Below are 144,179 nucleotides of genomic sequence, written 5' to 3'. Positions count from 1 at the left end.
TCACGTGGGGCCTGTGACACGTGTCCACCTTTCATAGGTGAACAGTAACGGGTAAAATTTTTGAATTTCAAATCAAAAAAATTTCCCCCATTTTCACTTTCTATAAATAGAAAGTTACCCCCCTCCTTTTCACACCTTACGTTCACATTGACTTTTTAGAGAGAGAAAAAGAGAGATTCTAAAGAGAGATTTCTCTGCTCCCATCTGCGTCACAGCAAGTTTCAAGCTTCCGAGTGCTAGCAGTTCATCACCCGGTTCACCGGCTGTAGCGGTTTTCAGATTTTCCAGAGTAAAAGCGAGGTAACCGCCTGTACCATTTTAGCTTTCCTCCCTTTCAATTTGTATACCATTTTTTCCGCCTGTATACCCGGCTTTTTTAGAGAATATAAATGAGTTCCCAATCCACCCACTCGGCACTGCCTAGGACACTCAGCCGATCCCCCGGAACGGCTGAGTCTAGAACAGGGGGTGCCTCTTTTGGACTGTCGAAACCAATATGCTCATCTCCGAATTCCTCCCTCTCTGTGTCTGTGAAGGACACAATGGCCAGAACGAAACAGACGGCAAGGCGGTCTAAGAGTCGGCGCACTATGAGAGTGCCAGCCGATGAGGTTTTCCCGGAAGGGGAACAGAGGGATTGGGAGGAGAGCGGATCTGACGAAGAGGCTCCCTCTACCTCCGGGAGCTCTAGGATAAGAGAGGTAGGCGGCGAGGGAGCCGCCTCCTCTAATGAAGCCGGCGGTGCTGAGGTCGGGCAAGGATCAAGAGCCGAATCTTCCGGCTCCGACCAGAATGATTTTGCGGCTGACTATCAGCAGCCGCCCAAGGTTGCTGACAACCCCAACCCCAAAAAGACCCGGATGCTGCCGAGTAATATCGCCCTACTTAATAGCGGGTTCAGGGCCTTTAAAGAGAAGCACCCCTTTGGAAGGGGTTGGGAGATTATTGTCCTTGCGGCTGATGCTGTAATGGCCTGGAGTGACGACATTGATCATGCAGATGATTACTTCATCTGCTACGAGGCGGTTATCGAAGCCGGCCTCCGGTTCCCTCTCCACCCTGGGATTAGGAAAATCCTCAAGGGGTACGATCTGGGGGTTTGGCAGCTCACCCCTAACTCGTGGGTGAATATCTTAAGTTACATCGCCGCCTGCGAGTTTCAGAACTTGAACCCCAGTTTCTCTGCCTTCGCTCACATGCACTATTTGAGCAAGACTCCAGGCGGCCATAGGGCATGGTATACTCTGACTACCTTGCCCCAATATTTAATGACTTTGGACAAAGTGTCCAAATGGTCCGGGTGGAAGGACAAGTTTTATTTGATTTCCTCCCCCACCCTAAGACACAACCGGACACTGCGCCGGTACAATACTGAACCGGCTCTCCTTGGACGCAAATGCCCTCTCCCGACACTATCTACTAAGGCCCGGGAGCAAATAATGGAGCCGGGATTATTTGAAACAACAACTGAGCCCATGGGGGATGGGACTCATATTATTGTACCCAAAAACTGGATTCCCCATCCGGACTTCTTCAAGGAAGAGTGCTTCTTGTCCGCCTGCGGGCTAAGTACCATGTTTCCAAGGGGTAGAACACTTCTCATCCGGAATGATTGTTATTTTATTTTAATTGCGAACTTGCCTTAATTTTCTCTAACTTTAAATTCTTGTTCTTGCAGACGAAGCCTTGAGGATGGTAGATCAGGAAAAAAACTCCGGCTAAGTCCGCGGCGCTGCTGCGCAAGGAGGCGCCACTTGCCAAAAAGGCAGCCGTCGAGGCTAAAGATTCGAAGAAAGGCGGGGTAAGACCGCCTGACTTTATGTGTTTGCATTTTTTTTTTCGGTTGGGTATACTTACCCTTTGTTTATCTCTCAGGAGTCCGTCAAGAGAATTCCGCGATCATTCTCCAAGCTGCTCAAAAGGCAAGGAGATGATCTGGAGAAGGCTCCGGCTGCAAAAGCCGCCAAGAAGGACCCCCCTTCAACCCAGAAGCAATCATCTGCCCAATCCGGTCGTCCAACAACTGGGGGCAAATCTCCTGCTGTACTAAGAAAACTGAGCTAAAGCTCAGAACGCTCACGGCAGAAGGCGCCGGTTGTCTCTACGGCATCAAAGGGTGGCGAGCCACCTGAGGTTGCAAGCGGTGCGGCAACCACTGGGGAGGAAAAGAAGCCGGAGACCCATCCGAAAGCCCAAGGTAAGGAACGAACTGAAATACCTTGGCCACTTGATTTTATGAGAGTCAAGACCAAGGTTGATCCTTCAAAAGGGTCGTTTAGCAGCCGGCAAAGGATGAATGTCGACTACGCTTCTTCTATCTCACAAAGCGCTACTTTTAATGCAGATCTGACTTCTGACGAGCCGGATCTTGCAAGCTTTGCAAAACGGATGGTGAGGACCCTCACCCGGTCTGAGAAGAACTCCATACCTGATCTGCAGGTCGTGGACTTCGACCGGATAATGGGTTCTCTGGCTGAGGTAAAAAATCCTTATACCCTGATATCTTTTATCTTTAATTTAGCTAAGTAACTCATAAACCGGCTGTTATTGTCTCAGGCTATGCTGAGAATGGACAGTCTCCGGGGCCCCTTCAGGCGGAAGCAAGAAGAGGTAAATGACGCCAAACGGAGGGCCCTAGAAAACCTCAACTTTGCTGAACATTCTGATTATATGTGTAATTTAAAGATTAAAGCAGTAGAGTTGAAACAGGAGGAGATGATCCGGAGTTTGACGGCTGCAAACGATGAAGCTAACAGCCGGGCTGATGACCTTGATAAGCAGTTGAAAGATGCCAAATCATATCTCAAGGCATTAGAAGATGCTGACAAGGAGAATGCCCAACTCCGAACAGACAATAACTGCCTGAGGGTCGAGCTCATCAATCTGCGCAACAAGCAGTCGGACGAGCTGGCCCAAGAGCAGAACCGGCTGACTGAGGAAAATGAGCGGGACAACTAGGCCCGACTGAAAATCACCTGGAGCCTCCTTTACCTAGAAATAGACTTTGAGGTCTATAAGCTGAGGTATGATTACGCCACTGCGGTGTATGATGCCCAACAACTGGGTGATGCTCCACCGCCTCGCTTCAAAGACTGGGCTGCTGAGCAGGGATATGAAGTCTCTGATGATGAGGAGCCGGCGGCGGATGATCATAACGAAGGCCAAGCCAGCCAGACTCAGCCGGAGTAGCATCCACCTCAGCCTTAGGCGGGCCTCCCCAATTTCTGCGGCAGTATGCCAACCATTTTATTTACCGGCTTGTATGCCGTGTTTTGTTGTATCTTTACCAACCATGGGGTTGGATTAACATTTTATTTTTTGTTTCTTCGCCGGATGTAACACTACTAGAAATAGGCAAAATAGCGACGGTTTACTTCCGACGGACGGTTTTTCCGTCGCAAAATTCAAAAATTACGACGGATTTTTTTCCCTCGCAACTTTACGACGGATTTAAATATCTACGACGCATATTCCGTAGTAATTTTGCGACGGAAATATTTTCCGTCGCAATATTATACGTTTTTAAAAAAAAAAAACCCAAATTAGGGACTAAACGACTAAACCTAAAAAATCGAATTAGGAACAGAAGAAAGTGAAGGAGAGAGAAAGAAAGAGGGAAAGAGAAAAAGGGGCATCCTCCGTCGCCGGCCATCCCGATTCCGGCGCCGGTCGTCACCAATCTGCCGCCGACGAAGACCAAAACGAAAGGAGGACGAAAAGGAGAAAGGGGACAAAAAGGAGAAAGAGAAAGAGGACGAAAAGGAGAAATAGAAAGAGGTCGAGCCTCCGTTTTCCGGCGACCCTCCGTTGACGCTCCTGGTTGTTGCCGGCGCCGCGTCTAGGTAAGTTGTTTTTGTTTTTTGTTGTTTTTTTTTTTTAATTTTTTTTATTCGGTTTTTTTTTTTAAAACACATTCAATTGTGCAGCCTTCCTTGACACCACAACTGCAGCCTCCCTTGACCACCGCAGCCTCCGGCCTTCTCCTTTCCCTCGCCGTGGCTGAAGCAGTTGGTAAGTTGTCCTTTCCCCAATTTTTTTTTTAATTTTTTTTTAATAATAAACCCTTATTTATTTAATGTAATTATTTTTTTAAAATATTTTGTATGTAGGATTTGTACAATTTGTCAAAAAGAAGTGCAGATCTAAAGGTTAGTCACATTACAAACCCTAATATAATGTGTTTTAGTTTAGTTTAGTTACTTTTTTTTTTTTTTTTTTTGTGTAAGTATGTTAGTTTAGTTTAGTTTAGTTTTTCATTTTAATGTGGTTTAATTTAGTTTAGTTTTACTAAAGTATATTAGATTAGTTTAATATTATGAAACTTTAGTTTAGTTTATTTTAATATAATGTGGTTTAATTTAGTTTAGTTTTACTAAAGTATATTAGATTAGTTTAATATTATGAAACTTTAGGTACGTTTTGTTTGTTTTGTTTAATATGATGTATGTTAGATTACTTTAGTTCATTATAATCTAGTTTAGTTTTGTTTAGTTTAATATAATGTTTCTTACTTAAGTTTATTTTTTTATAATACATGTTACTATATTTAATATTATGATATGTTAGTTTAGTTTGGTTTTGTTTGGTTTGATTTGTTTATATTAATGTTAAGGTTTTATGATATGTTTGTTTATGTTAAGTTTAATTATGATATATTTGTATAATTTTTTGTATGTTAGTTTAGTTTTAATATCTTTAAAAAAATCATTTGCATAATCATATGCCTAGATACCCGTTCAAGGCATACACATTTGGAGTATGTCTTGAATAGTCCCCGGTTGGGAATGTCCTTGTACGTTTATTCTCACTTAGGTGGTGAATGTATTCCTTTGTTTTAATTCTAAGGAAGATCCTTGCTTGTCATTTCTCTACAATGTTCTCTAGGTACATATATAGGTGTTTCTAATCGCCTATATTGTGTACTCGGGGAACTGTAGGGAGATGCTGCCGGATTTTCCATAGAATTGAAATTCTGGCATACATTCACTAGTGAGATTGAACGTACAAGGATGGGTTAGGTTGGAGTGATAAGGACCCTTGGAAAACATTTCTCTTCTCATTTGCATTTCCATAACAGTTTGATCTATAATGAATATATATTGTGCTTTATGACTAATGTGATTAATGGCATATGTGTTAGTTGTGTAGAACTTGTAATCATGAAACGAAAAGAACGTAGCTGGATGTACGAAAGGAAGGTTGGGAATTCTATTAATCCTGAGTTCTTGAAGGGGGTAGATGAATTCCTTAAATATGTGGAAGATCATACCGAGAGTAGCAACCCGAATGAAGTTAGGTGTCCATGTTTTAAATGCAAAAACAAACGTCTCTGGGATCCAGATACGGTCAAACTTCATTTGTATCGCAGCGGTTTTTTACCTAATTACTACGAGTGGATGTGTCATGGGGAAGGATTTCCAGGAACTCGTAGAAGGGAGTCAAATGAATATCGTGAAATGGTTTTGGATGCCTTTGGTCAGTCTCAAGATCAAGGCCATTCCGAAGAGCCACCTGTTTCATTAGAGGAGGAGCCTAATGCACAAGCCAAGCCATTTTTTGATTTGTTAAGGGCTTCTGAACAACCGTTGTACGAAGGGAGTTCATTGTCTGTGTTAGAGATGGCTTCTAGAATCACTAGCCTAAAGTGTGAGTATAATTTGCCGCACAGATGTGTTGATGGATTTGCTTCTTTGGTTAATGAAGCGATTCCTAACAACAACCACATGGCCGAGACATTCTATGAGGTCAAGAAAATTGTTAAGGGGTTAGAGCTGCCCCATGAAAAGATTCATGCATGCCCGAAAGGATGTATGTTGTTTTGGAAAGATGATGCTCAATTATCTACATGTAGGGTGTGTGGCAGCGACCGATACAAGAAGACTTCTAAAGGTAGCTTAGTGCCTTTGAATGTTCTATTTTATTTCCCTATCACACCTAGGTTGCAAAGGCTTTTTGCAACTAAAAACATTTCTGAGGAAATGACATGGCATGCTAAAAATCCTCGAGTTCAAGGCACAATGGCACACCCTAGCGATAGTGAAGCGTGGAAACACCTAGATAGTTGCTTTCCTGAGTTTGCCTCTGAACCTCGTAATGTTCGACTTGGCCTATGTACGGATGGATTTGCTCCACATGGTCAGTTTGGGGGACATTATTCATGTTGGCCTGTCATTTTGACCCCTTATAACTTGCCTCCGTCAATGTGAATGAAAAGACAGTTCATGTTTCTTTCGTTACTCGTTCCTGGTCCTAAAAACCCTAAGGGCAACTTGGATGTTTACATGCAGCCGCTCATACACGAGTTGAAACAGTTGTGGGAAGTTGGGGAAAATACTTACGATATTTCGAGAAAACAAAATTTCAATCTTCGAGCAGCCATCCTATGGACCGTTAGTGACTTCCCGGCTTATGGTATGTTATCTGGTTGGACCACAGCCGGTAAGAAGGCTTGTCCATATTGCATGGAGAAAAGAAAAGCATTTTGGCTCGAAAATGGTGGTAAGGTTTCTTGGTTTGACTGCCATCGTCAATTCCTTCCGACAAATCATCCTTTTCGAAATAGTAAAAATGCATTTTGTAAAAACAAAGTCGAAAAAGATTCACCACCTCACATCATGTCAGGAGAGGAACTTTGGGAATGTGTGAAAAACCTCCCGAAAGCAACAGATGGCCCCGAGGCACTGAAACGTCTCAAGAATGCAAAAAAAGGGTGGTTCAAGCAAAGCACTCTATGGGACCTTCCATATTGGAAACATCTTCTTGTTCGTCACAACTTAGATGTCATGCACGTTGAAAAAAACTTTTTTGATCAGTTGATTCACACTATAATGGACGTGAAAAAGCAATCTTGTGACACCCCATCAGCTCGGAATGACATTGCTAAATACTGTAAACGGCCCCAGCTACATCTTCAAGAGGATGATAGAGAAAAGAATTCATGCCAAAGGATCCATTTGCTCTTGACAAGGCTCAGAGAAAGGTTTTGTGTGAGTGGGTCAAACAGCTGCGGTTTCCTGATGGTTACGCTTCCAATTTGAGCCGATGCGTTGATTTGCAATCAGGTAAGTTACATGGAATGAAAAGTCATGATTGTCACGTGTTCATGGAGAGGTTGTTGCCCACTGCTTTGAGAGAATTGCTCCCTACCCATATATGGAATGCAATTACAGAGATAAGCCAATTCTTTCGCGATTTATGTTGCTACACAATTACAGTTAGCGACATGGAGCGATTGGAAAAAAACATAGCTGAGATCCTGTGCAAGCTTGAGAAGGTTTTCCCCCCATCTTTCTTCAACTCCATGGAGCATTTACCAATTCATTTGCCATATGAGGGCAAGTTATGTGGACCTGTTCAATATCGGTGGATGTATCCTTTCGAAAGGTAAATCAAAGGTCCTTTCTCAACTCTTACTTTCATCTCTTTCATTGATTTCCGTTACTTACACTTCTACGGCTACATAAACATAATTACAGGTTCCTCAATCACCTGAAACGAAAAATTGGTAATAAGGCTCGTGTTGAAGGTTCCATATGCAACGCTTATCTCACTGAAGAGATATCAAACTTCTGCTCCAATTACTTTTAGCCCTCAGTTGACACAAAAACACGAGATCTAGGTCGAAATGTGAATGCTGATGTGGAATCCCCGGCTGACAACGATGAAATCCTAGAGCTGTTCACGGTGGATAAGGGTCGTGTGTCAAATTTGGGTAAAACTCGGTATTTAGATGACAAGGAACTCGAACGTGCTCATTTGTTCGTTTTAAGAAATACCGGCATTCTTGGTGAATACGAAAGGTATATATGTTTACGATAAACTTTTGAAAATCCCTTAAATTTAATATAATTGCTGCAATGATTAACCATGTGTCATTAATCTATTAGGCAGTTTGAGGACTACATTCTTAGTACTCGAACTTATTTGCGTCGAGAAGATGTCATGGAGAAATGCGAAAGTGAATTCCCTGATTGGTTTAATCACAAGGTGATAATACTTTTCGAACATTGCATCTCGATTAATTTGTGATAATATAATATAATATATTTCATTTCAATTAGTGTGACGCTTGTATTCGTAACGGTTATAGGTGAGAGAACAAAAACCAAGTTCCGATGTGTTGCGAGCATTGTCTATGAGGCCTTTCAAGCGTGTTCAAACTTGGAACCAGATATTTGTCGGTGGCTTTAATTTCCACACACAGTCCTATGGCAAACACAAATCTACGATGAATTACGGGGTGTGTGTCTCAAGTGAGGACGGTGGAGAGTACTTTGGCATTTTAAACGACATAATTGAACTTGTCTACACCGGTCCCGAAAAAGAGTACAAGACTATTTTGTTTAGTTGTAGTTGGATGGATTGTGGTAAAGGAATGAACATTCATGAACAATACAAGCTTGTCGAAGTAAATCATACTAAGAAGTATCCCAAGTATGATCCATTTGTCTTATCTTACCAAGTGTCTCAAGTGTATTATGCATCTTACCCTAGCCTTAAATGTGATCGGGTTCAATGGTGGGATGTATTTAGAACTCAAGCAAGGTCGGTGATTGATGCTCCGGTGGATTTAGAGTTTTTGCAGGGTCCTTCCCCACAAGTACATGCAACGCTTTGTCCACCAAATGACATTCAAGACTATGAACTTGATAGTGATGATGATGATGACGATGGCTTTATTATCTCAAGCGATGAAGAAGAAGAAGAAAGCATTGGCTCCAGTGACAGTGACGAAGAAGAGGACATCAATGTATTTTTAGATGACACTAGTGATAGTAATAATGATAGTGATAATGATAGTGGTAGTAGTGATAAGAGTAATGAAGAGGAGAATATGTAGTTACTCCTTTTACTATTGTCTTCGAATGTTTAGTTTTTAATGACTACTCGGATTTGTAATATTGCATTACATTTTTGGTCTCATTTTATTATTTTAATGTCTTATGGATCTAATTTATGAATTTACAATGTGCGATTATGGTACTAACAACTTTTTCAGGTGGTCATCATGGGAGGAGGAAATAAAGGAGAAACGTCCAAGAGGAGAAAGTCTAAGGGGAAATCTCCGGTTGTACGTGTTGACGAGGATGAGTCAATGGAGGAAGCGGAGGCACATGATTTGGGGGCCTCTCAAGAAACCGTCAGAAATGTACAAGGGCAACAGGAGCAACAACAGCATCAGGAACAGGAGCTACAGGACCCGCATCCTAATGACTTGCTAGAGTTGGACCCTTCCACACTTTGGTGCGTATGTATTTGTATAATGAAATATCCTTAAATTCGTATTTACTTTGATAAAGTGAATTTGTATTACTATAACCATGTTTTGTTCACTTTTTGTTGATTATATACTTACATGAATGTCTATCCTTTATTATAGGTTTGATGATATCCCGGTGAAGAATGTGCTCTCCGACTCGCTAACCGGCTACTATGTTCAGCCTTGGAGGAATTATGGAGAGGTTGATGAAGATTCGAGAGAGCACTTTTGGAACTTGTTCGACGTATGATAACTTTAACCTAACATAATACATGTTTTATAAATTATATTGATGGAGTTGAATTTTGTAATAAAGACATTTTCTTGATTTGCAGAAAAAATTCAAGTGGGCACCTGAGTTAAACAACCAAGTGAAGGACACTTTCGAAGAAAAGTTTGCAAATCGCCTAAGTGACACGTTCTACAACATCACACACAGGCTGAATGGTCGCAAACCAAGATGGCTTAATAAGGATGTCCACGAAGGCATGATGCGAATTGTTGCCACCGATCCAAAATATAAGAAGCGGTCGGAACAAAACAAGAAGAACCGAAGAGGCGGATCCATGGAAAATGTCGTTGAACCGACCCACTTTCAAGGTTCAATGTCATCTGTACAACATGCTAAAAAGATGGTAAGGTTCCTACAATATGTCCAGTAAAAATTATGTCATTTGTTTATTAATGAATTTTGGTGGGCTAACATGTTTTCATTGATTTTCTGCATGTACATATAAAGGCTGCAAAAAACCAAGGCCAATTACCAAATGCCCATGATCTTTTCTTGAAGACACACTTCAAGGAAGTGCCTGGTAAAGGCCAAGTCGCTGCCAACAACAAAGCAAAAAGGATTGCGGTAAACACTTATTATATGAGTTGAAATATGGCAAATTAGCAAAGTAGAACTCAATATATGCTTATTTTGGATGAATTTGGATGAGTTAGGGTCGAACATTGACATATGTGCTTATTTATCTTAATTTCTATCCTTAGGCACTTAAAAGTATGTGATATTGGAATGTTATAAGAAAGAACGAGTCCATTTGCTTGAAAACTTAGAAAATAGGCATGGTTTTAGCCATATAGGCCAAATTTTAATGATTTTCGATGAGTTAGGGTTGAAAATTGACATATGTTCTTATTTCTCTTAATTTCTATCCTTAGGCACTTAAAATTATGTGATATTGGAATGTTATAAGAAAGAACGAGTCCATTTGCTTGAAAACTTAGAAAATAGGCATGGTTTTAGCCATATAGGCCAAATTTGGATGATTTCGGAGGAGTGAGGGTTGAAAATTGACAAATGTGCTTATTTCTCTTAATTTCTATCCTTAGGCACTTAAAATTATGTGATATTGGAATGTTATAAGAAAGAACGAGTCCATTTGCTTGAAAACTTAGAAAATAGGCATGGTTTTAGCCATATAGGCCAAATTTGGATGATTTTGGAGGAGTGAGGGTTGAAAATTGACATATGTGCTTATTTCTCTTAATTTCTATCCTTAGGCACTTAAAAGAAATTGATATTGGAATGTTAGAAGAAAGAACGAGTCCATTTGCTTGAAAACTTAGAAAATAGGCATGGTTTTAGCCATATAGGCCAAATTTGGATGATTTTGGAGGAGTGAGGGTTGAAAATTAACATATGTGCTTATTTCTCTTAATTTCTATCCTTAGGCACTTAAAATCAATTGATATTGGAATTTTAGAAGAAAGAACGAGTCCATTTGCTTGAAAATTTATAAAATAGGCATGGTTTTAGCCATATAGGCCAAATTTGGATGATTTTGGAGGAGTGAGGGTTGAAAATTGACATATGTGCTTATTTCTCTTAATTTCTATCCTTAGGAACTTAAAAGAAATTGATATTGGAATTTTAGAAGAAAGAACGATTCCATTTGCTTGAAAACTTAGAAAATAGGCATGGTTTTAGCCATATAGGCCAAATTTGGATGATTTTGGATGAGTTAGTGTTGTAAATTGACTTATGTGCTTTTTTCTCTTAATTTCTATCATTAGGCACTTAAAAGCAATTGATATTGGAATGTTAGAAGAAAGAACGAGTCCATTTGCTTGAAAACTTAGAAAATAGGCATGGTTTTAGCCATATAGGCCAAATTTGGATGATTTTGGAGGAGTGAGGGTTGAAAATTGACATATGTGCTTTTTTCTCTTAATTTATATCCTTAGGCACTTAAAAGAAATTGATATTGGAATGTTAGAAGAAAGAACGAGTCCATTTGCTTGAAAACTTAGAAAATAGGCAAGGTTTTAGCCATATAGGCCAAATTTGGATGATTTTGGAGGAGTAAGGGTTGAAAATTGACATATGTGCTTATTTCTCTTAATTTCTATCCTTAAGAATTTAAAAGCAATTGATATTGGAATGTTAGAAGAAAGAACGAGTCCATTTGCTTGAAAACTTAGAAAATAGGCATGGTTTTAGCCATATAGGCCAAATTTGGATGATTTTGGATGAGTTAGTGTTGTAAATTGACTTATGTGATTTTTTCTCTTAATTTCTATCCTTAGGCACTTAAAAGCAATTGATATTGGAGTTTTAGAAGAAAGAACGAGTCCATTTGCTTGAAAACTTAGAAAATAGGCATGGTTTTAGTCATATAGGCCAAATTTGGATGATTTTGGAGGAGTGAGGGTTGAAAATTGACATATGTGATTATTTCTCTTAATTTCTATCCTTAGGAACTTAAAAGAAATTGATATTGTAATGTTAGAAGAAAGAACGAGTCCATTTGTTTGAAAACTTAGAAAATAGGCATGGTTTTAGCCATATAGGCCAAATTTGGATGATTTTGGAGGAGTGAGGGTTGAAAATTGACATATGTGCTTATTTCTCTTAATTTCTATCCTTAGGAACTTAAAAGCAATTGATATTGGAATGTTAGAAGAAAGAACGAGTCCATTTTCTTGAAAACTTAGAAAATAGGCATGGTTTTAGCCATATAGGCCAAATTTGGATGATTTTGGATGAGTTAGTGTTGTAAATTGACTTATGTGCTTTTTTCTCTTAATTTCTATCCTTAGGCACTTAAAAGCAAATGATATTGGAATGTTAGAAGAAAGAAACCTTACATTTGCTTGAAAACATAGAAAATAGGCATGGTTTTAGCGATATAGCCCAAATTTGGATGATTTTGGATGAGTGAGGGTTGAAAATTGACTTATGTGCTTAATTTTCTTAATTTCTATCCTTAGGCACCTAAAAGTATGCGATATAACTCTATATTTTTGGTTGTTTTTTTAACAATATTTTTTTTTATCTTCAATATTTTGTAGGACACCTACCAGAAGAAGCTCGAAGAAACAAGGAGTCAGGGGATTCAGAAGAGTCCCAATGAGTTGTACTGGGAGTCGGTGGGTGGGCGCAATAAGAAGGGGCGTGTGAAGGGACTTGGCCAAAGTGCAGAGCTCTACTATGGCAAACAGGGTCGAGGTTCCCGTTCTTCACAGCAATACACGCCGTCTGTCATTTCTCAAATGCAAGACCAGATGGAACACAGGGTGCAAACTCTCCAAACTCAAATGGAAGCCCGAATGGCTGAAATGGAGAGGAGATACAAGGAGAGTTTCGATGAGATGATGAGTCGTCTCAACAACAACGACTCATGTTCCACCATTCATCCTCAGCATCGAGACCCTAGGAACGACCCGGGTGGTGGTGGAGCAGGCCAGGGTTTCCAGGCGATTGCGTAGCTTAGCTTTAGTCTAGCATAGAATCACTCTAACCTAGCTTTTATTTGGTATGGATACCAAAATGTGGACTATCTTTTGTACTAGGACATAATTATTATATATATATGTACATAACCATAACCCTAATTTCGTAGGTCGGTAATTAATTTTTTTAAAACAACAATTTTAGGACTCAATATTTAGTTTTAAAACATAATTATTATATTATTTGTCGATTTATCATTAAAAAAAATTCAGGTTTGAAAATGCAGAAAATTACCAAAATTAGTTTTGGGCTGGAAATACAATTTGCGACGGAATTTTTCGTCGTAATTTACATATGTGCGACGGAATTTTCCGTCGTAAAATATAATTTGCGACGGAATTTTCTGTCGCAAAATATAAATTGCGAAGGAATTTTCTGTTGCAAGTTATTATTTACGACGGAATTTTCCGTCGCAAACCTTAGATTACGACGAAATATTCCGTCGTAAATAATAACTTGCGACGGAATTTTCCGTCGTAAATAATATTTTGCGACGGAATTTTCCGTCGTAAATAATATTTTGCGACAGAAAATTCCGTCGCAAATTATATTTTACGACGGAAAATTCCGTCGTAATCTAAGGTTTGCGACGAATCTTCAGGAAAGGCCAATATTCCAAGTACGACGATTTTATTTCCGTCGTAAAATTGGTTTACGACGGAATTTTCGTCGTAAAATGGCCATTTTCCTACAAAGGGTTTTCCGACAACCATTTACGACGGAATTCCGTCTTAAACCAATTTTACGACGGATTTTACATAGTTTACGACGAACTTTTTCCGTCGCAATTTTGCTGTTTTCTTGTAGTGTAACTCCGGTTAAAACATCTTCTGGCCTTTGAGCAAGTTTAAATATTTAATGAAGTATTCCGGCTCAGCCGGTTGTTTATACTTGTTTGTGTTTGAGTTTTTCAATTTGAATTTTGCATCTGTTTGCAATTTTAATATTTTGCCTAACTTAAAAAAGCATGCGGCAGTTTGCTATCCGGTTGCTCTTGCCCCTAGGCGGCTGTATGGTTGGTTTTATTTCAAGTTGATTGATTGGCTTGAAAACACTTGATACTAGGAGAAGTATGGAGTGTTTTTAGGCCAATCAATCACAATGGTGATTGCCCCAAACCAAGTGCACAACCGGCCATTAAAGCGGGTGCTTTGAGCTTCTTACCCAGACGGTTATATTCCGTGTGGGGTTAACGTGTAGCCATTACACAATCTTTTGCCCCAATAGGGGAAGTGAGTGCAACTTTGGAATAAATAACCCAAGTAAGAATTTCAACCGATGACCGACTGATGCCTTAGGGCATCTGGTACATGGTAACCTAATCGTTCTTCATAGATTATTCTGATCAGACAGTTATGAATTGACCAATTTGGTCGTTCAATTTTCGCCATCCGCATTTGTACATAGAACCGACGAATAGCCTGTTCTCTGCGACGATTGCACCCGGAGGGGTGTCGCCGGACACCTTTGTCCATATTGGGATAGGCGATTTTATAAAATAAGCAACCATCCGGCCGTATTGGCCTTTGGTCTTGTTTGAGACCGGTTGTATAGCCACTAAGCGTTTTTGTGCTTAGTTTTTAATTGGATCGTTGGCCGAGCGATATTACAACATTGGATTTACACTAAATATCGAACTTAATTGGTTGAACGAGTAGTCCGTCTGAGTATTACCCAGGTGGTCAAGCAATTTATTAAATTACACTATCAAACGTAATTAATTAAACAAAGGGTCCGTCTGATTTACCCAGGCGGACTAAATTGCGCTAAGTATCAAACTTAGTTATTCAAACAAAGAGTCCATCTGAGTTTTACCCAGGCGGACAAACGGTTATAATATTCAACCAAACCAAGTATCAAACTTAGTAGGTTGAACACAGGGTCCGTCTGGGTATTGCCCGGGCGGACGAACAATAAAAAGGGAAAAATAAGTCTGCAAACAAAGCCTGAATTTTCATTAATTGACTTACTGTTTACAAAAATTATACATTCTCAGAAGTAGTAATTTTTTAGATTGTCTACATTCCAAGTTCTAGGCAGGCGGCGGCCGTCCGGGGTTTCCAGACGGTAGGTGCCGTTCCTGACTTCTTCATAAATCCGGTAGGGGCCTTCCCAATTAGGGGTTAGCTTCCCAGCCTCATTGGCCCTACCGGTTGCCTCCATTTTTCATAAAACGAAGTCATCCACTTTCAGGGGACGCTTGTGCACTCTCTTGTTATAAGCTCTGGTCATTCTCAGACGGTATATCTCATGGTGCAGGGCAGCGTTGCCCCTGCGTTCCGGGAGGGAGTCCAATGCCAGCCGCATGGCCTCCCAATTTGCCTCTTCATCATAGAGCATAACTCTGAGAGTCGGCTCATAATGCTCAATGGGCAAGACGGCTTCAGCACCGTATACCATAAGAAATGGGGTTTCTCCGGTTGCCCCTTTAGCAGAAGTCCGGATGGCCCACAGGACATGAATTAATTCCTCTGCCCATAAACCAGCGGCTCTTTCAATTTTTTTATGCCGTCTGAGATGAGTTTGTTGAAGGCTTCAACTTGGCTGTTTGCTTGGGGTCGGCCGACTGATGCAAAACAATGTGAGATACCCTGATCTCCCAACCAAGTCTTGAGCTGGGGGGTCTCAAAATGAGGGCCATTATCAAACACCATAGACATAGGTACCCCAAACCGGGTGATGATGTTCTTCCAGATGAAGGAGATGACATCCTTTGTCTTGATGTTCTTAACCGGCTCAGCTTCTATCCATTTAGTGAAATAATCCACAGCCACCAAGATGTAGAGCTTTCCGCCTGGAGCAGGCGTATAAGGACCCAAGATATCCATGCCCCATTTGGCAAATGGGACTGGGCTGTGGATTGCCGTCAGATCAGTAGCCGGGCGGCGAATCAGTGGGCCGAACCTTTGGCACTTGTCACATCTTTTGACTAACTCTTTGGCGTCTGATTCAAGAGTAGGCCAAAAGTAATGCCGCCTGGCTCTGACGGCTAAGGACCTGCCGCCTATATGAGAGGCGCAGTATCCGGCATGAAATTCTTCAAGAATTTATTTCCCCTTCTCTGGGGTAACACACTTCAATAAAGGTTTGAGTAAACCCGTCTTGAAGAGTTCTCCATTTCTCAACTCGAAGTTTTCCGCTTGCTTTTTCATGACGGTTGCCTCCTATGGTGAATCAGGAAGCTTACCGTCTGCTAGATATGCCCGGATGCCATCCATCCAGGTAGAGCTTCGGTCTAAGATTCTAATGGGCTCTTCATGTATTCTTCTCTTTTCAAGAACTTCCCAAAAGTCCGACCGAGGAGTATCACAGCAGGCGGAAGAAGCCAATTTAGACAACGCATCCGCCTGGTTGTTATCTGACCTGGGCAATTGATTCAGGTGGAATTCCTCAAGTGCCCCAGTCTCTTCTTTGACTGTCTGAAGATATTTGATCATAGCCGGATGAGTAGCCTCATATGCTCCCTCATACTGGCTGACGACCAACTGTGAATCAGAATAGGCGTCAATTTTAGTTGCCCCTGCCGCCTTACACATGCGGACTCCGGCTAGCAGGGCTTCATATTCCGCCTCGTTATTTGAGGCTTGAAACTTAAACCGCAGTGCGTATTCAAATTTGTCCCCCTCAGGGGACTCATATATGATTCCTGCACCGCAGCCGTTCTTCGTTGATCTTCCGTTTACATACACTTTCCAAACCTGGTCAATATTATCCGGTTGCACCGGTCGTGTCATTTCAACAATGAAGTCGGCAAACGCTTGACCTTTCACTGCCTTTCTAGGTTCAAAAGTGATTTCAAGACTTTGCATTTCAATAGCCCATTTCAACATTCTGCCGGATGACTCCAAAGTAGACATTGGCCGCTTGAGGGGCTAGTCGGTGTAGATTACTACCGGATGAGCCAGGAAATACGGTTTTAATTTCTTGAAAGCCATATACAGGGCAAGGCCAAATTTTTCTACCATGGGGTACCGGAGCTCAGCATTTTTTAAGACATGGCTAATGAAATAGACCGGAAGCTGAACACCGTCTCTCTCAGCAAGGAGAACGACACTGAGGGCATGGTCTGAGACGGCTAAGTACATGTATAACACCTCCCTAGGTAGTGGACTAACAAGTCGTGGCAAAGAGTGGAGGTGTTCTTTCAGCCGTTGAAAGGCCGCCTCAGCCTCATCCCCCCATTCAAATCTGGTCTTCTTCCTGATTGCTTGGAAGAAGTAAAGGCATTTGTCACCTGACCGGCTGAGGAATCTCCCCAGAGCAGCCAGGCAACTGGTTAGTCTCTGTGCTTCCTTGACAGTGCGGGGTGACTTCATGTCAATCACCGCCTGTATCTTCTCAGGGTTAGCCTCTATCCCCCTTTGATCAATCAGGAATCCGAGAAACTTCCCAGACTCAACACCAAAGACGCATTTCTTAGGATTCAACATGACCTTATGCCGCCTGAGTGTGGTGAAGGTTTCTCGGAGATCAGCAAGGTGATCCGCCTACTGTTTGGATTTGACTATCATGTCATCAATGTATGCCTCTACATTCCTTCCAATTTGATTAATAAAGACAGTATTAATCATCCGCTGGAACGTAGCCGGCGCATTTTTCAAGCCAAACGGCATCATCGTGTAACAAAATAGCCCCAAATCAGTGACGAAGGCCGTATTTTCTTGATCTTTCTTCCACAAGGGTATCTGATGGAAGCCGGAGTAGGCATCCATAAAACTCATCAAGGCATGCCCGGTTGTTGAATCGACCAGACTGTCGATCTTAGGAAGCGGATAACTGTCCTTGGGACATGCCTTGTTGAGATCTGTGTAATCAACACACATCCGCCAAGTACCATTCGACTTCTTTACAAGCACAACATTCGCCACCTAGTCGGGGAAATTACATGGCCGAATGAACCCAGCATCCAACAGCTTTTTTACTTCGGCAGCTGCCGCCTGACTTCTTTCATCGCCGTGATTTCTTTTCTTTTGCCGGATGAGCTTCTTTTTAGGATCCACGGCGAGTTTGTGGACATCGAGATCCGGGCTGACGCCTGGCATCTCTTCCACTTCAAAGGCAAAAATGTCTTTGAATTCTTTCAGCAGAAGGTGCAAGTCTGCACCTAACTTAGCAAAGGCAACCATCCCAACCTTCACGGTACGCTCCGGACGTCTGTCCTCCAGAGGTATGTCAATATTCTCACCAGCCAGTTAGGGACGGAGCTCATCTGACCGTTCACCGGTCAGTGATTGCTATTTCTTCTCCTTCTTCACCTCCACCAGCATAGGTGCCTTTCTTTTCTTTCCGGCTGCTGGTGGGGCTGGAGCTTGATCGGCCTCCTTGATATTGTCAAGGTCTATTGGCTCCTGGCCGCCTAGGGCCACGGTATCTCTGACGGCTGAGAGATAGCACTCCCGGATCGTCTTCTGATCCCCATTCAAGGAACCAACAGAGCCGTCATCCCTCTCATACTTGATGAACATGAGAGAAGGGATGATTACAGCTTTGGATTCATTGAGGTTTGGCCGGCCCAAGATAATGTTGTAGGCGGTCAGCTCCTCAACGACCAAAAACTTGACGACCAGATGTCGCCCTTTTCCTTTCTCACCCAGCTGGATGGGTAGATCGACTCTTTCGACTGGGTAGACCATCCCTCCCCCAAAGCCAACTAGGGGGTGGGTGACCGGATGCAAGCTGTTGTCATTATATTTTAGCTTCTGCAAGCACCGGAGGCTGATGATGTCTGATGAGCTACCGGTATCAATAAGGATCCGCCCGACCAGTTGGTTGGCAACCTTACATTCAATGACGACCGGGTCATCATGTGGGCGGCGAACACTGCCGCTATCCTTCTCAGTGATCAGAACATCCGGGAAGGAGGAGCTTGCAGACGCCTGCCCATCATCATCTTTGTCCATCTTTCGAAGATGGCTCTTGGTGCCCCGGATGGTAGGGCCACCGCATGAGAACCCGCCTGCTATTGTGTAGACCGGCTCCTTGTCGGTATCCGAGCTACTAGCAGGCTGGGGGGTAGTCTTAGATGACTGACCCTTATTCTTCTTCTTAGCCCCGGCTGGGGACTTAGAAATATAGGACTTCAGCATTCCCTTGTCAGCCAGACGGTCCAACGTCCGTTGAAGGCTGAAGCAGTCGTTGGTGTCATGGCCAACTTCCTCATGGTATTGGCAAAATTTATTTTTGTTCCATGATTGAATGGAACTTTTCATTGGATTCGGCTTCTCTAGGGACAGTCGGTCCTTAATCTCCATGAGGATAGAGTTGCAGTCCTTGTTAAACTCGTACTTTGGGACGTACGGTTTAAATTCTTTCTTCTTCTTCTGGGACGGCTGGTCAGAATCACTTACCGCCCAGATTTCTTTTCTTTTCTTGCTCTCTTCTTTCTTTTTAGCCGGCTGAGCAGGCCGGTTGTCTTTCTGCTTTTCGGACTTCTTAGAGTCTAACTGGCTACCAGGCGAGCAGAGGTCGGTAGCTTGAATGTAGCTTTCCGCCTCCCTCAGGGCCGCCTGTAGGGTGAAAGCCCCTTTTCTGACTAGGTCGAACTTAAAGGTCGACCCGTCTCTCAGACCTTTGAAAAAGTCTGTAAAAGCTACCTCATCAGACAGTCCCTGAATCTGAATTTTGATCAGATTGAACCGCCTGACATATGAGCGCAGCCCTTCTCTCTCTCCCTGCTTAACAGTGCTCAAATCAAGGCTTGTTTTCTTAGCAGGGATGTTCATTGAGAAGTTGGAAGCAAACAGGAAGGCAAGCTTCCTGAAACTATCGATGGACCCGGCTGGCAGATTACCAAACCATTGTTGGGCAATGCCCTTCAATGTAGCCGGGAAGCACCGACACCAAGTGGCATCATCCAACCCCTGCAGATACATGAGGTTGGTGTAAGCCATGAGGTGGTCTTCCGGATTGGTGGTACCATCATAGGTACCAACCAATACATTCTTAACCTTGGCCAGCTGGGCCGCCTCGGTTATTTCCCGGGTGAACGCAGAAGGTTGTTCACCCAGGCGCAGCAGACGAAGCTGCCAGTCCAATGGCTGGACATTTGGATATGCCGCCTGACCCCCAAAGAGAGCCGGCTGCATGAAGTGAGGAGGTTACTGTCCGTAAGCCTGGGTAGGCACGTACGGTACAACTCCAATCATATGAGGGTCAGAATGGACGGTATTACCACCTGTCTGGCTCTCATGCAAGGAGGGCACACTCCCTGCAGAAATGTTGTTGAAACTGTCTGGAAAGTTCGACGTTGAAGCCGACTCAGACAGCGATTGGTTTCTCTTCCGGTTGATGATCTCCCGGGCATCAAGAGTTGATTTTTTGCTTCCCACCGGCTGCTGAGTCTGGCGGGTGTTGTTGTTCCTCTTAGGAAGGAGAATTTTTTACCAATCAATGGTCCCGGCTGCCTTCTCCTTTGGATGAGGAGTGGGCTGCCGGTCTCTGACTGACTTCCCCTTCTCTGGAGGAGTCTTCTTCGTCGACTGACCTTTACTTGGGCCAGCCCGACTTTGGGTGATCAGCTCTTTAATTTCACCCTTGAAACTTGTCATGAATCTCATGAGTTCGTCTCGGGTGGCAGGGGCTGATCCAGCGGCCGTTTGGGTTTCCCCTTCCGGCTGCCCAGAGGGTCGGCTTGTACCCGCCTGGGAGGCACCCCGCTCCAGAGTGTCTCTGGGCCGGATGCGCTTGATTCTGAGAGAGCCGTCTTCGGCTGTAAAGGTTTCGACTTGAGGATCTTCATCCTCATGGTCTGTAAAGACTTCTGGGTCTTCGCCCAGACGGTTAGGGGGTGGTACATACTCTTGAACCATCTTCGAGGTACTCTCCCCACAGACGACGCCAAATGTTTTGGGTGTTTTTGTCCCTTGGGAGAGTTACGTCACGAAGTCTGATCCGACTGAGCTGTACCTGCAAAATAACGGAGACTCCGGGTAGTTGGAGCTCCGCCTCCGACGGTCAAGTTAGTAACTTGAAACGGAATAAAGAGAACGGAAATTTAGGTGAGTATCTGCTCGGATTCCAAGCTCAGGTCTTTCTCCGATGTAAGAGAATGCAGGTGTAATAAATGATTGAAAAAATGTGTCCCCAAAGGGGGGAAATATTTCCCTATTTATAGGGTCGTTGGAGAATGTGCCCCTACCTAGGTCACTTGACCTAGATTTTAGTGGGCTGTGCCGTTTTACGGCGCTCCTAGGGATTTGGGCCCTTGAAGGCCGCCATTTCAGAGGCATATCTGAGGGTGCCAAGTGTCATGAGGATGTTGAGTCACATGGACCATCCTGAGCTAGACACGTGGCGTCCTCTCATTGGTCCACGTGTCTAGGGTATAAATACCCTAAACAATATCTATATACGTCACATATGTAAATGTAATTGTGTCAAATCAAACATCTAGATCGGGTTAATTCTTGACAAACCCTATATATATGTACGTGGTGTATGCTTTAAATTTCTAAATTATGCATACATCAAATAATTTAAAAAAGAAAAAAAATATGATAGACATTTGAAGTACTTTAGATGGACATTATTTTTATCGTCCTTGTTGCCTAATAGGCTAGTACAATAGAGATCATGGACCATAACACGTACATTGAGTCATTGACACGTTTATTATAGAGACCAAATCTTTCCACTTGTTACATAAAGTTGTTTTTAAGAGCTTGAATTTTGTTCCTTTTGCACCCCTCTAGCAAAATTAAAGGAACATATGGTTCATGTATCTCTATTTATATTCCGATCCATTTGATTTTTTGCTTCTTCAAGCAAATATAGAGCCAAATTCACCAAATATTCGTTTTTATCTATTTAAAAATTATAATACCACGTAAAAAAATTATTTCCTTTCTAGAATCTTACATAGTTCTTTGTACGTGATTCCTTTAGGTCTTTATTGAAGGCATCTCACCTTACCATTTCTTTTTTCTCCAAGGCTAATTTTCTTATAGTTTCTCAAGTTAGTTCAATTTTGCGAGCATTTTCTAATAATTATGCACCGGCCATTTCTTTATTTTGAATGGTCGCTTTCCCTCTTTTTCTTATATTGTTGAAAGTGTTTTTTCTGTCGAAACATATTCGTAATACTTTGGCTTTTATGCTTATTAATTGATGTGTAATTTTAATCACTAATATATCTAATTATATATGTAGGTAAACTTATAAGAAAAAATATTACCTATGACTAATTAAATATATGTATATTTGTCGCACTAGCTACTTTGATAATTTAAGTTAACCACAATATATTTTTAAATGATTAATTGATAATTGATGATTTCAAATTTTATTGGGTGGTGTTCAGTAGTTTTTTTTTTTTTTTTTTTTTTTTTGGAAAATCGGATGGTGCCTTATATTATTAATTTATCCATCAAAATGTATGGAGCACCCTCACATGGACTATGGTTCTCCCATACCTGTTCAACACCAAAAGGCACAATGCGTGCTAAATTATGAGCAACAGTGTTACCCTCCCGCATAAGATGGGTGGTGTTCTGTAGTTGTAGCAAGTAAGTTGAGATAAATAGCTTAATTAAAAAGTGATACAATTTGTAATTAATTTAATACGGAAAAAGTAGTAAAAATGTGGTCAAAAATTTATTTTTATACAAAATGAGCAAAATTTGTTTAGAAAGAGTACGTGTTGCAATTATTTAGAAATGGAAGAAGTACGGATTATGTTTCAATTATATATGGAATAATATATCTCTGAAAGAGACTTTTTTTATTTTTTAAAAAAGTAATTTATGTTATTTATCCATGTGTCTTAAATTTGTCATTAACTCGATCTTCCCTTCCACTTGTTAAATATTCCTTATTTGTTTAGTTGTTTTCATTTCTCATAAAGTTAAACTTCTACGTACTATTTAGATGGATAAGATGAAAGAGACATTTAATATAAATAAATAAGACTCATATAGTCATATACAAGTATAAAACAAAGAATAAATTCATAGTGAACTATTAACTAAATTCCTAATATCAAGTTAAAAAGTTCTATAATTAATTATTTATATATTATATGTACATTTATTCTACCGATTAATTATAAAAAATGTTATCAACATGGAATAATATTAACCTAACAACATATTTTCTATATGATTAGTAAAATCATACGCGTTAGTAACATGTTTTAACTTTATTATATAGAAAATATGTTAAGAAAGGAAAGAAATCACGAGAAGAGAGAGCGAACATCGACTTTAGATTATTTGGTGGAGTGATGATTTGTGAACATTATTATGCTAAGAAAGGAAAGAAATCCTCCTTTGGAAGGGCTTATTACTAAAAATATGTAGTGTATGTAAATTTAATGTAATGCATGAATATATGTCAACTAGTTGAAGAATTGCCCTAGTATCATATTTAAGTTGTACTAAGTGGTGGTTGTAGGTCAAGGCATTTTGTAATAATAAGTTTGTCAATCTCATCTTTATAATATAAATAGGTATTGCTACTAAATACTAATCTAGTAATCTATACTTGCAAGAGTTGTAATGCAATGTTTGCATCAAAATGATATTTTCAAAAAATATTAAATATAAGAGGGTGAAATTTAATGCGCAATGTTAACAATCAAATAATAAATAATAAACCTCAATTATTGCCACAGTCCTAATTTAAATGCGCAATGTCAATAATAAAAAAATAAATACATTGATACTTGATTTCTATTTGTACTGTGTCCCATCTTATACGGGGTATGTATTTTTTTTTTTTTTTTTTTGGGATATTATCAATGATACACCTATGGTTTTGACTTTTCTCATTGATACACTCAATCTAGTTTTACTTATCAATGATACCCTTGTAGTTTGTACAAATAAACTGTTGTAATCACTCTGTTAAATAAATGTTAAATTTAATTTTTAATAGTTTTATTTAAAAAGAAAAACTAATATTAACCTTAAATATGTTAAAATAAAAGTAAAATTAAAAAAATAACTCCCTTTCTCACCCTTGGCTGCCGGTAGCCACCCCTCCCACCATCCCCTCCCTCCCCTCGACCGGTGCCAGAACACCCTAACTCGCTCCGGCCGACCTACCCCTGCGCACCCCTGCAAACTGAAAGCTGAACATCGCTCACCTACTATATAAAGCCGATGCCGGAGCAAAAGGTCGTAATTTGATGATTCGAACTACCGAGAGAGTTTTCCACCGGAAGAACAGAATGATTAGCGATCCAAAGCTCGATCGCTTGAAAAGCGACTTCGAATTGGTCGCAAGGAATAGCTTCGCGTTGGGATAAGCTTTACCGGTAGTGATATCAGAGTACGCGAAGAGTTGTTGCGGCGGCGGTGGAGACAACGTGGGTTTGGGGAAAGGGAGGGTATAGGGGTGGCGAGGGTGAGCTGGGGTGGATCGTCCGACGGAAGTGAAGGTGTTTGGGGTGTCGGCCGTTGGTGGGGAGGAGGAAAGGGCGTTGCTGCTAGGGTGGGGGAGGAGGACGGGGAGGGGTGGTGGATGGGGGTAGCTACCGACAGCCATGGGATGGGTAGGGGAGGTTTTTTTATAAAAAAATTTAGTTTTAATTCAATAGATTTTTTAAAAAATAGATTTAAGTATTTTTTAATAGATTTAAGTAATTTTTTTACTTTTAGTTTTTTTTAAATAATACTATTATAAAAAAAATTTAACTTTTATTTAACGGAAATGTCACAACTGTTAATTAGTACAAACTATAAGGGTACCGTTGATAACTAAAACATAAGTAAGTGTATCATTGATAAAAGCCAAAATCACAGGTGTATCAATGATAATTTCCCTTTTTTTTTTTTTTGGGTGCAAACCAAGGGTAAAGCCCTGAGATACGAGGTATATATGTATTGATCTTAAAACTTATCACTCCTTAATTCATATATAGCAATAACTTGCATTTGCATTAGCCACTATATATATTATTTAGAATGATTAATTAACCTTAGCTTTAATTGATTGACAATATGTGTATAATTTTCTCATTTTATTTCCCAAACAACTACTAGGACCTCTTCGGCAATTTGATGACCCTGTTCTAACTATAAAAATTGGGCCCTTATATTTTTAAAGGACTATTATTTTTAAAAGGTTAAAAATATTATTATTATAAATTGGCTTTTTTTCGTTGCAAAAATTGCCTTTTTTTTAGTACATTACTACAAATTATAGAGGAAAGTATTCATATTACTAAGTTTAATAATAATTCTATAATACTACAAATTATGAAATGGTGGTCTTTTACAGGAAGAAGGTGAATAGGTAAGTTATGTTTTTTTTAATGAGTCATCATTTTTTTTTTAATTATGGAGCCCTACTTTTTGGGGGGCCTGTTTTGCGGGTGAGAAAAAAAATGTCCAAAGCTGGCCTGCAACTACGTACTACTATAATACTATTTACTTTTCTTTTTCGTCTGTTTTAGAAAGAATTACAAATTTTACTTTATCCCTATGTTAGCATGGAATATGGATACATAATCCTACCTCCATTAATGATCATCTGCAAATTTGAGGTATATCATTTGTGATATATATAAAATTTCATAGTTACAGATAACCATTAACGGAGGAAATAGTTTACTCATACATATTGTCGTCCATGTTAAATTGTTACATGTATTGAAAGATGTAATCTCTACTTCTCTAATTGCCTTTCTTACTTTTTACACTCAAATAAAATCTATACAAAGCAAGTTGAATTTTCGAATATGCGGAGGAATTTATATCTAATCAAATTAAATTGGTCGGCTTGACTGAATGACATTTGTAGCTTAATCAACAAGTTGATCCCATATCATCGGTCTTGCAGATCGAATTTTCTCATACATATTCTTCTTCAATAATTCAGTTTGGTTAAGAAAGAATCCTTCCTAAACTTTTAGCCCACCCAAACTAAAGTAGATTGAGACCTCTTGAATACAATCCTCATCTATCATATATGTGAGATAACGTCGAGTAATTTTGTAAAAATGAGCCTGTTGTTAGTATTAGCTAGAGCGTCCTCCTTATTAATGCCAACCAACTTAATTAGCTGATAAAGTTTTCGAGGTTGGATCCAAATATTTGGCACCAGAGCTTGAATATATATAATACCTCCGATTTTATTAGTTACAACTTTGAAATATTTTATATATCTCTCATATAATACTCCAAAGTTGCATCTAAAAAAAATTGGAGGTAATATATATATATAACAAGCCGATTTTACTATATACCAAGTACTAAATTCAATAAATTTAATTAGATTTAATAATTCCATCATAGATAGATCAGTGGAATCATTACATTCAAACAATATAGTTTCATTAAAACTAATAACACAAACATACACCAATAGTTTAAAAATAAAGGGTGAAAACAACCAATGTTTTGATAAAAAAAAAAAAAAAAAAAAAAAAAAAAAAAAAAAAAAAAAAGTGCATGTTGGTTCAATTTTGGCCTTTAGAACCTTGGATTTTATTTGTCCTATAGGGAAGGGAAAGAATGGAAGCTGCGAATTATTAATTTAATTTTATCTCTAACAAATTGGACAAAAAAGAACAAGCACTAATTCATATCATAAAAAGAAAAATTTTATTTTATTTTTACAATATTAAAGATGTAAAGTTTTGGTATCATTTGCAAAGAATGTAAGATAGTGAGAAGCTAGCAACAAGATATTAGATGAGTATAAAATCTTTCACTAATCAATGATTAATTCTATAAATATATCGATCTAATCTTCTTAGTGGTAGTGGCAACGGCAACCAATGGTGCACTAATCCAATACTTAGTAAAATAGAATAACGAGATTACATTTTACAATGCATCTTAATTACAAGATCTGTATTCTCTCCCTTTCTCTTAAACAAACATTTTTTTTAGGGACTCCTAAACAAACACTTCAACACAAATGATTAAGGTACTAAAATCTTGAAGCTCAATTAATTAAGGACTTTAAGGTTAGGTGTAGATTCGTTCTTACTTAAACTCATATACTTCACTATCAAAATATATATAGAGAATATTTATGTAGAATGTGAACCTTTTAATAATTTTCTATCTAAAAAGCTTCCTAGCAAACCAAAATCACTAGAAAATATTCTAGCGTAAAGGTACATCCGTTACTTTACTAGGCAGCGTTAAGGCTGTGAGGGTCTTGTGCCAACACGGGAACACATACATGACATGCTCCTTTACGCATGGTTAAAGGTCTCCAAACGCGAGACCAGTCTTATTATGTGCAGCTGATCTGCTCGTTTAGGCATATTTTCGTACTTAAGCGCGCATGTATACAATACGTGCAATTTTTATACACAAGGGCTATGCACTTATTAAAATAATAATAATAAGAATAAACCCGCATAAAGCTCATCATTCAACTTAACTATTCGGTTTTACAGCAGTCGTTTGAAAAATGACTACTATATATTTTATTTTAAGGATATATAATATAATTTGTTCATTTTTTCACGTGAATTAGTCTTATAATATCTACAATGTAAATGTTATTTTTGAAAATATTAATCCAACATAAAATAAATATTTTTTTTTGAAAAAATATAAAATACGAATAAACATTATTACTTAAATGATATAAATAAGTATATAAATTGTTATCATACGGAGTATATTGTACCACTGTTCTTATAATGAATATAAATAGTATTACTAAAATAACCTATATACTAGTAGCATAAAATACATTTATAATAGTATATTAAAAATATCAATGTAATGATAAAAAATTACAAATATATATAGTGCAATATATGCGTTGAGAGCACGTATTCTAGAAAGAACTCTCTCTCCCCACCATCCCCCTCCCCATTGAGTAGTCCTTTTCTTTTCTTTAGACTTCTATATATATTCTATTTAGATAAGAGAGAGATTCTTCTTATAAACATTAGAGACTCAATAATTGAGCATCAATAAAGGAAAAAGTGAATTTAAAACTAACTAGATTCCCAATTAAAAGGTTTTTAAAAGACTACAAGTATATGAATTGCATAATGGCAATTAACATAAAAAAATCAACGTGAGGAATATAATTAAGCTTCAATGCTTCATAACCACTATTTCTAGCCTATATATATGCCAAGCATTATAGTTAGCCTACCATCCAAAAACATATACATTTATTCACTTCTCTAATTTCAAGTGCTAAAACACATTGCAACTTAAATTAGATCATATGGCTTCTTATTCTTCCCTTCCCCATCACATTGCCAAAGATGCCTTCATGTTGTTAGAGCAATTCGACGAAAAGAGAGGGCAAAGACCGAGAAGGGCTCAAGCTCAAACTCAAATTCAAACTCGACCACAAAATTATGGTCATCGTCCCCCAAAGGAGAGAGTTATTGATAGTGCGCAAGCTGCTAGGTTATTTGGTGGAGTGATGATATCGGAACATTATGTCAAGAAACCATCATACGGAAGGGCTTATTGAAAACTAGCTACTTATGCAGTATGTATTATAATGTTATGCATGTAAATTAATTAACTAGTTTATCTAAAGAAGTACCCTAGTAGATATCCAAGTTGTACTAAGTGGTATGTGTAGACGTGTAGCACGTAGTTGTCTAATTAAACAAAATCCAATCCTAATGTAAGTTTTTCAAGTCAAATAATGTTATTATATGGGTACATTTTATATGTGTGTTCTTATATATCCATGAATGTTTCGAGACTAAGTAGAAACTTCTTTTTCATTTTAATCACATGGTGTTTATCAGTCACGTGTTTAGCATTAAAATGGGGTGATAGAAACATAACAACATACAAGCAAGATTAAGGAAAATATATATAATTGAGTAATTGATAGTTTAAATAAAGATTTAAAAGACGAGTAATTTGGTATGTACGTGACCTTAGCTTATCAATTTCAGGATTTCAGATTTTGTCAAATGGATCAAGCAATAAAAAAGAAAAAATCTAATAATAAACGTTAATACACTACCTGTATCTAAGTACATGATTGAGGGTTTAAGAGGAAAAATTAATTTTTTTTTTTTTTTTTTTTTTTTTTTTTTTTTTTTTTTTTTTTTACCTAAACTAAGTTAATACGAAGAAATACATTAGTTTTGTTTAAGCTCAGAGTTTGGAGAAAAAAGGCCTGAAATTTAAGCTACTCCCTTTGTGTTTTAATAAGTGTTGTTTTAATAAGTGTTACAGTTAGACTAAACACACATGCCAAGACACTACTTTGACCATTAATTTATCTAATCATATGTTAATAAAGTTATACGAAAATTGATATTGTGAAAGTAAACGTTATATCGAATCCAACCATGTATTGTACAATAACATTTTTTTTTTATATATTACTCCCTCCATCCCAAAAAGAACGACCCATTTGGGTTGATTACGCGGGTATTAAGGAAGTTAAGTAAAAAGAAGTAAACGTATATTGGAAAGATAAATTTACATGGGGTTTGTAAAAAAAATAGAGAGAGAAAGTAATAAAATAACATGGAAAATCAAATTTTTATATGGGGAAGCTGATTTTGTACAAATATTGTTGCAAATTGGTGGTGTTTTAATGCAAATGGGTCATTCTTTTTGGGACAAAGTTTTGGCCAAATGGGTCGTTCTTTTTGGGACGGAGGGAGTACTAAATTAATCAAGTCAAATTAAACTCAATATGTGAATAGTGAAAAAAGTCAAAGTGTAACACTTATTAAAACATGGAGGGGGTATCATTCTGGCCATTTTACAACTAAGAGCAATTTCATTATACTGGTTGTATATATAGGCTTGCTTGCATTTTTTAAAAGTCTTTTGCTATTATTTTGATCCTTAGAGTTAAAATATACAATTTGTTTGTGACAAATATTTACACAATACTGTATAGCATTAATAATTAATAAAATTAAATTTTAAAAAACTAATTAGTGGAGCTCATTTTAATAATAAGCTAATAGCTAAGTAAATTTTTTGTATCCAGCCTGTGTAGATTACTCGAGTTACTCGGTCAGGGCCGGGGTTACTCGAGTTTCGCGGTCAGGGGTTACTCGAGTTACTTAGCCAAGGGTTACTCGAGTTGTCGGGATTACTCAAGTTACTCGATTAGGAGTTACTGGAGTTTCCGGAGTTACTCAAGTTACTCGGTCAAGGGTTACTCGAGTTGTCGGGACTACTCAAGTTACTCGGTCAGGGGTTACTTGAGTTACTCCTGACCGAGTAACCCCTCAAGTAAACCTGACCAAGTAACCCCTCGAGTAATCCATGATAGAACCCCTCGAATGACCCTTGAACGAGTAACCCCTTACTGAACCCTCAAGTAATAGCAGACCGAACTCCTTAAGTAAACCCTGACCGAACTCCTTACCCCTAACCGAGTAAGTCGAATAACCCCTAACCGAGTAACTCGAGTAACCCATGACCGAGTAACCTCTCGAATAACCCCTAACCAAGTAACCCCTCAAGTCACCCTTGTCCAAACCCCTCAAATAACCCCTGACCGAGTAGCTCAAGTAACCCCTGACTGAATAACTCAAAAAACCTCTAACAAATAACTCGAGTAACCCCTGCCACACGGTGTGACCTACTGCATCAAAAAAATTTCATTGCGATACAAAATAACCACCAAAGAAAATTAACTTGAAATCTGACATGGCATGAAAAAAGCTAATTTGGCAATTAGTTTAGCTTAGCTTGCCTTTGGAGATCTTCTTAGTTCTAGAACTAAGGGCCTGTTCTGTTCCATTGAAATTCAGTTCAGTTCAGTTCAGTTCAGTTCAGCTCAGTTCAGTTTAGCTCAGTTCAGTTCAGTTCAGCTCATAATTTATGTCTAATGATATTGCTAATGATATAAAGCCAAATTTCATTCTTTTAAGCTCTTATTACAACGACAACAACAACAAAAACAATAATAATAATAATAATAATAATAATAATAATAATAATAATAATAATAATAATAATAATAATAATAATAATAATAATAATAATAATAATAATAATAATAATAATAATAATAGAAATAATAATACTAATAATAATAATCAATAAATAGTAATAATAATCATCAATAAATAATAATAATAATAATAAATAGTATATGTGTTTAAAATGTTTAGAGGTTTCAAGTTTTTAATATATTTTCCATACATTTTATAATTATAATTATATAGTATATTTTTCGTAAATATTTTAATATGTACATTTGTATATACACATATGTATAGTAATAAATAATCAATAAATAATCAAAGATCACTAATCCGTAGTTAAAAATCACTAATTAATAAGTTTTGTTCAGTTCAGTTTAGTTCAGTTCAGTTCAGCTCAGCTCAGCTCAGTTCAGTTCAGTTCAGTTCAGTTGAGTTCAGTCAATCGGAACAGGCCCTAATACTTCGTTAGGTGGCATTGATTCCTCAGATCTTACAAATGTAAATTGAAAATTATTTTCATTTTGAAATTTACTTGTCATAATAGGCCCAACCCATGATAAGTGGGGAAGATAAGGAGATCCTAACTCACTAGAAAAAGTTCTTCCTATGGAGAAACAAAGAGTCGATCTCAATGCCCAACTATAAAGTTGGACCAAGCATATTGATTTGTTCATCTAGGCGCATAGGGTTTATGTATATGACATGCAAATAGTAGGGCAATATGGGGTTCAGTGGTATATTTTCACTCTTTAAATGGTACAGTGGTACATTTTTGTATACTATTATGATGTATAATGTACCATTAAATTAAAGTATAATTAAGTTATTTGAATAATACTTTTTGTGTACTATTATGCATGTAGTGGTACTTTTTGCCATCATATTTTCTACCCTTAAATTCTCATTATTTACAAATCCTCTTCGCATGTCTCATACATAGGGCCTATGCGCCTAGAGTTTTCCGATTTATTGTACTTATATACAATTACTAACTAGTAACTTCGTAATCTTTGTAAAAAAAAAAATTAATCAATTAATAAAAAAAAAGGAAAAAAAAAAAAAACCCTTCATACCCTCTATAAATTTTTGGTGCAACTAAACAAGGTTAAAAAAAATTAAATCATGAAACAAGTAACCAAAAAAAAAAGTCAACTGATGATCTTTGATAGCAACCAACAAAAGAAACATCCGAAATATTTAACATTAAAAAAACATATCAGCCAAAAAAATGAATATCAGCCAACACAAAAATATATATATATATATTAGCCAACAAATGGAATATATCATCCAAAAAAAAAAAAAAAAAAAAAAAAAAAAAAAAAAAACATGTAAGCCAACAAATGAAACATATCAGCCAACAAGTGAAACTTATCAGCCAAACCAGTCGTATGCAAATTTGTTTGCGGCAGTCCGCTCCCAGTACCTTCTCTGTTCACTACAAAAATTTGGCCTTTTAGCAACAGGTGAAATCCGTTGCTAATTGCTAAAAATCCGTCGCTGGACATAGCTAGCTACGGATTTATCAACGGAATCACTCCGTTGGTAAAAACCTTGTCGCTAAATGAATTTAGAGACGGAAAAAAAAAATCCGTCGCTGGACTTAGCAACGGAAAAAAAAATCCGTCGCTGGATTTAGCAACGGAAAAAATAAATCCGTCGTTGGATTTAGCAACGGAAAAATAAATCTGTCGCTAGCTTTAGCAACGGATTAAAAAATCCGTTGCTAGATTCAGCAACGGAAAAAAAAATCCGTTGCTAGATTCAGCAACGGAAAAAATATTTTGAATCGAAAAAAAAGCTGCTATTTGGGTCGACCTCACTCGGGTCAACCCGACTCGACTTTCCATGTAACGCTCCTTGAATCTCCAATCGCAATATTACTGTTAGTAGGAGTCGAACCCGTGACCTCAATGTCAAATATTGATACTCTTACCAACTATACCAAATATTATTTGTTTACTTTTACGCACATAATTGATAATAAATGAAAGAAATATTAGAGACGGAATTTAAAATCCATCTCTAGTTTAGAAACGGATTTTCAAATCCGTCTCTAAATTAGAGACGGATTTGAAAATCTGTTTCTAGTTTAGAGATGAATTTAACTTACATAATTCGTCTCTAATGTAATATTTTAAATAATTAGTTTAAAAAATTATCTAGAGACGGAATAAAAAATCCGTTGCTCATATTAGCAACGGAAAAAAAAAATTCCGTCTCTAACTTAGCAACGGAAAAAAAAAATCTGTTGCTAACTTAGCAACGGAAAAAAAATCCGTCTCTAAATTTAGCAACGGAAAAAAAATCCGTCTCTAAATTTAGCAACGGAAAAAAATCCGTTGCTAGATTCATCAACGGAAAAGAAATCCGTTGCAAATTTAGCAACGGAAAAAAAATCCGTTTCTAATTTAGAGACGGATTTTCAATTCCGTTGCTAATTTAGCGACGGAATTTTTAATTCTGTTTCTAAATTAGAAACGGATTTTTAAATTCCGTCTCTAAATTAATTTAGAGACGGATTTTTTGATTCCGTCTCTAATTTAGAAACGGATAAAATTCCGTCGCTAGAATTCCGTTTCTATATGGACATTTTTTTGTAGTGGTTACAAATAGGGATAAGGCAATATAAACTATGTGCTCAGTCATCATAAGACCAAAACTTCATAGGTCAGCAATATTTATAAATTTTATAAACCTATATATAAAGATATTTTAGTGATCAATTAGTTGCCCATTACAACAAGTAGATGTATCAACTGGGTAACCGGTTGAGTTGTGTGAGGTCAAATTAGATCTACCATCTCCGTTACAGGTTATGTGCAACGGTTTGACATAAAGTAGAGAGGAAAAATGTCTAATCGTTGCACATAACCTGTAACGGAGATAGTATTATAAATTTACCTAATGTTAATTTATTGTGTACATTCAACTTGAGATTTTAATCTAATTTTGTTTGATTAAGGTCATTTGATTAGTTTTTCACACTTTTAGTTTTTTTTTTTTTTTTTTTTTTTTTTTTTTTTTACAAGCTAGTTTTTAACATCTTTATTCTCATGCAAGTGTGAAACTTCTGCATGTTACTGCACTAATTGATGAAAAAGAAGGAAAGTCCAAATGCGCATAAATAGAGACCCCTAAAAGTGGATTTAAAAAATAACACTAGATGCCTTTTCTATGTATTACATATTTACTGAAAATATTTACATGTGTTTTTCCTAAAAAATGTATTACCAGTCACTGCAGTACATGTATTTTATTAAGTACATTACTTTAGCTAAATGATTGATAATGAATACCTTATTTGACCGTACAATGATTATAGATACCCATATTATTTGGATCTGATTAGTCGCATATTAACCCTCTCGGTTTTAAGAGATCATGAGATAGATTCTCATCCCTTTCCTTTGTGGCTCTCTAAATAAAAAAAAAAAAGTGTTTAGAGAGTATTACTCGAGCTCACATCTTAACTTCTTATTGATAGTTGAAAACCCAAGTAAGTGCCCAAATAGATTATTTGGAGGTAAAAGAGAGCCTTAAGACCAAATAATGCAAAAAATATTAGATCTCAAATTTTCTTTAATACTCTATCAATTAAACTAATTGATCATTTACATAAATACGTAAATCAAGACCTTATAATTCAAGTTAACCAGTTTAAAAGTCATTTTATACTTCAAGTTATTAACCGGTTTAAATGTTATATAAATGTGACATTTATATAACTCAATATCTATGTTAATAAATTATAAACCAATAGAAACAATCTATATTAGCTCGTTTATATAAGTTACCTTACATATTTTAAGATGGATCTCATACAATTTAATAAATCGGATTCTTTCTTGAGCAATAAATATCGATTATATATTATAAAGTGAAATTAGAGTCGGTTTAAGTTTTTTTTTTTTTTCCTTTTTTTCAACTAATTGTTCTTAGCATTCCCTACTATTTTTTGCAGTCGATAATCCCACTAAGGACTTGTTCTCTTAAGTTTAATTTCAGTTCAAGTTTAGTTCAGTTCCGTTCCTAATTTCCTTCTCTCATAAACAATTCAGTTCAGTTCAATTCAATTTAGCTCACTTCAATAAATCAGAACAGGCCCTAATTTTGCAGTGACATTTTTTTTTTTTTACTATTTCTTATAATTTTTTTCCTATATCCATATTTTTATCCTTATCTCACATAGGTACTCAGGAGAGTTATGAACGTACGCCCGAGAAATTCTGTTTATGTAGTCATACATGGACGGCTTGACTGTCATATACATGTAGCTTAATCAACAAGCTTATCCCATCTGTCTGTAAGAATATATCATTCAGAGAGGTTTCCCATATTCTTCATTCAATTCATACATGCACTTTGAATGAGAAAGTTTAAGACGTGAATATTATCACTGCCTAACTCAAATTATTAAAGAACATAGAGTATATAAATAATTGGCATTTACTGTTACATGAGTGTAGAATCTGATCTGACCAATTTGGCCGATTTAAGGTCAGTCAAACCAACTTTGAAATTTCATCTTAAGTTTAAAGACAAGAACAAACACTTGGTATCAAAGTATATCACTTTTCTATATATATATATATATATATATATATATATATATATATATATATATATATATATATATATATATATATATACACACGCTATAAAACTATTTAATATGAGTAATATGACGTATTTTGGAATCTTATATTTCGTCATCAACACAAATTCATTATTAATTAATTACAAATTCTTAAAGGTCGCGCGGTCAGGTCAGTCATCATTGGGGTTACTTCGTTAGTGTTATAGGAGTGCTCAGTTAGTATTGTAGAGTTACTTCATAGATGTTATAGGGGCTACTCGATCATTATTACAGAGATTACTTCATTGATCAGTATTATAAGAATTACTTTGTTCTTTAAGTGAACATATGATAAGGCCAACCATGTTAAGTAATGTACTAATGTTTAAAAAAGAATATTGTAGTTCACGTAAGGTTTGTACATAAATAATTTGACATGCTATAACGCTATAGTCAGTGTTAATATGATGACGTATTTTGGAATCGTATATTTTCGTCATTGATGACAGTCGGAATATTTCTCTTTAACTTATTGTAAATCTACCAAAAATATTATAGGGGTCGGAATTTGAATTTTTATCTCTCCTTCGACACTAATCACTATATATATCCTAATATTTAATAACTAAAATAAGGTTATTTAGGTTCATTAACTAATTAAATACCATAGTTTACTATCAAGTGCCGTGCCCCAAATGATCCCAATGGATGGTTCCCTTCTGTCTGTATGTAGATTAGGAATAATTTAGAAATTATAGGGTTGGATTGGATGGGGTTTGGTAACTTTGGTTGGTTACTTGGTTTATTAATACTTTATTTTGTGTAAACTAAATACCCGTTAATCAAGACGATGTTTGTGCTTTTGAAATCTTATTATACTAGTAGTAGTCTAGTACCTTATTTGTGTTAACTAAACAACTATAAAAGTACGTATATGCAACATTACTTTAATCTTATTAGAGATATATGCTATGCAAGCTTACGTATACAGTATTCAATTTCCAAAAGTGTGTATAATCATTAACCTATATTATTTCAAAAGTAGTTACCAAACACGCCCTATTATCCTCGTTATCCATTTTGATAATCCAAGTTAATCATAAATAGTTCACTAAATGCAAAACGGGATAGGGGTACTATTATCATGTATATATGCATATTCATGCACTGTATTTCATTTTTCATTAACTAGTTGGGTCGCTGCGTGCTACGCACGCATCAACCAACTGTAATAATTATTATAAAATTTTCAACCTATAAATTAAATATTTAAATTGTATAAATTAAAAAATGTAATGTAAAAATCTAATATGCATTAAAAATTAATTATTAATAATATTATGGATCATTTTTACCAAAACTAATACTCCATAGAAATATAATCATATTATTCAACAACCAAGCTGTAAAAAAAGAAGAAAAAAAAAAATTACCGTTGACATAAACAACCCTACAAAAAATTAAGTTAGATTGCATTAAAAAATAAAAAACATGTTAAATTGAAAGTGTATGTGATGTATTGTGAATAATAACGTTAATAATTAATTAGTAAAAATCATTGCTCGGATGCAAAGGCTTACAATAATATTTGGTACAAAGAGGGAGCCTAAGTACCTATGATATAAATATCATATTTATTTCTCATAATCATCCTCAAAAAATAATAAATATACTTTAATTATATTTTGGGTCACCTATGTTCATTCAAATACTTAAGCTGACTACAATCTATATCCCTGCATTTTTAAAAGTTTAAGAAAATTTAGATTGTACTCTCTAAAATATTTATGTAATTCTCTATCCTCATTAATGATAAATGCCTTTTTTTAAAACTCTTTATAATAGTGTGCGGATATTGATACCTCTAAAAATATTTGTTTATAGTTTGTCCCTCGTTATTAATGATGCAACAACTTAAGTTTAGACGAAAGCCAAACCAAAAGTGCTTTTCGAATATGGCTAATTGTATATGGCATGTGTTAGCTGCCCTAACTTAGTATAATATAAAATTATTTTAAAAGTTACGACGACATATATCCTCTTCTATTCTTTATCATACACATTCATTTGACCTTTTAGTGATAAATGCATTTGAATATTGGAAAAATAGTCATGAGTAATCTTATTTGATTCACTCCTAAATTGACATTTAAAAAAAAAAAAAATATTTACTTATATGTAATTAAATTAAAGGTATTAATGATATATAAAAATGCATTATAACAACCTTGCAATAGGTTTTATATGGGGTATAATATATTTTAAAATAAAAAGTTCCATAAATTCTTGAATTCTACAGACTCTTTAGCTTATTGAAAGACAGGTTAGAGTTAGCCTAAAAAATTTTAAGTTACGCTTTTTATATAACATTAAAATTACTACTTGTATATTTAAAATTACTACTTGAATACATTTGACTTTCATTAGCTTATTGAAAGACATGTTAGAGTTATCCTAAAAGTTTTTAAAGTTGCGTATTTTATATAATATAAAAATTACTACTTGTATATTTAATATAAATTTTACCCTTTAAAACATTTAATAAATAATGTATTAGTTTGATCTTATTAGCCTAATATCATGCATCGATTTGAATACACATTAAAATATAATCAAAATCATTACAAAGTAAAAGTTACCCTTAAATTAAATGGGAAAGTTACTTAAAAAAAAATTGTTTTAGTCACTATAATATTGATTGTCATTCAATAAAATTCACAAAAGTCCGACTTAATTATACTAGACATATTAGAAGGACTCGATTATATGGAGCATTACTCTATCAATCAACCATATATAAAAAAAATAAATAAATACAATCCCATTCACAATTCTATCTACTTACAAATTCTCAAGTGGTAACAATTAAATTTAGTTTTTTCCTTAGGATTTTTTTAGACAATTATCATCCATTGAACAAAAAAAACACTACATTAATTTTTTTTTTCTCAACAAAAAAAAAAGAATTAAAAGAAATAAAAAGAAAAAGTTGTATGTATTATGCTTCATGCATTATTATCTACATTAATTTCTTTGATTTAATTTTTTTGAAGAGATTTTCTTTGATTTATTTGTTAAGCAACAATAGAGTACTTGTTGCAATCGTTTTAATGATTATATATTATTAACTTTTAAATGTTATAATTTACACTAATTTATAATTAAAGATATTATTTGTCAAAAATTTGCCGAGAAGAAATAGAGCACTTATTAAAATATGGAGGGAACAATATATATACTTTCTCTGTTCTGTTTTATTTGACCTGTTTCTTTTATCACACTTGCAAATGCAATACTTTAACGATCAATAACTTAAATTCTCCATAAGTAAAAACTATAAAAATTATATATTATGATAGTAATTATTGAAGTGAATCCAAAAAGATCCTACATGAATATATTTTTACTTGCATATTATTCACAAAAGGCGGTTAAAAGAGGGGTGGTGAATAGTGTAAAACTCAAAGCGAGTTAAGTAATAAATAACGGTGGAAGTATACCATAATACTCCCTTTGTTATTTATAAGCTAGAGTTACTATTTTTATCCATTTTAATTTATTAAATAAGCTAGAATTCCAGTTTTGAAAATCTTCTAAAATCTAATACAAGCATGAAGTATATCTTTACTCATTATATCCCACTATTTCTTACTTTATCATTTCTCACTCCTTTAATGGTCCCCACTCCCTTTCGCACCACTAAATTTTTCAACAAAATAATAACCCTATCTACCCCACTAACATCTTTTTTTTTTTTTAAACCACTGAAAAGTCCAAGCAATCTCATCTTTAGCCTATTAAAAAAAACGAAGGGAGTACTAAAAAAGAGTAAAAATAACAAAGGATTAAAAGGAAATTTTGACAATTACCACCTTCTGTTTAGTCCATTTTAGCAATTACCACCTTCTATTTTTTTTTTGAAACTTACCACCTTCTATTTTAAAAAACATCAAAAGTTACCACCTTCTTGCCTCCCAACTACCACATGACATCATTTTGAGCTCATTCTTTCCCTTTCCTCCCTTTTTCCCTCACATTTCTCATTCCTAACTCGATTTTCATCCCCCTTTCACTTTTTTTCCCCCAAACAATCAAAAACACTTCAATCAACTCCTCCAAATCAAAATTGACGAACAATTATTGGTGGTTTGGGGGAAAAAAAGTGAAAGGGAAGATGAGAATCAAAATAGGAATGAGAAATGTGAGGGGAATAGGGAGGGAAGGGAAATAATTGGCCTAAAATGACGTCATGTGGTAGTTGGGGGGCAAGAACGTGATAACTTTTGATGTTTTTGAAAATAGAAGGTAGTAATTTTCAAAAAAAAAAAAAAAAAGAAGGTGGTAATTGCTAAAATGAACATAACAGAAGGTGGTAATTGTCAAAATTTCCGGAATAAAATTACATAATGTTTCATAGTATATATATATATATATATATATATATATATATATATATATATAATAAATACAGAGTATTTCATTTTCACAAAAATAAAACAATATGTGTTTCATTTAGTTATTAGATACTCCCTCCGTATTTAATACTCCGTAAGTGCTCCATTATAACTTTTTGCACTATTCACTTGACCTCCTTTGACTAATATTTGTGATTTATACATAAGGGAAAATATAATCATGCGAATACTTATTAAAATCGTCTCAATAAATAGATTATTATTTTTCAATTTTTATAATTTACACTCGTTAATAACTAACGATATTATTGATAAAAAAATTGCATTGAAATACGTGCTAAGGAGAGGTTTAACACTTATTAAAATGTAGAAATTTTACACATAGTATATATCCAATACCCAAAAAAAAAAAAAGTAAACAAAACAAAAATTACCAACGCTGGACGCATTTGAATGGTTGAACTCTAAAAGAGTTTGTATAAATAAAAAAGTAAAAATAAATTAAAAAAATAATAAATAAAAAATAATAATAAAAAAAAAAGGATATGGATGGAATTTATGTAAAACAATGTACTGTGCATGTGCCCTTCTCTTTTTAGAATGTAATAGATATGGCTCGAGATAAAGATATTTAGAATATTCATTACTTTTATCCCTATACAACCTTGTTTGTGAACTTGATTATTTTGGTACACCCTTAATTGATAAGCACACACCTCCATATAAAAAAAATAATAGAAAAAACGCCCTCATAATAGGTAGAATTTGTTATATACACCCAGCTACACCGTACACCCAACTAACTAAAGGTGACAAATTAGAGAGAAATATAGAATAGAATGGCTTGATTATTATTCATCAATAGGTAGAGTATTTATACAAAACCTACGAACATAAGATAGGAAACAATATTCCTAAAAGATATACCATATAACCTAATGATATATTCTCTAAATAATATCTTAACATAAGATAATACTAAATATATTATTCTCTGAATGATATCTACGGAAAATATATCATACATATTTTTCGATATTATCTCTAACACCCTCCCGCAATCGTAACGGCAGTAACACGAACGTTGCGATTGGAAATTCTTCAAATTGCTGAAGCCGAGATGCACACTCTTGTGATGTCGCCTTCAATTTTTCTTTTTTTTCAATGATTAGAACGTTCATCTTTTCGAACTCATCTGTCATCAATCAAACAGGAACGTCATTCTTTTCGAACCTGCAAATATAACAAATTTTGGTTTTTCCAGAGCAAAACCGAGCTCCAATCAAATATTGGTTTGTCAGAGTAAACCACACTCAAATTTCTTATTGGTCTTTCAGAGTAAACCACACTCAAATTTCTTATTGGTCTTTCAGAGTAAACCACACTCAAATTGGTCTTTTAGAGTAAACCACACTAAAATTTCTTATTTGGTCTTTCAGTGTAAACCACACTCAAATCCAAAGGAGCAAAATTATGCTCGAATCAACTCACAAACCTTGTCTCACGGCACAAGGAGAACCAATTTCTTGTCTCACAACACAAGAGAGCCGAAAACTTTTTTTTTTTTTTTCATCTTTAGAGAGTCAAAGACACACCAACAACTTTATTTTGATCTCAATGCTTAGAAAAGCCACGCATGATGTAATTTATACATCAAGTCATCAACTCAAACACTGCACCAACACTAACTTGCACAGTGGAATAAACTAAAAAAAAAATTGGTAATTTTTGCTAAAGGATCATCCCACCGGTGGGTTTAATTTCTAACCCACCGGTAGGGGGGAAAATTTTTTATGAACGGTCCCAAGATTTAACCTGCTCTTGATACCATAACAAATTAGAGAGAAATATAGAATGGAATGGCTTGATTATTATTCATCAATAGGTAGAGTATTTATACAAAACCTACGAACATAAGATAGGAAACAATATTCCTAAAAGATATACCATATAATCTAATGATATATTCTCTAAATAATATCTTAACATAAGATAATACTAAATATATTATTCTCTGAATGATATCTACGGAAAATATATCATACATATATTTTCTGATATTATCTCTAACAAAAGGTTAGTTTTTGTTCTTTATTTGATGATTACATGAAAAATAATTATCAAAATGAGAACAAAATATTCATAGGTGTACGGTACACCCTAAATCATTTACCCCTGTTTGTCAAACATCCCATAAGGGTACGGCAATGATACTGATTTAATCTTCTTACGTGCTTAATTAATTACTACATACTACGTGGTATTCCCTAATAGAGTATTAGCTAAAAAGATATGAAAGTATCTTAGCTTTTTCTTCTAAGCAGGAGAAATCCGATCCAATCTAAAAATATCTGAATGGCTTGATTATATTCTTGCAGCATTCTACAATCTTCTATTACTTGTACAAAACATATATCATTCGCAATATTCTCCTTTATCTTTAATCAATCAAACAATAATCTAGCAATATATTGTTGTAATTTAACGATGATTTGTATTAAAGTAGGTTATTATTTGGACACTAGCTATCCTATAAGAAACTAACAAGTTTTACAAAATGATCATGTAATGGAATAAATCTAAGATAATAATAATGTAACTATTCTACTAATTTTTTGTTCAAGAATCTAATCTTTTGACGTATAAAGTATGGAATCTCATTAACAACCTGCTGGCCTGAGCTATATATAAGCTAGGCAACTCCTCATAATCCATAATAACACAACAAAGAAAATCTCACTCTTACTAAAAACAAGAAGAAAAAAAATTTATAATATAGCTAGAACTAAGTATACAAAAGATGGCGCCTCATAGCAGCAACTACTACACAAAAGTTCACAAGGACGCGTACATGTTAATGGAGCAATACGATAGGCAATACAAGCAAAGGCCGGGGCAGGATGCTCACCAGATCCCTCCGAGAGATAGAAACATTACTATGAACTCTTTCGAGGTGTCTGAGAAGTATGGTGGTGTGATGATTTGCGAAGATTATCACAAGAAGAAGCCTATGAACAAGTTTTACTGATGTTACAGTAAATATATATTGTACTTTGTAATTTCGTATGTGCCTATTAAAATATATGTCACGTAGTATGTTAAGTACCTAAAGTACATACTCGTACATGACTAGACTGAAACACCATCTATTGTAGATAGATCAACTCGAGTTGAATTGTTGAACCTTTTGAATCTATCTAGCTAATCGACTTTTATTAACTTAATTAAGACTACAATTCTTTTCTACTAATGATTTAGAATAATCTACCGATACAAAGAAAAAAAAAATACATGTAACCATAAGTTGATGAATCATCTATAATTGATTCCATATCTTTATAATTAATCTTAACTCAATAATAAATTTATGGTCCTTTAATTCGCTATTATTATTGTTACACCACTAATATAATGGCTAAGGCAGATTGTCATCCTACCATCATGTTAGGCCACTAATTTCGTCCTCCATTTTCATTCGAGTTAATTACTACATTTTTTTTCGCTAGATATGAAAAGGGTTAGGGAATTGATCAAGCACCGAATCTTCAATCTAGGTTTCAAATTAAAATATGAACAATAGTTTTTGTATAGACTTCCGTTAACTTTAACAAGTTTTATGGAAAGATTATCCCATTTAAGGTTAAATTTTAATCAGTAATGAGTTTTTTTTTTTTTTGAGGGGAATCAGTAATGAGTTTGATTGCATTTCATTATGTATTTTCTAATAAATAAACATTTTAAGGCTAATATGATTTATCTAATACCTTATGAGTATTTTTAAGGGTAAAGTTTATGTTAACTAATCGATAACTTTTATAATATTTAAGGGTCGGTGCCTTTAGATATTTTTAGAGTAATTATTCAACCGTCTTACATTCTTACAACAAGTTAAAGAGTCTGAAGAGAATAGAGCCTTAGTATTCTGTAACTTTGGGTGTAAGTGTAAATATACCTAATTATAAATACATGCACTTAGGTGTGTAAGAAAATGTTAGATAGGGATCACCAAATGACTATAATGAGGTGCATCTTTTTTTCCTATATTTTTTTATTAATCTCATTGGAGGCATATACTACACATTATTCCTTTTTCACTTATATATATATATATATATATATATATATAATTCGGATTATTTCGATGGTCCGTATAACGGACCGGATTTGGATCCGAAAACTACGAGTCGGATCGGATTTGGATTTTTCGGATTTGGATTTTTCGGATTCGGACTCGAATTCAGAATCCATTTACTAAATGGATTTGATTCAGATTTAGCCACATCCAACCCGACTCTGATCAGTTGACATTTCTAAAGGTGAGGTTTGTGCCTTTAATTAGAATCTCAATCCCACCAAATCAACGCCACACAAGGGGTGAGGAAGCCGCAATCAATAAAAATGGTTAGCCTTTAATTTGTAATTATTTCAACAATTGTGAGACACTTATCTAATGAAAAGTTGCTGATTTATTTACATTTTTACCCCATTTGAGTTTTCTCCGTAAGGGTACAGAGATAATATTATTTAATCTTATTAATTAGAGGTATATACTACTTCTCATGTTTCCTATTACAGTATTAGTTAGGTTTGAAAAAAAAAAAGAGTATTAGTTAAAAAGGGATGAAAATATCTCACACTAGCCGTTTGTTCTATCCAGGGGAAATCTAATTTAATCTAGAAATATCTGAATGGCCTGATTATATTCTTGAAGGCTTGCAATATTCCACAACCCTCTTCCATTTCGTTCTGTATATCATTCACAATATTCTCCTTATCTCCTATATTGTGAATCATTTAATCAGTAATCTAGTAATAAATCTTATTATGTTGTGATAATTTACACTAAAGTAAGTTACTATTTAGACACTATCCTATAAAAAACTAACAAGTTTTTGAAGGAATAAACTTAAGATAGTGCAACTATTCTATTAGATTAATGTTAAAGAATCTAATCTTTTAACATGTAAAGTATGGAATCTCAACATTAACCTACTAGCCTGGGCTATATATAGGCTAGGCAACTCCTCATAATCCATATAACAAAACAAAGAAAATAAATCTCAGCTCACTCTTACTAAAACAAGAAAATACTTATAAGTAGCTAGAACTACAAAAGATGGCACCTCCTAGTAGCAACTACTATGCAAAGGTTCATAAGGACGCGAACATGATGATGGAGGTATACAACAGGCGATATGGACAAAGGGCAGGGCAAGCTCCTCACCAATTCCCTCCGAGAGATAGAAACAGCACTATGGACTGTTTCGAGGCAGCTCAGAAGTATGGTGGTGTGATGATATGCGAAGCTTATTACAAGAAGCAGCCTATGAACAAGTTTTGCTGAAGTTACTGTAAATATATATATGTCATGTAATGTGTTGAGTACCTAGCTAGAGAAGTACCCTGGTGCTTGAGAAGCACTATGTGGTAAATGTTTAATGAGAATCATGTACTTATGGATGTCTAATATCACAATAAAAGTCGTTTGATTATCACAAACAATTTTTTTCTTCGATTAATGTTTACAATTTTGAAGATATATTTGCTAGCAAAAAGTATGGCATGTAAATATGTAATATCATGTACTTATTTTGATCATTAGTACGTTTTTCAACATGCGTGCTACCTTGGCTATTGTTGCACCACTAATGTGCTAACGCAGATTATTGTGATTCTACAAGATAGGCCTCTATTCTGTCATCCATTCTTGTTCGAGTTAATAAAATGGCTTTGATCATGTACTGAATCTTCAATCTAGGGTTCAAAACTCGGAAAAATAAAGCCAACAAAGAGGAGAACATTCAAGGGATGAACCAACCCGAGAAGGATAATTGGAGTCAATAATTCAAACAAAATAAACAGATCTAGATCTATGCAACACTTATTAATAGACTTTATAAGTGTTTGTAATCAAATTAATTGCGCGCACTATCACCATAAGTCTCAATTGGCCTTTCTCAAGTCTGTTAAGAATCATTCGACATACTTATTGTACACTCAAGTGGTTTGAGTTTACCTAGAAATAGGTAACCATACAATCAGGTTTTAATTGTTAGATCTCCATTTTTTCTAAATTCATTCAATCAACTTTCTAGAATGTATTCTTTAATTGTTGTGTGGAAGTACCTAATCTTTGATACATCCAAATGTGAATGAGAAAAATTTAGGGATAATTTATGAGGTGCATCATTTTGATTATCCTTTTGAGGCATATACTACACAATATTCCATTTTATCTCTTTTTTTCCCTTTTATTTTACATAATAATTCCTTATAATCCCAAACCATGAAAATATCTAAAAAATTTATTTCTCTTCTATGCAGGGGAATTTCTAATCTGAACATATTTGGACGGCTAGATAAAATTCTTGCAGAACTCACAAGCTTCCTCCATTTGTACATTTTTGCATAATACGTGATTCGATTCGATATTCTTCTATGTCGATCAGTATTTTGCTAAATTAAGCAATTTGAATCACAGAGATGCCTACTACAGTCAACCAGAAATATCGCCTTTTCCTCTAAATACCTTACATACACCACAAAAACTTAGGAATACAGAATATGTAATATTTCTGCATTATATGCTGCAGAATTTACTCTTTTATCATCAAAAATTGTAGAATCTGATCGATCCTGTGCCATATATAGAGGCCATGTAACTGGACATAACACAGCAACAAAGAGTGTCACTTAACACGAAAACTTGGTAGAGTTAACAAGTATATAGTATATACCCCCAAAAAAAATGGCACCTCCTAGCAAGCTTGCACAAGTAAGCATAGAAGGTTTCATGTTGTTGGAGAAACTAGAAAGGCGAAATGGGCGGAAAATAGGGCAAACTCACCATATTCATGTTCACCCTCAAAAAGAGAAGGTCATTGACAGCTTTGAGGCTGCTCGGATATATAATGGCTTGATGATCTGTGAACACCGTGACAAGAGACAGTCTGTTAGCAAGTTTTACTGAAGTCAGTCTGTCAGTGTATGAAGACAGTCTCTATGCTATGTACGTATAATGTATGTTTAAGTAGCTAAAAGTGGTACCCTGGTGCTGAGTTGCACTATGAGGTAGTAAATCAATGAAGGTCATGCAGTAGTCGTGTAAATTGTATAAAATCGCAATAAAACCATGAATCTATTGCACTTTTAAAGCTCTTACACTCTGAATAAGCTCATATACACATTTACAGTTTTATTTTGGGCTTCATAAAATAGACTCTATGTAATATATAATGGTGCACAAAATACTGATGCTAGTTTTTTTTTTTATCCTGCTCATTCATGGGCTCTCCGATTATTTTAGGAGTACAATACAAAACACATGAAGTGAAACTAAACAAATCGAACCTGCATTATGACAAGCGTAGTGTGTCATCTGGTACCAATGTACAGAAGTTCTTGATTTTCAGTATCTTACCATTTTGGGTCAAGCCTTAAAACCTTGCTTTTACCCATATCAAGCCTCTGTCTGCATAAAGGAGAGAAAGTAATGTCTGATGCGCCAAGCCTTTGTTTAATGTATAGCGCCTTGGCTTCTCAAACCTTTTGGGTCTCAAGTGCCTCACACTTTTTATGACCAAGTTCGGGCTTGTATAATACGAGGAGAGAAAATAGAATACATACAAGTTGTATGGATGGGAGGTTCAAGACTTGAGAAATATCTGTTCTCTCCTACAGCAACCGGGAGTCCAGGACAATATTGTTCCTCAGAGTGATTGCATAAGTAATTAGTTACTCAAGGACAATTGGACAAACGACCTCTATGAGCTTCTTTGAGTTGTGCCATGAAGCAAACGGAGGAAATAGATCATCTCAGTGTGCCAACACCATAACAGTAAGACCGGGGTAAAAAAAACAGAGAGAAAATGAAAGACATTCAGAATTAAACTAATTACCTGCAATAGTCTAAGTTGTGATGAGATTTGCTAAAGGACCTCGCGTGTATAGGCTCAATGTCTATTATGCTGCTTCGCATTGTTGAATCCTTCCGGTACCAGAGTACCAGACCATCACGGCTCACCTTTAATCACTAAGGTCAGGGAATCACACTCTTGGAGGTCTTTTCAAAGGCTGTAGAACACCTAGGAATCACATTGTAATTTGTAAAGAGCCGCAACGCAACTAATACAGTTGATTCAGTTTAGTTGCAATGTTGTTCATACTATTTATTACAGTAGTCTGTAACATCTTATAAGGAGTAGCATATTTGATATTGCTGCATTGAACAAATGACCACAAAGTGAAACCTCGATATTTCTTACAGTAATCAACACTCTTAGTAATTAGTATATGAAGCAATGTCGACGAATCATGTTGGCCAAATAACCTTTTTCCGCTATATACAAAATGGTACAAATAATTATCTGCCTGCCTAAAAGTACAAATAATCAGAAAAAAGCCAGGCAAAGTATGAAGCAACAGAGAAGGAAGATTGAAACCCTATTTAAGGACTTGTGAACTTGCATTTCTTGCCTTCTTAACCTTGGATTACTGCCCCCTACTACATTATATGAATTTGGAAATGTATGCAAGCTCTGTGAGTCGCCAAACACCCTTGCATAGACCATCTCCCCGAACATACCATCAACAGCGGGTTGAAAGACATTTGCAATTCTATCATTCCTTTGGTTGAGTAATGAAGGGGAAGAAATTGGTTCTTCAGACCCAAGATAGCCTGTAGCATAGGGTCGTTGATAAGGATTTCGGTATGGGAGAAGCTGGTGATTGGGGTGTTCAGCTGCATTTAGCAGTGCACGGGTCCCACAAGCTGGTGGTCTTGGAGGTATGCCCATATCCCGGGAACAGGCCTTAGCCTCTAGCTCAGGGTTGCTCAGGGATTGACCTCGGCCATATAGAGGAACCACGGTTGTGTGAGAGATTTCGGCCTTGCAAACTGGGCATTGTGGATACTCATCTGATGAAAGAGAGGCACTCTGAACATGAAACCACTTGTAAATACAAGGCCAACAGTATAGGTGCCCACATAAGGTGACTACAGGCTCATTAGCAAAATCCAAGCAGATATTGCAGTCAAAAGAGCCATTGAGATTTTCGGCTTCTTTTGGTGCAGCTGGGATAGATTTCCATTTCTGATCATACCGCATTTCGACTTCCATGGATTAAACAGTCTATAAGCTATATCCCTGAAGGAAATAACAGTGGCTACATGAGTTAAAATGACTATTTATTTATCATCAATGTAAAAATTAGTTTGCACATTCACAATTACGAAAAAATGATAGAAATGTTAGATGAAGATGGTAGAATATTAGAAATAAACTACATGCATTAGCATATGGATATAACATGCTTCAATCAATTATGCAGCAAAATTCGGATATATAATAACATCAAAGGGCCCATAGCATAGCTGGATCATGTTCAAGGAGGCTAAAAGCCTAATATAGCTCATCCAAAGATCCAAAGAAGATAAAATTTAAAGTATCAGATATTTAATTATGTGTTTAAATATAGAACTAATTCCAGGGACCACTGTCCCAATCATGCTGGTGGATGGATAAGAATGAGTTTATTTAGCTCTCCTCTCACGCTACAGATCCTAAAATTAGCAACTCCCACAAAAGACAACTGACATGATATTCCAGCCTTCCTGGGGTTTTTAATTAACGGGATATGAATAATCCGAAATTTTTAGTTTTGTTCTTTCATTAATCCACCCTTGAAATATTTCAAAAGAGATCTTATTCTAGGGATCACATTCTCATAATAATCTCAAGTAATGTCAAATTATAAAAGTTCATATTATCTATGATTATATTTCGAGAAGCAACTTGCCTATGTTACCTCAAGTTTTGTCCTGTGAAAAAATTAATGGAGAAAGGAGCTTATGAAACTTAAAAATAACCTTTCTTAGAAGGAAGAACAACGCACCCATTACAATCTACAACAACCCTATTACAAATGAAAGACATTCATGACAATAATAGAGAGCAAATGACATAAAGGTTGCACATTTCCAGACAAAGATCTTATAATTATCTCAGTTTATTCTTTAGTAGAATCTAGCTTAGTTCTTCTTCAACCCTTTATATACCCTCAAATCATGTGCCTACTGCCCAGCAATCAACAATCGAAAATGGAATACAACAACCCTTTTCCCTGAACAGCTACATGAAGATATATGATATTCCCAGTAATCTGACTCATTGAATAAATTGTAGGGATAGTTCAAAGAACAAACAGATAAGGACAGCCACCTCTATTGATGTCATGGTTTGTGCATAAATCTAATCAACATAATTGTAGACAATGAATATGGGCACGGTGGTTTACCCCATACAGAATTATTTTTTTTTGTACGGGTGGTTTGAGTAAACAATATAATTTGTGTAAACAATAAAATTTATGTAACCAAATGTCTACCAATGCCTCAAAACTACCACCAATCTGAGATTCCTAGTTGTATGGATATTCGCTCGTGTGAAGCATTGTAATTAGAAGCCACATTACGGAGATGATTAACAAAACGGATTATAACACTACGACAACAAATAGCAAGGCCAAAAGTGACTAGGGAATTTCAAAACTAGACATTCAATGCTGGACTGCTGGTACATGAACAATTGAACATCACTAGAAATATTCTAATCATTTGACTAAATTGCTTGGGACCTCCAAATGAATTTTCCTAATCCCCTGTAGAAATTCAATACATCTAGCATTTTCATATATATGGACCAAAATAGATAAATGCACCCACTAATACACATTAAAATACAAATTATGTCAAGTCAATATCCAAACTGATTAGAAAATAAATCAATCCATCACTCTCGAAAAATATAATATTTCTCTTAACCTTCTAGACGGTACATTAGACAAACTTAGCATTATTAATTAGAATTATCAATCGCAATTTGTTGAACTCGTGAGTTGTGACATAAAACTATTTAACCTTCTGAAGAAACGAACAGCCAGTTCCTTCATCACCTAGCTTAATCTCCAAAATATTCCATTATTCTACATATAAATCCAAGTCATCCAACTTCAAACTTCCCATAGCCCTATTATATTAGGAGAACAATAACATATTAACCAACCTTTTTCTTTTTGACGGGAACATATTAACCAACTTAGATAATATTCTCTTCATCTGAATTTGGCTCACAAAAATTGATTTTGGCAAAAGCTAACGAACGCCCCAAATGCTGGATAAGGTAATTAAAAGTAGAATTATTAAATTAAAGTAAAATCAATGGGTGATTTTGGCTTGCATTTCTAAATTAATAGGGTAACACTTTAAAAAATATCTTGATCTAACGCTCCATTAGCAAGATCTTTACTAAAATATAAATAGAAATTATTCAAACAAATCTCATATGATATATCAGATTGTCATTGATAAAGGCGTCATACCCATAAGATTGGGTATTTCTTCGCTCCAATTTTATGTTTTAAAAAAATAGTAAACAAAAATAGATTCAAAATTAGAGCTAAAGGCAATTAACAGGCACTCAATCACGATTAATTAAATTAGCAACCAAAAAAAAAAGCCATGAATTCTGAAATTAGTACTGATTTAATGTCAAGCAAGAATAAAACAAGGAGAAAGTAAAAGTAGGAGAGAGAAAGAGAGAAGAAATACCAGAAAAGAGCAGAGCAGAGCAGCAAATTGTACAAAGAAGAGAAGGAAAGAGGGTAAAAGTCGAAGAATGGAGGAAGGAAAAGTAGGAGAGAGAAAGGGGAAGATATAGAGAATGTGAATAGGAGAGAGAAAAGAAGAAGGAGACGTTTAGAATTGAAAGTAAGCTGGCAATTGTCGTTGTAACTTTGTAATTTGTGTGGGTTTTATCAATACTCAATAGGGATAGTGAGCAGCATTGAGCAGGTAGATTTTTAAATTAGTATTAAGTGCGTCTTTTAAGATTGTGGGGACTCAGGAGAAAGACGTGGCTACACGACTACACGCACCATGCTAACTCTTTTGCGTTTCGTTTTCTGGGTAACAACTACGGAGTAACAAGAAATTACCCCCCTTAGGGTGTCAATTCGGTTAAACAGTTCGGGTTTGGGTTGGGTTCATCAGTTTCGGTTTATAACGGGTTGAAATAATAAGTGGGTCGGTTTGGGTCGGTTTTGAAAATTATCGGGTCAGTTCGGTTTTTTTTTTAATCGCAGTTTCTATTCGGATCGGGTCCTTATCGGGTCAGGTTCTAGTCGGTTCGGGTCATAATCAATTTGGGTTGAACCGGGTCGGTTTGAAAACGGGTTTAGCCCGTTTAATGTGGGTTTCGGTTAAAAACAGTTCGGGTCTTAATCAGGACGGGTCGTAATTAGTTCGGGTCATAATTAGTTTGGGTTTAACTGGGTCGGTTTGAAAATGGGTTTCGGTTCAAAAAAGATCGGGTGAAATTGGGTCCAATCATTATCGTTTCAGTCTATAATCGGTTTAGAGTGAACTTGGTTGGTTTGAAAACGAGTTTACCCGATTTGAAGCGGGTTTCTAATCAATCATATCGGGTTAGAATTGAGTCGGATGATAATCGAGTCGAATTAGTCAGATAACGGGTAAGAAAGTGTCATGTTATAATCAAGTCAAGTCATAAATAAGTTGGGTTTATCGAGTAGTGGGTTGAAACAGATTAGATCATAAACATATTGGGTAACAGGTTGTAAATGACTCAGTCATAACGGTTTACGGGTTTTAAACGGTTTGGTCACAACGGGTTACGGGTCGTTAACGGTTCGGTCACAACGGGTTACGGATTATAACCGGTTCGGTCACAATGGGTTACGGGTTGGAACGATTTAGGTTTATCGGATTTTTATCGGGTTTTAACGGTTTTCTGTTTTAAACGGGTCGGGTTACTATCGGGTTTAAACGTAATCAGTTTGGGTTGCTTTCAGTTTCGGGTTGTAACGGTTTGGCTTGATAACGGGTCGAGTTAGTAACGGTTCGCACAAATTCGGTTCAGTTCAGTTTTGGGTTTGAAAAAATTGGGTCGGGTCAGTTTTCGGTTTCCAAAAAACGGGTTTTAAACAGTTCAGTTCCTTTTCGGATCGGTTCGAAACAGTCGGGTTTAACGGTTCAGGTTAGAAACTAACAGCTCTGCCCCCCACCGTTCAGTTTTCGATTTGGATTTAATTAAATCCGATCCAATCCGAAATATAATTTGGTTTTCAATTTTTCAATCTTCAATTCGATTCGATTTGAATTTCTCTCTCAACCCAATCCGATCCAATCTGAATTAAAATTCAGTTATTTGGATCCGATCCGAAAATCCGAATTATAATATAACACAAAGTTTCATATACGGCTGGCTGCGGCCAGCCATATATTTTTTTTTTTTAAAAAAAATTCTTCTCTCTCCTCTTTTCTTCTTCCATCTTTTACAACATTTTTTCTTTTTCCCCCAATTTTATTTCTCTCTCCTCTGTTCTTCTTCCATCTTCTAGTCTTCTACAACATTTTCCTTTTCCCCCCAATTTTATTACTCTCTCCTCTTTTTTCTTTAAACTTTATTAATGGTGTCATCTTCTTAGCCCAAATTTCTTCAAACTTCATTAATGGTTTACTTTTGGAAATTTATGTTCCACGACTTTTATGTTGAATTCAAGCGTATTTGCTGAAGATTTTGATTATATAACTTGTAAGTTGTTAAATTTTATTACTTAATTTTTTGTTTAATTGAAGAACGAAAAACAAATTGTTTTCGTGTATAGTGGTGGTTTCATGGGTGGGTAGTGGTGGTTTCGTGGATGGGTGGTGGTGGTTTCATGGTTTTAGGTTCTAGATTTGGTTTCGTTGGTGGTTTAGGTTGGTAGTGGTTCGTTGGTGGTGGTTGTTGGTGGTGGGTAAGGGGTTACTAGGTCCAGTCAGGGGTTACTAGGTCCAGTCAGGGGTTACTAGGTCGGCGGTCAGGGGTTACTTGGGGTTACTAGGTCGGTTAGGGGTTACTTGGGATTACTAGGTCAGGGGTTACTAGGTCGGCGGTCAGGGGTTACTTGGGGTTACTAGGTCGGTTAGGGGTTACTTGGGGTTACTAGGTCAGGGGTTACTAGGTCGGCGGTCAGGGGTTACTTGGGGTTACTAGGTCGGTTAGGGGTTACTTGGGGTTACTAGGTCAGGGGTTACTAGGTCGGCGGTCAGGGGTTACTTGGGGTTACTAGGTCGGTTAGGGGTTACTTGGGGTTACTAGGTCAGGGGTTACTAGGTCGGCGGTCAGGGGTTACTTGGGGTTACTAGCTAGTCGGGGGTTACTAGGGGTTACTAGGTCGGGGGTTACTTGGGGTTACTAGGTCAGGTAGGGGTTACTAGGTCGGGGGTTACTTGGGGTTACTAGGTCAGTTAGGGGTTACTAGATCAGGGGTTACTAGGTCAGGGGTTACTAGGTCAGTCAAGGTTTACTTGGCCAAGGGTTACTAAGTCAATCAGGGGTTACTTTTGTCTTGGGGTTACTTTGTCATTTGGTGATTTGGTACCCTGCCGCATGGTGCGGCCAGCCGCACCAGAAACGCACTGATAATACAATGTATTTTTTAGCGCCTAATACAATTATAAAAATAAAGTTTTAATATAATTACAAGTCTTCAAAATCATTATTAAAAATAAATAGTTCATTATTTTAGCCTTCGCCTGGCTCAAACCCGCCCCATCCCCGCCTAATAATCCTCCATGCAATGGTCAATTTGTGGTAGTAGTGGCCGGATGATGGTGTTGGTGGTCGTGTAATGGTCATGCAGTAGTTAGAAGGTGGTCCCGGTGGTAGTTAAGTGGGGTCGTGGGGATAGAGGAGTGCTTAAGAATTTACCCAAAAAAAAAACAAAAACCACCCTTAGCATAAACAAATTTTGTTTACTCGTATATAGGATATTAACTTGTATTTATACCTTGCGATGTTATCATCCATTGATTTTTTTTTTAAACTTGTTAACCTAATAGTAAGGATGAAACCTTTTAATTTTGATGTTGGGAGTTTAGTCGTTACATAGGGCATTTGGAGGTTCAAACTTTTTCTATCCTTCCTAGTTCCCACTCTCAAAGTGTGTAAGACAATTTTTCTTACCTATCCAAAAAAAAAAAAAAAAAAAAAAAAAAAGTTAGTGAACTTTTTCATTATCTGTGTTTTCACAAAGTATTGGGTGCGGCAATGTTTCGTGCGTCAATACCTTCTCTTTCTTAAACATAATCCGCTAGACTAACGAAATATTTGGTTAATCTGGACTGACGCAATACCTTCTCTTGTTTTTTTCTCAAAGAACTCAAAGTGTAAAGAAAATCTTTCAAATATGCAATATCACATTATTGAAGAATTTTTTCTTTTTTTTTTTTTTGAAAAATTATTGAAGACTATATGCAGTCAGTTTAATTTACCCACTTAAACTTGCAAAACTTGTGAATTTCCTGTTAACTATATCTGATATTTGAAATTCTTATACAAGTACTTAAATGGATCACTTTATCTAGTTATTACGAGTGTTAAATACTACTAATCTAATATTATGAATTGGTCTTTATTAGTCTTTATTTCAAGCACTAATGTTAAATCAATACAATCTTCCCACCTAATCTTGCTTAATTGCCACACAATAAAGCAAAACAACATACGGAGTATAATTTAAAAATAGATTGCAAAGGAATAAACACTACATCAGTACGGAGTACTAATTTAAATTACTTCTACTCCTCCGTAATGTAATCCATTAAGGCATTATTACTCCGTAATATTTTAAATTAATAGCTAATTAATTATTAATTAAGCTATTAGTCAACCATATTATTGTTGACTTCATCTATATAACAACGGACCACCCAAGTAAGTGAACATGATTAATAGAGACAGACACCAATAACTTAGCAAATGGTCAAAAAAAACCCACATGCCTCAACTAATGCAGGTCGGTTTGTCATGTGCAATGAGGTCGAGCTAAGATCTAATTACGTATTATTATTATTCCAATATTACTTAACTTTTGTACAGACGTACAGTACCTTTTTTTTACGTTATCATCAGCTTACTTACTGCATTACTGTAGAATTAAACTCAAAAAATAATTAGTTGCTTAAACGTCTTTTATTCATTATTATTTTTTTTGACAAGTTATTAATTCAGTGTTTACAAGTTATTATTTTAATTACTTGAGTGTACGTGAGTTGAACGTTTTCAGTCTCTTGACAGATGCATTAACTAACTGACAAAACTAATTTAGCAAGTGAATCGATTCATTAGTATCTTATTTCTTTGTTTACTTGATGGATTTTTGTACGGATCAGAGTAGATTAGAACCATTGTGAATAAAGTGATGGAGGTGTTAAAAACTAATCTGACTAATCCGATACGAAATTAACCCAAACAAATTTATTATTTTATTTTATTTTTTTTTAATTTTGTTTAACATCGGAAAAAGCATTATATTAATCATAAAACAAGTTACACACTAATACATTAGGGGTAGGACCATACAATCTCTATTAGGAAACCAAATATTTTCGGAGGAGCACGACGCTCTTCTCTTAGAGCCACTCATCCTGCAAAACAAGGAGTTAGTAATATCGGAGGGAGATTTACTTTTTAGACAAGTAGTTTTCTTTTTTTACTATGGAACGGCGAGAGGAGCCAAATATCTTTGACATCTGAGAGGGGCGCGTATTGGTGTTCGCAGTAGACTTCAATTGGGAAAGGACTGGTTCATCTGGAAGAGGCATCAACGTACTTTCACATGACGATGGATGAGGGGCCATATCTATGGTCAGATCTTCATGCGTTGAGATTGGAGTTGTTTCACACCTATCATGCCCTTCAAAAGGGGGGTGACTAATCTCCATTGGTGTAGAAACTTCTTGAGTTTCAACACAATCCATTTTTTGTGGAGGATTAAGTACTCGAATGCTAATATAATTATTTATGGAAGAGCTATAGTAAAGTAGTGTTCGTCCCTTGGAAACTACCCCCACACATTTTCGGGGTGAGATGTAGATAGGAATCAATTTGTTTTCAGTTTGAAAACCAATAACCTGACCCTGTAAGATTTGATTTTTTTTCTTCCGAAGTTGAATTCAGAACAGAATTGATATCAATAACGTTGGGTCTTTCATCTTGATCGGAGGGGTTGACCTTACCCTCTGACTCTACATATTTGCCAACAACATTCTTTTCCACTTTGGTGTCATCTTGTACACCAACACATCTACGAACACAACCATTTTCATAACCATCCTCTTCCTTCCTTTTCCCCTTCTTTCCTAACTTTCTTTTTTCTTCTTCCTCCTCATATTGAACATAGTCTCTAAACCTCTCATCCTCTGTTGTAACCACAAGTGCATCATCAACAAAATTCTGAGACCAACCCAATCTAGAGGTCACCTCCTTGAATTTTTGTTGAAACTCTTTATTGTGGGGATCAATCTTAATTGCTTGTGAAAGATCCATGAAAGCTAAATCGGGTTTGTTTAGCTCTAAAGCTGCTACCGCTCTTCTAAAGTAAGCTTTCACATTTGAGGTATCATAACACAAAACAGCCGAACACAATTGACCCACCTTGTCAAAGCTTCTCTCTTTGACATAACATGCACCTAAGTTCAAGTTAAGAGAGACAGCAAGGCTCGAAAAAACTGATTCGTTTTCATCATTACAAACCAGAACAAAAGACAAGATCTTGAGTGCAAAAGTGTATTTTGCAATGGCTAAAACTATACTACTCTGCTTGTACAACTGGTTACCCTCATCTTTCAAACAACTAACAAGTTTCAGAATATACCACCTGGATTCTCCAATTCTCCAACTATATTCTCTAACTTATGAGAAGAGAAATCCTCTTCTTCAAAATGAGCAAAACACAAGTCCCCCCTAAGTTCTTCAAAACCATTCATAATACTTAATACTAGTAGATCGAACTACAAAAGACAAACACTGAAAACTAGAAACCAAAAGTCATAAAGAACAAATTAGTTGCTTCCATAAACTGAACAAAATAAGGGGACAAAGCCCACCAACCTTCTTGAAAGGACGAAACAGCAAAACTAACAAAGCTGAAAACTTCCCATGAGGTTGACTAACCAAGGGACCCTTTGTAAGAGGGCAATAAAGCCGATGGAGGTTTGGCCGGCAGAGTTGGAAGCCGTCGGAGGTCGGAAGCCTAACCTCGACAATGGGCGAGGATCTGAAATGGGGAAGAATCACCCAGGGAAGAATCGCCCACAAAGTACAGGGAGAATGAAGGGGGTACTCGCCGGAGGACCAGTCGCGGCGCCAGAACTCCGACGAGACCCTAAGTTTCCGGCAGTTGCTTGCTGATGCAATTACTGCTCCATTGAGGAATGAAGTGCTGAATGAATTGACTGTGAGCAACAACAATGAATCAGCTGCTGAGTCAGATGTTGAGTCAAGCAGAACAACAGAGGATCAGGGGAATGGAAAAAGTGATGATCAAGGAATGACAGCTCATAATGAGCAGAAGAATAATCAAGGGAATATGCCAGCTAGCCGTTAGAGGAGTACTATGATAGTCTGTCATTGTACTAACTATTTTGTCTTATTTCAATTTGTTATGAGTCATCCTGTAATCAAGGCTATAAAAGCCAAACAATGATGTAACAACTGGTATTATGTTTTATCAATGAAAATTCCCTTTGATCTTATCTCTCATTCTCTCTCTATAATCTCACTGCAATTTAATCATTCAATTACTACCTCAAACTGCCCTTCCTTCTAACTAGGCTAGTTATTAGGGGTGATTGAACCAGCCTCCATTCTGGTATTCTCATAATCAGGTCTGGAAAATTAGTAGATTGTATCATTGGTATTAGAGCAGCACCTTCCTTGGTCTGTCTTCCACCATGCCTATCACTAGGTCATCTTCGGATTCAGCTCAGTTGGGAAATACTGAGGTCAAGCAGCTGGAGCAAACTATGAAGCTCTTACTCCAGGAGCAGGGTAAGAAACTTGAATCTGCTTTTAGAAGTAACAGCAATAGCATTAATAAGAACTGTAAGTCTATATCTGAATTGAATGATCTGCTGTTGGGATTGTCTGTTCAAATAACTAAGCTAGTTGCTGATAATACTAATAAACCAGGGCCTGAAAACAGATCTATACATGATCCAGAATCTGAACCCCCACCTAAATAATCTCACTATTCTGCTAGACTAACTAAGGTAGAATTCCCTAAGTTTAATGGAACAAACTTGAAATCTTGGGTATTTAAGTGTAATCAGTTCTTTGAACTTGATTATATCAAGGACCCTGACAGGGTTAAACTTGCTGCTATTCACCTGGAGGATAAGGCCCTTCTTTGGCATCAAACTTATTCCCAGAGAAAGCACCAGGTATTACCCAACTGGGAAGGTTATATTAAAGATATTACATCTCGATTTGGAGATTTATTTGATGACCCTATGGCTGACCTGAAATCTCTCAAACAGACTGGTAGTGTTCAAGAGTATCATGATGCTTTTGATGCCCTGGCTAGCAGGCTTAGTCTGTCTGAGCCCTACTTATTAAGCTGCTATTTAGCTGGGTTGGAAGAAGACATTCAGCTCTCAGTGAGGATGTTTAACCCCACCAATTTACAGCAAGCCCTATGCTTAGCTAAATTACAGGAAGTTGCTAATAGGGCAAAGAAACCAAAAACACCTATCAAGCAAGCACCTCTTTTACCTACCCCTAAACCAGCCACACAGCTCTTACCCTACAAACCCACCTTTCCCACAAATAATCCTACCCAACCTACCAGAACCCCAAAAACTTTTAACCCCAACCAATCTGCTAGAACACCAAATCCAAATAGAAGAACCTTAACCCCAGCTAAGTTCGATGAAAAGAGAGCTAAGAACCAGTGTTTCTGGTGTGATTAAAAGTATGAGGTGGGACACAAATGCAAGGGTAAAAGACCTCAGTTATACCATATTGAGGTGAAAGATTCAGAAGGAGAAGAGGATGATGGGACAGGAGAGGTGGAACAGGACAGCTCCCAGTGTGCTCATCTGTCTCTACAGGCTATAGATGGAATAGCATCTTTCCAAACCATGAGAATTGAGGGGAATCATGGCAAAAAGAAACTGCAATTGCTACTTGATAGTGGCAGTACACACAATTTCATTGATGCAAGTAAAGCTCTTAAGCTTGACTGCAAGGTTGAAAGCATAACACCTTTAGGGGTAAAGGTGGCTGATGGAAATGAGATCAATTGCCATCAGATCATCAAGGGGTTTACCTGGAAGATGCAAGGTACTGAATTTAAAGCTGATGTATTCTTGTTACCTCTGAGTGGGAGTGACTTGGTTCTGGGAATACAATGGTTTTCTCAGCTTGGTCCAGTCTTGTGGGATTTCTGTAACCTCACTATGGAATTCAAGTATGGTGGGAAGAAAATCAAATTGAGAGGGGCTAACCCAAAGAAATGGAGAGTAGTGCAACCAAAAAAACTCCAGAAAATTCTCACCAGTGAGGGTTCACTATCCATGATGCAACTCGTACCCAGTGAAGCTTCTATTTCACCCCAGCCTACCTCTGATAATAATATCAACTCCCATCCAAGTTTGACTGCTCTATTAGAGCAGTATGAGACTGTTTTCTCACCACCTCAGGAACTGCCACCAAGGAGAGAAGGGTTTGACCATGTCATACCTCTGAAAGAGGGCACTAGTGCTATTAATTTGAGAGCCTACAGATACCCTGCTCTATAGAAGAATGTAATTGAGGAAATGGTGCAGGAGTTACTTGAGCAAGGTGTGATCAGGCCAAGCAATAGCCCATTTGCAGCACCTGTTGTTTTGGTCAAAAATAAAGATGGAAGCTGGAGAATGTGTATAGATTACAGAGATTTAAACAAGGCAACAGTCAAGGACAGATTTCCTATACCTCTGATTGAAGAACTCTTAGATGAGTTATAGGGCACTTAGTACTTTTCTAAGATAGACCTCAAGTCTAGTTATCACCAGATCAGAATGCACCCCTCAGACATTCAGAAGACAGCTTTCAAGACTCATTTTGGGCACTTTGAATATCTAGTGATGCCATTTGGGCTCACTAATGCTCCCTCCACTTTTCAAGCCCTTATGAAATCTATTTTTAAACCCCTCCTCAGAAGGTGTGTATTAGTCTTTTTTGATGATATTCTGGTATACAGCCCCACTTGGGAGGCTCACTTGAGGGATCTCAATGCTACCCTAAACATCATGCAAGAGAACCAACTCCATGCCAACTTCAAAAAATGCTCATTTGGCCTCAGAGAATACACTATTTAGGGCATATCATTTCTCAGCAGGGAGTTGCAACTGATCCTGAGAAAGTGAGAGCTATGCTAGAGTGGCCTAGACCAAAGAATCTTAAACAACTAAGGGGATTCCTAGGTCTTACTGGGTATTATAGGAGGTTTATAAGAGACTATGGGAAGATATGCAAGCCTCTGACTTCATTGTTTGGCAAAGTTGGATTTTCTTGGAATGATGATGGTGATAATGCATTTAACCAGCTGAAGCAAGTTATAACCACTCCACCTGTATTAGCTATGCCAAATTTTGCTGAACATTTTATCATAGAAACAGATGCTTCTGGGAAGGGAATTGGAGTTGTGTTAATGCAAGGTGGACACCCCATTAGCTTCTTGAGAAAAGCTCTCTGTGAAAGACACGGCTTGCTTTCTGCATATGAGAGAGAACTGTTGGCAGTAGTATTTGCTGTGAGAAAGTGGCAACACTATTTAATGGCTAGACCTTTCACAATTAAGACTAACCAGCAGAGTCTTAAATATTTACTTGAACACAAACTAGCCACCCCTTTCTAACAAAAATGGTTGTCCAAGCTCACTGGTTTTGTTTACCAGGTTGAATACAAGTCAGGTGCAGAAAATAAAGTAGCAGATGCTCTCTCAAGGATACCTGAAGCTCAGATTAATGCCTTGTCTACCTCCAGTCTCAACTCTGACCTATTAGATCAGATTAAGCAAACCTGGGTTTCTGATGCAATTACTCAGAAATTAATTACAGAGTTGCAGGGCAACCTAGAATCTCACAGGCATTACACCTGGGACCAGCAATTGCTCAAAAGAAAAGGGAAGTTAGTGGTAGGACAAGATGGAGCTGTTCAGGGAAAAATTCTTGATTGGTTACATAACTCATCCCAAGGTGGCCATTCTGGTATTGAAGCCACTTATCAGAGAGTAAAATCAATTTTCTATTGGAAGGGCATGAAGGAGTGTATCAAACAGCACATTAAACAATGCACTGTTTGCCAGCAATGCAAATATGATGCTGCAGCTTACCCTGGGCTTTTACAGCCACTACCCTTACCAGAACAGATGTGGGAGGAAGTAACCATGGATTTTATTGAAGGGCTACCTAACTCTCATGGGAAGCAAGTCATCATGGTAGTGGTAGATAGATTGAGCAAGTAAGCTCACTTTATTGCTCTATCCCACCCCTTTTCTGCTTTAAAGGTTGCTCAGGCCTATCTAGATCATGTGTTCAAGCTACATGGCTTTCCCAAATCTATTATATCAGATAGATATAAGGTGTTCATCAGCCAGTTCTGGTCAGAATTCATCAAGCTCCAAGGGGTACAACACAAATTGTCTACCTCATACCACCCCCAGAAAGATGGGCAAACTGAGGTACTGAACAGGTGCTTGGAGTCTTATTTAAGGTGCATGTGTCTAGAGAAGCCTCAAGACTGGTCTAAATGGTTATCCCTTGCTGAGTTTTGGTACAACACTAACTATCACACCGCAGGAAGAGTGACTCCCTTTGAGATTCTTTATAATCAAGCTCCTCCCATTTACAGACCTTATTTGGCTAGATCCTGTGTGGTAGATGCTGTTGATAGGAGATTACAGCAGAGAAATGCAGCTATCTCAATGCTGAAAGACAACTTATCCAGAGCACAGAACAGAATGAAGCAGCTGGCTGACAAGCATAGATCTGAGAGGCTGTTTGCAGTTGGAGATTGGGTGTACCTAAAACTGCAGCCATACAGACAGACTTCTGTGCACAATCAAAGTAATGAAAAACTCTCACATAGATACTATGGCCCTTACCAGATTGTGAAGAGAGTGGGTGAGGTAGCTTACACTTTACTACTCCCTCCTTCTGCCAGAATCCACCCCACATTCCATGTTTCTCTTCTAAAAAAACATCATGGACCCACACCTGCTCAACCCAACCCACCTAACCTACCCAATCTCTATCCTGATCAAACTGCATCTAAAGTCCTGTAGCAGTGCTTGACAAAAGAAGTGTGAAAAGACAGAACCATGCAGTGGTCCAATGGTTAGTTCAATGGGATCAATGGCCTATAGAGGAGGCAACATGGGTGGATGCTGAGAAAATAAAGAAGGATTTTCCTACATTTAATCCTTGGGGTCAAGGATCCTTTAATGGAGGGAGTATTGATGCAATTACTGCTCCATTGAGGAATGAAGTGCTGAATGAATTGACTGTGAGCAACAACAATGAATCAGCTGCTGAGTCAGATGCTGAGTCAAGCAGAACAACAGAGGATCAGGGGAATGGAAAAAGTGATGATCAAGGAATGACAGCTCATAATGAGCAGAAGAATAATCAAGGGAATATGCCAGCTAGCCGTTAAAGGAGTACTATGATAGTCTGTCATTGTACTAACTATTTTGTCTTATTTCAATTTGTTATGAGTCATCCTGTAATCAAGGCTATAAAAGCCAAACAATGATGTAACAGCTGGTATTATGTTTTATCAATGAAAATTCCCTTTGATCTTATCTCTTATTCTCTCTCTATAATCTCACTGCAATTTAATCATTCAATTACTACCTCAAACTGCCCTTCCTTCTAACTAGGCTAGTTATTAGGGGTGATTGAACCAGCCTCCATTCTGGTATTCTCAGAATCAGGTCTGGAAAATTAGTAGATTGTATCACTTGCTTTGAAGGAGGAGAGAGAACAGAGAGTTTTATATCCCCTTTTTCAAATCATCAATTCTCCGTACCCAAACAAAATTATATAGATTCAATCTTACCATCAAAATTGAACCAACTACTCAAATTGAGACCTTCAACTGTGATGATATGACAATAAAAGCACACACATAATATGACCACAAATTAAAGTAGATATGAAATGATACGCTATTTTCTGTGTCGTAGCTATCATGTACGTAGGTCATAAATTTAATTAAAAGCATATGAACAAAACATACTAAGAGCCGGTTCTTATTTACTGAATTAAGCTAAACTGAACTAAAATGATTGGAGCTGAAATGAATTATTTATGAGAGATTGAAATTAGGAATTGAACTAATAAACTGATTGGAGCTGAACTAAACAGACCCTAAATCAATGAAAATGACACAATGATATGCGGCCTTGAGTTAAATCATGTTTTCCTCTTAAGCCACCATTTTGAATATGTTGCCGTCATCAATGTTAAACATATATACTACCTCCGTTAACTTTTATTTGCAACTTTGGGGTATTATTTGTGAAACATAAAATATTCCAAAGTTGCAAATAAAAGTTAACGGAGGTAGTAATTATAACTTTGTTGTTAATTAATTACTCACTTTGTCTATGATCTCATATTCTATTACTGTATAAATTTTAAATAATTTTCTCTAATGAAAAAAAAAACTATCCATTATTTATTAATTAAGGGCCTGTTCTCTTACGTTGAAATTCAATTCAGTTTAGTTCAGTTCAGCTCAGTTCAGTTCAGTTCAGTTCAGCTCAATTCAATTCAGTTCAGTTCAGTTCAGTTCAGCTCCTAATTTCCTTCTCTTATAAAATATTCATTTCAGTTTAGTTCAGTTCAGTTCTGTTCAACTCAATTCAGTTCAGTTCAGTTCAGCTCCTAATTTCCTTCTCTTATAAAATATTCATTTCAGTTCAGTTCAGTTTAGTTCAGTTCAACTCAATTCAGTTCAGTTCAGTTCAGCTCCTAATTTCCTTCTCTTATAAAATATTCATTTCAGTTCAACTCAGTTCAGCTCAGTTCAGTTCAGCTCAGTTCAGTTCAGTTCAGTTAAGTTCAGTTCAGTTCAGTTCAACTCAGCTGAATTTAGTCAATGAGAACAGGCCCTAAGTCATACTTCCTCCGTTCTTTTTTACTTGACCCGCTTTGGCTTTTGCACTATTCACCACCTCTCCTTTGACCATCTTTTATGAATGATATGTAAGGAAAAATATATTCATATTCATATGGTATCTTTTTTAATTCGTCTCAATAAGTACTATCGTAATATACAACTTTTATAATTTTTACTTATGAAGAATTAAAGTTATTGATCGCTAAAGTTTTGCATTGGCAAGCGTGATAAAAGAAACAGGTCAATTAAAAAAGAACAGAGGAAGTAACACATAAATAATAGGGTTGTGTTAGCAATCGGTGGTTTTACATAATTTGTTTGATCAATTGGCAACAGTAGGAGTAACTCCTTTACTTTTTAAAGTTGAATCATCCCTCCTTTTTTCTTTAATGTGGGATACTCACAAGCGAGCTATAATGAGTTTCAACATTAGTTGTGGCTCTTAGTTGTTTTTAGTGAAAAATTAGCTTTTTAACTTTTGATTGAGAGCTAGCTAGCTTCAAAGCCAACAATTAAACATATTTTTTAAGTGTTCAATCAAATTTTAAAAACTAAAAGAGATGCAAATAGCTATTTTTTAAACACCCGAAAGAGTTTGTGCATTACATTATACTCCGTGGTATATCAATGCTGACAAATAAAAAAGAATGAAAGATAAAATAACTCTCACAATTAACATACATACATAAAGAACAATATAACATGATACACAAACCTAGTAAACCATATTAGATGGTTACAATTCCATCGACGTATTGTATGAGGAACTTGGTATGTTGTATTTTTATTTAATAAATCAACCATATTGTAATTAAACTAAAACGAATCTAAATCAGGCGAATCGGAATTAACCAACCCAAAGTCATTTGACTTGAATTCAACCAAGTCAAACCCATTTTAAAACAATAAAGATTTATCCAAACCTAATAAGAACTAATCCGAAATTAACCCGACTTAAACATGACCCTAACTCAACGGATGTTGTAATCTTGACTCGAAATTGACCCGTTAAATCAAACAATGCCTAAGCATATAGTAACCCCCAAAATTTTGTTGAGAAGAATGGAGTATCGGAATTTGGATAATGGACTTAACCTACTCAACCACTCAACATACATTCGTGCTTTTCACCAATTACCAGCCCATAATCACAATCAGTCCGGTCTGACCCGCTTAATCGTTTACCCGTCTCATTTATTGATTCAATCCAATTATTTCAAATTTTCAATCAAACTAAAAAAAAATACTCATTTTATATCGCGGGAACTTTTACTCTCTCTCCACTTTCAAAAACTCAACCTCCATTGTCATCGCCATTTTCAACTCAACGCCAAATTCTCTCTCTCTCTTCTTTCTCTCTCTAAAATAAGAATCCGATTGCAATGTCGGCGGCGAAAGGGAGCGGCAAGAAGCGAACAGAAGCTGAAGCTCAGCAGTCCGATAAACGAAAGCGAGAGTTTCAGGAAGATGACGACATTTTCGACAACGAGCTTTCCAGGTCTCAAACTTCTTCAAATTTCTTGTTTTAATCGCTTTATTTTGATATTTTTTTCGGAATTTGTTGTAAATTTCGGAAAATTTGGCCTATATTTGTAAATTTCGGCTTAATTTTCAGCGAGATCAAAGGAATTTTCTCAGCTCTGCAACAAATCAGAGAAAAAGCTGCAAAAGACGGTCAGAAGAAGAAGGAAGAAACGATTTCTAGGTCTGCTTTGTTTTCCTGTTTCATTTGTTGAATTTCTGAAGTGAAATTTTGTTTTCTGGAATTTTCGAATTGTTGTCTTCATTTCAGTTTTAATCGCAATCTATAACGTTTGATTGATGAATTAATTGAAATTGTAGACGACGAATTTTAACATCAATTTGCTTAATGTTAACATTTACAAATTTTGCAGTTGATTATATATGCATTATAATTACTGATTGTAAAATAAACTTAACTTCTGCAACTATGCGTCGGATTTTCTCCAGAAAATTTGACAATATGTTTGATTTATAACTTTTGTGAATTTACTCATATAGTTTGATGAGAGTAGTAAATTGATTTTGAGATAAGTATCTAAGATACTCTAATCAAATTTGAACTCATAATTCTGCTGAATTTTTAGTATCATCTTCAAAATATCTTAGACTAATCATTTTAGCTACTGGATATTTGCCTATTAGCTACACGAGTAATATTGTTTGAATTGCTGGTTAGTTGCAACTACAAATTGAAACTAAATTAGTTGGTTTTTCGATCAGTGTTGCTGCTGAGATCAAGTCTATGTTTGAGGAGCTGAAGGCAAAGATCGAAAAAGAAAGGTATAAGTAATTTTATGGTTTAATATGCTGAGTGGCAAGAGCATGGAGAATTGTTAATGTTGATTTCACTGAATTGAGTGAAATGCCTAATGTTTCACCTTCGAATTTTGTATTTTCAGGCAAACTTTTGCAAAGGCATTGACAAAGAGCTCAAAGGAGGTGATCATATACCGAGATACCAAATTCAATCCTCGGTCTTTCTGGTTTAATTAAGTTTGTTCTTCGGTACAGGAAGCTCTACAAATATCTGTTGAATGTATTATTGTTTGGTTTTTCAGTGTGAAAATGCACTGAAGGAAGAGACTGTCAATTTCCAAGGAGTTTATGAGAAATTCAGCAAAGAGAAAGCAACATATCTGCAATCACTGAAGGGTATGAATTCTTGTTAACCTGCTACTTACTGTCTTATGCATATTTCATATTTGACAAGCTACAAAAATGAAGCATAACTCAATAATTCAGTAGAAGGTTCAAAGATGATGCTAGTAAATGAAATTGAGATTACTTAGCCTTTTGCAACCCTCACTCCCTTGGGAGCATTACAAAGCCATTGTTTCTCGATTTTGGCTGTTGAAGCTAGGAAGATCGCTGAATTCTCTTTTTGGCTCATTGCTCTTAACTCTTAAGCAGCTTTTCTGTTGAATAATGCAGCTACAAGCATAAAATTCCTCATATAACTATTATGAATACGATTTATTAGGCATGATTCATAATTGATGACAACCAAAATACATTGTGTTGGGCTCTTGAATGTGCTAATTATGAATTTGGTATCTAGCTGAGGGTCTTGATTTCTGCAGAACTGAAAACTGATCAAGTGCTTTGTTTGATAAAAATGGTTTTCTAATGTGTAGTTTCCTGGTGTAACCTAGTATACTTCATGGTGATTGCCAGTCTGCCACTGTGATTTACTTACATTGCTATGGAGTTAGAGAAAACGTGATAGGAGTATTTTTCTATAACTAATGATGTTTATATACTTCGTTCCTGACAGATACCATTTCCAAATATGAAGAAGAGAAGGAAAGGCTCTTCGTGCGATATGAACAACAAAGTGAGCTACAAGACACCTTTCTAATATCATGATTGCAGTTACTCACAAGATAATATAATCTCCATTTTGTTTGATTTCAGGGAAGAAAGAGAAGAGCATGATACAAGAAAAGGAAAAGGCGTGCACAGACAAAATTGCTGAGTTGGAGGAGTCTTTGAAGAAGAAAAAACAGGTGGGTTTATATTTTCATCAGATACAAGTACCTTAATGTCTCTATTAAGCGCTCCAGTTGCTGGGAACATTCTTACAGACGCATTTCTCTCTAATTTTGCTCAGGACGACAAAACTTTCAGCCTTCTACGGAAGACTCTGGGATCCTTTCTCGAGACTGGTTCAGATGACGAATTTGCACAAGATGAGTAAAAGAGTGTTATGGTTTAAGACCTTATCTTTCACCTACATTAATGTAGAGAATGACATAACTTTTGATTCTGCGATGTCTTTGTATAGGCAATTAGCTTTTTGCTTCCCTTTAAGCAAATCTTGCAACATGAGTAGTGACTGAATTATAATGAAGTACACATACATTATCTACCATTATAGAAATTTCTCCTATATTTTGTTAATATACATATAATAGAAGCAAGTGGCGCTTGTGCTGTAAATTCCTGCAGATTAGTTAGGAGACTCTTTGAATTTGATCAGCTTAATAACAAATGTCAAAGCACAAGGAAATAGATTGTAGTGCCGGGTCAGGTCTATTATTGACTCTGCAATGTTATCGTATAGTCGAGTAACCATTTATCTTCTATCAGGTGTCAGTCCTGGCATGTTTTTGAATTTTAGTGAAGCAGAACAATACGTTGTCTGCTGCAACAGAAATCTCTGCTGTATATTGTTAACATACACGCCTTTGAAGATGAATGTGGTGCTTTTACTTTGAATTCATGCAGTTATAACAACTGTCTAACCATAAGGAATTACACTGTAATGTACTCTGTTGAAGATAATATCTCAAGTTCCCATCCCATGACGGCTAAATTTTGTCTAAGCAAAACGGCACATGACTGCATTAGCAACAATAGCTACTTTAATGTGATGCATTTAGCATTGCCATGACATCTAGTCACCAATTTTCATGAGTATGACCTATTTGAATTGAAATAACAATTAAAAATGATAGAGCTAGAAATCCTTTGATGTACAGACACGCTGAAAGGCCGGCAAGCTTGGCTTTGCTGTACAGACAGAGGAGGCCGACTGTTATGGTCCTGTAGACACATAAAAGAGAAAATCCTTTGTAAGTGAAATGTGATAAATGATAATACATGACTATAATTGTTGCGGTTAAAAGAACTCGTTAATTACAAAATAATGTACATACTCCTATGTATAGGACAGAATGGCAGGAGCAACACCGAACAGATTGAGCCCCAAAAGGGTACATCAGAAGCACTTGACAGTTTCCACACTTGACTTGTCCGACTTGATGCTCTACAAAAGTATCATAACTAATCAAGTTCACATAAAATTCTAATAAGCACAGACAGAATCGAATCATATGCTTAAGGCTGAGCAAGAAAGAACCTTCGAGTACATAGTTCACAGTCTGGCAGCATGAGCATTGGACATGCTTGGATCCAAGAGGATAAGAAAGAAGGCGGCGGCAGGAACCACAAACCATTTGACCCCTTTCTGCATAACAATGTTCGATTACTTTTCAGAATAATTAGCCGAACACAAAAGTAAACGTAAAGGAACAAATATAGTGTCATTAGTATTCATAGAAGAAATTAAACAGCATAGTCCACATTTTCTGAAACATTACATCATGACGCAAAATGTGGATTTTATAATGTAATTGTAAATCTTTAGATTGATAATATCACATTTACAATACAAATCTATACAAAACTACCATCAGATTATCCAATTCTGACCATGCTAATTCATCCATAGATTTTGGGAATACGAACTAATGGGAGAGTTTGTTTGAGGTTTATAAAATTAATGGGAATTAAAAGTACAAAAAGCGGGGATAGCTCAGTTGGGAGAGCGTCAGACTGAAGATCTGAAGGTCGCGTGTTCGATCCACGCTCACCGCATTTTTATTTTTATTCCAATTAGCGAAATTACCGTAATACCCTTAATATAAATAAAAAAAATAAAAAAAAAAAGGAAAACGAACCGGGTAGAGAGGACGACGGAGGCAGGGGAGGAGGCGGCGGCAGGGCATCCCAACCCGGCGGCGGACCTTCTTCGTCTTCATTTTCTTCTTTCAGATTTTCTCTCTCCTCTATTTCTGTTGTTTCATCCTCCTCTTTCACAATTTGTTCAATTTCTCTCCCCTCAATTTCTGTCGATTTATCCTCCTCTTTCACTGTTTGTTCAATTTCAGTTTCTGCCAATGCTTCATTTTCTCTCTCCTCTTTTACGTTTTCTGGTTCCGGCGATCTATCACCCTCATTTGCTTCACTAATTTGTTCTTCACTTGATTTACCTTCATTTGCTTCGGTAATTTGTTCTTCTTCTGCTTTTGGTTGCTCTTCAGTTTGTTTACCCTCATTTGCTTCAGTAATTTCTTCTGCTTTAGGTTGTTCTTCAGTTGATTTACCCTCAGTTTCTTCAATTATGTGTTCTTCAATTGATTTACCCTCATTTGCTTCGGTAATTTCTTCTTCTTTAGGTTGTTCTTCAGTTGATTCACCCTCACTTGCTTCGGTAAATTGTTCTTCATTTGGTGGTTGTTTTCCGTCGTTATCTTCTGGTTGTTGTTGCTGTGGTGGTGGTGGATGTTCATTTTTGTCGTCTTTTGATTGTTGTTGCGGTGGCGGTGATGGTGGTGGTGGAGAGGTAGGATGGTGGTGCACTTGAGTAGTCATGGGAGTATCTTCTTCTTGATTCATCGTATAAACAACAGTAGAAAATTATGAAATTTTAGTGTCTTATTTAAATGCTTGTATAATGATGCTACTAGTACATTTTAAGTTTCTAGCCTTTCTCATCTTGTATTAGCATACAATTAAGCTCATACCTTCCTTTGTTTTGCGTAAATTTTGTTTATTAATACATAAATCACGTAATTATTAGAAAGTATCAATGGTGGTATTAAAGAGAAGTCAATTATTCTAGGCTTAAGAGTATACCTTGTTAACCATTTTGTGGGGGGGGGGGGGGGGGGGGTGGAATGTGGAGGGACAAAGCTCGATTAGTCGATTGTAAATTTATTAGGTCTTGTATAATGTTGATTGTTGAATTTGTAAAGTATTGCCTAAAACACAATGCTACACTACACAGAACACAATAATATGCTTGTGATATAGAAGACAGATTAGCATCACAAGCTCAGGCATATATTACAAAATTGGTGGATCAAGGATTCAGATCAACTCGTCCAAACAAACATTAAAACTAATTGATTAACTGATATGAGATTGTGCAAGTTTATAATACAATACTATTTGCTTTAGAAAGAAATTGATTGGATGTATAGGAATATGAGAGACTTCAAACTGCTTTTGGCAAAGGAGGCCTATATCACAAGCAACATCGCCTTAGGCATTACGAGTATAGTTTGAAAAGACAAGACTTGCGCCTTATGCTCCCTTCTTTCTCTGATCCCTGGCTATCTTGTTAACATCCTTGGTGAACATTCTTGGCGCTATAGCCATAGACATGAGCTCTTGGAAGAGCAGTTTGCATGCATATGGAATGTGAACCTGCATAAGACGTTATCCATTAGCATGAAAAGGGAGAGGAAGAAAAGGAAAAAGAAAATAAAAAGAGAAAGAGTGGATCGAAGAACCAACCTGAACAATGTCAGTCTTATTCTTGCAGCCTCTACATTCAAAAGAATTCTTTTTGAGATTTGCAATGGCAATGAGCCCACATTTTTCACATACATGAACCCTGTATGCATCACTTTGGTCAAAAAGTCTTTCTTTAAGGAAGTGGGCGGCACCATGGGCAATCATACAGTCTCGCTCCATCTCTCCAAATCGAAGACCACCATCACGAGATCGTCCCTCAGCAGGCTGCCTGGTGAGAATCTGTACAGGACCTCGGCCACGAGAATGAATCTTGTCATCAACCATATGCTTAAGTCTTTGGTAGTAAGTAGGTCCCAAGAATATCATTGCAGTGAGCTTTCGTCCTGTGTGACCATTATACATGGTCTCAAAACCACGCATCTGATACCCACATTTGTGGAGGGCCTTACTTATATTGTCCACCTATTAAGCCAAGAGGGAAGAAGTCAGTCATCAATACACACTGATATACCCTCTTTGTATTGCATGAAATCGTATAAGAGTGCCTCTTTTTGATTGTCAAATACTCGTTAAATAAACTCTCAGAGGTATAACTGTTGATAATTTGTTCTTCATCAAGTCAATTGCTGATATTTTTATTTCAACATGAAATGGAGAAAAACATTCTAGCACAGCACTATAGTGGTGGAAGAACACTAGACTTACAGTGACATCAGTGAACGGTGTAGCATCTCCTTCCTTTCCAACATGAGCTGCAACCTTACCCATGATACACTCAATAAGCTGGCCAATTGTCATACGTGATGGGATAGCATGAGGATTTACTATGATGTCAGGAGTGATGCCTTCCACAGTCCATGGCATATCCTCCTGAGTGTAAGTCATGCCAACTGTTCCCTTTTGACCATGCCTACTGCTAAACTTATCTCCAATCTGAGGAACACGCACGGATCTCACCCTCACTTTCACAAATCTCAAGCCATCGGCATTGGTTGTTAGTAAAACCTACAAACACAAAAGTTCTGAGAACCAAATACAAAGATAACACTTGGATTACAAAGGTAATCTACTACTCATAGATATAGAATTACCTGATCCACCATCCCTGTCTCACTATGACGTAAGCTAATACTATGATCACGTCGTGAATAACGTGCAGATGGCCCCTGAGCTTCTTCCGGGGCAAGTGGAGTAGTCTTTCCAATAATGACATCCTCACCTGCAACTCTAGTACCCTGCCCAATAAGAAAAGTTCAGATGATTACAAACTTGTTTAGACAAGATTTCTCTTTCAATATCCGTTAATATACTCACAGGAGGTGCAAGCCCATCATCATCTAATTTGTCGTAAGATCCATGTCGCATACCCTACAAAATAATACATTCAGTATCAAACCACCATAACAAAACAAAACCATGTAGATTTGCTTCTTAGCACCTACCATAGTATTAGATCTGTCGGGACGCCCAAAGTCCTCCTTGACAAGTGTTCCCATTTTCTTCTCCTCATCCCTATGCAAGACATAGGTACAATTGAGCAACTACTTCACAAAAATGCCCAGCTACCAAATTAACCAAAGGACTTGGTATTTAGGAAACCTAATCAATTTACTCACCTGTAAGATCGGAAAAACAGGGATCGGAAGAATCCACGATCAATTGCAGATTGATTCATAATAACGGAATCTTCTTGGTTATAGCCAGAATAACAAGCAATGGCAACAATAGCATTCTAATAAGAAGAGGAACAAGCAAACGTCAACAATACTTCCAACAGTAAAAGATGTTAATCATAGATCTGCAGTAAGAGTAACTTACAATGCCAGCAGGAAGCTGTCTGAAGTGCAAGTGCTCCATGGCACGTGTTGTAACAAGGGGCTTCTGAGGATAGTAGAGGACATAGGCCAATGTATCCTAAAGAAGGTGGAAAATATATGCAAAATGAAGTTATAAGATTTGGCAAACATCAAGAAGAATGATGTATTGGTATAATCTCAACATAAGGGATACACTAATACCATTCTGAACTGATAATTCGTGACGTAGATCCCCATGGCTTGCTTCCCCATAGCTGATTGATATGTATTACGTGGGGACTGGAAGAAACAAAAACATTAGCAACTGAAGCACAATAAGCTGGCCACATTTCAAACACTTAGAAATACCAGATTACCTGATTGTGATCAGGAAATGGAATAATTGAGGCACAGACACCCAATATCAAAGATGGGTGAATTTCACAGTGAGTGTAGGTCTCAGAGTATGCCTCCTCTGGATTAAGCCGTGCTGTCACAAGATCCTGCAAGATGTTTAGAATCATCAAATTATGAAACAAGAAAGTTCTTAATTTCAGCACTCAACCACTGACTAATAAGGCCTCCTTACAACAAAGAAATACAAGAAGAGAGCAAAGCCACATTAAGATTTCTAATTTTCTGGTGTATGCTCACATTGATGGTCATGGAAATCATAGTGGTCTCTTCTTCTTCCGTGTCAATGTACTCAATATATCCCTTTGCAACGAGATCATGCCAACCACCATCTTCAGGTGACTCCTGAAAAAAGACCAATTATTTTTAAAATGCACAAATCCACAAAGTTAAAACGAGCAGTACAAGAAATCAGATAAATGAATAATGCAGCATACCCTCTGTTGTAATGCCCGGATATCCTTTTTCTTTATGAGAAGACTTTGTTTCTCAACAATAAACAGCGGGCGACTACAACGACCATAATCTGTGTATATACGCAATTCTTTCAGCCGGATATCTCGAACAACCCCAACTTCAGTATTCACATCAACCTGAGTATAGTAGATATATATGAGGCAGTGATAACAATCAATCACATAATTTAATCAATATTGATATCAGGATAACAAATAAAGATTAGTAATCAGAACAATATTCTTCACAATTCAAAAATATTATCAAAACAGCAATTTCAGAACGTAAAGAATACACCAAAATGAGTGCAACTTCACTCTGCTATCAGATCCACATGTCAGATAAACTTAGCAGTGGAAGTTATAAAATGAGCATGAGCATGATCAAGCATAAAGTTCAAACTCATAAATCAATCAATCAATCAAAGCCTTAATCCCATAAGTGGGATTGGCATAAGCCAAAGCAAAATATTCAAAAAAATAAATTAATAAATAAATAAAAATCAGGAATTAGATCACAGAATGTAACACAAACATCTAACCACCTCTGCAATACCATCTAATCTTAAGTTAGAAAACATACCCTTCTCCTTAGTTGCCTCAATGTCTTGACAAGTAACTCAGGATCCCGATGGATTCCTACCCAACAACCATTCACAAAAATCTTTGTAGCCTGGGGGATCACAGCCGGTGAAATTTCCTCAAAATTTTCTGTACTCCATTCCTCTAAAAATTCCAATATGGGATATGCAGCAGAACCAACAGTTATATACACCATTAGCGCAAGATTCTTCACTAGCCCACAAGCTTGTCCTTCAGGTGTTTCAGCAGGACACATCATTCCCCATTGTGAATTATGCAGCTGCCTAGGCTTAGCCAACTTCCCTTCACGTCCAATGGGAGAGTTTAACCTACGTAAATGTGACAAGGTGGAGGCATATGTAAGGCGATTCAGCACCTGAGAAACTCCAGCTCTTGTTCCAGCAGCATTAGCCTGCCCCCAATTTCCAGTGGCAAGAGAGTACTTGAGCCCACTAGTAATTGTCTTAGCCTTGATAGCAAAGCTAAGATTCAGATCCTTTCCTGAATCAACACACTTCTGAACATAGGCTCTAACATCCCTGGTTAACTTTCGAAATAACATTCGAAAGAGACCTCCCAGCAACGGACCAGCAAGATCTAGTCTCTTATTTCCATAATGATCTCTATCATCCTCAGGTCTTCTACCAAGTGCACATAATAGAAGCCGGTGTATGATGTATCCAAAATAGTAAGCTTTCTTAGTCTCACAATATTCACCAACACCAACATGTGGAAGCATTTCCTTTTGAAGAATCTCCCTGGCATATTTAATCCTCTTTTCCTTGGAAACACCAACAGTAGCTCCTCTTTTACCGATGTAATCAAGGGCAACTTGCTGATTCTGAATCACAAATGCCTCTTCCAGAGAAGGGCGAAGCAACTCCATCATTTGAGTATCAGAGAAGTCGTAGCAAATATGCTCCAATATATCTTTATCTGCAACGAAGCCCAAGGCTCGAAAAACTATAATGATAGGAATATCTGATTTGATGTAAGGTAAAGTACAACGTATGTATTGCCCTGAAGAACCCTGCAGTCATACCACAGAAACACATGACATTAAGATATCGAGTTTTTTTTTTTTTAAATAATAATAATAATAATAAATAATAATTAAAAAAAAAATAAAATAAAAAAAAAAAAAAAAAAAACACCCTAAAAAAACTATATAAAGACTCTCAACAGCTAAAAAATTGCACATAATATCCTATTACCCCTTTAGCTCCAGCTCTAGAGAGCATCCGCACAAACATGGTACTAGGAGGCCTGTTTTGGGACTCTGCCATAGATCGAACTTCAGCTACATATGCAAACTTGTTTGGCTGCCTCTTCTTAAACACATACACATGATTCGTGCTCATCTTCTCCTGAGCAATAAGCACCTTTTCACTCCCATTGATGATGAAGTATCCACCTTGATCATAAGGGCACTCACCAAGCTCTGTAAGATCCTTCTCTGAATTCTGATACAATGTACAATAACTTGAACGAAGCATGATGGGTACCTGCTCAGTATATTCATATCAATTAAGCACATTAACATTGTTACTATTGTAACCAAGTACATCAAGCAACTACTTCCAATTCACGGAAATACCTTTCCAATGAAAACCTTCGGAAGCTCTTGTGTTTCAGCACATTCGTCACCATCATGCCCTTTTCTAATTACTCTTTTAATGACATCAACATACAAAGGAGCTGAGTATGTCAGGTTCCTCAATCTAGCTGCTTTTGGGAACAAGGTTGCTGTCTCACCGTCTGATTCTGTCATCATAGGCTTACTCAAATAAATTTGGCCAAACTTTATCTTGTATATGGTCTGCAATAAAATCAACCATGAAGATCAATTCTAGTGCATAGTGATGCCATGAGAGAATCTAATTTCCTTTATTCATGACTGAATCAATTCTAATTTGTGCAGTTCAATAATTTCGGTTAATCCCATTTCCGCCCAAAGACGAAACCATAAGTCACAATAAGAGACATGGAAAAACAAGCTGTCAGAATAATGGAACCTTGATAATAAAAAAAACATTGGTTGCACTGTTGCAGGGGCAATATCTTACAAAGAAACACAAGAAAAAGCAGGGGCACTATCTTGATCTCCAATAGTTTAGCCATTTATTTGCGAACTTGCTACTAGGTCATACAACCTAAAATTTGCTTAGGCAAAGAACAAGAGTCTGAAGACTCTGAACTGCAAATATTTTAATCAGATACAAACTTAATTCAAATTTACCAGCAAGCCAAAGTCCAACCCCCTTGACATTGGTTGGTAAAGTAGCTAAGTAACTATTTAGTCATGCTTACAACTTATGCCAAAAGGCGCATAATGAAACCTCTCGACATATATGGATCGATCAAAATCACGCTAAAATGCAATAAAAGTTCCATGTTCAAAAGCTCTATGTTAACTACCATGTACACAATTCCATAGGTGCCATGAGATAAATATCAATAAAAGCCAATCCCACTCTTATTTCAATCATCAAAATACATAATTTTCTATTCTACAATGTCAAGAAATTATACACAAAGGAAGCTAACAATAAGGCAACAAACACAAACTCACAAGTCCAGAAATCATCCATAAATGTTTACATTATGTCATACATTTTCGCAAGACATAACTAAATCTCTCCCATTTTAGTAGCTCTTGGATGCTTCATATTGGCTTTTGTAATAACCAAATTCCCACTAAATTTAAAATCCTTAAGCTCCTAATTCTCCACTCAATTCACAGTTTTCCAACAATAATTTCCCAAGAAAATCAATCTAAGTTCAACCAATTACCTCAAACAACATTGTTCACCCACATTAAAATTCAACATATACAAGCTCCCAATACAGCTAAAAACCCGAAAACCAAAGTTCAAACCATCCATAGACAGCAAATTTCAACAGAAACACCAAAACATTCAAACTAAAAAAACTTGAGGAAGTAACAAAACCTCAGCAAAATCCGACTGATGGCCAGGATTGTGCTGGGACTCAGGCCGAATCTCGATATCAGCAGATTCATCAACAATCTCTTGCATCGTATTCTGAATAAACTCATCAAACGAATCAAGCTGCTGCCTCACTAACCCCTTCTCCTCAAAATAAGCACTGATAACAGCCCAAGCATCTTCTTGGGTGATCTCTTCTTCGTCTTCTTCTTCATCCATCATCATCATATTCTCATTCTCGTATTCATATTCAACCCCATTCATTTTTACTTCCCCTTTTTGATTTTACAGCTTCAAATTAGTAAATTTTGCTTAAATTTGAGCGTTCTAAATCGAATTTTTTTTAGGGTTCTTGAAATAACATACCCCAGATGAAATTGTCCTACAAAAATGCGAAAATTGAAGTGGGTATTGCTTAAAATTGGAGGGATTTTATTTAATTTTGATAGTTTGTCTGTTTTTTAGTTGATTTTCGCAGATTGAACTGCGAAGAAGAGGAGAGAGAGAGTGAGATTGGAAGAATGGAAAAGGGGGTGATTGGAGGGGGGTGGTTTGCTTTTATAGACGAAGAGAAGCGGTTCGTGGGTTTTTAGGGCGGTGCTTGCTGAACCGGACCGGTTCAGCCCGAATATTAGGTTTGTTGGGCTATCTTGTAATTTAAAAGCCCAATACTCTATTTATTGGGCTTGTTTGTAATATAAAGGTACAAATTCTTGGCTGCATTCTAGTGCAGCTAAGCTAGCTGCAACAGCAATAAATATGAACATATAATACGTTAAAATGAACATACGTTTTTTTTTTTCTTCCCTATATCTTAATTTTCTTTCTTCTTCTTCCTAAAAGCATTCCCATCAGTGAGGAGAATTTTGCTCATGAGCAAAATTGCTTTATTTGCTTCCCCACTAATGAGCAAAGCAAAATATGCTCATGAGCATAATTAAATTTGCTCATCCTATGAGCAAAAATGAAAATGAACAGTGAAATCGTGGGGCCCAGCAATAGCACTAACCGACATTTTTTTTTTGCTTTTCACACCCTCAAAACGACGAGTTTTGGGGTTTGGTCTGAAGAACTATCCCCCAAAACACGTCGTTTTGTTGGCAGCCAAGCAAAAAATAAATAAATATAGCTGCTGACAGGGGCGCGTCAGTCCAGCGAATAGGAAGCTGACACGCGTCCCTGTCAGCTTGTTCCTCCAATCAAAAAATGTTACCGTTTAGCAACGGTAATTAAATTTAAACGGTAATTTGGCCGTTTTAAATTTATTAAAAAAAATAATTCATCAACGGTTATATATTTTTTTTCTCTACAAATAGAGATCCATTTTGACATATTTTGGTATAATTTCAAAAATCACAAAAACACTCAATATTACACTTAATCTCATTTCTAGTGAGATTTATGTTATATTTTCTAATATAAAGTTGAGAAAGGTTTTTTTTTTTTTTTTGGTTTATTATTTTTAATTACTGTTTTTAGTACTTTAATAATTTTTCAAAACGTTATTAATGATATTTTAAGTAGCAATTTTTTTTTTTTTTTAGTTTAAAAAATCCTAAAAACTCTTTATTATTTTTACTCCCAAGTTTAGTTAGATTAAATTTTCATTTTCTAATATTACTCTTTATTTTTTAGTATAACTACTTTTTTTCTCAACAAAAAAAAAAAAAAAATTATTTAATTACTTTTTGTAGCACTCAGAAATTATTTAAAACGTTATTAACGTTATTTTATTTTAATTTAGGTGTGCCTCTTAAGTATATATTGTTGTTTTTAATTTATTACACAACATAATGGATCCAAACAACCCTAATTACAATCAACTTGCTCAACATTTTTCTGATTTAGGTGATGATTTCATAAGTAGTCCAAATTTTCAATTATTCCTAGAAAGATTAGGCAACCCTTCTTCTCAAAATTCCGTTCATCAACCAATACCTCCACAAATTCCCAACAATGAAAACACTTTTTTTTAGCAACAAACTCCTTCCGTTACCGAAGGGAGCAACTCTAAGTACGATGTCAGCCAAGAAGAAACTGTTCCGGAGACACCACAGTACCCTCCACCACCTCCAAGGATTCTGGCTAATCAACCACTTGCCAAAGCGAGTCGCATTTGGTCGGTTGCTGAGGATGAAGCTCTAATTGGGTTCTACCTAGAACTAAGTGATGATGCGCTTCGTGGTACGAGCCAAAAGGCATCTGAACTATGGCGAAAAGTTCATGCAGCTTACTGTAAACTACAAGCTGAGAAACCGCATATTCTCCCGCCAAGACCTATGAAGAGTTTGGAGACACATTGGAGAAGAATGGCAGCTGATTTGCTACAGTGGACTAATTGCTATGAGGAGGCGGGCAAACTCCCTGAAAGCGGAAGTGGTTACAACGAAGCCGATCGAATTAAACATGCTTCCAAGTTGTTTTATATCTCCTCTAATCCACAACATAATTTTGCATTTCCACATGGAGTGGAAATGGTTAATAAAGATCTGAAGTGGAGGACTAAACTAAGATGGGGTCTGTCAAAAGAGGAAAGAAAGGGTTGCGGTGCTGATGATGAGGAAGATAGCAGTGGAAGTGGGAAAAGGTTTAGGGCGGAGAGTGAGAATGAAATCTGTACTGATGGATTTATGTCCGGAGGATTACCACGACCAGACGGTGTCAAAAAAACGAAGGCTAAGCGTAAGGGCAAAGCAGTTGCTTCCGAAAGTGCAATATTGAGCATTAGTGAGCAGATAAAGGTGTGTACTGAGGTTAGAGAAAGGGAGGCAAATTTACGACAATAACGGTTGGAACTTGATAGAGAAAAGGAAAAGAGGAAGCAAAAACAAGTTGATTTAGCAAAGAAGAAGATGAATTTTGATATGCTTCAATCACTTTTAGCAAGGACAACACCACTCACTCCAGCTGAAGAGGCCCACAAGGACGAGTTACTTCAATTAGTCTACGGTAGAAATTGACTGTATTTCCTTAATTAGTTTATTTTTAATTAGTTGTATTATTTGGTTAGATTTGTTTAATTAGTTTATCTATTATTACCTTTATTTTGTTCAATTTTAATTATCTTTATTTTGTTCAATTTTAATTAGTTTATTTTTAATTAGTTGTATTCTGAGTTTAGATTTGTTTAATTATTTTATCTTTAATTAGTATATCTTTATTTTGTTCAATTTTAATTAGTACTATTTTGAGGTTAGCTTTCTTTACTTAGTTAATCTTTAATTAGTTTAATTTTTATGAGTTGTATTCATGTCCCTTGTCTTATTAGACATTGAGTAGTCATATGTATTTCATGTCAGTTGTATAATTGTATTTTGAATAGTCAAGATTCTTTTCTGTCTTACTATCTTAAGTGTCATTGAATTGTCAATCATGTTTCATCACTCATTGAATTGTCAATCATGTTTCATCAGTCATGGAATTGTCATTCATATTTTGGACTTGTCATTGAGTTTTCATGCTTATAAATGATAGTGATACCATCTCACGCAAATATAATCCAACTCCTCAAAAATATCCAAACACCCAAGGAACCAGCAAACACAATGTTTTCCATTAGCTCAACCTCCAGCTCGTCTGATTCTGATCAATACGTTGAATTTGATCATTTAGTTGACGAATTTGTCACAACCCATCTACCAACTTTGTTGTATAACAACCAAACACAACCCCAACCCGTTTCCGATGTTGAATGTGTTCCAGAGCGTAGAGGGAATACGGATAGAAGAGATAGGGAAAAGGGGAATGTTCAATTATTTAATGATTACTTTGCAAGTAATCCAGTTTATAGCGACAAACAATTCCGGCGTAGATTTCGAATGCAACGACCTTTGTTTTGTAGGATTATGAACAAGGTGGTCGAGGGGGATCAATTCTTCCAGCAGCGTAGGAATGCAGCTGGAAGGCTTGGGTTATCACCGTTGCAGAAATGCACCGCTGCGATTAGAATGTTGGCGTACGGTACCTGTCCAGATGCGGTGGATGAGTATCTGCGCATTGGCGAAACTATCTCCAGATTGGCTTTGCAACATTTTTGTCAAGGGGTTATTACACATTTTGAAGCTGAATATCTCAGAAGTCCCACCGACGAAGATTTAAGGAGAATCTTGCATCAAAATGAAATGCGAGGTTTTCCTGGTATGATAGGTAGCATTGACTGCATGCATTGGGAGTGGAAGAATTGTCCTATGGCTTGGAAAGCGCAATACGCAGGCCGTAATAAAAATGCAACCCTCATTCTGGAGGCCGTTGCAGATCAAGATTTATGGATTTGGCATGCATTCTTTGGGATCCCGGGATCTTGTAATGATCTTAATGTCCTTTACCGATCTCCGGTCTTTGATGATGTTCTTCATGGTCGGGCACCTCCAATTCATTTCACCGTGAACGACCATGAGTACAACCTGGGCTATTACTTAGCAGATGGCATTTACCCAAAATGGGCTACTTTTATTCAAGGTATAACACTTCCACAACTTCAAAAGGATAAATTATTTGCTGATAAACAAGCTGCAGCTCGGAAGGACGTTGAACGGGCTTTTGGGGTTTTACAGGCTAGGTTTGCCATTCTACGACAACCCTCCCTTGCGTTTAACGAAGACATATTGTGTGACATAATGAAAGCTTGTATCATTATGCACAACATGATTGTCGAAGATGAACGACACAACTATGCTCGGGCCGAAGTTTTAAGAAGGTACTATGAACAAGATTGCCCGCAAATTACAAGACCCACTACAAGTGCTACAGTTAACAACAACGAGCCTTTTGAATTCAATGTTGGCCGACCGCCAAACGTTGATTTCGATACGTACGTCCACAGAAGAATGTCACTACGTGATAGAGACACTCATGTTCAATTAAAAGCGGATTTAGTGGAACACATTTGGCAAAAATATGGTTCTACTAATGAGTAAAAAAAATAAATTTGTCGTAAGATGACAATTTAATAGAGTATCAATCGTACGTTTAAAATCTAGGTTCGTTATTGGTTTGTAGTATTAAATATATTCGTACGCTAATTAAATTTTATGTTGTATTAAATTTATAATTAATTTGCGATTAAATTTCAATATTATGAATGAATATTTAATAATTGTATTAAATTAAATAAAAGTATAATTGTAATTAGTACCCAAAAATATTCATTTAACCAAAACATAATAAATATTAATAGGGTGATGTGTAAGAGAGAGAGATATTGGTGGGGTATGTGAAAAAGTAGGAAAGAGATTGATGAGCATTTTTTTTTTGCTCACTAGTGGGATAGATTTTGCTCACTAAAAATGCTCATGAGCAAATTTAGTTGGGAAGAGAGAGAAAGTGGGTAGAGAGAGAATGAGGAGAATTTTTTTTGCTCACTAGTGGGGATGCTCTAAGCTCTATTATTTTTCTCTCTCTTCAGTTTTCTTCTCAATTTAAAATTTTCTATTTCCTCTTTACCTCACTTCCCTTCAATCTTTAAAGTTTTCTTCTTCTTTATATAAAATTTTGAGTTAGTAATTCGTGTTTTGATGGGTATACTCCTTTCTTTCTAAATCTATGAGTTTCAGATTCAATCATTTGGCTTTATCAAAGAGGAAAGAAAAAAAATAGAGGAGAGAGAAAGTTGAGGTCAAAGAAAACAATGGAGGTTAGATTTTATCAATTTGTAATTGTATTTTGTATGACTTCGTTGATCATGCATGATGATTTATTGTTTCATTATTTGAAATTATTATGAGTTTGTGATGAATATCAATTAAATTGCTTAATTGTTAATGAATATCAATTGTATTACTTAATTTGTAGTTATTTTCTCTCTCCCATATCTTTCTCTCTCTCTTTTGATTTTTTTTCTTTTGATTTCTAATCATGTTACAAATCAATAATTATTTTCTCTATGATGAATCAAGATTAGATTTAAGGTTTATAATCAATTTTTTAGAGTTTCAATAATTACAATCGATCTTGAATATAATTTCTGTAAAAAAAACTGAATACGTAGGAATTTAAAATGAACATCTTTTACAAAATGAGCATTTAGTACACCGAAAATGAATATTAAATACATAAAAAATGAACATATTTCGACAATTTATTTTATCTTTATTTTTCATTAATAATTATGTACAATGAATTTGAACCTTTATGAAAATCATGTTCATTTTAATATCTTAAATGTTCATAACTTTTTGTTACATATTCATTTTATAAGTGTTCATTTTTTAATACTAAATGTTCATTTTTATTAGGTTGAAAGTAAAATATAATATGTTGAAAGTTAAACTATCTGAACATTTATTTGAAAATCTGAACAATTTATTATGAATATATATTTTCGTTATTCTTTACGAATATATCTGTTATTGATTATGAACACATATGACATATAGAGTGAATATTATTTATATTTTTAAGTATTGTATTGATGATTATATATTATAAACATTCTAAATAATTATTATGAAGATATTTTGTGATGATTATGAAAATTCTGATTATTTGTTATATTTTAGTGAGTACAGATTAATTGTATTTGTAGAAGACAAAGACTCTGAATTAGTGAAGAAACAACTAAGAAGTGATGAAAAAGTATATGATATGTACAATGAATTTGCCTTTAAGTTGGAGAATTTCCAATGTATATGATCCCAATTTTACGGTTGTATGATAAAGGTTCATTTCTAATATACTAAATGTTCATTTCTTTTTTTTGACATGTTCACTTTTTATTACTGAATATTCTTTTTTTTTTTTTTATGTGTTCATTTTTCTAACTAAATGTTCATTTTTAAGGTCGTGGTCTAGCAAATTTATGATTATATGATGATTAGATTCATTTTTAATAAATTATCATTTCCTTGTAACATGTTCACTTTTTAGTATTAAATGTTCATTTGTTTTACGTGTTCATTTTTTGTTTTTATATGTTCATTTTTTTCATGTTCATATTTTTCAACTAAATGTTCATTTTTTATTTGGGCCGCGCGTTTTAGACTTCACTTGTTGTAGCTATCTTAGCTGCACTAGAGTGTAGAAAAGACCAATTGATATAAAAGCCCAATAATTTGTTTATTGGGCTAGTTTGTAATTTAAAAGCCCAATCTTCGTCTCTTGGTTTGTGGTCTGATTTTCTGGATTTGTCTCCTTACTTGCTTCTCTTAAGGACTAGTTTGGACTGGACTCTTTTCTAATGTCTACTTGGGGCCATCTGGCTAACTCGCAATAATTTACGTTTTTGTAATGATGATCTCTCTCTTTGGAACCTGCGTTGAATAGGAGTGCTTAAGGGTGCTAATCAAGCGAGCCAATCACTAGCTAAAGAGTGTTCGATTTGACTTGAAAACTTTTTACAAGGGTTCGGTACTTGCTGTGCTCATTGTACCATGCTCGAATTGTGCTTGTTAAAGTTTCAAGTCGTGTAGCTCACGATTTACTTGTTAAGGTTTCGGTACTTCTAAATATTAAACCTTTATTATGTATTTTTTAGTTCCTTTATATAAGTTTCCCTTTTTATTTATTTATTATTAAAATTTACTCTTTAGTTTTTGATAATATAAATTAACTCTTATTAAGCATAAAAAATTGTGTCCTCATAAAAAAAAATCAAAAAAATTTAACCATAGTATAGGACTATAGGTAACATTGTTTCAAAATTATATATTAATAAAATATATATTATCGAGTCGAGACATAGCTTGCTCAACTGATGTTCGTTAACCTCGAGTCAAGCATGAGTTGCTGTATTAGATTTTCCATATTCTCCTCTTACCATCTAGGGAGTGATTCGTCTTTGCTTGATATTTGTCTCTCTTTTGATGGGGCTTAGAATCTTTCAAATCACGTTGGATTATTTCATATCCCACTTTTTATTATATTGAAATCAATTAAATTGCCTAAAATTATATGACGGTTAAAGTAAAGAGAAAATATTATAAATAAGAAGTGCACTATAAAAGTATGACAAGTATGTCCAGGTTTAAATTTGCTTTTTGCATTGATATTTGTTGACATAATTTCAAAGTTCATTTAGATATCTTGATGCTAAAAGTAATACGTAATAATTGTTAATTCAATAGGTTTGTGTAACATCAACCTCAAAGTACATAATAATGCAAAGTATATGGAAGAAATCTTGTACGGAGTACTACGTAATTAAATCATCATTAAACCGTTTTTATTTTATTTTTTTAAATAATGACAATAGTATGAAACAAAGAGAGTACGCAATTAAAAAAAAACACGGTGCATTTAGAGAACATGAAGAAATCTTAAAAGTGTGCAGCTAAAAATAGTTTTTCCAACTTCCGAATACTTCTTATTTTAGTGTGGTAGTTCACCTGAAATATTTATGGAAGAAGACTTGTTGGAATTTTTAGCCTATCATTATTAATGTCCATGCTACCATAATGCATAGATTTTCATGAATTCGACTTGTCTATTTTCACCTGCCTAATCCACAAATGACACAATTTCCTTACAAATGTACTCCAAAAAACATTTTAAAACTTGGTTTTTATTTGTTTTAATTTCTCTAATTTATAAGTGTACTTTAAAAATATTTTTATCTTTGTTTTTCTTCAATATTTTAACGTTGCCGACACACGTAATTAAATTTTTTGTACTCTAGCTTTGTTTATATATAATTGTACAATGGGATATGATTAATTTGGGTTTTGACAAAAAAATTTGTGGGTTTAGACTTATTTTTAATAGTTATCAACTCTAATCGGAATGTAAGCGTATTTTGGGTATCAAGATGTCCTAAGCTTGAGGTCTAATGTCTAGACGTATGTGCTAAGCTCCTAAGTAAAAGTCTAACTATGTCTAATTATCTAATATAATTTATTAGGGTGTATAAACCGAGATAAATTAAACTTACTTGCACGTTAGTTGAATGATAAAGTCATAATATTAATTTAAAAATTAACTTAATTGAGTGAGGTAGACTCTTAGGGCCTGTTCCGATTGACTGAACTGAGCTGAACTGAACTGAGCTGAACTAAACTGAACTGAACTGAACTGAACTTATTAATTAGTGATTTCTAACTACGGATTAATGATCTTTGATTATTTATTGATTATTTATTACTATACATATGTGTATATATACAAATGTACATATTAATAATAATTTTGATTATTATTATTATTATTATTTATTGATTATTTTTAGTATTATTATTATTATTTATTGATGATTATTATTATTATTATTATTTATTACTTATTGATTATTATTATTATTATTGTTGTTGTTGTTGTTGTTGTTGTTGTTGTTGTTGTTGTTGTTGTTGTTGTTGTTGTTGTTGTTGTTGTTGTTGTTGTTAATATTATTATTATTATTATTATTATTATTATTATTATTATTATTATTATTATTATTTGGCTTTATATCATTAGCAATATCATTAGACGTAAATTAAGAGCTGAGCTGAACTGAACTGAACTGAATTTCAACGGAAGAGAACAGGCCCTTAGTCTCTAAATGACCAAGTTGAACCATCCTTAACCTGTTGACAATGCAATTGATGGAGACATTTTTTTTAGTTAAGTTAATGTACTTCCTCTGTCTCATAATACATGACTTAGTCAAACATTGTACACGTGCCAACGCACTAGTTTGACTCTATTTTTATATAATTATATATTAATGAAGATTATTTTTGAAATTATATTATGAAATTTTATATTAAAACCTATCTAACAACATGTTTTATGATAAAATATATTTTTATTATGTTAGTAAAAAATTATGGTCAAACCTAATGCATAAATAGTGAAAAAAAAAAGTCCACGTCTTATGTATTATGGGATGGAGGGAGTATGAGTTTCAAAGAATAGTAAAAAATAATCCAAATAAAGAAAAATGTTGTCATCAAAATAAAAAAACTTGTATAGCTTATTACAAACATATAAAAATGCTTACTTTCTGAAGTAATATCCAATAATGCGTTATCTTTTTACTTTGGTTATTGAATTGTTTTAATGTAATACCCTTCCTCCTTATTTCAATCATGTAAATCCTTAAAATCAATAAACATAACAAATTATCAGACAAAAATAAAATTTATTGCTAGGTAACCTAAGAAAACAAGGTAAAGAAGAAACAATAAGTGAGAAAAACACACATTGACTATCACAAATTCACTACAAATTTAAAGATATTTCCATAAACAAGCATACAAACAAAAATGTATAGACAAAATTAATTTGGAGAATAAAATAAAAGTTGCTAGGTAACCTAAGAAAACTAATTTCATTATTAAGGCCGAAAAGTAGGGAATTTAACATGTATGTATATGCTCGTTGCTCCACTTTTTATCTGCCTTACCTACCAATCTTTCTCTCTCCTCAACACTTACGTACACATAAATATTACTACTATTTCATTTTAATAAGCGTTTGAAACTTTGCATAATTCTCTTCTATACTATTTCATCACACAAAAAATTTAGTTGAATATATATACAAGATATTTATCTTGATTAATCAAGATATATTTTTTTATGATTAGTATAATATGAGCAAGATTAAAGGTATTATTACCTTTGTTCTTAGGCTTATAGCTTTGGCATGTACTATTGTTGCAACTATTGTTATGGGCACAGCCCATGATTCTGCTTCTGTGTTAGGGATCAAATTCGACGCTAAATTCACAAATTCTCCGTCTTTCAAGTAAGTCATCATAGTATCGTTATTTGATATATACTCTCTTTGTTTGGGATTAATAGTTATGATTTGTGACGTTGAATTAATTTGAATTTGTTGAAAACGCGGGTGTGAAAATGTAGGTACTTTGTGATTGCGTATGCAGTAGTAAGCTTTTATTCTCTGGTGGTTCTTTTGCTGCCTTTCAAGAACTTGCTATGGCGCCTTATTCTGGTTTTAGACATGGTAAATTCCGGCCTCTTTCTCTGTTTCTCTCTGTTTTGGTCAAATTGCTCTGTTTTCTTGTTATTTTCAATAAACCAGTTAAAAAACAATCAAGCAAAAATTTATTTATCTTAATTATTATTAGTATAGAAAAGAAATTTATTTATCTTAATTATTACGTATTGATATAGAAAAGAGGATACCCTAAGGGATAATGTCTTGCAAGAAAGTTATTGATGATTAAAAACCATTTTCAAATGAGTCAAATCATTAATTTTTTTTTTATTATTCGGAGTAATTATGTAAGAGGTATAATAATTGAGTGATTAGTCAACAGTGAAACTGTACACAATAATGGAGAAGAGAAATCGCTCTTAAATAAAAGGGTCTTTTAATCTTGTACTCGTATTTGTGTTCTGAACAATCCTCTCGTTTTTTGTAAAAAAAAAAAATAGTCCATAAAACAATCCTCTCGTTAGAGGCTTTCATTAAGGTTTTTTTTTTTTCATTAAGTTGGAATTAAAAGTCTTTTATAGTCTTTTAACGTGCTTAACAAAAGAAGTCTTACCACTTGAATGATGAAGGGAGTCCCAATTTATTTTCATGATAAACAATAAAACAAAAATTGTTTATCTAGTGACATTTCGGAAAATAAATCAACAAATATCATAGTTAGCGTGATATTTTCATAAATAAATCAACATTAGTGGGACCCACATTTAATAAAATGGGTTGTTTGGTTACACAAAGAAAATGGGGGAAGTGGAAAATCATGGGAATTTGAAAATGCATGAGTTGTTTGGTTGACAATAAAAAGTGTAAATGAGGGAATTGCAAATTCATGGGAATTGTGACTTCCCACAAAACATGGGAAGTTAATTACCTAACCCCCCCTAGGTAAGTTAAACTTCCTATGATTTGCAACTTACCTCATGCCAACCAAACATCTTTATACAATTCTCATGATTTTAATGTAGGAATTTAATTCCCATGAAATACAAATTCCTATGGGAAGTAATCCCATAGCAACCAAACGACACCAAAGTTGTTAACTTATTTATAGAAATGCCACTAGAAATTTTTTTTTTTTATTTTTTTATTTATCATGGAGATAAACTTGTATTTTCTCGTTGATGAGTTCCTCGTGGGTCATATAACTACTATACCGTCCACACACATAGCCTACCTTAGCGGCTTAGCTTATAGGAGTATTTTTGTTGGTGCGAAACGATGTCATTAACTAATTTACGGGCACAAAACGTGCAGGTAGTGACGCTACTTTTGACTTCAGCAGCATCGGCAGCATTGGCAATAGCATACGTAGGAAAGAAAGGGAATAGTCATGCAGGATGGCTAGCGATATGCGGGCAAGTCCCTAAATTTTGTGATCAGACCAGCGCTGCCCTCGCCGTTGGCTTCGTTGCTGCAATCATCTATTTTGTGCTCCTTCTCTACTCCCTTCATGCTGTTCTTAGTCCTCTATTTCCTGCTTCCACCTGATTTTTCTAGCTAGCTACAATTTATTAGTTAATGTAATGTATGTATACCATCAAATTTAGTGAGTTATTATTATTATTCCCATTTCCCATACTTTCATGTAATTTTCGCTATATACTCTCTATCATTTTCACTATGACTTAGATATGTGTACACTTTTTTTTTTTCTTTGATTTTTCGGGCTAGAGTGCTTTTTCACTCCCCCTCACATGGACCTACTCTTGGCCCAGTATACTTTAAGCCATTTAAGGTCCCATATTGTGAGTCTGGCTCTGATACCATGTTAGAGGATCAACTCAACCAAAAGCTTAAGCTGATGGTTGAGACCTAGAAATATGTTTTATACTCTATCATTAACGATGTCTTAATTTATAAATAAAAATCTTACAAAAGCTTTAATATAGTACTCCGTAATATATATGAAAATAAAGATCAATTATATCATACAAAAACTTGAAATATTAATTTTAATTGTCGTCATAAAATGACATCTTAATTGACTATTAGTCTCACCATTGGAAGAAATAAATCCAGATAACTCAGATTATTTATTCATCTTATTTTTCAATTTGTGTCAAAATTTTAACAAATCAAAATGCAAAATGTGTTTGTGTTAGTGTTTTTTTATTTTTTATTTTTTATTTTTTGAGGTTAAAGGAAATATCACAAGTTTTTTGTTTTCCTTAAGGCAGTGTTTTATATTGGCAGATGATTGGGCATGGGGGCAAATGCATGTTAGAGATGCAATCTCTATTGTTTAACCACCCATGATAGTTACAAGCACAATTTATACTTTTGTAATCATCAGACCACCACCAAACTCCATCTGTATTTTGGTTTGGGCTTTGCTAAATTCTTATCCAATTTAAATTTTACGGAGTAGTTCAAAATTTCTGAATAGCTTCTACGGTTCTACTTTGTCCATTTGTCGGAAGTCAAATAATCCGTCAATTAAACCCGCCTAGATTTGACAACTCTGACCCAAAATCCGAAATCTACCCATACCTGACCCGACTTGATTATATCTTTATACCAGATTCGACAATCGATATGACCCAATTCAAAGTTGACCCGAATAACTTGACCCGAACAAACCTGATACTCGAAATATCCCAAACTAAAATTACCTAATATCTAAAATAAAATGTCCGGCTCCGTTAATGACTTAAATTGTTTCATCCCCAACCGTAACTTAACTCACAAACCAAATAAAATTATTGATTTGAGCTTGATTCACAAAATCGACACAAAAATGAACAAACAATCTAATTCTGATCTGTGACGAACATACTTGACCTTAAATTGACCCAATTTGAATTCAACCTGATACTTGACCCGAAATATACATAAAACTCGAATAATCCGCCCCAACCCAAATGTTAGGGCCTGTTCTCTTCCGTTGAAATTCAGTTCACTTCAGTTCAGTTCAGTTCAACTCTTAATTTACGTCTAATGATATTGCTAATGATATAAAGCCAAATTTCATTCTTTTAAGCTCTTATTACAACGACAACAACAACAACACCAACAACAACAACAACAACAACAACAATAATAATAATAATAATAATATTAACAATAATAATAATAATAATAATAATAATAAATAAGTAATAAATAATAATAATAATCATCAATAAATAATAATAATAATAACAATAATAATTGAAATAATAATACTAATAATAATAATCAATAAATAATAATAATAATCATCAATAAATAATAATAATAATAACAACAACAACAATAATAATAATAATAATACTAATAATAATAATCAATAAATAATAATAATAATAATCATCAATGATTAGTAATAATAATAATAATAATAATAATATTATTATTATTATTATTATTATTATTAATAATATGTACATTTGTATATAGACATATGTATAATAATAAATAATCAATAAATAATCAAAGATCACTAACCTGTAGTTAAAAATCACTAATTAACAAGTTCAGTTCAGTTCAGTTCAGCTCAGTTCAATTCAGTTCAGCTCATTTCAATTCAGTTCAGCTCAGTTTAGTTAATCAGAACAAACCCTTAGTTAATCTGAAATGACTCGAATAAAATTGACCCGACCTAGACGAAGACCACAAAACAAGACAATACCGGAGCACATGAAAAAGAATGTTCTGTTTATCCACAAGACAAGTCCACATTAGCGACATGGATCAAATTATGGCCTCGAGTCCAAACTAATTGTTTCTTGACAAAAACAAACTGAAAATCCATACAAATCTGGGTTTGGAAATTTTTTCTCTTCTCTGAAGATGAGTAGTGTACCAATTACTGGAGCAATTCTAGCATCAACCCATTTGAATTTTCCTTCAACCCACATTTCTAAGTTGCAAAATCCCATTTATGGAAGAAGATCAAGAATTCGGATTCACTGTTCATCTTCATCTCCTGACTTTTCCTCAATTACTGGTATATTTCATTCATTATCTCTCTAATTTTAAGTGCTGTATTTTCATGGTTCAATTCCGTACTTTCTACCGTTCTAAAATTTCAACTTACTATGATTAATTCAATTTCCCCTTTAGTTCTTGTGTTTTGAAGTTGATTTGCTTAGCATTTATTTAAACTAGAGTTAGCAATGAGATGTGATAAATTTTCCATGAATGTTGTGTTTCTTTTATGCATTGTGAATTTGGGATGATTGTAAATTATATCAATGTGTGTGGGAATTTGCTATTTACAGACTAAAGATTAATGTTAATTCACTCTTCAATTTATCATTTGTACTAGTTTCACTTGGACTAAGGGCCTGTTCTCATAGACTGGGCTGAGCTGAGCTGAAAATAAACGTATGAGAACAGGCCCTAAAACATGAACTTCTTACCTTACACTTTCATTTTTCAATTGGACTAAGGCTGTAATTGCTGATTTGGTAGGTGATATTATATGATGGTTACAAGGAAAGTATCATGCTATGTCCATGGTATTACAATTCCGTCTCGTAGCGTGTGTTGTTCTTCATATGTTTCCATCTCCACTCAGTACAAACCCCTATATGGATAGGATGGAAAACAAGAAATATCATGGGGTGAAATGTGTATTCAAATTTATCACCTTGATAAACTTGATTGCAAATCAAGTGGTATTTATGTAAATTAGTAAACAAACAAAGTAAGCATGAGATTGTTTATGATAAAATCAACAAATTCATTATAATTGTGGAGCATACACTTGTTGATTTTGTTACCAAAATGTTATGCTGACTAGGTTTTTTTGTTGACTTATTTACAACATTTCCACTTGATTTGCAATTTTCGCTTACCATGGTGATATTGGACTTACTTGGGGTGACATAGCTTTACCATGCGCATGGCATTGGCATTTGACTTTCCTAATTTTGACCATCATATATGTAGAGAACATGTGTATTTGAGGAAGGAACAGGAAAAAATTATGAATTTGAGGCAAGAAACTACTGGAAAGGAAACAACTTGTATATAATCTTCAAGCAAAATGAAGAATAGAAGATATTAGTAGTTTAAATATTACAAGCTCAATTTTGTGTCATGCAAATATTTATATGATTTGACTTATGAATAAAATCAATTATAGTATAACCTCTACGAACGAGTGAGGAAGATGGCAATCTTTAGAAATAGAAACCCTCTTAAACCCATTGTTGCACCAAGGAATTTGCAATAAGCTGTGATATAATGGTGATTGCTGTTTATGCATGTTTTTTTCTTGCCACTAATGCAGTCGACCTTGTCTGTGGCTCTCACCATGGGTTCTCCCTTCTATTTTTACCATCTTTTTCACAAAGTTTTGTTTGAAGAATTTTTTTGTGAAATAAAGTGAATGTTTTAGCTTTTTCCAATTAAAATTGACAAAATATTGTCTCTATTGAACAGAGAATTTTAAGGACGCTATTTCTCTCACAGGTGGTGCATTGGATTTTCAGAAGGCAACTACATCTCTTTCTTCTGAGCAATTATCTTCCCCAAAGAAGATAACACTTGTCAGGCATGGCCTTAGCTCATGGAATGCTGAAAGTAGAGTTCAGGTTTGTTGCTTCTCGTCCAAGGCATTTTTTAAATTTGGTTCTATTACGTCTTAACTATCTTACAAGCTGCTATAACAGTCTTATCTTTGTCTTGAGCAGTAATCATATTGTCTTTACCTTGTTAGTTTTGAACTCTTGTGCATGAAGTTATCAGCAAAGCACCTCTTCTGGGCAATATTAAGCTCTGTAGTTTTGTGCTTTTGTCTAAGTGGAGTAGTGGAGAGAGTGAGAAAGAGAGTTCCTTAAATCCCAGTTTCTCAATTAGAGTGTAGGGGTAGGCGATAGAATATGGAACATGATGCAGCAGCCTTCCTAAGCAGCCAAGCTCATTATCTGTTATTACTTTCTATATTGGGATGTTTTAGCATAACCAAAATATATTATAGCCAAAAGATTATTTAAGTTTTTCATCTTGCATTTATTACTCAAATATTTTGCAAGTATGCCTTGAGTTTCTTAAAACTTTGCTTTATATAAGTGAAAACCTATGCAGCCTTCAATGTTAGGATGTGGATAAATCATATGTTGAGAATCTTGAGATTCAAGAAAATAATCACCTATGCATATAATGAAGTTGTTGGTTGAATAATTTTGATGTTTACCAATAGTGTTATATCTGAAGATTGATCCAGTTTTGATACACCAGGGAAGTTCGGACTTGTCTGTTCTGACAGATGAGGGAGCAAAGCAGGCGGAGAGATGTAGGAAGGCGTTAGCAAATATACATTTTGATAAATGCTTCGCAAGTCCAATATCTCGTGCTAAGGTTTGAGACTTATGAGTTGTTTTAGTAGTTAATCTGAAACTTTAGGTAGTTCATAATTTAATGATTTCCATCTGTGTCAATTCATTGCAGTCTACTGCTGAAATACTATGGCAAGGGAGAAAAGAAGCACTTATTTTCTATGATTCTTTGAAGGAGGTTCATCTTTTTTTCTTGGAGGGCATGAAAAATGGTCAGTTCCTGTTGTTTAGTGATAAAATTTCGCTTATTATCTATAAATTAGATTTGAATTGGACTCATACTTTTCGTACAATTCTTGTGCTGGAGTTTAGTATGAGTACGGAAAATAATTAAATTCCTGTTAAAAGATTAAAACATCACAGAAAACACGAGAGCTAAGCATGCAGATTCATGTATTCGTTATTCAAATTTCTGTATGAGATTATGATATTTGCACCAAATATTTTGCGGACAAAAGAGAGAAATTGAATCATGTTCAGCATTTCGAGGCAGAGGATGCTAAACAGAGATATCCCAAGGAATATACAACCTGGAGGGAAGATCCTGTAAACTTCAATGTGAACGGCACCTATCCTATTAGGGATTTGTGGGTGACAACTGCTGAAACTTGGAGAGAAATCTTGTCAAACCCTGTAAGCACTTTCTTCTCTAATCATTGTGAACGTTGTGAGCTTGCAGACATCAAATCTATTTTATGATGTGTGGCAGTGCTTTCAACTTTGATGCGTTGATTTCTTCTGTTTATTAGGGGAAGAGCTTTTTGGTGGTCACTCACAAATCAATATTGAGGGCACTCGTCTGCACAGCTCTAGGGCTAGGCCCAGAAAGGTATGCTATGGCGATTCATGCGTGAGAAGCTTTTCTATTAATATATTCTGGCTGTGTCTTTAAAAGTTAATAACAGGCTGATTATTTCATGGTAATTTAGATTTCGCGCAATTGATGTGAACAATGGCGGAATTTGTGTACTGAATTTCAACAAAAGAGGAGAAGCTATGCTTCATTCTCTGAACATGACTGCCCACATGTACACTGATCTCACTTATATGCACTGAATTTTGTTACAACTTTCTGGAAGGGGAGATCACGAGACCACAGCTAAGTAATTAAACCGATTCTGTTCTAGCTTGAAAATTCTGATTCCATTCGATATCATACTTCTTGAAGTGTTTCTGGCAATTCATTGTAACTTATCGGTTTTTGGGATGTCAGTACTGGTATCAATCATTGTAAGTGACTGATAATGTTAACTGATACACTGATAAAGTTAACTGATACACCAGTGTATATAGCTTAAATGATTATATAATCTTCATGTTTACCTCTGGTTTCATTTGTCTATACCAATTGTATGCTTTTTGTTCAAGCTCCATCCTCGATCTAAACGGTTCCAAGCTTGCCATTATGGCCCTCATAAGAACTTATAAGTTGTATACTTGTACAGTATATGTATTTAGGTACATATCACATGAACTTAGGCCTTGTTTCGTCCAAAAACTTGCACCCATCATAGAAAATAGAACAAATTTCCATAGTTTAAGTGCTTGTCTAAAGCAAACTCACTACATTCATACTTCAAATCCGAGAACCTCATACAAGAGAGAAGATATTTAATTCAAATCTTGTGTCACCCCAAATATTGAAATATATAAGCAAAACATTAGGAAAACCATTGAGAGCCTCAACACCCCCCATTTTCGAATTCATAAATGTGTACTCTATATAAGGTAAAACTGTTTTAAATATTTTAAAAATTAGGTTACAGTTTTTACTTGGTCCCCTAAAAACCACTCTAAAAGCTAGCTCGAGTAATTAAATGATGTTTAGTGATAAAAAAAAAGTTTAAATGATATCATGATAATACATTTTGGACAATCCCTTTCAAATTTTCAATAGTATTTAGATAGACAATTATGAGTATATACTAGGGCTGAGCAAAACTACCCGAAAAACCGAAAACCCGAAAACCCGTTCCGTTACCGTTCCGAAAATTAGGGTACCCGATCCGATAACCATAACGGTTCGGGTGCCCGTTCCGATAATTTGTTATCGGGTATGGTTTTTGGGTATCATTTTAAAATTAACGGGTACCCGTTCCGTTCCGATAAGCAATTATTTTGTTTTTTTTCCTACTTAAATCTATCTTTTCAATATTTAAACTCTTACATTACTTCATAATCACTATAAATATCAATAATTAGTAATGTTATTAATAATTTGGTCAAGATCATGTGGTATTGTTGTTAATTAGTGTTGAAAAATATCATAATAACTAATTTTTTAAGTTTAATTATCACTATTGGATACTTTATAGGGTACCCGATAACCGTTCCGAAAATTCGGGTACCCGAAGTCCGGGAACCCGAACTTATCGGTTCGGGTTATGGATATCACTTTTAGTGATATTGGTTATCGGGTACCCGAACCGTTAGTACTAACGGTACATGTACCCGTCCCATGCTCACCCTTAGTATATACACCAAGCTAAGCTTGGTCTAGTGGAGAGGAGAGGAGAGGAGGATGAGATTTTCTTGCCTTTTCCCCACTCTCTCAAAATTATCTAGCCCGCTAACTTAAGTCAGATAGGATCCTTCATCTTACATTCTTACCTAAAAAAAAACATTTGCATCATCCCATCATTTGCATGACCAAATTCGTGACAATTATTAGTATAAAATCATAAGACACAAGGGCCTACATAGTAGAGAGAGAAAGGCTCGGCATAATCCTATGACACATATCATACATTAGCAAATAGCAATCATGTAGAAGAAGAAATCTTATTTTGGATCTCAATTATAAAATGACTTCATGTCATATTTTTTACAAGTACTTTCATGATTTCATCACCAGATTACGTTATTTGATTCGCTTAATTTTTAATTATTTTTTATTATACTTGACGCATAAGCCAACTTCATTGCCCAAAAAAGAAACCCTATGTCGATTTAATATATGGAGTACTAGTACAGTTTGTAAACATTCCTTAGACTTTTGTTTAAAAAACTAAAAATACTTATGAAGTGTTCGAATTAAAAAGCAATGAAGCTAAAGCTCATAAAATGATTCATATAGAGTCACAATTATTATGAATCTAGATCTATTCATGCATAATGAATGATTGATATTCTTTAAAAGCAATTAATTAAGTGTACTTAAGTTTATGGTTTATGCCTTTTGAAACCAAACAATTTAGAGAAATTATTGTCCGTGTAAAATTTTCTAATAATAATATTTGTATTATACAAAGAGGTGGATTTTCGAGAGAAGTTGTATTTATTTATTTATTTATTTTTTTGAAATGGAAGTTGTATAAATTTATTGAAATCTGCTATAAGAAATCAATGAAGAACAATATGAACTAGAGAGAGAAGAAATTAGAGAGAGAAAAAGAGGGGAGAGTATTCTCATTTAATTGAATTGAGAATTAAAAATAGCTACAACATGAATATTTATACTTAGCTATAATACTCTATGCTTAGCTTCTATTACAAGCAACAAAAACATAACAGAATTGCTGACTAAGCAAGAATCTTGTAACAAACTTAGCCTACGTGGCAAACATGCCATAAGCATGACTCTAGCAGAAATAATCAGCATCATCATATTCTGCAGTATCATCAACATCCCCCCGCAAGCTGGAATGGATTGAGTCTTCAGACATGAGCAGCTTGGAAGAAAGTTTAGAGTGCTGGGTTACTGACAGAGCTTTTGTCATGATATCTGCAAGTTGCTCTGCTGTAGGAAGATAAGTCAGTTGGATCAAGCCCTCAAGAACTTTATCCCTGGTGAAATGACAATCCAATTCAATGTGCTTAGTACGCTCATGAAAGACAGGATTTCTGCCAATGTGTATTGCACTTTGATTGTCACAATTGAGAGTTACAGGCAGCAAGTCTGTAATACCTAGATAAAAAAGTAGCCTGACAAGCCACGTAGTCTCTGATGCAGCTGCAGCCATGGCTCTATACTCAGCCTCACTTGAGCTCTTTGAGATTGTAGTCTGTTTCTTGGACTTCCAAGATACAGGGGAGTTTCCCAAAAGAAGAACATAGCCAGTCACAGATCTTCTTGTGGTTGGACAAGATGCCCAATCTGAATCAGAAAATGCCTGGAGAGTGAGCTTAGTAGAAGCTCTGAGCAGAATACCTTGCCCTAGAGTATGAGCAATATACCTAAGGACATGCTACAATGCTTTAACATGAGAAAGTCTGGGCTGCTGAAGAAATTGACTCAAAGTCTAGACTGAGTAAGCAATGTCAGGCCTGGTATTAGATAGAAAATTCAATTTTCCTACCAAAGATCTGTACAACTCTGGATCAGGATAGTATTCACCTTCAACATCCTGTAGTTTCACCCCAGTAGGAAGAGGTGTTTTAGCAAGCTTTGACACATCCATTTGACATTCACTAAGCAATTTTTTAGTGAATTTCTTCTGAGTTAGAAGAATCCCAGAAGATAGGTGTGTTACCTCAATTCCCAAAAAATAATTCAATACACCAAGATCTTTGATGCTGAATTGAGCATGTAAATGAGCTTTGAAGTATTCAATTTCAGCAGAATCTGATCCTGTAACAAGGATATCATCAACATAGACTGCTACTATTGTCAAAGCAGATGCACTCTTTTTCAAGAAGAGAGAATAATCATTCTTTGACTGAACATAACCCATGGCCAATAATTCAGCATTAAGCTTTGCAAACCATTGCCTAGAAGCCTGTTTTAGACCATACAATGACTTCTTTAATTTGCAGACCATATTGCTGGGATTAGCTAGCCCTTCTGGAGCTCTCATATAGACTTCTTCTGACAAATCACCATGGAGAAAGGCATTATTTATATCCAACTGATATACTGTCCAATGATTACTTGCTGCAACAGATAAAATACACCTTATTGTGGCCATTTTCACAACTGGAGAGAAGGTTTCCAAGTAATCAATACCATATTTCTGAGTGAATCCCTTAGCTACAAGCTTGGCCTTCAGTCTTTCAACTGACCCATCTGCTTTCAATTTCACCTTAAACACCCATTTACAGCCAATTGGTTTTTTACCTTTAGGTAAGGGTACCAAATCCCAAGTATTGTTAGACATCAAGGCATCTAGTTCCTTTTTCATTGCTGTAACCCAGTCTGGGTGTTGAGAAGCCTCTAAATAGCTGACAGGCTCAGAAACCTGTGCAACAGTATTAATCAAAGCTCTAGCAGCTGGAGGTATAATGCTGAACTGAACCAGATTGCACCAGTGTTCAGTTACATTGCTTGCCATACAAACAAAGTTGTTAAAGTGAGAAGGCCATTTTCTTGGTCTGGTAGATTGTCTAGCAGATATAGGGTTTGTGTTAGGGGTACGTGGATTTGTGTTTAAGGTTGGTGGATTTGTGTTTGAAGGTTGTACTGTAATTATTTCTGCATTTGAATGAGATTCAAGCTGTGTGACAGGAACAGGACAGGGTTCTGGAACAGTACAGGGATCTGGGATATGTGACTCTGGTTGAGGTTGTAAGTCAGGTTCTGGTTGTAGGATAAAAGGTTCAGGGATATCAAATGGGATGTCTAGCTGATAAGGTGTTTCTGTGGGTAGAAAAATAGGAATTTTAGATTGGTTTAAGGTTGAATCATAGTGGAAAGGAAGATGTTTCTCATAGAACACAACATCTCTTGAGATAATGATCTTGTTGTTTTCCAAATTCAGAACCCTGTATGCCTTTTGATCTGGAGGATATCCCATCATAACACAAGGACTTGCTCTTGAATCAAATTTTGTCCTATCATTCTTTAGAGTTGAAATGTAACACAATGAACCAAAAACTCTAAGGTGATCCAGTCTAGGCTTAGTGTTATACATCTTCTCATAAGGTGAACTGAAATCAACACTGCTCAAAGGCGACCTGTTGATTATGTGTGTTGCACACATCAAACATTCTCCTCAGAATCTGATAGGAACCCTTGACTGAAAGTATAAATCCCTTGCAGTCTCTAAGCTAACAAGTGTCTGTGCTTCCTTTCAACCACTCCATTTTGTTGTGGAGTATCAGGACAAGATTTCTGATGAATGATGCTCTTATCATTATATAAATGCAAGATTTCACCCTCACAGAGCTCTTTAGCATTATCAGTTCTAATGCATAAAACCTTAGCACCAAACTGATTTTCAATCAATAGTACAAGGTTATTTAAGATAAAGACAGCATCAGTTTTATTTTTCATCAAAAAAGTCCAAGTGTGCCTTGAGAAGTCATCAACAATAGTCAAAAAATAACTACAACCATCATGAGTCTTAGATTTGTATGGTCCCCAAGTATGAATATGAAGTAAATCAAAGCATTTAGTTAATCTAGACAAACTAGAATGAAAAGGAAGTCTAGTCTGCTTAGCTTTGTGACAGACTTGACAAACTATATCACAACCAACAGTGCTATTAAAAGCATTATTGACTAAATGCAACTTATTAAAAGGAAGATGCCCTAGCCTAAGATGCCAGAGCTTAGCTGCTTCATTATTAGCCAATGAAGAAGAACTTGGAACAGATAGAATAGTCTTCTGCTGCTTCAGAGGATCAGAATCATCAATTGAATACAAGCCAGAACTCAAACTACCAAGAACCAAGGAATGATTCATGGTTGGATCCTGAATTAAGCATTTATCATGAGTGAAAGTGATTTCACAGTTCAAATCCTTACACAGTTTGTAATTTGAAATTAAATTGAACTTGAAACCAGGCACATGCAACACATTCCTCAACTGTATGCCATTTTCAAAATTAACAGTTCCAATATGTTCAACTATTACTTTCTTTCCACCAGTAATAGTAATAGTGTTAGGAAATTTATCAAACACTTTATAATCACTGAACAGATCAATATTAGAGCAAATATGGTCAGTTGCTCCACTGTCAATAATCCAGCTAGAGTTTGAGCAAGTAAGTAAGCAAGTACCTGCCACAAAAGCTCCTGCAGATGGCTCTGGTGCAAGTGAACCTCCAGCTGAGCTTGCACAAATATCCTGAGATTGCATAGCCTTCATGATAGAAGTGTAATGATCCATAAACATAGTGACCTGAGCATCTGATTCAGCAGACACAACATCATCAATATCAGCATTCTGTGCCACTACAACAACTTTCTTGCCTTTGAATTTGCTGTTGTTGCCAAAGTTAGGAGGATATCCATGTTTCTTGAAACATTTATCAACAGTATGGCCTGGAATTTTGCAATATTCACAGAATACAGGATTAGCTTTCCTATTCTGATAATTTGCTGAACTCTGATATTGTGGCTTGTAATACTGTGGATATTTTCTTGAATCTGCAGCAAATGCCATGACCTTAGTGTTATCATTAACACATAATTCCTGCCGCTTCTCCTCCTGGATCAATAATCTGTAAGCAAGAGAAATAGGAGGAAGAGGCTGCATCATCAGAATATTAGATCTAGTGTTATTGTACTTATTGTTCAATTTCATCAACATTTGTACTAATCTCTCCTCCTGCTGTTGTTTGAGAAACTTCTGAGTTAAACCACAAGTACATCCACTGCAATTACAGGTAGGTAAGGGACTCATCTCACTTATCTGATCCCAAATTGCTTTGATCTGAGTAAAGAAATCAGCAATCAAAGTTTCAGCTCCTTGATGTAGATCTGTTAATTTCTGCTGCAGAGTAAAGAGTTGAGGACCAGAGGTTTGGGAATATCGTTCCTCCAGATCCTTCCAGATCTCTCTGGAAGTAATGAGATATAGAACACTTCGAGCAATAGAAGTATCCAAAGACCTCAAAATGTAAGAAATGATTATTGCATCCCATCTCTTCCATGCTGAATGAACAGAATCAGTAATAGCAGGTTGGGGAAGACTGCCATCAATGAAGCACAATTTGTTTTTAGCAGACAATGCAATGATCATATTGAGTTTCCACTCACCATAACCTTCACCAGAAAATTTCTCAGAAATCAAGGATTGACTAGTGTTATCAGAAGGATGAATGAAGTATGGACTGGTAGGATCCTGAGTAGGAGGAAGAAGACTTGCTGCCATTGAAGAAAATTTAAACAGCAACAATAAAATTGAACAAACTCTCAAGAATCAAACAGAAGTGATTCGTAGAAATTTGAACAATCAAACAACAATCAAAATGTAACAATCAGAGTAAATTGCGGAAGGTCGAAGAACAAGAACAAGCAGCATTTCAACAACAATTTTGGAATTCCAGAAGCTCTGATACCATATTGAAATCTGCTATAAGAAATCAATGAAGAACAATATGAACTAGAGAGAGAAGAAATTAGAGAGAGAAAAAGAGGGGAGAGTATTCTCATTTAATTGAATTGAGAATTAAAAATAGCTACAACATGAATATTTATACTTAGCTATAATACTCTATGCTTAGCTTCTATTACAAGCAACTAAAACATAACAGAATTGCTGACTAAGCAAGAATCTTGTAACAAAATTAGCCTACGTGGCAAACATGCCATAAGCATGACTCTAGCAGAAATAATCAGCATCATCATATTCTGCAGTATCATCAACAAAATTAATCAATGATACTATTCTTCCTCTTCTAAAACTCACAAAACTTGTATATATATAAGTGTAGTTTTAAGAAAGACTTGCGACTTGCTTGTATAGTACTCCAATGTATAGTAATGAATAAACTTCTATTTACTCGCAAGTCTTTTTAAAACTACTTAAAGAAAAAGTATTGCGTAGAACGGGCTCACGTGAATTCGGTCATACAAACAGAAAAAATACTGTAAAATTCTTAATTGTCAGATATTGGATAATAATAGTCATATATTAAGTTATAAATATTAGATATTAAAAGTGTCAGGAATTAGATAATAATGGTTTAGATATTAGATTATAATTATTAGATATTAGATTATAAGTGTCAAACATTAGGTTTTAATTGTCAGAAATTAGATTATAATAGTCAGATATTAGATTATAATTATCATATATTAGATTGTAATTGTCGAAAATTAAATTATATTATCAGATATTAGACTGAAAGTGTCAGAAATTAGATTATTATGGTCAGATATTGGTTTATAAGTATCAGATATTAGACGATATTGATCAAAATATTTGAAATAGGGGAACTAAAAGAAGTATAGCCGTAGCAATTCACAAACATATTCTGTCATCTCTGAGCTCAATGAATCCCAAAGCCATCCACATACGCACCATTTGTTCTGTACTATAATGAAATCCCTTTGGAATCAAGGAACAAAAAGCAGCAGAGAGCTTTAAATTATTCCCCAACTCATCGAAGCTGACTGACAAGGTATGTAAAGTCGTATCCCCTAATCAAAAGTAATTACCTAAGTCCTCTAACTAAAGTAGATAGGGAAGTAGGGTCGAACTCCACAGGGAAACAAGTCTTTCTATTCCTAATTAATCAATTATAATCTAAATTATTAAAGTAACCAATTTGTTGTTGTTAAAGGAATTATACTACGAAGAATAAGTTTAGGGAGAAAAACAATAATAAGAAAGCCTAGGGTCACAGGTTCACCAATAATTAATATTCCGGGATAAAACATAATAATTAATAATTAACATTGCACAAATAACATGATTAACAGGCTCTCGCAATTTATTAATCAACATAGATCTAACAGGCTCTCGCAATTTACTAGATCTAAGTTCCTATTAAAAATAGCCTTTAATATTAAATTAATATCTGCTCGATTCATCAATTCAATATTGCTAAACATTCACAATCAAATTACATCTGCTCGATTCACAATCTAATTGCAAAGAATTAAAACAATTCAATAAGAAATTATCATGCAATACCAATAATCAATAATAACAAATTATCCCTTCATATTAATTATGCATGGATCCCCATAAACCCTAGAATGAAACTACTCAGACATAATCATAACTAAACTAATCAAATAAATAAAACAAAACATAATCAAATAAGTAAATGAAATAGCTGGAATTAAAGGAGAAGAAATTGTTACCAAAGGAAATCTGAATTAATGGAAGTAATTAAGAACAAGAGTTGAGAGAGAAATTTAGAGAGAGAAAAATCCTAAGTAGAGAGAGAAAATCTAAGAAAAGAGGTAAACCAAAATTACGTACATAATTCGTACTTAAACATTCCTCAAAACAAAAATTAAAACTAAACTAATCAGGTCTGAGAAAAACACGCGCCCGATCGGGCTAGAGGCCGCCCGATCGGGCGCGCCTTTTTCTTCGGGCCCCTTCTCATCAGCGCCGCCCGATCGAGCTAGATGCTCGCACGATCGGGCGCGCCTTAGGCCACGCACCAGCACCATGCATGCTGCGCCCGATCGTGCTAATCCTTGCCCGATCGGGCCCTTGCTTCACTTCGAGGCTCGGACTTCGATTGGGCTTGATTCCTCGGTCCAATCCGGATTTCCTCTTCGGGTCTTGAATACTCGGTCCAAGTACCTCGGTATCCCGATTACCGAGCCCTTAATCACCGACTCGATGACTCTAACCGGCCTTGGGCTTCAAAGATGGTCGTGCTCTTCTAATTCCCGTAGTCGCTCCATGAAAAACCCGAGAAAATGCTCCAAAGGTGCAATTCCCTACAAAACTCAACAAAGACTACGAAAACACTAGAAAACACCAATTAGTAATAAAAGTGGCTCGAAAGAGGCAAAAACACTACTAATTATGACCAAGGGACGGGGGTAAATTACTATATAAAATGGACATATCACTAACCTTCAATATTTTCAAAAATTTATCGTCCTCCATAACAAAGGCTGAATTTGAAGCTAATAATTTATTCTTAAAGGCCTGCCAATAACGAAATTTTGTGCGATTCTTTATCTGGGAATGGATGGAGGAGGGTCGCCGACACCGGGGGATGGGAAGAGGAGGGTGGTCGCCGGCCGCCTACAAGTGGCTAGGTAGTGGCAGTGGGTGGGGGATGGGTGTTCGACTATGCGCATTATAAACCGGACTCACGTGAAACGGTCTCACGCAAAATCTTCTCACACATAAATGGGTATATTTAATTGTTTGTGAAAGAAGGAATAAAGAATGAACATAAATGAGATTAATGGGACGTAAGCAGCAAAATACGAATAATACTAAGTAGTGTTCTTATAGTGAACTAGCATTTTGGCCCGTGCAATGCACTGTTTATTTATAGGTATACTATATAAATAATTATTTTTTAATATATTTATATTGGCAAATGAATAGTTTATAGAGGAGAAGAAGAGGTGAAAATTGAATGCAATTGTAGTAGAAATTAAACTGGAGGAAAGTGAACCAAACAACATTCAATAATTTATACATGTATTGAATTAAAGTGTTTTTTTTTCATATGAGAAAAGGGATTAAAAAAAGAAAGATTAAATGAAGTGACGTGTGGCATTGGAGAAAAAAAAAATGAAATGTACATGTGGCAGTATAGGGATGATGGTTTTTGTTTTTAAATACTAAGTATAGATATAGAAGTATAGATAGATATAGATGTGTGACACCTTATAAGTAATTAAAATTACATAAAATATAAAAGTTTTTTCAAGTTCTCACGGATCCAATTTTTTCGGTTCAACATAACAAGCCTTTTCTAGAAGCCTTTATCGACTTGATTTTGGACTTATGTCAGGCTCGAAACTGGGACGGCTTAGTTTCTCTTGTGTCTTTCTTCTAGGCTGATTGGCTGGCTTGTAATCATAAAATCTTTTGGCAGGCTGTTTTATCTTTGGCTCTAGTCATCACTACTAGAATATAGCCTAATACCGATGGCCAAAATCCATCGGTAAACATATAAAAAAACATCGGAATCACGTTTACCGATGGCTGCCATCGGTATTTTGGCCATCGGATAACAATTCGTCGGGAAATCATAAAATACCGATGGAAAAGCCATCGGTAAAAATACTACCGATGGTTTTACCGATAGCTAAACTCCGTCGGTAATTTTTTAAATAACGATGGCTTAAACCAGCGGTTTTTTTTACCGATGGCCTTATTACCGATGGTGTTTAGCCATCGGTAATCATTTTTTTAAAAAAATAAAAAATTAAACCCGCCTACCCACTCTATTACCCCCATACCCCTACACCCCCTTACTGCCCCCCTACCACCCCCAATCCCCTACTGCCCACCTACCCACACCACCTAAGTCCCCAGCCACCGCAACCACCACCACCATCATAAAAACAAAAAAACAACCAATAATTCATGAAAATCAACCACAAAAACTAACGAAAATCAACCACAAAACAACCAAAAATCAACCAAAAAAACCAATTAAAAAAATAACAATGAATCCATGAAAATCAACCATAAAAACTAACAAAAATCAACCAAAAAACAACAAAAATCAACCAAAAAAACCAACGAAAATCAACCACAATAATCCAACGAAAATCAACCAAAAACCAAGGAAAATCAACCACAACTCCCTCGAAAATCTACCAAATAATTCAGCAATATAACCCACGAAAATCAACCACAAAAATAAGACAATCAACCACAAAACCCATGAAATTAACCATAAAATCCACGAAAATCAACGACAAAACCCACGAAAAACAAAAAAACCAACGAATATTCAACCACAAATAACATACCTTTAGATTTTCAATTCATTTCATTTCTCAAGGTTTAAATGGTCTAATTCGACCATAAAAACTTCATATCTGGAGTTTTTATGGTCGAATTAGACCAAAAACACCACAGTGCCGTCAGAAATCCCACAAATAGCCCACGAACATCGTCGAACAAAGCCACAAACACCATGAGAAAGAACAAAACTGAGAGTGAGGGAGAAACCGAGATGAGGAAGAGATGAGAGATGAGGAAGAGAAAAAACATCGGAATGGAAGTGAGAGGAGAAACCGAGAGAGGAGAAAAGAGCAAAATGGGGAAGGAGAGAGGAGAGAGAAAAGGAGAGGAGAGAGAAGGAGAGAAGCTTGGGATAAGAAGATAGAAGAAAGTGAAAAGGGGAAGGGGGCGCTTTTAGGGTTTACTTCATTTTTTTTATTATTTTTTAAAAAACTAGGGAGCCAACGCGCGCGATGCGCGCGAAGCGGCTCGCCCTTTTTTGTTTACATTGTGTTGTTTTTTACTTGTTTAATACGTTCATTTCTATTGGATTTTCTTTTTCAAAATCAATCGCTTGTGTGATGGTGTTTTGTAAAGTCAATTTTAAATTAGTTTTGTGTGTGAATTGTATAGCATATAACAACCAAAGTTGTATGTTATTGTTGCGTTGAGTTGGTGTTGTGACTATCATATTGGAGTGGTGCAATGATCTTGTAATTGAGCTTACAAAAGGTGTTGCTGTATAGCAGCCTACATATCCATTTATTATTTGATCTCATCAATAAAAGAGTTCTTACATGGCACATAAATTTAGATTAATCCTAGCATTACGAAGTACATAGATATATATAATGTTTTGCAAAGAGTGTCCTTATAGGGCATGTTCTTTTTATTTTTCCCTGGTAGTACTAAAGCAATATAAATATATAGCTAAGGATAAGGTGTTGTTTAAGGACAAGCATCTGCTTGTTTTTTTGTTATAGGCCTTGCTTGTTTAGTCATATTTCAATGTCCTTGATAGCCCATTTGAGGACAAGTTTTGAGCTCGAGCAGGGCCCTACAAAAAAACCAAGCATGATTAATATGGACTCCAAAAGGAAAATTGTAGCACTAAACAGGAGAAAACTTGTTAACAATATCGTTGACTTGTATTAACACTAAACAAGAGAGGAAGACTGTTCATTAGTAACACTAACTATATCTTATTTAATGGTCATTTATATCTCCTTCTATTAGTTTTCCTCTATGCTCGTCATGAAAAAATAAGAAAGAACTCGATCAAATTAATCTCACATATAACACTTGTTAATTTAAAGTGGCTTTTATAGCATTTCTTATTAAGAATTACTCCTACAATTAAATTTAAATATGACTAAAACTGACCATCCTTGATTACCGTCCCGAAACTAATGGCGACAAAGTGATCACTAATACCCTTATTTGCCATTCTCAATAGCAGCATATTGAAGCATTAAGAGTCAAGGTAATTCAGTAGGCAGCTTAAAAGCGGTTCTTTATAAGAAATAACAAAACCAAAAAAACCCCAATAATTCATCAAACCCCCATTAGCTTAAAAAGTGCATCTGGTAACATATCAATTCTATACAAAGAATAAGATGAAGTAATTTTGGTAATCTCGCTGAATATTTAAGGGCATGTTGTGAAATTCATTTAAATTCATCAAGGGAAAATAGAACAATTAAGAGTAGATGTATTGAAAGATTGAAACCATATGTTATACACTTATGAAACTAAATGATGTACTTTTACACACAAAAATTGAACAAAAGATTCACACTAATTCACAAACATGCCATTGATATACACAAATATCAACTACATATCAATTTTACTGTATGAATTTCCCAGCTTGAAAAATCACTGATTTAATCAATCAATTTATACTATTACAAAAATAACCATCAAATGAACAACAATCAAAAACCTTTTTGCCTATCCATTTTTTTTTTGTGAGTATAAATCAATACTAAACCAACTCTTGGCCATAATTCAGAACTAATATTTTGTTAGTGGAGGAGTACAAACCTTGTATTTTTGCACTGTAGAGAGGAGAGAGAAAGAGTTGCCGGAGGCACCGGTGACCCACCTCCCATAAAGTCTGACTATCATCTTCCGCCGCCTCCCCCTCGACAGGAGGCTGTACTGTCCTCTACCCGCTTCCTTACCATGGTCGTCACCAGCCGATGGACCACGAAATGCTTCTTTGATGTCATTTATTGTGTCAACTTGAATTGTAAAATTCAGCACTTCAATGGAGCTTATATGAACTTCTCTTGGCCAATTTGGTATCAATTTTTCTTGAATTGAAAATGAAAAAATTAAATTCAGAATTGTAAAATTCAGCACTTCAATGGAGCATATATAAACTTCTCTTGGCCAATTGTAAAATCAGTACTTCAATGGAGCTTATATCAACTTCTCTTGGCCAATTTCATATCAATTTTTCTTGAATTGAAAATGTAAAAGTAAAATTCTGAATTGTAAAACTCACCACTTGAATGGAGAATTGTGAAATTAAGTTTAACACTTAATACTTCTGTTCGGCAATGAAGACACATGCAAAGGAGAGAGAAAGCTGAAGAGAGAAGGTGTGAATTATTGTGGGGGTAATAAGGTAAATAAACAATTTTAAGGGTATAAAGGTTCGACCACTGTTCATAAGAACAACTTTCCACTTTTTATAAAGTAGGGATTACCGATGGCTTGTAGCCATCGGTAAAATACCGATAGCCAAAAGCCATCGGTATTTATTTTATACCGATGGTTTTTAGCCATTGGTAAAAAAATTAAATTTTATTTTAAAATTTTATATTTTACCGATGGAAGAAAGCCATCGGAAAAAATATACCGATAGCCAGGCCATCGGTATTATGAAAAATACCGATGGCTAAGTTAATTTTTTACTGATGGATTTTTCTAGCCATCGGTAAATCCCATCGGTAAATGAGCGTTTTTTTTGTAGTGCATACATCTTATACAGGAGTGGATTTCGAGGAGCTCTTTAGCTAAGAGTTTCGAACTCTTATTCGCTCCTCTGTTAGGCGCCCCTTCTCTAGGACGGGAGAGAGACCAGTTACTTGTTGTCTTCGTGGTTCCCTTCTTTCTCCTTATGATGCTAGCCTTGTGTTTGATGGTGCGTGTAAGGTTCAAGACTATACGGCTGGCATGTGTTGGATTTTTTGACGACCAGATTCAGAGCTGGTTATGGCGCGGGGGGTCTAGGGCCTTCCTTTCTAGTTTAGCTCTCCATTTTGTGTTACAGGCATGCCTCTGGGCTCTTCGGGCAGCGAATCGGTGTGATTTTCGTCGTTTGTTGATTTACCCTGATTGTTCGACCTTATTTTCTTTCCTTCGAGATGGAACGGATCGAGACATTTCTAGCTTATGGCTGCTCCAAGATATTCGGACTGTTATTCGGGAATATTCTGCTTGCGAACTTCGGAAGGTTCCGCAACAGTGGGTTGCTCCAGCTCACTAGTTAGCGATGAAAGCTCGTCGTCGTGATTTCTTTTTTTGGTTTTTTAGTTTGTAGTTTGTTTTGTATATCTGTCTTTTCGTTGTTAGCTCTTCTTGACAAAAAAAATAAATAAAAATACAAGTATTAGTAGAAAACCGTATGTAAAAATTTAAAAAGAAAGGGGTTATTTATTTTCCACATATTTTAAAATTTAAATCCAATTAGTTGTACCAAATTAAGAAAAAATAGATGACAAAAACAAGTGACATCCGTTATAACTTATAAGTACACAATTTTCATTTTCTCAAACGCTTAAAATGATAAAATGATAAAGTTGTTTCTACTACGCTACAATTACACCAAAGCTGCCAACATTAGATAGATTCTCGATTCCATCATTTATTTTTTATTTTTCAAATTTAATTTTTTATTCAAAAAAAAAAAAAAAAAACATTAATCCCACCTACACATTACTCCACACAACAACACACGAACTTAACAGTCATTCTTCAGTCTTTCTCTCTCCCCACCACCACTTTCTCTCTCCTCCCTCCATTTTCTCTCTCTTCCGCCATTAACAAACCCCACTTTAACTTCCTCTCTTACTTCCATTTCACAACACCCTCTTCCTCTTTCTCTCTCCTCCATGCTACTTTAAACCCAAATAACAAAAAAGATACAATCTTTTATTTAAAAAAGTAATGAATCGCCGGCCAAGAGCGAATCCCACGCGCGCGTTTCCCGACGCGCCGCCACCTATACCACCACAAACAACCTCTTACAAACCCTTCAACATAATCCCAATCCACGACCTCTTAATTGACCACCCTTCCACGCGCTACCCTGAAGTACGCGCCGCTGCTTCAGCCTTACGCGCCGTCGAGGACCTCCGGAAACCACCCTTTCACACGTGGCACGACAACTACGACCTTCTAGATTGGTTGGGTCTTTTCTTTGGGTTTCAAAACGACAACGTTCGGAACCAACGAGAGCACCTTGTTCTTCACTTGGCAAACTCTCAAATGCGGATGACACCACCGCCGTCAAACGCCGCCGTTTTGGATTTCGATCTGGTGCGGAAGTACCGGAAGAAGCTTCTGGCGAATTACAGTTCGTGGTGTTCGTTTGTTGGGAAGAGGTCTCGGGTTCGAGTCCCACTGTTCCGAAAAGGGAGCGATGAATTTCGGCGGGAGTTATTGTATGTATCTCTTTACTTGTTAATTTGGGGTGAATCTGCTAATTTAAGGTTTATGCCTGAATGTATTTGTTATATTTTTCATCATATGTCACAAGAACTTAATATGATACTTGATAATCGGGATGACCCGGAAACGGGGCGGCCGTATTTGCCGGTAATTAGTGGTGACAATGCATTTTTAGATCAGGTTGTGAAACCCCTTTACGATACGATTCGGGATGAGGTTAGTTTTAGTAAGGGTGGGAGGAAGCCACACTCGGCGTGGCGGAATTATGATGATTTGAATGAGTTTTTTTGGAGGAAGAGATGTTTTAAGTCGCTTAAGTGGCCTTTGGATAGGAGTAGTAATTACTTTACCACGGCTAGTAAGGCGGCGAGGGTGGGGAAGACGGGGTTTGTGGAGCAAAGGTCGTTTTGGAATGTGTTTAGGAGTTTTGATAGGGTTTGGGTGTTGTTGCTCTTGTTCTTACATGCTATGATTGTTGTGGCGTTGGATGGGACGGATTGGCCTTGGGAGGCGATTGGGAAGAGGGAGGTTCAGGTCAAGTTGCTTACGGTTTTTATAACGTGGGCGGGGCTTAGGTTGATTCAGTCCATTCTTGATGCAGGGACTCAGTATAGTTTGGTGACTCGGGAGAAGTGGTTGCTTGGTGTGAGGATGGTGCTAAAGAGCATGGTGGCTGTGGCTTGGATTGTTGTGTTCTCTGTGTTTTATGTTCGGATTTGGAGTCAGAAGGATAGGGATCGTCGCCGGGGGTGGTCTTATGAGGCAAATCAGAGGATACTCATGTTTCTTAAGGCAGCCTTTGTGTTTATTGTCCCGGAATTGTTGGCCTTGGTTCTTTTTGTTGTTCCATGGGTTAGGAACTTTTTTGAGGAGGTCAATTTTCCTTTGTTGTACTTGGTAACTTGGTGGTTTCATAGGCGGACTTTTGTGGGTCGTGGTGTGAGGGAAGGGCTGATCGACAACATTAAGTATTCTTTGTTTTGGGTTTTAATTTTGGCTGCAAAATTTTCATTTAGCTATTGTCTTCAAATCAAGCCCTTGATAGGCCCAACAAAGGCCCTCTTGAGGTTGAGGGGTGTACACTATAATTGGCATGAGTTTTTCAGTAACACTAACAGAATAGCTGTTGTATTGCTGTGGCTTCCTGTTATTATTATCTATCTCGTGGACTTACAGATATGGTATTCTGTCTTCTCCTCGTTGGTTGGTGCATATGTTGGACTATTCTCTCATTTGGGTGAGATTAGGAATATTTGGCAGCTCAGGCTTAGGTTCCAATTCTTCGCTAGTGCCATGCAGTTCAATCTCATGCCAGAGGAGCAGCTGCCCACAGTGCAAGTGATAAATATTGTGCACAAGCTTAGAGACGCAGTACAAAGATTGAGGCTTCGTTATGGATTTGGGAAGGCCTACAAGAAGATTGAATCTAGCCAGGTGGAGGCAACACGTTTTGCCTTGTTATGGAATGAGATAATTAAATATATGAGGGAAGAAGATCTTCTTGGTGATCGAGAAGTGGAACTTTTGGAGCTTTCACCCAACTGTTGGAATATCAGGGTTATTCGCTGGCCATGTATTCTTCTTTGTAATGAGCTTCTTCTATCTGTCAGCCAGGCAAAAAAGATGGCAAATGATCGCGACAGGTGGGTTTGGCACAAGATGTGCAAGAGCGAGTACCGAAGGTGTGCAATCATAGAGGCCTATGATAGCATCAAATATTTGCTGCTCAATCATGTTGTTAAATATGGTACAGAAGAGCATTCAATTGTTATTAATGCTTTCAAAGAGATGGAATACTATATGGAGAATGAGAAGTTTACTACATTCTATAAGTTGACTTTGCTACCACAGATTCATGACAGATTGGTAACTCTTACGGAGCTTCTGCTGAGTCCTGAGAAGGATATTGATGAAATAATTAAGGTCTTGCAGGCGTCATATGAGCTTTGTGTTCGTGAATTCTCAAAAAATAAGAGGTCCGTGGGGGAGTTAAGGGCGGTGGGTTTAGCACTTCAAAATCCTGCCTCAGATGCAGGGTTTCTTTTTGAGAATGCTGTTGAATTTCCTGATGAGGAGGATGTGTTCTATTACAGACAGCTGCGTCGTTTGCATACACTTCTTACTTCTAGGGATTCTATGCACAATGTACCAAAAAATAAAGAGGCTCGGAGACGCATTTCCTTCTTTAGCAACTCTGTCTTCATGAACATGCCCCACGCTCCTCAGGTGGAGAAGATGATGGCCTTCAGTGTATTGACGCCTTACTATGACGAAGACGTTATTTATGGAACTAGCAAACTCAAAAGTGCGAATGAGGATGGCATTTCCATCTTGTTCTATCTGCAGAAAATATATGAGGATGAATGGGATAATTTCATGGAGCGGATGAGGAGGGAAGGCTTGGAAGATGAGAGAGAAATTTGGACAATGAAGGTCAAGGAACTGCGTCTTTGGGCATCATACCGAGGCCAAACTCTTTCTCGTACTGTGAGGGGAATGATGTATTATTATCAGGCGCTCAAGATGCTTGCCTATCTGGATTCAGCATCAGAAGTGGATATAAGGGCTGGTAGTCAACAAATTGCCTCACATGGTTCATTGACTCTGAGTAATAATTGGGATGGCTTAGGATCAATTAGAGGCTTAGGTTCAATCAGAGTTCCATCTTCACGCAATCTTGGAAGAGCACCTAGTGGTATGAATATCCTATACAAAGGCCATGAGTTTGGGACTGCTATGATGAAATTTACTTATGTGGTAACCTGTCAGGTATATGGGATTCACAAAATGGCAGGGGACTCACGTGCAGAGGAGATCTTGTTTTTGATGAAAAATGACGAGGCTCTTCGAGTTGCTTATGTTGATGAGGTACACCTGGCGAGGGATGTTGTAGAATACTATTCAGTTCTTGTTAAGTACGATCAGCAGCTGCAGAGAGAAGTGGAGATATATAGGATCAAGTTGCCTGGTCCTGTGAAATTGGGAGAAGGAAAACCCGAGAACCAGAATCACGCTATTATTTTTACTCGAGGTGATGCTCTCCAGACGATTGACATGAATCAAGACAATTATTTTGAGGAAGCTCTTAAGATACGCAATCTCTTGGAGGAATTCAACAAGTACTACGGGATCAGGAAGCCAACGATTCTCGGAGTCCGAGAAAACATCTTCACAGGTTCTGTGTCCTCTCTTGCTTGGTTCATGTCTGCTCAGGAGACAAGTTTTGTCACTCTTGGCCAACGTGTTCTGGCAAATCCTCTTAAGGTGCGTATGCACTATGGTCACCCAGATGTGTTTGATAGGTTTTGGTTTCTTACTCGTGGTGGAATCAGTAAGGCGTCTAAGTTGATCAACTTGAGTGAGGACATATTTGCTGGTTTCAACTGCACGCTTCGAAGTGGTAATATAACTCATCATGAGTACATACAGGTGGGTAAAGGTAGGGATGTAGGGTTGAATCAGATTGCCATGTTTGAAGCAAAGGTTGCTAGCGGAAATGGGGAGCAAGTTCTCAGCAGGGACGTGTACAGGTTGGGCCATCGGCTGGACTTCTTTCGGATGCTTTCAGTCTTCTATACCACTGTGGGTTTCTATTTCAATACAATGATGGTGGTTCTGTCCATCTATACCTTTTTGTGGGGCCGCTTATATCTTGCTCTTAGTGGTGTGGAGGATCATGCTGTTAAACATAGCAGCAATAATGCAGCCTTAGGTGCTATTGTGAACCAGCAGTTTATCATTCAAATCGGCCTCTTCACTGCTCTCCCAATGATTGTGGAGAATTCTCTGGAGCATGGTTTTCTTCCAGCAATATGGGACTTTGTGAAAATGCAGCTGCAGCTAGCTTCGTTGTTTTACACCTTCTCAATGGGAACTAAATGCCATTATTTTGGCCGAACAATTCTTCATGGAGGGGCTAAGTACCGTGCTACTGGACGTGGGTTTGTTGTGGAGCATAAGAGATTCGCGGAGAACTATAGGCTTTATTCTCGTAGTCATTTTGTGAAGGCGATTGAGCTTGGGGTGATATTGATTGTTTATGCTTCTCACAGCCCAATGGCCACGAGTACATTTGTCTACATAGCCATGTCGATCTCTAGTTGGTTCCTCGTAGTCTCATGGATTTTGGCCCCATTTGTTTTTAACCCATCTGGCTTTGATTGGTTAAAGACTGTATATGACTTTGATGATTTCATAACTTGGATATGGTTTGGTAGTGGAGTGTCCACTAAGGCAGAAAGGAGCTGGGAAACCTGGTGGTATGAAGAGCAGGAACATCTCAAAACTACTGGTTTGTGGGGGAAGTTATTGGAGATTTTATTAGACCTTCGTTTCTTCTTTTTTCAGTACGGCATTGTGTATCAGCTCAATATTGCTGCTGGCAAGACCAGTATCGGTGTTTATTTGCTCTCTTGGCTCCATTTTTTTCTACTTGTTGGGATGTGTGTAATCGTAGCATATGCCCGGGACAAGTATGGTGCTAAAAAACATATCTACTTCAGGATAATACAGTCTTCTGTCATATCCCTCACTATACTGGTGATTGTCATTCTGTTGAAATTCACCAGGTTTAAAGTTATGGATCTCCTGACCAGTGCTCTAGCTTTTATCCCAACGGGCTGGGGCATCATTCAGATTGCTCAGGTGCTCCGTCCCTTTCTGCAAACTTCAGTTGTCTGGGACACAGTGGTTTCCTTGGCTCGGCTCTATGATTTGACATTTGGCATGATTGTTATGGTTCCCGTGGCTTTGTTGTCTTGGATGCCTGGATTTCAGTCAATGCAAACTAGGATCCTTTTCAATGAAGGTTTCAGCAGGGGCCTCCAAATTTCGCAACTTCTTACTGCCAAATGATAAATCAGAATTTAAGTGTGAATAGAGGTAATATTCTTCTCATAGCTATTGTCTTCTGATACTGTACATAGAAACTTAATAGATCTTAGACCAAGTTGACTGACACCTAAAATATCTTTTGAAAAAAAAAAGTATATTTACGAGTCCCTTTCTTATCCATAAATTATCCGTTCCTTCCTTGTCGCTTTTGAGCTTATGCAATAATGCTTTCTCGTTTAAGTAGTTTAACAATGTTTTTGTCGATTTCTGTAGATGCTATTTAAAATTTTTAATCGTTCTTTTCCTATCCATGTCAGCATTTCATATGAAAGTTTTTATACCTGATAGTGTCATTTACCCATGGGCCATGGTGAACTGTAATCAGTGGTGCCTCCATAATTTGATGCTATCAATTTGCCTTAGTATTAGTAATTTTTGAAATAGGGTATGAATAGTGAAAGCTATATGCTTTATAGATAGAATCTACTTTTTAGAATTTTATCAAATGCTCTACTTATCATCTTATTATACCTCAAAAGCTGTTAAAACTATTATATAGTAAAGTTTGTTTAAAGTGTCATATGCCATCACACAATTTTTTTACTTGTAGCTCCTTTTGGATTCCTTTCTTAAAACATGATGATGCGGTACTGTCAGGAACTTTGTACAATGGCGCTCAGAGTGTTTAAAATAACCGTTATGCCCTTATTAATCAACCAATTAAGCATGAAAGAGGCGGGGAAGGGACTTTGGAATCCCAATTAACAATGACCCTAATGAGTTATATGACAAAATAATAATACTATCCAAAATTAATTTTTTATGCTTGCTACTGTCCAGGGTATTTTGGTCCAAAAGTTGGATGCTAGTTAACCAACGGCTACTTCCATGCCCTTTATTAAAACCTTGAGCCATCATCTTGTACTTATTATAATGTAGGTATCATATTATCTCAATGTCATGTTGATTGAAATATTTGTATGACAATTGGCTATCTTGCTTTTACTACTGAATTTTTAAAGGTTTTCTGGTCAGAGATGATGTGTGCATTACATTTAAAATATTGCTTTTAGCATCCTTCATGTTGCTGATCTCCTTAAAATTTTATTTTGTGATTCTTCTCAGATTTTGCGCCATCGGTAGGGTATGGAAATGAATGCAGATAGGCAAGCAATTTGCTTCTTTGATTCAGGAACCTGCTGTATGTATGACTTGATTCACCCTTCACTAACCTAAATGTTAGAAGGAAATTTTATTAACTTTTGTTGTGCAGTATTATGCTCTCTCTTTAGTTTTATTCTAAATTTTCATTTCTCATTAAATATCAATTTTCTGATGTCGTAGCTATTTTAGATTTTCAATAGAAAGGATATTCCCTTGCCACATTCTGTCATGCTGTAGTTTGTGGCCGATTTTTTCTGTATATATTATCAATGTTTGAAATTTTTTTAGCTCAATAAAGGCACCAATATGATCAAGTGAAATTCATTCAAATCAAAGGCATGTCTTTCAAATTGCAGCATTGAAATGTAATGAATTTTAATTGTCATCAAGTGCAACTAATACTAAGTTACCTTAGAGCATCCATTCATTGCGATGCATTTATTATATGCACTAAATTTCTCCATTATGGTTTTGCAGTAAAATTTAAACGATTGGCTAGAACTGATAGTACTATACGTCTCTATCAGTGATTTCACAGCTTTTTTTGAGTATATTTCATCAGTATAAAACTATTTTCATTACTGACTATGCAAGTTTGTTTCAAGTTATTTCCCTCAAAAAAAAAAGTTTGTTTCAAGTTGTTTCAAGTTATTTCCCTCAAAAAAAAAAGTTTGTTTCAAGTTGTGGTTATGGCCTCTGTTAATTTGCAAAGAGAGGTTAAAGTAGTAAATTGTCTGTCTTGGGAAAGAAGAGGATGATAACTTAAACGTTTTTCTCAAGAGCTTTAGTTTCAACTGTAAATGTCTTCTTAGATTCTCTTGTTGCCCTTGATAGTGGAAACATATTAGATTATCTATGTTTCTCCTGTCATTCAGGTCTTCCTATGGCTTGCTTAAGCAATAGTAAGAGGCTCCAATGTGGTGATTCTACTACGTTCAACGTTATGCTTACAATTAAAACACAGGCAGCCTTACAGCGGCGATTAGCAGAAGTTGAATGTTATTATTAGAGTATATAATAGCATTGGAGACTTCTCTGCTGCGTATGGCTTTGAATGATTGATAAGCCGTTACTCAAAGGATTAGCACTTTAGCAGCAATCACTGGCTGAATAAAGCATGCTGATTATCGATTGTCAACAAGTGTATATTCTTGTTCCTGAATAAGCAGGAAAATCAGCTATGGATAACATTAGGTCTTGCAGGATATTGTGGGAGAAAAAATAGAATGCATACTATTTATAATGATGCAATTGATTGTGCATGTTTTGCCCGTTGTGTTGCCTTGTCTAATTGATAACCAAGTGATCCGTTAGCTTACATTCCTGCGTAGCTATTGATAGCTAAGATCCCCTTCATAGTTTGTTTCATAGCTTGTTTTGTGTCAATCATGCCAAACTTGTTTATCAGCTTATATAATCTGTTGTATCTATCACAATTTTATTGTCATTTTTTGTTTCAAAAATTTATCGAATATACATGTTAGGCCTTTTATGGTGTGCAAACATTCAACATAAAAACCGATTGACCAACTGACCAAGAACGTAATAGTTTTAGTAACGGCCTAACAATCAACCTATTCTCCTTTAGTTGTTAAAGAGCAACTCGTGATTTCATAAATCAAATTAATCACGGGTTGCCCCATGTAATTGCTGTACAATGCCAAGGTATCATGCCAACTTTACATTGGAACTTAATATAATTTTGTTAAGGATCTTGTTAGCGAACATCTTTAGGGCGTTGGATAAGCATTTAAAATACTCGTATCATTAATTTGGGAATGTACGACAAAATCTCGTGTCGATCGATGTAATTAATGTTAATTTTTAATTTAATCTTTATACTTTTAACTAACTTAGGCGTTTGTTAGATTTTGCCTTTTGTTAATAACGTTAATCTAAGCCACTTTCTCTCTCTTTCATGGCAGATCTTCCATGGCCGAAACAAATCACTCTGAATCATCACCTCCATTATCATCCTATCAAGCTCTGCAACGAGCAGGCCCTCGTCTGAAACAGCTCAAGCAGGTGCACGCCCACCTTATCACCACTGGAGCTCATCGCAGCTTATCTCTGCTCACTAAGCTCGCCATTTTAGCTGGTTCCTCTCGCTCCTCCATTGCTTACGCCAGAAAGCTTTCTCTTTCCATTCCAAACCCAGATTCCTATCTCTTTAACTCCCTCATTCGAATCTCCTCCAAACTGGGTCTTCTATACGATGCCGTTTTCTTCTACCAGCGTATGATTTTCTCTTTCATCCCTCCTTCAAACTACACCTTCACTTCTTTGATCAAATCTTGCTCTGTTGTTTCTGCCTTCAAGTTGGGTAAATCTGTGCATTCACATGCTGTGGTTAATGGGTTTGTTTCAGATTGTTTTGTTCAGGCTTCGTTGGTTGCTTTCTATGGGAAATGTGGTGAGGTTAGGGTTGCACGTAAGGTGTTCGATAAAATGCCGCAGAGAAGTATTGTTGCTTGGAATGCCATGATTTCTGGGTATGAGCAAAATGGGTTTTCTAAAGATGCTGTTGATTTGTTTAATTTGATGAGAAAGTCGGGTGTTGATCCTGATTCGGCTACTTTTGTTGGGGTTTTATCGGCTTGTGCTCAGTTGGGTGCACTTGAGTTAGGTTCTTGGGTTCATGAGTACATTGTTGATCATGGGTTTGAGTTGAATGTTGTTCTTGGAACTGCATTGATTAACATGTATGGTAGATGTGGGGATGTGAGGAAAGGGAAGGAAGTTTTCGACGTAATGAAAGAGAAGAATGTTGTGGCATGGACCGCGATGATATCAGGATACGGAATTCATGGCTATGGTAAAGAAGCTATGGAGATTTATAATCTAATGCAATGTAATGGTCCATCGCCAAATGAGGTTACTTTTGTGGCTATGCTATCAGCTTGTGCTCATGCAGGTATGGTAAGTGAAGGGCGGGCAGTATTTTCGAGCATGATAAGTGATTATGGTGTGGTGCCTGGAACCGAGCATCATGTTTGCATGGTTGATTTGCTCGGGAGAGCTGGGTTACTCAACGAGGCATACAATTATGTTCGAGGGCTGAAAAGGCCAAGTCCTGCGATTTGGACTGCAATGCTTGGAGCTTGCAAGATGCATAAGAATTTTGATTTGGCCGTTGAAGCTGCAGAGAAACTCTTAGCTATTGAGCCAGACAATCCAGGACATTATGTTATGTTATCGAACGTATATGCATTGGCTGGTAAGATGGAGAGAGTAGAGAAAATTAGGAACGTAATGATCAGAAAACGCTTGAAGAAGCATGTTGGTTATAGCACAATAGAGGTTGATCAAAGGACTTATTTGTTTAGCATGGGAGATAAGTCCAATTCTGTAACCAGTGAAATATATGAGTACTTGGATGATCTGATGAGGAAGATTAGTGAAGTTGGCTATGTCTCAGCACAAGAGTCGGTCCTTCACGAGTTGGAAGAAGAAGAGCGAGAGTATGCTCTTCGATACCATAGTGAGAAGCTCGCCCTAGCATTTGGGTTGTTGAAGGCTAAAAAGGAGTCTGTAATTAGAATTGTGAAGAATTTGAGAATGTGCGAGGACTGCCATTTAGCAATTAAGTTTATCTCTAGTGTTACTAACAGAGAAATTATAGTTCGCGATAAACTTCGTTTTCACCATTTTAAAGATGGATCATGCTCTTGTGCTGATTATTGGTAGCACAAAAGAAAGTGATCAATGGCAATGATAATTGACCTCTTCTACTAGTTTGTGACTTGTGAGTGAATTATTGTGCTATGCTTTTGACAATGCTAATGGACCTTGAATACCGAAACTAAGGAAAATGACCAGTCTTTGGAAAATGTGGCATTCTTCGGAAAATATTTTCCACCTGCAAAAGACTAATTTTAAACCAACATCAAGGATCATTAATCTCTTCCAATTACGTATTACGGAGTAGTAAAAATTATGAAAATTTCATACTTTTAAAACACTCATTGAGATGAAATTCATCATAAGTTTCTTGCGACCGTTTTTTCTTATAAGATTGAATCAATTTAGAAGATTCTTTCAAATTATGAACAAGTGCAAGCTTCCAATCAAGCACATCAAAGATTGGTGGAAGAAGTAGTAAACTAGTAACTAATCAATTTAGAAGATACTTTCAAATTATGAACAAGTGCAAGCTTTCAATCAAGCACTTAAAAGAGAAGTGGAAGGAGTAGTAACTAAATAAAACGGGAAAATAAGCACATCCAAGAAGATGAAATGCTACATAAATAAGCAGCTAGATATTTCATACTTGTAACATATACTGTTTGATCTAAATACTCATAATTCAAGTGGACAACAAGCATTCTTGGTATAACAAAGTAAGTTTTCAACGAGACTGCCTTTGCCTCGTAAAAATTGTGAAATCTTAAAAACCTCCAAAAAGTAAGAAAGCTATCCAAAATATGGATTCATTACTCCCATCTCACATTATGTTACATTAAGCAGTTTCATACCAGACTTTGCCTTGGTATACAGGAGTATCAAGACTGTACCAAATTCAATTGCATCTAACATAACTAGAGCGGACATATGTTCCCCCAACAACAGGGGCCGAGAATAAAAATCAATGGTGCACGATAGGCTTTTATGGACATTGCTTTGAATCACCTATTCCCTCCTACAGCCCCACAGGCACTTTTTCATATTGAACGATCTTGCTAAATCTCTTAGGAATAATCCACCTTCCACCAAGCCACTGCTGCAAGAAGATAAGGACGACAAACAGCAGGCCAAGACATGAAATTAGGATATCCCATGTAGTGGAATAAAAATTCATTCCTGGGTCTGCATAAATGTACCATGGGTCAAAGCTCCATGACGAACTATGAGCCCTGAACAGATCATAAGCATGTGGCAGCAGTCGAACAACTGTGGTCCCAAGATAATATGGAACAGCAAGAGCCCTCTCCTTAGAATCAGAGAACACATTGAAGATAATTTGAGGGAGAAGAAAGGCATCTAGAATGAAACCAGCATATGACTTCACATCACGCCAGAATGGAAGGGAAGGATTTGAGTTTATATTGATATGCTGATGCGGTACAGTATGTGAACCCCTCAATAGTAGTATAAGCCAAGCAATCAGAGCCCCTACCACATATAAAGGCAAAGTGTAGTATATAACCTTCTTTTCGCTTTCCCACAAGGTTTTCTGGTTGTCTTCCTCACCAGCTCTAGCAGACCATGTTAACTGTAGAAGACGGAACTCTAGAAGAAATGCAACCATGGTTATAACCCTGACTAAAACTTCATTCACCTCAAGCCATCCGCCACTTCCAACAAGCACAGTTCTCTTGCTGGTACTGGACAAGAAAAATGCTTCCATATTCAAAAGCAAGGGAATCATATGTCCCAAGGTTATCACAATGAGCATGACAAGAGAAATATGTGGAAGGCAATTCGGATTTCTTTTAACATGGAATAACTGCAACCCAACAAAGACGCATGCTAAAGTGTTAGAAATCAAAACCATAGCAATCTCGAAATCCATCCTCCAAAAAGCACTTTTTACTTGGAACTTTGTCAGTGAAGTAGCTGAAAGATCCAGATGGTCAAAGTAGAGAGGATCTACATTTTCACGTTTGCTTTCAATAGTTCCCTTGACCACGTCTTTAACATTTGAATCACGAGGAGGAAACTGAATGTTGATAAAAGTATCACAGTCAAGTTTACTTGCATTTAGTGGAGCACTGCCATCATTTTTAAGATTCCAACAGCCTACCATACAAAGGCGTCCAGCATCAGTATCATATATCCCTTCAGCAGATATTCTTATTGTATCGTTAATAGTGAATGATCTACCCCCCACCTTAAACTCACCTTTAGGAGCAAAAGTTATCCGATAGGCAATATTTAGAGAGCCATGGTAGCTATTATTCACAGCAGACTTTGGAATGGGTATTAGCCGCGAATTGAAATATGGATAAATATTCTGCACAAAACGATCACCAACAAACACAGGATAGGCCTTGCCCCAGGCCCGTTTACCCTTGGTATTCTTGACTTCCATGTCAAATTTCATATCTTGGGAATAGGGATCAGGGAAACTCTTTCCTTTTTGCTTACTGCCTTTCTTTTCTGCACAATATTTCTGGGCTCTATCAATTTCAGTATACTTATATTTCATGTCTGGAAGTGCAGCTCTCCTAGTTCCAGAAGCACGAATCTCAATTCTATCAAAGTAACCTGGTTCATCAGCACTCTTGATGCTCCAAATATGCCCGGTAATTACACCCGTATCTCTAATGGACAAAGTATCCGCAAATGTAAAATTCACCCTAACCGAGCAATCACCAACCGTAGCATTCAAAGGCTCATTCGTGAAATTCAAAATCCGGCAAGCAGCAAAGAAAAGCTGACCCTTTCCTACATTCCACAATCCCTCAGCAACCAATGTCCTATTAGGATCCAATGGCTGTCTATAACCATTCCGAATATCACTAACATTCGAAAAACCAAAGGAAACCCGAACCATCTTTGGCCCCGAACAATCAATTTCATTCAATGACATAAACTTAGGCAAAAACCCAAGAATCCCATCAATCCTACTACAATTCCTACCATCACAATCACTCTTATACTCCAACTCAAAATTCTCCTCTAAGCTTGCAAATTGATAACAATTCCCAAATTTCCTCCCCCCATTAACCAATGACTTATTATCATTACCATTATCAACATTACTAACATTATCAACATCATCCTTAATCAATGTATAAGCATAGTTCATCTTAGAAAAACTCATAATCGAAATGGGCTTAAAATAACCATCACTACCTTCAGAATCCAAACTCTCCAAAGTCCCAGTAATCAAACTAGTATTAATAACAGCAGAATTAGGATAAACAGACTTAAAAACAGCATCAAAATGACGATTATTACCATTAATTACACGCCTTGAAGCTGATCCCACCATACAAAGCTGCCCAGAAGCCGAATCCCAAAACCCAGAAAGCTGAAACCTCACATTCCTCGAATTAACTCGAAGCCGAGGACCGCCATGAACACTGATCAAATTCCTCGAGTTCCTCAATCGAGCCCAATTGACTCTAACAAGCAATGACGATTGAATTTTGAAAACCCCAGATGAGGAGGTGTTGAAAACGGTTTGTGGGATGAGATTTGCGGTGATCTGGGAATTGGGTCCGAGGAATTGATCGCCATTGATGACGTAAGCACTGTAGAAGGCGGGAACTTGGGCGGTGAAGAAGGGGTGAGTTGGCGTTGACTCAGGGACGAGTTGACCGCAGTGGTCGGAGTAAGGGATTGAATTGGTGCGGAAGGAAGAAGAAGAAGAAGAGATTTGGTAGGAGAAAGATTGAGTGAACAAAATGGTTGTTAGAGAGAGAAAGAGGAGAGAGATTGAAGAGAGAGAAAGCTTTGTAGTGGAGAAGAAGAAGAAGAATGGAGGAGTGTCCATTTTTTGCTGTTTGAGCGAGTAAAAACAACTCTTTCTCTCTCTCTGATTTAAGGGTTTTGGTTTGGCTTATACTCACTTTGTACAACTATTTTATCATACCGTCTTTGACCCGGCAAACACTATAAAATACTCTGTAATTCCTTATTTATGTTTCATTATTTAGGGGTTTTCTTGAGTTTTATTCTATCCTAATTTAGGGTCTGTTCCGATTTATCAAACTGAACTGATAGAAGCTGAATTAAAGTGAACTAAAATGAATTGTTTGTGAGATAAGGAAATTGGGAGCTGAACTGAACTGATTGGAGCCGAATTGAATTGAAATTAAGGTGAACAGAACATGCCCTTAATCCCAGTCTTGTCCTGAATTTTTTTTAAGAATTTACCCGTGGGTCTTGGATTTGCATTTCTAAGCTTTAAGTTAATGTTTTAGCATGACTCAAAAATTCGAGAGACCCGATCCAAATTTGTGAGTTTTGGGCAAGCATTTTCGATTAAATCTTGGCCTAGCCCGGCCAAGCGGGCTAAATTTTTACAGCGACATGTCCTTTGATCACCTCTAGTACTCCCTCAGCCCTCCGTTTCATGATAACCACAACATTTTGATTGATACATATGCCAATTTATAACTTTGATCATTAATTATTGTACTGTAATATATATCATTAATAAGTATAAACACTTGATTTAATGAAAATTTACATGAATACTAATCCAAAAATATTTTACATGGCAATGTATGTATTTTTATATATTGATAACAAGTTTAGTAAAAGTAAGCATATGAATTGTGCAAAAGTCAAAGTGTTGCGATTATTACGAGAGGGAATATAAATTAAGGAAAGTTTAAGTCAATTTGTGTAATCAATTTTGAGTTAATTTAGTCAAGAGTAGTCTCTAATCCCAATGCATTCTCAAAAACTCAAATCAAAACATAATTATACAAATAATCCCAAAATTGCATTAATGGTTGAGGTCTCTTATGAGTCGAAATGTCAACATTTTTGACAAATCAGTGGCTTAGTAGTTCTTCATCTTAGGCCACCAAAAGTTCTTGAGAAAAGTGCTTAATAAAATGAAGTATAATAAGGGACACAAGTAATGTAAAGCATAGATCAATATTCTTACAATTCACACTTCAATTCTTATATTACAATTAGATCAAACAAAAACATTATTGATGCTTTGCAACATATCATACATTTGGCAAGTACACAGACAGAAGTAAACTTCTTCACAAATGATATACATTTCTATTTTACACATTGTACACACGATGACTTTAACACCGTGAGATAGTACCAGTGGCCAACACAGTGATCAATTGTCACTGGTTCTTATTTCTCTGGCTCGATAAACTGGTTGCAATCGATTCCTTTGTCAGAAAAGGCTTGCACAAGCTTGGGAAAGAGCTTAGCTAGCATAATCTTGAAGCCCATTGAGTTTCCCTTTTCATTTTCAACTTTGGTACAGAAACCAATAGGTGCACCCTTCATATAAGACTTGCAAGCTGATAGAATATGCTGAGAACGTCTTTCAAAATGCTCCTCGACCAACTCCTCAAAATGCTGTCAATTGCAGTATTTAATCATGATCAGAGTTATACACTTGATAAGTTTAACTTTGTAATAAACATTATAAAATATTCTAACAAAATTTGATAAAACAAGAATAAATTTATTGTTGCAAGCCAATTCCATGAGTATTCATGAGATGGACTCGTACTTTCATTGAGTAGTGATCATCATACCTTGGGTGGCCTTCGTAATTGGTATAACATAGATTTGCATGTGCCCAGATAAGCATTTTCATTGTAGCCTACAGAGTTCTTCTCTCCCTCTAATCTTCCTATCTGTTCATCATACCCTGCCTCGTTAAAATAAGGCTTTGCATTAAGCACAAGGGCCTGAAGAGAGAGAAGAACTTGAAGAATAGTCGAGCTTCCTGGATTCCACACTTCAGATCCTGTGCCAGTCCATGTGTTGAGGAGGCTGAGACACACCTTTCCTGATTCGTAAAGGTTTGGATTGAGACGCAAACCACCAGAGTGGTAATGCACCATCTGTGTCATATTACACAATGTAACACTGTATCAGATTCTCCTCACGACATTTATGAAATTGTTCATTACATAAGCACTCAAAATTTTCTAATTTTTTACCCTTTGCTTTCCAACACAAATCTGATTTTGTGAGAATTAGACCATTGTATTTTCATATTTTCACTAATACTTCAGAGCTTATTGATCCTATTCCTTACTATTGGTTGTAGAAGGGACCTAGTCAAACTTATTGATGCGAAAAATAGTATTTTCTTTTACAAAAATGAGTAGAACAAGGCCTTAATGATAAATATACTTATTATGTTTGATTGCAGGCGTGCACGGTGCCACGGTCACACCCACCACCCAGTACTTTATGCATCACTTAAATTTGTGAGCAAACTACTGGGTTTGGCATTCTTTGCGTTTTTAAAATAAGGACTACTAGAGTGAAAACACTTACAGGAGGTACTAGAGGATAATCAGCAGGAAGCATTATATCAAAGAAGAAAAGGCCATCATGGTAGGGAGTTCCAGGAGCACCAACAATGGCTGCACGTATCAAATCCATTCTTTCCTCATAAATCCGAACATAGATTGTTTCTGCTTTGGTAAAAGTATTCTTATTAGTACAAGAGCAGGAAAAGAAGATTGTACAAACATAATGCAATACAAAAGAAGCAATAATTAAAAAAAAAAAAATGGTTTTACCTGGAAGGTCTTTCTCTAGAATGCTCCATTCCTGCTGAACCTTCTTCAGCCAACCTTTTTTCTTCTGCAGAAAGCAATTGAAAGACATGATCACTTAATTACCCAAATCAACCCTTCCTTTCAAGGTGATACGTTAAACTACTTAAGCTCTTAGAAAAAGCTATATATACTTGCCTGAGATGCTGCTCCCTTGCCATCTGCATCAGCAAAGTGATGGTCAGAGCAATCACCTACAATGTCGAACTGTTTAAACTGCCTTACAGTTTTAGATTTAGCTACAGACAGTAGTTCCATATTCTCTGAGTTATTTTCAACTTTCTGTTTCAGATCTATGCTCCCATAAGTATCAAAGTCACTGAATTCCATGGTGTGGTTATCTGGGCCCATGTCACAAGACTCGATGATGTCTTCCTCGTCAAAAATTCCAATATTACTTTCTCCGATTGCATGGGAACATGACAGGTGTTGTGGTAGGGATGTTGAACCATGTGATCTGAAGAAATTTTCAGCAATACTAGTAAAGAGCCCCATTGCAGCTTGAGAAAGGCTGAAGAAGCGGGAACTCCTATGGTCGGTTTGACAAATTACAGCATCAATACCAGAATTTTCTGATGAATCCTGAAAATGGACAGGCTTCAAATCATTAAACATAGCTTTGGTGCAGATTATAAACTTTCGTTTTTTCAGGTACAAGTACAACAAAATGAGTAACAGAACATTAGCTGATAAAGACCAACATCAACACATTAACTCATCATTTAAAATTTTAAAAAACGTGAAAAAGGATATGTAGCACTACAGTGGCTGGCCTTCATACATCTTACATATAGTTCAGAGTAAGGCAATATTCACTTCACCTTATTTTTGCTAAGCTGAAATTATTTATTGAACTGAAATTATTTCTGCGAAACTTAAATTATTTTTGCTGAACTAAATTAGTTTTACTAAACTGAAATTATTTGTGCTAAACTGAAATTATATTTACTGATTCCCTATTATATTTCTTCTCCTAAGTTTCCGATTTTTACTGAACTGAATATTTTTACTGAATTGAACTTTTTTTAATTAAACTGAAATTAATTTTACTAAATAATATTTTTATAAGGTTAAGTGAACAGGGCCTAAGTATGAAAGAGGGGAACTTCATTGATTCATTCTCAACAAAAAGTAAGGCGATCTTGAGAGGTTAGCAGCGAATAAAATCATTGAGTGGAAGAGCTGTCCAATCATGGAGTTTATGCTCTTTACTTTCTAACTATGGGGTTGACCTTATTAGCTTTTCTGGCATCATAGAGATAAGATTGCGCATATACAACCTACTCTACCCACCTAAGTTATAGCCTGTTTAGACTTTAGAGTCATTGTGTTGAAGCCATGTTGACGTATGAATATAACCAGAGCACAACGAAGACACGAAAGTACATCTAAGCAATTGTAGGGTTTAGGGAGAGAAGAGAAGTATTCACCTGATTGTTCACAGATTGTTTCTCATAGTCAGCCATCTCATCACTGAATTCAGCACCATTTCCTTCTGGGAAATTATGAGTTGCAACTGATCCATCATCCTTTTCCATGCGAAGTATCTTATAAGGAGCAACCTAAAAACAATAAAACAGCAAGGTGCCATGAACATTAAGTTGATGGCGGAGAACATTCCCTTTTTTAAAATGGAGATTTTAAGGGCGTCTGCAACATTATCTCTTAAATCACAGAGTAGTATCACCCTATATATCAAACCCACTGGAGCAGTTTCACTTACAAAGTCATATAATGTAGACACCTAAAACGGGAGAATTTTACAAAAAAGATTGCTTATTTCAATCATCTGTTAGAGAAAGCATGAAAGGGTTCTCCTGTTTAGTTAGCTTAGAATCCCCTCAGAGGCTTGAAATCTAGCATATATACTACATGTTAATTATAAACACCATGTCATAATTTTCCAATAATTTTTAACTCAAAACTCAATATGCAGCAGACTTCCAAATCTCAAATTTTTAGAGTTTAAAGTAACCAGCTTTAAACCCACCAGTCTATAAGATTACAAGTAGAAATCGATTAATACAAACAAGCAGATCAAAGAAATTCATACCTTTGCTGTGACTCCACTTGCCCATTCAACCTTAATATATCCATTGTCGAAGCCAACAACACAGCCGATAAAGGATAGGAAATGTTTCCTCTGGGTTTCATTCAATTCAACATTACGGTTGTCACTTGCCAATGTAGTCCAGTTTTCCCTGCTCATCTTGTTCAAATGATCAGCATAATGGTTCTTATCTGACATGAACACAATGTCACCAAGGTTAAAGGAGAAATCAGGGTGCTCAACCAATTCATAAGCGCTCACAGTCTCTTCCATTTTCCACTCATCGACGTCTTTAGGAACACTGCCAGTGGTTTCCCATTTTACCTTGACAGTCCTCTCATTTGCATCCACACATTTAACAACCCCCCATCTTTGACTTACTGGCGCAACTAGCTCATCAGAACTAGTCTTCTCCAAAACAAATTGTTCAGGAAAAAAATCATGAGCATTTAGAACACATACGGGGAAGAGAGTGTGTGAATCTAACCCCAATGAGCAATTACCATCTTGCCACATGACATCTACTTTGATTTTTTTCTTAACAATTGAAAAAATCTCATCAAAATGTGAATATGAATCACTTTTCTGCAATCCAGTTTCTGATGGAAAGACACACCAGTCACCAAGTTGCCAGTTAGCATATGAGATGTATGATAACATGGTCAAGTTTTTGGGATCTTGCAAACGGGTTGGAGGAGGTAAGGTCATGCAAACACCAACCATAGCAGAGGAAATCCAGTCAATGTAAGCAAGTCCAACTTCAACAGAATAAACAGTCCCCTCGTGTTGATTCTTTTTGGACCTCCCACATAACCATCCAGTAGATTTTGAGCCAGTAGGGTGACTAAAGCTCACTCTTTGTCCAGGATGAAAGGGATAGAGTGAATCATCGAGTAAATTGGGAGAAAGTGGCAACAACTGTGCTTGGTCAGTTGCCATGATTTCACACTTAGTTCCATCATCAAATACAATACCAACATTGTCAACCACTTTCTCCACTCTTCCAAGCCATGGACCATGAATCACATAATCTCCAACCAAAATGGACCGCATCCTTGACAGTTTTTCGGAATTGACATCTTTTATGACTTCACCAAAAACATTTTCCAAATCAACAAACATTTTGATATTCACTATTTTACCCATTTGTCCAGATGGATTTCCTGTGGACCGTACAATATCCCCATGTGTGAACCCTCTCTCAAAAGAGAGGAAATCATCTATTTTCTCAATGCTGTCTTCAAGATTGGACAAGATACTCTGAGCGTGTCCGCTGTAGATGGAAAATATATCATCTTGATCATCACTGCTGGTCTCACTGAAACTCTCAACATCAGAATCACCAAACAGTTCCATTGCCATGATCCTTGTTGCTGTATGAGCACCATATAAGATCATAACACATTAATATATGAGCTGGAAACATTAGATGACAGGTTTTTCACTCCAACCTTTCAAAAAAAAATGATGGCATATAAATTCAGGTCAAAAGGTGAATATTACTGCAATCACAACAATCTCAAACGAAGTTTCCAATTTTCACATAGGCTTAATAAACCGTAGAAGATACAAGTGAGATACATACCTTTAGATTCAGTAGGAATTGATCTGCTTGAGCAAATATTCAGTAAATTGGTGCTGCGAAGATAATTTATTTCTTAAAGTGACCGGATAATTGTGCTTCCTTAGTGGAGAGCAAGAGATAGGTATCTCAACCGGAGATAGTTTGCCAAAGGAGATTTGCCCCCAAGGATAATAAGAGTCGGTTTTTGACTCCTACAACCAAAGGAGATTTACCCAACAAATGGGACTAAAGTTGCCAAAGGAGATTTGCCCAACAAATTGGACTTAATGTTGCCAAAGAAGATTTGCCCAATAAAATGGACTGAATATTTCCAAAGGAGATTTTCCTAAGGAATGAACAATTTTTTTTTTCTATAGATTTTTTTTTTTTTTGGAGGAAGGATAAGTCTAACGAATAAGAAGGAAAGGGAGTGAAAATGTCAAGAGAAATATGCAATATGGTTGGGATAGGATACAGGAAAACAGATAGGAGTAGTAGCCACAAGCCAGCAGATGAAGACCTCTCTTAGAGATACTACACTGCAAAGAGTTACTTAACTGAATTTTTGCCAAAGGAGATTTGCCCTAATGAGCTAAGTTTATTTTGTATATTTTTGTTTAAATCTATGCTTTTCAAAGCACAGATTATATTGCCAAAGGAGATTTATCCGGGATAGCTAGCTATGTAGCTGATGAATAGATACTGATGTTCTAGTTTTCAACCAGAACTATATTGCCAAAGGAGATTTGCCCCCAAAGGGAGTCAATACATCTGCGGATACTGCACTGTTAGAGAAGATACGCTCACTGCCACTTGCCTCGACTGATAAGACACCAGAATAACAACTGCGACTTTTCCCTGCAGAATAATATGCTGACACTTGAGCATTTAACACTTTAGCCCTTAACAAAACAGCCACAACAACCAGTTCAGGAATTCCGTTCTACCTGTCAATATATAATTCTTAGTGTGTGTATTTTAAGAATCTATCAAATTTAGCTGCTAGCTAGTGATAAACTCAAAAAGACAAAAGTAGCATATAATCACATCAGTCTCTTACATATTTAGAAATGTAAACAAAAGTTGCTTATTTGCACATACATATTTATCTATAATTGTTGTATAAAAATTTAAACAAGATTAAAATTGCAATTTACACATCAATTTTCAAATTCCAATACCAATATTAACAAGAAATATGCAGCTTGAAATTTAAATTGATAAACTCAACCAAACATACAAAATATTGTTCATCATAATCAATTTGTTGTCTAAAGGCAGATTCACAATTATAATTGACAACAAAGTGTAAAGACAAGTAAGAATTATGCATTTTTAGGCTTTGAAGTGATTGAAAACAAGTTAAAAGCAGATTCAGAGCTAAAAGTTACTAGAATTAAAGTAGCTTGATTTCTAGAATTTTATTTTGCAATAAAAGGTATACAAATTTCCTAAAAGACTGCTAATATCCCACTATCTGAAGCACATATTCAAGGACCATTTGGATCAACCCTTAATTTGGACTAGCTTAGTTGGTTAAAGTAGGAAACCAAAAGCCATGGCTCGAGATCAAATTCCGTCTACATCACTTCTTGTGGCTGCCATATACACATCAAAAATTACAAAACCTTAATCTTTGGCTATTTAGCATCAAAACAAGAAACTTTCATAAAAACCTCAGAAATTCAAACTATATAAACTGAATAAAAAGTGAAAAAATCAGAACAATGAATCCAAACAAACATACCCACATCATAATATCAATAAATCCAAACAACAGAAGGAAAATCAAAAATAAAGAAGTGAGCTTTCTTCAAGAAATACAGAAAGTTACCTGTTTTAACTTTCATGAAAAAACCCCAAAAAAAAGTGACAAATTGATGCTAAAAAAATCCCAGAAATTTCTTAACAGAAAAGGCTGAATAAATGATTGAAACCCAGATGATGATTTGTCTGTTTGCTCATAAATTTCCCTCAAAATCTTCTACTTTTTCCTTAAAAATAAATCTTCTGGGCAGAAAAGAGAAAGAAAGAAAGCAGGAAGAGCAGGGTAGTTTAGAGAGGACCATGAGCGGCTCCTCCCCAAAAATCACCCATCATGTTTTCATAATTCAACATCTCAAAATTTGCAGAATTTTCTCTCTCCTCTGTATTTGCTTGGTAATACAGTGTAGTATGAAAACCCAAGTATTAGAAATGGATGATAAATAGTACGAGGAGTGGGAAACTCACAAAGTATATACTCGTACCAACTGGATCTCCCTGTCATAAGGGTCAATCGTCACCAATCATTATCTTATTTATCTATTGCTATTATTCCCCAAAAAAATTAAACTTAGGGCCTGCTGGAAGTTGAAGGATTGAACTGAACTGAACTGAACTGAACTGAACTGATCAGAGCTGAGCCGAGCTAAACTGAATAGAGTTGAAATAAATATTTTATGAGAGATGGATTTCAGGAACTGATCTGAACTGATTGGAGTTGAACTGAACTAAACTAAAATTAAGTTGAAGAGAACAAGCTCGTAGCTACACAAACTTTAGATAATTACGAGTACTATGTCACCAACAATTGGTAGAGGACTGAAACCTAAACATTCATAACTGATCCTCAAATTCTGATAATTTAAAAAGGTGAATAAGGTGAAATAAAAAAATAAAAATAAAAATGCCACAAATTTAATTTAATGTTTTAGTGTAGCAATTTAAATTGGTGAACTTTTTAGGGCGAGTAGCACGATAGTTATACGAACTTTGTAAAGGTGCTAGTAAGGCCTGATTTACTTCACCTTACAAAAATAATATTGAGTAAAAATAAGTTCACTTCAGTAACAATAAGTTCAATTTGGTAAAAACAATCTTAGTTCAGTAAAAATCTATAACTATAAAGAATAAATATAAGGCCCCGTTTATTTCACCTTATTTTTGCTGAACTGAAATTATTTTTACTGGACTGAAATTATTTTTGTTGAACTGTAATTAATTATACTGAACTGATGAAATTATTTTTGCTGAACTGATCTTATTTTTACTAAACTAAACTGAACTTATTTTTACTAAACTAAACTGAACTGATGAAATTATTTTTACTGAATTGAACTTATTTTTGCTGAACTAAAATTATTTCTACTGAACTAAAATTATTTTTACTGAATATTTTTTTAAGGTGAAGTGAACAGGGCCTAACAGAGAATCAGTAAAAATAATTTCAATTCAGTAAAATTAATTTCAGTTCATTAAAAATAATTTAAGTTAGCAAAATTAATTTCAATTCAATAAAAATAATTTCTATTCAGCAAAATTAAGGTGAATTGAAAGGGGCCAACTATACATTAACATCCACTTAGTATCAGGAGAAACACAAGTTATATTTTAAAGTGGCTCTAGCCTCTACGTTGTTTTTTCAAGTGTCAATGACTCAATGCCCTAAAATTGTCTAATACTTTCCTATTGACTATCATTCAATATCAAGTGGAACATGTGTTAAACTAGTTTAAAATTGTACCAATTGGGTGTTGGTGTAGTGGTGATTGGGACTACACTTGGTAGGGAGGACCTGTGTTCGATCCCCCGCAACAACAATTGGGAGGGGACTGGAACCTAACCACCCAGAACTGATCCCCGAATCCGGATTAGCCCAAAAGGGTGAACCGGGTAGAACACCAAAAAAACTAGTTTAAAATTGTCAATTGTCGAAGAAAATTTATAAAACAGTCAAGTAAGTGTCAATAATAATTACCAATAAGAGTTGGTTCAAGTGGTAAGCAACTTGATGTCGCTTAAGGGATGTCTCGGGTTCAAGCCTCATTGTATGCATGCAGATCAGAAACTCTTGTAGTGGTTATATTCAATTCATCCTTGATTCAATTATGAATATTTATTTGGCCACTATACTTGTAGATGAGGGTTTTGGATTTAGGAAGGTGAGAATGGGTGATAAAAATAAATAAATAAATCATTTTAATTTAGTTTTATTTACTCTTTTTTTTTTTAATTCCGCATTCCCATGAACCCTACTTAGCTTTCTCATGGTTAGTCGCGTGCACACAAAATCATTAAATACATCAACTCAATTGGGAACAGGGGTGGTCGGGTTTGGTCGGGTTGGCCAACGAGTCAAGCTGGCGAATGAGTCGGGTCCATTTTGATCACACTCTAATTTGTTACAAATCTTAGCTTACAATTATTCTAAAACAAAGGAGGTAATAACAATATAGACTCCTTATATAATTTTTTTGGTGTTTAGAGATCTATAAAGACAAGTGATGAGAATCGATCTCAGAGAGGGGCTCTAACCACTTAATCTATCCGGTATCCCCCACTCTCATACTCCATGATATAATAACTTTACTCATCCGTACGATTTTGCTTGAGCTAGCTTAAAAAAGAAAACGGAAGGTAAACCTCTAAATTCCTTATTGATGTTTTTGTAAAAAAAAAGGAAATTATGGAGTTTTCATTTGCGGGTCATAGTTTATATTTGAGCACATGTATCCCATATTTGGTGCATAGGCCATCATGTAGCCACTTGAAAAAGAAATAAAGTTCATATCTTTCTTTTTACTTTTAATTGTTTGATGTTCTTTGGGCTAGTGATGGTTTCTAAGAAAATGCATTTTAAATATAAATTTTTATTTTTAATTAGAAATAAATAGTATTATTACCACTATAGACATTGACTTATTGACCCTCCATTTTGCCTTTTCCATTGTGTGATGTCGTGTTTAAACAATGGTAATCTTAGCTTTCATGTTCCTACCATTTTGACAAGTGTACTCTTTATCAATTAACAAATTAAAGGAAAAACACAATAAGAGATTCTTGTGCATTATTGGATTTCATTATTTCAAGTTGCTGATTTGCTCCAATCTACTTCGTGTATATGGACCTCTCTCTATGTCCCATCCATTTCCAATTTTTCGTTTAGAAAATAATTACACCATTCGACTATTTATTGTAGTAATTTTGACCGTGTCTTTTTATTTTTTAGGTCAATTAGGCTTCACGCCTTCACCTATACTAGCTATGTGTAATTCGTGATGTGCTTAACTTTTCAAAAAAAGGTGGAGCATGCATAGCTTAAAACAATAATTAGGGCCACTTCAGCTTAATTAGCTTAAAACAATAATTGGGGTCTATTCATTTTGGCTTAATTTCAGTTCATTTCAGTTCAGCTCCAATCAGTTCAGTTCAGCTCCTAATTTCCTTCTCTCATAAAACATTCATTTTGAGCTCAGTTTAGTTTAGTTCAGTTCAACTTCAATCATTCAGTTCAGTTCAGCTCATCTCAGTTCAGTAAATGTGAACAAACCCTTAGTCCATTGTAATTTTTAGCCATGTTTACATGTTTAAGCCAACTTTATAACTTAGTTTGCACAGCCTTAACCGGTGGAAAGTTGTTGCTTTAATTAGATGTTGTTGTGTTGTTTAATTACTTATTGCTTTAGTAGTGTAGCCTAGCCACGACCTAATTTAACATGCACAATAATGGAACATTATGTTGTACATACATATCGAATTGCCTTGTGCTCGTTGTTTTCCTACTAAGATGTGTCATGACATATGTTGTGTAAAATCAACCTGCGTTCGAGTTTCATATATAGTTGTCGCCCTCTCTTAGAGGTTGTTTGTCGGAATTTGAAAATCTTACTTCTTATAGCAGTACCTATTTACTCGATATGATTCTCTATTCCTTTTAATTTACATACAATACATGACTGGACTGTATACTCGTATTATGCTTATTGATAGAAAACTTTGAGCATTATTGCATTTAAATTTAATAAGATGATAACAAATAATTGATGATTAAAAAAATAAAAAAAAACTACTTGTATATATTTTGAGACAAATCTAAGAAGACTTAATGTGTTAAAATAACAAAATATTTATATTAAATAGGTAGAGTTATAATTTATTTAATTGTTTATATATTCAAAATTAAAGTTTATCTACCAAACTTAAATTAGATTTTTAATTTCTTTGTCATAAAAGTTTAATTATCTACCAAACTTAAATTACATCTTTAATCTCAATTTGGAGTGACTATCTCATGGTCATATTGAAATTAAATCTCATCAATTATTTTCTTTGGCAATTGGACGTCACCGAAAGTGCCACATACATATATTTTGATTAACATTGTACTACAAACACAAAGTGCAAAGAAGCATATCATTAAGTGGCACAGAATATTCTCAACACTAACTAGGTCAAACTCACAAAAAGGGATTTTATGCTGATCGTCCAATGAGGAATGTCTACATGTTTCATTACAACCAAGTTTAATTCTTCAATATGTTTTTTTTTTTTTTTTTTCTTTAGAGAAGCATAGATGTATAAGGAATTTTTTCCTTCAATATCGTAACCTAGCTTATGGAGAACACCAAGTTAATAAAATTAAATTTACTATCTAAGAAAAAAATGATCATTTTGACAAGTTTGGATATGGTTACCAATGACCAAGATAAGCTGATTACCTAATAATTAGTACTCCGTTTGTTATTGCTCAAAGGCGAGCTGAGAGTTGAATAAAGAGATCGAAAAGACAAAATAATGAACATATAATCTTTTACGAGGATAGAAAATGAACATATAATATGTATAAATCGTGAGAAAATTATTTCAATAAAATTATGCTAAATATACATATGACTATATGCTCAATAGGTAACAAATAAATAAACAAAAGGCCATTACGAAGAGGTAAAGCCTCTACTAACAGGGAAGAATTATACTACGTTTAAAGCTCTAAGTTTTTTAACCAAAAAAAAATGTTAGAGGACCAACTCAACCAAAAGCTTAAGCTGATGGTTGAGGACTTGAAACGTGGATGCAACACAAGCCCACCCATACCTGGTGCGAATTAATTCCACTTTGAAGGAGGGGCAGATTCGAACCCGTGACCTTTGTGTCACGCTGGCTCCGATACCATGTTAGAGGACCAACTCAACCAAAAGCTTAAGCTGATGGTTGAGGAATTGAAACGTGGATGCAACACAGGCCCAGACCCGTATTTAACAAAAAAAAAAAAAGAAGTAAATTTACAGCTTTACAAGTACGTCCATTATACAATCTAAAAACTTTATTGGCTGATATCATTGTACTGTATGCTAAGGAAAACATGGTTTGTATTATAACATCTTATATAATCTCTTATAATCTCATGATCATCTGACCTATTTTTAGCTTTGCAATTGCTTGAAGAGTCACCATAATATAACATCATATATATATGAAACTTTGGACATTAATCTTGTTTGAAAAGGCACTTGCATGAGTTGCATGCATCATATAAACTTCCAAAGTAACTTTTAATTTAATTTGCTAATGAAAATGACAGTTAATATCCAAATAAAAATCTTCATACAACCTAATTAATTGTTGTTAATGGTTCTGTTTTTTTTTTTTCTTTTTTTTTTTCATAATTAAAAAATCTGTGCTTTTTTTGGTTGTATAAAGGGAGCTGAGCTGAGCCATTAAAAGTGGTATTTTTAAGTGATTCAAACCTATCTTAATTAACATTGACACATATATTGACCTAGCAAACATAAACCAAATTCAATGCGGAGTATGACCATAACTAGAGCGACCTAACCATCACATCTTAATTAATTTGACAGCCCTACCTAGAGGGAAAAACATGCATTTGAGTAATGTAAATAATATATATAGTATATTACGGAATAATTAATTAAGAACAAACTACATACATGACTAATTAATTAAGTTTTGATGGAAAGATCTATATATGTATGGAGTATATAATAGCCTTTACAATTGGGTAATAGTGTATCACATCAATGTTGCATTTTATACCCGTCTTCAACAACATTATTGTAATTGTAACGTGTAAGGGATGAACGATATTTTGTAATGAGATAGATATGTAAAGAAAAATAAAAGAGTTGTACATACTAGTGTGATGATAACAGTTAGATAAAAACAAAATATGCACAAAAAGGAGTATACATGGTAATAAATACAAAGTTTTTTAAACACAGAAAACGCTACAATATTTAAAGAACAGATGAAGCATAATGTTCATCACTATTTGATAAAAGACCGATAATATAAGTATGTTTCCTTAAAGTTATTAATATGCACCATGAGAGAGGTCCTACCCCATGTTCTCAACGAATTAGAAGTAGCTTAATTAAAATGTACGTAGAGAGACACCCAAAATAATTGGACCACTTTGCTTGCACAATGATCGACTTCTTTCTTCATCTTTATTTATAATAAAAAAAGAGAGAACTTTGTAGATTTGAGCAAATCCACGACCCTTTTCTTTATATTACATCCAGTAATTAAAAGGAAAAGTAATAGGTTTAATGTGATCATACCCCAACTTTCATTTGTCTTTTTGAAACAATTATATTCTCTACTTAAAATATTGGTTATTTGTCGTGGTTTGTTTAAGGGAAATTGTTTATGTTCCAAACCAAATTAGTTTTGGGTTTAGAAGTGCACCGTACAATACAATTAGGGCACCATATATTATCATCATATTGTAAACACTGGCTATGAGGGATGTACATTGGTTGCTTTAGTTTTATATCAATTCAATTTTATAAGCTATACAAGATATTTATTGCGCATTGATTTATACCCAATTGACGGATCTTGGATAAGAATATACAAGTTGCTAAGTTTTGAAGCTTCAACCTCATAAATGGCTCAAAAAATTTATATACTAGTACAATTTAGTCTCAACCTGTAACACTCCGAGTCCACAATAAGAGTGTAGGTTGTCATCCCAGTCAAGCACACATTATATAATCTCTTAGCATTTATATATGAACATCGCCATAAAAAAGAGTGTACCTTATATATTATTGTTATTTGTTAATATGAATGATACATCAAATTTTTTTAAATCAACTTGTTAAGAATTAAGAAAGGCGAAATGTCTTCTTGCATAGCATGAATGGAACCAACTAATACGTAATTAACTACAGTATATAAAATTTAGTAGATTATGATTTATATATGGCCGTCATGGCAACTAACGTTGAGGCAACTGATCAAGTGACTCTTATTGATTGTCTTATGCTGTTTCTAATATCTTAGAGAAAACTAAAAGGGTAGACATCACTAATTAGATGAAAGTACATTACTCTTCGCCTCATACATATCCTACTTAATTAATAAATACTTTACATTATTTTTATTTTTCTTAAAGCAATATAAACGGACAAATGTATCAAATAACTACTGATTAAGAGCGTGTTATTTTCAGTTTAATTTCAGTTCAACTTCTAATTTCCTTCCCTCATAATCAATTCATTTCAGCTCTATTATATTCAATTCAGTTCATCAGAACATGCCTTAAGCCTCTCTTTTATTGATCAAATGGTTTTCTTTAAAAAGGTTTATATAAATTGTTCTCTTTCGTAATTTACGAATGCTCGTTATCATTTATAAGAATATATTCATTCTAAGCAAGAGACTTTATTGGAAAATGAATAATATGGTAATGTTGTAAATGATATTCGATGAATAGTTTGGATCCCTTAGGATATTAGCTTTGTCATGCAATTGCATGGTATATGTGAAATTCAGTCTATTTTTAATTAATGAAGAATAAAGAAAAGAATATTTAAGGCCGCCATTGACACTAGACAGAATATGATGAGGAAAAAGGCACTTCCTATGATAGCAAACCCTTTGTTTTCAACACTAATTAATAAATTAACTAATTAATTACTAGGGTTGGTTACAATACATTAGGGGTGGTCCGTCGGTATTAGTGGAGTCACTATTATGACTGCGAACTCCATTAGCCTAACAGCAATTTTTAATACGTAGTGGGCGCACTAACAAAGATTTACTTGACATTGAATTTGGAAGTTGCTTGATATGTGGACCCCTTACTTGAGGCCACTTCACATTATGGAAATAGGGATATTCTCTAACACAAAGTAATACAATACAACTACTATATTATTGGCATGTTGTTGTTCCCTGTACATTGAGATGGTTTTGGGTCGTCTCTCGTGTCTAATTTGTATGCTTTGGGTCTAGCTAAGTCCGACTCTGAAAGGTGTTATGTGTTATGTCGAGTTTAGAAATTTACTCCCTCTGATTATTTACTCCTTTTGTTTATTTACTTATTCTTTATGTATAATCTTTATATTCCCTCCATTAATACATTATTGGCCATTAAAAAATGACTAAATACGTCTTAATTTGTTTTTTAAAATTACTTTTCTATCTCTCCTGCTGCAAACAATTAGAACTATCACCTATAAGATCCGGTTTTGTTGAACTGAATTTACTAAATTGAATTGAGCTTAACTGAATCAAACTAAATTTAATGGTATTAGCTTTGAGGTTGTTCCCTACATTTTGCACAATAAAATGCTCGACTATATCCTTATTAAAACAATAAAATGAAGATTGAATTTTTAGGAGGAAAAAGTGCAAAGGTTGGATTATATTCAGAGGTTACTTATTTAGGGGTTACTACTCAATTGATTAACGTGTTTTTAGTGTGAGAGTAACTCTGACTAATCAAATAACTAACCTTTGAGTAAATAACCCTTGAATAAGTAACCCCGACCACATATTATGACCAATTACATATAAAAATTTAACCATTAGCATGTGATTAATGTCTTAATATACAACTAGCCTTCTGACCCGTGCAATGCACGGTTTGTTAATAGAAAATTGCATTGAGAGATGAGTGGGGAAATACCAATAAATAATTGTGAGTGTAATATGTAAATGAAAACATAATTAAAGAAATAAAAATTTTGGGACTTTAATTTGAAATGAAACTTAATAGAAAGAAGTTGGAGGGACTAAAATCAAAGAGAGAAAATAAAAAGGTTGAATTAAAGAGGGGAGATGAAGTGTTTAATGAAAGAGTTAAGAAAAATTGTATAATTAAAAATAAAAAATGTAAAACGACATGTGGCACATTGAGTTGAAAAGGGAGATAGGGAAGTGTAATTAGAATGATGACATATGTCTTTTTTGGTTTTCTTTTTTAAATACTAAGTATAGATATAGATTATTTAGGAGTTACATTTTATAGGGAAATTAAGTGCAAAGGTTATACATATGAAGAGTTTTAGGATAAATAAATGATGACACATAAGGTGACAAATATTACGTATGTGGCGCCAAGTCACATGGAAGAAAAGGTGGCACATGACAATAGCATGTTGTCCCATTGAGTTTTAATAATATTATAGATAACTACAATAAATTAATGCAAAAACGGAAATAAGGATATATTTGCATGAATTTGAACCAAAGTATACATGCCTCAATCCTAGTGATACTTATCCATTTGGTCTACCTCTAGTCTGTAGATAGTTCATTTGCGGGGGTTCTTCACAAAGTGTGATAATTGCATATAGAAAAGTTACAATTGATTGACAGCCAAAAGCTAAGGCATCCACATCGAGTTTTTGGCTCAACTGTTGCATGAATTTAAAGTGTAACATCATTATTATTATTTTTTTAAAAAAATAATTAAAAAAAAAAAAACAAAAACAATGGCAACTGGGCTGGCAAGCAAAGTAATTTAATAATGTCAACGAGTACATTAGCTAAAATAACTTAAACACCAATAACAAATACTAGTACATACGAACATGCTTCCTCTTGTTCAAGTTATACTAGTAGATGATTTGTTCATTTACGTTTTCAAATTACTTTTTTAAAATGTGTTTCATGAGAACATGTTACACTTATTACAAAGCAAAGAAATTATATGTTTCCTCTATCCTCTTTTAATTAAAACCTTAAAAAATTTGCAATATTTACAATATTTCATTTGACCACCTTTGTTGTTTTATTCTACGGTATGTTGGATAAAATATAATCACGTGGGAACTTATTAA

The 144,179-nt window shown here is 35.7% G+C and overlaps 10 protein-coding genes, 2 non-coding genes and 1 pseudogene across 16 annotated transcripts; 8 read left to right on the top strand and 5 right to left on the bottom strand.

Annotated features, from left to right (window-relative positions):
- Window positions 1-48,060: 48,060 nt before the first annotated feature.
- LOC145636272 (E3 ubiquitin-protein ligase RMA1H1-like) lies at window positions 48,061-51,620 on the bottom strand. Its single transcript, XM_081687784.1, has 2 exons — window positions 51,446-51,620; window positions 48,061-48,983 (listed from the first exon to the last, which is right to left on the bottom strand). The coding sequence occupies exon 2, from the start codon at window positions 48,954-48,956 to the stop codon at window positions 48,228-48,230; it is 729 nt and encodes a 242-aa protein (XP_081543910.1). The 5' UTR covers window positions 48,957-48,983; window positions 51,446-51,620; the 3' UTR covers window positions 48,061-48,227.
- A 14,512-nt stretch (window positions 51,621-66,132) lies between these two features.
- On the top strand, window positions 66,133-68,745 carry LOC145635227 (uncharacterized). Its single transcript, XM_081686516.1, has 8 exons — window positions 66,133-66,351; window positions 66,469-66,558; window positions 67,098-67,157; window positions 67,277-67,316; window positions 67,436-67,529; window positions 68,152-68,211; window positions 68,292-68,383; window positions 68,488-68,745. Exons 1-8 carry the CDS (start codon window positions 66,236-66,238, stop codon window positions 68,572-68,574), a joined length of 639 nt encoding a protein of 212 aa, XP_081542642.1. The 5' UTR covers window positions 66,133-66,235; the 3' UTR covers window positions 68,575-68,745.
- A 324-nt stretch (window positions 68,746-69,069) lies between these two features.
- On the bottom strand, window positions 69,070-71,211 carry LOC145635226 (uncharacterized). Its single transcript, XM_081686515.1, has 4 exons — window positions 70,340-71,211; window positions 69,739-69,846; window positions 69,536-69,645; window positions 69,070-69,422 (listed from the first exon to the last, which is right to left on the bottom strand). The coding sequence occupies exons 1-4, from the start codon at window positions 71,055-71,057 to the stop codon at window positions 69,288-69,290; spliced, it is 1,071 nt and encodes a 356-aa protein (XP_081542641.1). The 5' UTR covers window positions 71,058-71,211; the 3' UTR covers window positions 69,070-69,287.
- On the top strand, window positions 70,184-70,256 carry TRNAF-GAA (transfer RNA phenylalanine (anticodon GAA)). Its single transcript has one exon. It is a non-coding gene; the product is annotated as a tRNA-Phe (tRNA).
- Window positions 71,212-71,447: 236 nt separating the features above from the next.
- On the bottom strand, window positions 71,448-78,627 carry LOC145636271 (DNA-directed RNA polymerase II subunit RPB2-like). The gene is made up of 16 exons (XM_081687782.1): window positions 78,120-78,627; window positions 76,766-76,987; window positions 76,383-76,673; window positions 75,170-76,198; window positions 74,569-74,724; window positions 74,372-74,476; window positions 74,095-74,220; window positions 73,940-74,017; window positions 73,740-73,835; window positions 73,538-73,653; window positions 73,364-73,433; window positions 73,236-73,289; window positions 73,013-73,156; window positions 72,627-72,926; window positions 71,961-72,383; window positions 71,448-71,870 (listed from the first exon to the last, which is right to left on the bottom strand). Exons 1-16 carry the CDS (start codon window positions 78,378-78,380, stop codon window positions 71,748-71,750), a joined length of 3,594 nt encoding a protein of 1,197 aa, XP_081543908.1. The 5' UTR covers window positions 78,381-78,627; the 3' UTR covers window positions 71,448-71,747.
- Window positions 78,628-79,909: 1,282 nt separating this feature from the next.
- LOC145637212 (uncharacterized) lies at window positions 79,910-80,902 on the top strand. The gene is made up of 2 exons (XM_081688690.1): window positions 79,910-79,964; window positions 80,118-80,902. Exons 1-2 carry the CDS (start codon window positions 79,910-79,912, stop codon window positions 80,900-80,902), a joined length of 840 nt encoding a protein of 279 aa, XP_081544816.1.
- Window positions 80,903-88,471: 7,569 nt separating this feature from the next.
- LOC145635225 (CASP-like protein 1C2) lies at window positions 88,472-90,673 on the top strand. The gene is made up of 3 exons (XM_081686514.1): window positions 88,472-88,775; window positions 88,892-88,994; window positions 90,240-90,673. The coding sequence occupies exons 1-3, from the start codon at window positions 88,621-88,623 to the stop codon at window positions 90,471-90,473; spliced, it is 492 nt and encodes a 163-aa protein (XP_081542640.1). The 5' UTR covers window positions 88,472-88,620; the 3' UTR covers window positions 90,474-90,673.
- Window positions 90,674-92,603: 1,930 nt separating this feature from the next.
- Window positions 92,604-96,593, top strand: LOC145635223 (putative 2-carboxy-D-arabinitol-1-phosphatase). 2 transcript variants are annotated; one of them, XM_081686513.1, is made up of 7 exons: window positions 92,604-92,913; window positions 94,386-94,507; window positions 95,154-95,273; window positions 95,364-95,463; window positions 95,745-95,884; window positions 96,001-96,080; window positions 96,181-96,593. In XM_081686513.1, the coding sequence occupies exons 1-7, from the start codon at window positions 92,757-92,759 to the stop codon at window positions 96,305-96,307; spliced, it is 846 nt and encodes a 281-aa protein (XP_081542639.1). In that variant the 5' UTR covers window positions 92,604-92,756; the 3' UTR covers window positions 96,308-96,593. The 2 variants fall into 2 exon arrangements, with proteins under 2 accessions (XP_081542639.1, XP_081542638.1); XM_081686512.1 differs by having other exon boundaries at window positions 92,605-92,913; window positions 94,356-94,507.
- A 15,270-nt stretch (window positions 96,594-111,863) lies between these two features.
- LOC145636269 (callose synthase 11 pseudogene) lies at window positions 111,864-118,639 on the top strand (annotated as a pseudogene). Its single transcript, XR_014114090.1, has 2 exons — window positions 111,864-117,365; window positions 118,443-118,639. The product of XR_014114090.1 is annotated as a callose synthase 11 pseudogene (transcript).
- On the top strand, window positions 114,970-115,049 carry LOC145637707 (small nucleolar RNA J33). Its single transcript, XR_014114443.1, has one exon. It is a non-coding gene; the product is annotated as a small nucleolar RNA J33 (small nucleolar RNA).
- LOC145636270 (pentatricopeptide repeat-containing protein At2g33760-like) lies at window positions 118,441-122,215 on the top strand. 2 transcript variants are annotated; one of them, XM_081687781.1, is made up of 3 exons: window positions 118,441-118,555; window positions 120,407-120,717; window positions 120,850-122,215. In XM_081687781.1, exons 2-3 carry the CDS (start codon window positions 120,414-120,416, stop codon window positions 122,166-122,168), a joined length of 1,623 nt encoding a protein of 540 aa, XP_081543907.1. In that variant the 5' UTR covers window positions 118,441-118,555; window positions 120,407-120,413; the 3' UTR covers window positions 122,169-122,215. The 2 variants fall into 2 exon arrangements, with proteins under 2 accessions (XP_081543907.1, XP_081543906.1); XM_081687780.1 differs by having other exon boundaries at window positions 120,407-122,215.
- A 905-nt stretch (window positions 122,216-123,120) lies between these two features.
- On the bottom strand, window positions 123,121-126,326 carry LOC145637211 (uncharacterized). Its single transcript, XM_081688688.1, has 2 exons — window positions 126,306-126,326; window positions 123,121-125,634 (listed from the first exon to the last, which is right to left on the bottom strand). The coding sequence occupies exons 1-2, from the start codon at window positions 126,324-126,326 to the stop codon at window positions 123,121-123,123; spliced, it is 2,535 nt and encodes an 844-aa protein (XP_081544814.1).
- Window positions 126,327-127,023: 697 nt separating this feature from the next.
- Window positions 127,024-134,542, bottom strand: LOC145636268 (putative ubiquitin-conjugating enzyme E2 24). Of its 2 annotated transcripts, none has more exons than XM_081687778.1 (9): window positions 134,156-134,542; window positions 132,343-133,268; window positions 130,761-132,130; window positions 130,138-130,269; window positions 128,846-129,289; window positions 128,672-128,735; window positions 128,424-128,563; window positions 127,670-127,981; window positions 127,024-127,487 (listed from the first exon to the last, which is right to left on the bottom strand). In XM_081687778.1, exons 3-9 carry the CDS (start codon window positions 132,117-132,119, stop codon window positions 127,257-127,259), a joined length of 2,682 nt encoding a protein of 893 aa, XP_081543904.1. In that variant the 5' UTR covers window positions 132,120-132,130; window positions 132,343-133,268; window positions 134,156-134,542; the 3' UTR covers window positions 127,024-127,256. The 2 variants fall into 2 exon arrangements, with proteins under 2 accessions (XP_081543904.1, XP_081543905.1); XM_081687779.1 differs by having other exon boundaries at window positions 132,343-133,179.
- Between the last annotated feature and the right edge of the window lie 9,637 nt (window positions 134,543-144,179).

This window comes from Chenopodium album, chromosome 6 (assembly GCF_948465745.1).
Source record: "Chenopodium album chromosome 6, dcCheAlbu1.1, whole genome shotgun sequence".
Classification (NCBI taxonomy): domain Eukaryota; kingdom Viridiplantae; phylum Streptophyta; class Magnoliopsida; order Caryophyllales; family Amaranthaceae; genus Chenopodium; species Chenopodium album.
Note: the sequence above shows the minus strand (reverse complement) of the source record. Positions and strands in the feature narration are given on the sequence as shown.

Coding starts and splice junctions, on each gene's coding strand:
- LOC145636272 (XM_081687784.1), bottom strand. CDS start 48,956: ATGGAAGTCGAAATGCGGTATGATCAGAAATGGAAATCTATCCCAGCT.
- LOC145635227 (XM_081686516.1), top strand. CDS start 66,236: ATGTCGGCGGCGAAAGGGAGCGGCAAGAAGCGAACAGAAGCTGAAGCT. Junction 66,352..66,468: donor TTCGACAACGAGCTTTCCAG/GTCTCAAACTTC, acceptor CTTAATTTTCAG/CGAGATCAAAGGAATTTTCT. Junction 67,317..67,435: donor TGACAAAGAGCTCAAAGGAG/GTGATCATATAC, acceptor TTGGTTTTTCAG/TGTGAAAATGCACTGAAGGA.
- LOC145635226 (XM_081686515.1), bottom strand. CDS start 71,057: ATGAATCAAGAAGAAGATACTCCCATGACTACTCAAGTGCACCACCAT. Junction 69,646..69,738: donor TGTGAACTATGTACTCGAAG/GTTCTTTCTTGC, acceptor ATACTTTTGTAG/AGCATCAAGTCGGACAAGTC. Junction 69,423..69,535: donor ATTCTGTCCTATACATAGGA/GTATGTACATTA, acceptor ATGTGTCTACAG/GACCATAACAGTCGGCCTCC.
- LOC145636271 (XM_081687782.1), bottom strand. CDS start 78,380: ATGAATGGGGTTGAATATGAATACGAGAATGAGAATATGATGATGATG. Junction 76,674..76,765: donor CGAAGGTTTTCATTGGAAAG/GTATTTCCGTGA, acceptor TATACTGAGCAG/GTACCCATCATGCTTCGTTC. Junction 76,199..76,382: donor CTAGAGCTGGAGCTAAAGGG/GTAATAGGATAT, acceptor GTATGACTGCAG/GGTTCTTCAGGGCAATACAT.
- LOC145637212 (XM_081688690.1), top strand. CDS start 79,910: ATGGATCCAAACAACCCTAATTACAATCAACTTGCTCAACATTTTTCT. Junction 79,965..80,117: donor TCAACATTTTTCTGATTTAG/GTGATGATTTCA, acceptor CCGTTACCGAAG/GGAGCAACTCTAAGTACGAT.
- LOC145635225 (XM_081686514.1), top strand. CDS start 88,621: ATGAGCAAGATTAAAGGTATTATTACCTTTGTTCTTAGGCTTATAGCT. Junction 88,776..88,891: donor ACAAATTCTCCGTCTTTCAA/GTAAGTCATCAT, acceptor GTGAAAATGTAG/GTACTTTGTGATTGCGTATG. Junction 88,995..90,239: donor TTATTCTGGTTTTAGACATG/GTAAATTCCGGC, acceptor CAAAACGTGCAG/GTAGTGACGCTACTTTTGAC.
- LOC145635223 (XM_081686512.1), top strand. CDS start 92,757: ATGAGTAGTGTACCAATTACTGGAGCAATTCTAGCATCAACCCATTTG. Junction 94,508..95,153: donor ATGCTGAAAGTAGAGTTCAG/GTTTGTTGCTTC, acceptor TTGATACACCAG/GGAAGTTCGGACTTGTCTGT. Junction 95,885..96,000: donor GAGAAATCTTGTCAAACCCT/GTAAGCACTTTC, acceptor TCTGTTTATTAG/GGGAAGAGCTTTTTGGTGGT.
- LOC145636270 (XM_081687780.1), top strand. CDS start 120,414: ATGGCCGAAACAAATCACTCTGAATCATCACCTCCATTATCATCCTAT.
- LOC145637211 (XM_081688688.1), bottom strand. CDS start 126,326: ATGCAAATCCAAGACCCACGG. Junction 125,635..126,305: donor TGCAAATCCAAGACCCACGG/GTAAATTCTTAA, acceptor CCCAATTCCCAG/ATCACCGCAAATCTCATCCC.
- LOC145636268 (XM_081687778.1), bottom strand. CDS start 132,119: ATGGCAATGGAACTGTTTGGTGATTCTGATGTTGAGAGTTTCAGTGAG. Junction 128,564..128,671: donor TCTAGAGAAAGACCTTCCAG/GTAAAACCATTT, acceptor TTACCAAAGCAG/AAACAATCTATGTTCGGATT. Junction 127,982..128,423: donor ATTATCCTCTAGTACCTCCT/GTAAGTGTTTTC, acceptor AATATGACACAG/ATGGTGCATTACCACTCTGG.